At 35.6% G+C, this 144,179-nt stretch overlaps 1 protein-coding gene across 7 annotated transcripts; it reads right to left on the reverse strand.

Annotated features, from left to right (window-relative positions):
* Positions 1-9,040: 9,040 nt before the first annotated feature.
* NDEL1 (nudE neurodevelopment protein 1 like 1) lies at positions 9,041-106,152 on the reverse strand. Of its 7 annotated transcripts, XM_051995714.1 has the most exons (12): positions 104,854-106,152; positions 96,341-96,393; positions 65,850-65,947; positions 58,197-58,350; positions 56,532-56,680; positions 48,682-48,818; positions 46,529-46,702; positions 43,559-43,650; positions 41,974-42,125; positions 41,688-41,748; positions 29,368-29,402; positions 9,041-18,160 (listed from the first exon to the last, which is right to left on the reverse strand). In XM_051995714.1, exons 2-12 carry the CDS (start codon positions 96,341-96,343, stop codon positions 18,070-18,072), a joined length of 1,146 nt encoding a protein of 381 aa, XP_051851674.1. In that variant the 5' UTR covers positions 96,344-96,393; positions 104,854-106,152; the 3' UTR covers positions 9,041-18,069. The 7 variants fall into 7 exon arrangements, 6 of the variants coding, with proteins under 6 accessions (XP_051851674.1, XP_051851669.1, XP_051851668.1 ...); XM_051995709.1 differs by lacking the exons at positions 29,368-29,402; positions 41,688-41,748 and adding an exon at positions 95,577-95,897 and having other exon boundaries at positions 104,854-106,149; XM_051995712.1 differs by lacking the exon at positions 41,688-41,748 and having other exon boundaries at positions 18,068-18,160.
* Positions 106,153-144,179: the final 38,027 nt, after the last annotated feature.

Below are 144,179 nucleotides of genomic sequence, written 5' to 3' on the forward strand. Positions count from 1 at the left end.
TCATTCTAGTATTCCCAAGGAAATCAACAAAAAGATGTTATAGTTACCAAAGTTCATGGTGGTACAAAATGGAATAGAAAAAGTTGATAATAAATTATGGGTCCAATAATTGTGTAATAAATAAGAAATTGTGTCATATAAACATAATGAAATGGTAGTCTAAATAAAAATGAGTATAAATAATTCAAGAAATGGGAAAAGACTTCAGTGAACTGATGCAAAGAATGAAGAAAAAAGAAAAATGTCCACATTTTTATAGGTAAGTGAAAACAACAAAATTCAGTTGAAATATAAGGTCCAATGTTGTTGGCTCCAGGTGAGCTCCTTTCATCTTTTCTGTTAGAGAAGTCATACATACTGCTAGTCACAATTGTTTTTAAATTAGGTTTTGCTTAAATTTTTAAATGAAAAGCTCCCAGGATTGTTTATTTGAAGCAACTTATATGTCCAACAAAAAAAAAAAAAAAAGAGGAGGAAAAAGTTAGCGTTTAGACCTCACCTTTCTAATTTAATGGCTGAAGATCAAAATTTAGTGTTTTATTGAACTGGATGTCTGAGATATTCATCATTGTGAATACTGAATCCCAAAGTATGAATGCAGGAGTTGGGATACAGAGAAGACAGCAAACTAGGAACTTTTGAATGTGGAGAGGAAGTAACCCAGAGTTTAGCAATTGCTGATAACAACAGAGTTTGGACCAAGTGGTATAGACTAGTTTAAAAAGGGGGGGGGGGGGGGAGTATTTTAATTTGCTGAGTAATGACAACAGAGAGAGGGTTTAGAAATGGTGAGAAGGAAAAAAATATCAGATCCTTCCAATCTAGTGTTGTAAGAGGCATGAAAACAGCAGCAACCATGGGTAAAAAAATAGATCTAGATGAGTTGGTTGAAGAGGCAAGGTTCAAAAGGAAACAATTGAAGAAGGCATGAGTATATAGGAACTGAAGATTCTCCCTAATCCCGACTCATATTTTGGGATTTGATATTCATATTAATGAATAAAAGTCTTAGCCTCCATCACTGGCCCATTCAATTCCAGAAAGCACTGCCCTGCAATCATAACAACAGTGAAATGGGATCTCTTTCTTTTGCAACAGCTTCACACACTGGGGTCATGTGGATATGATGGAGGGCCAAAGAGGTGCTGTTTCACAAATGGAAGAATGGTTAATAGTGACTTGGTTTCTCTAATTCCTTCTTCCTTAATCATTCCTAATTTCTCCACAGACCCATCTACCATTTCCACGGAACATCAACTGTGAGGATGGGACAATTCCCTCCTGTTTTCCAGTGCCTTCTCCAAATAAATCTAAATCAATAAATATTAAGCACCTACTATATGCCAACCAATGTGCTAAGCACTGAAAGGCAAAAGGGAGTTAATGATATAATGGAGAAGACTATAGGAAAACAAATGTGTAGAGAGCAAACAGGATAAATAGCAAATAACTAAGAGGAAAGACTAAAATTAAGAGGAATTGAGGAAGATTTCCCATAAAATAAGGGATTTAAGAAGAAGCAAGAGAAGTCAGGCTGGGTTGAGGAGGGAGAGCATTCCAGGTATGGGAGAAAGCCAGAAAAAATGTCCAACAAAAGGGGAAGTATCATGAAGAAGGCCACCATGACGAGATCAAAGAGTGTGTATCGAAATAAGGTATTAAAACACTGAAAAGGGTAAGAGGCAAAGTTTTGAATGCTGGAGTCTTTTGTATTTAATCCTGGAGGTAGCAAGAACCCACTGAAGCTTAATGAATGAGAGGTAGGATAGGATAACCTGGATATTCTAAAAATCTAGGAAATTATTAACGAATAAAAAGTATCAAAGGTTGCAGTGTCACAGAGAATGAGAACTGAAGCCATCAAATCTGATAACTAAGAGATTTAGTAACTTTGGAAAGAGTCATTTCAGTAGAATGATGATGGAAGCCAAAATGTAAAGGGTTAAGGAAAGAGTGAGAAGAGATAAAATGGAGGTACCTATTGTAGAAAATGCTAGCAGGGATAGAAGGATCAGCTGAGGGCTTTGTCAGGCTGGGCAGGTTCATAAGCGGTAGAGAAGGAGCCAGCAGATAGGAAGAAGGTGAAACTAAGTGAAAGAAAAAAGATGAAGCATTATATTGGAAGAGATGGGATAGAATGGGATCACTTGTACACACAGAGGGATCAGCCTGGGAAGGACACCTTATGTTGAGATGCAGAAGAGGGAATTCATGAAGAATGGCATCAGTTTTTTCTGTAAAATATGAGGCAGAGTTCTCAGCCAAGAGGATTGGGGGACAGATAGGTATAGGAGGTGTGAGGAGAGATGAGAAGGTTTGGAAGAGCTGCTGTGGAATTGCATAATGAATGACAGTGGAGGGATAGAAGGATGGCTTGCAGCACTGTCCTAGTGAGGCCCCAGGTGACTTATGTAACAAATTTGTAGTAGATCCAATCAGAATAGTTGCAGGGTTTTCTCTACCTTTGTCCAGCAGCATGTTAGGAACAAAGGCAGTGAATGGTGGGAGTGATCAAAAGAAGCTGAGGCTTGTTGGGATATAATCAGTAATGTAATCAAGAGAGGAGGAAAGTATAAAGTTGAATTTGTTCACCCTGGAATCAAAACGGAAAAACTAAGAGACAGTGGCTAGTGTAGGACAGATGACCAGGTAGAGAATCGAAGGATCAAATCTGTACATGGAAATAAGTGTGAAATAAAAAATATATCCCTGATGGGCCACAATACATGAAGCTTACAGGTACCTGCAACTTGACATTTTTGGAGAGGAGGATGTTTTACAACACTTTTCCTTAATTACCCCCAAAGCAGAATGCACTATTCCAACTATCTTAAAAAAACCAAATAAATTATAAGATCTCTGGCCTGGCACTGGTCCAGTTCTAACCACGGACAGTCAGTTTGAAGACTCCATGTTTAGATTGTATATCTCTGGTTATTGTGAAAGCTTTTTATATAGTGAAGGATTGAAGAAACAGGTTTCCATTTTAGATTGTTTGGTCTGCTGGCTGTCTTATTTTTTTCTGGCCAGCAAGTAAATATCTACAATTAAGACAAGTTAAATCAAAGTAATGAAATATTCTAATGACATATTAAAACTAAAGGAAGAGTCTTTCTTTGATTACTTTGATAAAAATCTGTGATTTCATCCACACAGATACTCTCGCCATTAGTACAAATTAAAGCTCCTTATCTTGTCCTGGTGATGAGATTCTTGACCATATTTTTCCATAAATCTCCCAGGGAAACTCTACCTAATGTTCTGGGACTTCCTCTTACTCATCTAGTATCTTAAGATTCCTGCTTTAACAGGAACCGTCTTTCTATTGTCCCATCCATTTTATTTTTGAAACATGATGGACATACCTTTTCTGACTTGATTTTCACAGCAATATTTTTTACTCACAGTAAAAATCTGTGTCATGAAAGTCAATAATCATAAAATCAAAAGATAAAATAGCTAGCTAAAAGACAGATTTAAGCATTATCCTAAATTTTGTTTGTTGACTATCCCATTCCACTCCCAGTACCCAGCACCTAATAAAATACTTAATAAATGTTGAATGAATGTCAGTATAAAAAAATTCTTGGGGACAGAAATATTAAAAATTGGTTTTAAAATAATTGGGCATTTTTTAAAAGGGCAGATATAGGCTCAAGGTCTTAGGTGAACAATATGAGGGGCATTTTCATGGACATTAAAACGTTTAAAACCTATGATATTGTTCTCATTTGATAAAAGTATCAGCGTGTAGCATCTTGTTACTTAAATTAAGTGAAGCAATTTAATTAAATTGATTCCCAATAGCTACTGCTTCCACATTTGAATTTGTTAAAAGTCTGCAGACTGGAAGTCTAGTAAATCAGTCACGAAGACCCCAGCATTTCTAATGGGGTAGGTGCACCTTCCACTGCTCAGCCTAATGCTCTATGTCAGAGATAAGATCTCTACTACCCACTGGCAACAGGAAGAAGTCCAATTCTGAGAGTGACAACTAATTGGTATCCTTTGGCCCTATCCATTCTATAACAACAATTTTCAGCAACTATGACCAAAACTCATTAGACTAGAAATAAGACTTGAAGTGGCTTCTACCATGAGTCTAAATTGCCTCTCTATAACTTTCAATCATCGATCTTAGTTCTGCTCCCTGATGTCAAGTACAAGATGTCTTGTATATGGATGTGACAGTCTTTGAATTCCCCATTATCTTTCATAATTGACAGGAACATACAACAAACATGAAATAATTCCCTATCTGTGAGGAATGTACATCCTAATGAGAGGCAATAAATACCTACTATTTCATTGATAGAGGAAGCTTACAGATGAGGAAACTGTCCCTACCAGTGCAGGCTGGCATTTTTGTGACTTCTTTTAGAATTGCCTAAATTACATGACATGGTCAGGGTCACAGATTCACTTTTAGTAAAGGGGATAAATACAAGAAAGGGAGACAACTACATCTTCTCTTTAGTCACTCTATACTTGTAGAGTAGAGGTTTGTATCCCATCTGCAGCATCTGCAGAATGGGGCAGAAAAATGATCAATAGATTTGTCCATTTAATGCTTTAAAATGAAGCAGCTGGACTAAATTTTTTAAATCTCTTCCAGCTCTAGAATATATGATAGCGTCACAGATCTAGAGATGAAATGGATACTCTTCATTTTATAGATGAGACAACTGCCCTTAGGGACTGCTCTGTAGGAAATAGGAGAGGCAAGATTTGAACCCAGGTTATGACATGATCCCATGACTCCAATTCATCAACATTGCCTCAGATAGGCAGCTGGTAAATGGGAGTTTCATCATGGCTTAGGGGAATCAAATACCATAGGGGTGCTACAGATGAAAAATATTTTCTCCTTCACAATTTTCATATTTATGAGGCAAAGATTTCCATAATTTCAGAAACTATTGCTGACCCATGCCTTTTTGTTTTTTTCCTGCTAAGGCAATTGGGGTTAAGTAACTTGCGCAGGGTCATACAGCTAGGTAGTGTTAAGTGTCTTGAGGCCAGATTTGAACTCAGGTATTCCTGCCTTCAGGACTGGTGGACCCACAATCCTTTTGTGTATTTTTAAACTTAAAAAAAAATTCTGAACACAAAATTAGTATTTGCATATACAAAATAGAATGGGGAAAAATTGTACACGAACCTCTTACCTCTTATAGCTTGCTTTTCTACAGCTTCCTTTTAAAATATAGTAAATGTAGTGTTTCTTTCTGGCCTTCCTGTTATCCTCTGTTCATGTGTTTAAAAAAAATTCTTCAAAAAAAAATTCTTTGTCTTTCAGTTCTTTGGCAACCTTAATATTAGCCTTCTTTCCCTCCCTCCTAAATTAAAAGAAGAAAAAATAAAAACACCTTTGGGAGTAAGTATACCATAACTAGGAATAGGAATAGTAGATTGCTTTCTACTTTTCCCAGAAATTCCAGTAATTGGAATCTTTGGATTTATTAAAAATTCGTTACCATTCATTTGCTTCTGTATGTTGTATAAGTAGTATGTTTCACTGTAGCCTCCCTGAGGTTCACTTTCAGTCTCCATATTTTTTTAGACAGGACTAAATAGTTTTAGTTTAAGATCTTTTACTGTTGGGCCTTCTCACTCTTCCCCATTATTTTCTTTGAGAAAGTACCTCCAATTGAATTTCATTCTTTTTTTTTTTCCTATCTCTATGATGTAATCTTTTGGCACTAGCACTGAATAAGAAACTTAGGTTAGTATTGTAATTTTTATTGCATTGAATTTCCTTCTAGCCTATGAACAATCTCTATTTAAATGTCTTTATTTCCATAAAAAATTTTCTAGTTGTATTCATTATTCCTTTATTAGTGGACTTATTTTATAATTCATAGCTGCTTTAAATGGAATTTCTCTTCCTGCTAGTTTTTTCTTAACAAAATACATAAATGGTTATGATTAATGTGGATTTGTTTTGAGTCATATAACTATTGAAGTTACTTTTTCAATTAATTTTAGTTTTTTTTTTTATTTCCTAGATATTGTTAGTTATGGTATACTTACTCCCTAAATTTCCTTTTCTTGTTGTTACTATAGTTAGTATTTTTAGAACCATATTAGGCAATAATGGTGTTGGACACCTTTTTTTTAACCTCTTGTCCAATTAGAAAGTCCTTTAGACCTTCAAATCACATAATGCTGTTTGCATAGATCTACTTATTAATAGGAGAAAGTCCATTTATTTATATACTTTCTAATGTTTCTAACAGAAATGTTATGTTTTGTCAGTTTTTTTCAGCACAGTAGCTTCATTTTTCATAATTATTTTTATTATTGTTGAGTTTTCCTTAAATGAATCAGACATTACTAATGTAAAAATCAATCTGTTCATAGCATAATTTTAAAAAATATATTGCTATAGCTTTATTTAGATTTTAATATTTTTATATTGATGTTGATTAGAAATATTAGTCTCCTGTTTTCTTTCTTTGTCTCTCCCTAGTTTAAGGGTCAGAATCATACTATAGAAACAATCTGAAAGGTCCCTTACGTTTTTGTAAACAATTTTTTGTTTTGTCATATTAAGCAAAGTGGTTTCTTAATGTGTTCCTTTTCATCTTTTATTATTTTTTCATCTTTAATTATGAAATCTTTTAAATTTTTCATAAATTTAGTGGCTAAGAAAGAATTCTTTTTATGATATCTCTGACAAATGGGAAAACATTTAAGCCTCTGTTTAAAAGTTTTCTGTAATGAAGAGCTCACTAATCCCATCATATATTCTATTCCACTTTTGGAATTAAAAAGTTTTCCTTTATATCGAGTTAAAAAATCTGACTTTCTATAATTTTCCCTTATTCTGACCTAAACAAAATTTTGTAATCATCCATTTGATGTTATTTAATTTATTCAATTTTGACAGTTGCTGAAATACTTGAATAACTGAATAAATCTGGCATACCACTTAAAAAAAAATCAAGAAACTAAGAGTTGGAAGACATTGTAAAAGAGTAGGAATACTTCTGCAATATCACAGAGAGCTGTGAGAGAAGGTCACAGGGAACCCTTTGGAACTCCCTCCTTAAGGTAAGTCTCTCTGTAAGTTCCACCTTTTATTTTCAGTCCCACAAGATCTACTAAAATAAGAAATGTGATATAATGGAGGGACCACTGGATTTGAAATTGGAGGACTTGGATTTAAATTTTACTTACCTATGTGTTTTTAGATAAGTCAAAATTAAATTTTCTGGACCATATCTCCATCTGAAAAATCTAAATGACTTTTAAGGTTCTTTTGCATTTCTAAATTCTGTGGTACTCAACCTAATCTCTATTTCTCTGTTTTTTATAGTTGTATTCTTATAATTCCTTTGTAGATGGACACTCAAATATTTTTACATTTCTCTGTATTTCAAAATCCTTTGACATCTCCACCAGTTCTTTAATCTCTGAGATGGCCCTTCTCACTAATGCCATTTCTTTTCTACTTTTACTTACTTGATTCCATCCCTAGCTCTTTAATTTTTGACCTCCCCCTTCCCCTGGTTCTCCTTTCCTTATGTCTACAGACATGCCCAAGTCTCCCCTTTGACCAAGCAATTTAATCATGATTACTTCTACTCTCATTCACTTAACCGTTCATTGCAGTCTGACTTTTCCTCAACTGAAATGTTTCTCTCCATTTACCAATGATCTCCCTGCAAAATCTTACAAGTCTCATCTTAGTCTTCATTTCTTTTTCACCTCTGTGTAGCATCTGACACCATTATCATCTTATCTTCCTGGATGGTCTCTTTTTAGGTTTTTGTGACATCGTTCTTCTTTCTTGGTTCTCCTATCTGAGAGACAATTCCTTCTTAATCTCTTTGGCCGGATCATTATGTTCTCAACTGCACATATTCTCTCCAAAGAGTTTGCTCTCTTTCTCATTGCCTTCTAGACATTTTGAACTGGTTGTCCCATAGGCATCTCAAACTCTCAATGTCCAAAACATCACTTTTCTACCAAAATCTACTCTGTAAGCAACTTCATTATCTTTCTACCACCTGAGTTTGCTACCTCAGAGACATCCTCAACACCCACTGATCCTCATCCAACACATCCAGTCTTATCAATTCTTCCTCCAGAACATCATTCTACTCAATCACTGCCTTACCTGATGTAGACTATTTATTCTTCCAAGTCTTGCTCCACATTTCTAATATTTTTATATATTATTCCCTTTGATTCATTATAGAATGACTCTTAAAACCTCGAATTTGGTATAAAGCTCGACTCAAGTTCTAATTTTTATGGAGCTTTTCCTGAACCCCTCAGTTACTAATTCTGTGCCCTATGAAATATTTTGGACTTACTAATTTATTTTTTGTGATATATATATATCCCATGTAAAATCTCAGACTTCATGCTCAGCTCTCACAGATGATTCTCAGAACATACATGCACATCTAGAGATAAAATACTCTATGTATGTACGTACATACATACCCAATATCTTTCAATAGAATTGAAGCTTCTTGAGGACAGGGGGTTTAACTTTTGTCTTTGTACCCCCAGCACCTTGCCTAAAGCCTATAGTACAGTAAGAATTTTAATAAATGCAGATAAATTTCACTTGGTGATTCTTACACATTTCTGAAGATATTTAACAGTCCTCAAGAGGTCTTCTCTTGTTCAAGCTAAATGGTCCCAGATTTTCATCCAGTTCTTTAAAAGTATGACTTTTAGTCTCCTCATTATCCTGGTCATCACATTTTTCTCTACCTCCTACCAAATATTTTGTCAAAAGTCTTTCTTAAAACATTGTTTCAAGAACTGAACATGATGATTCCAGATGTGAGGTAATGAACCAAATACTACAGGATTACTACCTCTCTAGTCCTGGGGACAAGGCCTGAATACAGGCATATATAACACATTAATTTTGTTTTTTTTATTCTTAGCTACCATATCAAACTCTTAGACTTCTATTAAACTTAGAAGACCCTAAAACCCCTAGATTTTGTAGTTCATTTTGGAATTATATCCAGCCACCTTGGAAGAAATTGGTGGCCAATAAAAGCACACAATCTCTCTTCTGTAGTTTTTAATAGTTTTTCAATAGCATTTGGTTACAGAAATAAATGTCTCAAGACACGTTTACCATCTTGCAATTATTATTCATTCCCTTTGCTCTGGAGGAAAGATTCCCTACATGTGTGAGCAGTTGGGCCTTCATCTGTTTCTGGGCAAAGTCCCTAGAGTTCAAGGAACCACTACAAAAGCATCACTCATTATTAAGATTTCAGCTCTCTTACAGGGTGGCTAACTTTCCCCCAAAACACAAAACTACATGTGATAAAAGCTGAAGTTACAGACCGTGAGGTGGATGTTAATTCTATCCCCCAATACCAATTATATTTTATATTTCTATGGTGCTTCCATATCTAAGATTTTTTAAAGAGAAATTCCACAGGAGTTTGACACAATATTAGATATTTTTTCTCCTTTAAATGTGCACTGAAAGAGGGGGAGGATTGCAATATTCTCAAAAGCAATTCTTACATCAAAGCAGAGCTACAGAGTTTCCCACGAGTACATATCTGAAATGACATTTGTTAATAATTAATTTATAAAAACTTTATTCCCCAATGTTTTCAGGAATGGATTTGATCCATTAGCTAACAGAGATACAGCTGCATTTAAGATGGCCATCTTGAGATCTTTGGTTTAATTGGTGTGCTTTATTTTCTTTATAACATGGGTGGGAGATGAAAGGAAAATACTCAAGAGCATGTGGGAAGGTGTCTCTGCAAATAGAGTTTGAGGGCAACATGTAGCCTCATTAGTGAAAAACATTCTAACCTTCAAGAGTTCTTAGCTTCAGCTTTAGCTTAGTGACAAATGGAGTGCCTGACAGCTAGCTGTTCCCTGAGGGTATAAAGTGGCAGGGAGGCAGAAAACAGAAGAATGGTTCTTTTTTTAGGATATTTTCTTAGGTTTTCCTAAAGGGGTCCAAATGCAAATCAGAGCTGAAGAAGCCTTTTGTGAGGCAACTACAGTTACCTACTTGATGCTCTAAAAGCTTGGTAAAGATTCTTTTCAGTACTCTGGTTCTCTGCCCCATTCTAGCATAAACCCAGAAACACTGGCATTGTTATCTGCAGTTATTGGTCTCTGGTTCCCTTAGCATCTAACTTTTCAGTTTCTCCCCAGAGTTCCCCTCCTCCCCATAGCCTTACAGCTTACAGTTATAGACTAAGTCACCCCAGCAGAACAGCAGCCCAACCCTTTAGCAGATCATCTGCCCAACAAGCAGCTAGGAATTTTAAAAGGATTCTATGACAGGATAAAAGGACTTCCAGAATTAGTAATCAGGATATACCTTTTAGTCACACATAATTCTTGTCTCACTACGCACAAAACTCTTATGTTTTGAATCCATTCTCTCAAGGATGAGGATGTAAGGGGAAGCATATATCTCAAACTTGAGATGTTTGTTTTATATTGTTTTCTGTGAATCCTTCCAACTCCTGTTTCCTCATTGTTATTTAGGAGCACACTAGTAGAGGCTCATGAGCCCCAGCTGCTAGTACCCCTTAAATCCTAAAGTTCTGGTCAGACAATCCTCTGAAGACTCCAGCCTTTGAGTGGTGCTATTATAAGAACATACCTGATGCCCTCATAAAGGCTCCAAACCGATCTCATGGGAGGAACAAGTTACCATCACTTGTAGGTAGGGTACTACATGGAAGTCAGGAGACTGGTTTGAGTGACTTCCCTGCTAAATACGGGCTTATATAAGGGTGGGCTTTACATAAACAGAATACCCAATTCACAAGGATTGAAAAATATGAATTCTCAAAAGAATGTTAAAAATCACTTGTAAAAATGTTTAACTTCATTGCTCAAATAGATTGAGGTACTACTCATCCATCAAATTAGTAAAATTTATTAAAACAAACTAGATTGCTGGGTAACTTCTAGCAGCAAACATGGCAATTTAACCCAATTATGTCATTATTGGCAATATGCCAAGGGAATTCATTTTTTTTTAATATTAACAAATGTTCAAAGATTTTCAGAGGGACATTATAATTTTTTTAAAAGCTGGAAGTATCTAGCAAATAGGAAACATGGCATAATGACCAAATACTGAATACATGCAACTTAAATCAACAAGAATGAGGAATCATGGAAATATGGAATATCTTTAAAAGGGAAAGGCAGTTTAAAAAGGATACAATGGGGGCCTTGGAGGCAAAGGACCTAGGTTTTAGCTCTACCACTTACTATGACTTTCAGCAAGTGAAAATTCTTTAGTTCTAAGTTTTTTTCATCAGTAAATTGAGGTTGGATAAGAATATAGAATCAGATTCAGGAGGGAAGAGAGCCTAGTTATCTAGTATAAGTCCCTCACATTACAACCAAAACAACCAGACCTTGAAATATCAAGTGAGTTAGGTCCACTTGACTCCAGATCAATTTTTTCCTTCCACTGCTCCATGAATTTTAAAGGTTTTTTTCTAACTCTACATCTATGATCCTAGACTCCTAGGACCTCAAATAATTCAAAGTGGTAGAGAGGGGGGAAAAACCACATTTACCATAGGAGAAAAATGAATGCGAACTGACAAAGAATTTCATGCTGAAATTCATTAAACAAATAATTGCAAGGCAAGCTAAGCTTATGTTAATTTGAATATCAAGTTTATAATACACCATTGGGGTAGGAGTGGAGTGTTTCACAGACACTGGAATGGTTTCCCTTCATGGAGGAGAGGAGGCCACACTTAGGTCAACCTAAGCTTGTGATAATTATGAGAATGTGATGCTAAACTCAAATACAAGGAATTCCTAAAGACTACATTTTGACTTAGAAAATGGAAAATTAACATTGTTTTATTGCATCTTTATTCATTTCGTTATACATTTCCCAATTACATTTTTATCTTGTCAGGCTATACTAGAATTTTGTCAGCTAGATGCAGCATACCTCTGGTCTGAAAGATTAGGGTCTGAATCATTAACATTGTTGATTTATTTATTTATTTATTATTGTTTAAAACATTAAGGAATCCAACCAAAAGGGAGTTATTGGAATTTCCACTAATATATCAAATTGTTTTGACAGCTTGTTTAAATTTCTAATATAGCCCTCCAAGTTCCTTGCTGGTAACGCCTGTCTATCTCCTGACTCGGCAGGCTTAAAAGGGTACACCCCACCCCTTCTTAAGCTTGAGATTCTCTTATCAATGAAGCTGATTCCCAGTTTCTCATACTTACTCTTCCTATTCTTTCTCCTTAAGAGTCCCTGTCCCAGTAGGATTTAATACATTCTTAAGCAAAAATCTTTGGGTCAGAGATCAAACATGGAGTCTGTATATAGTTCCTGCCTTCATCAGCTTTGCCCTATGTTGTTACTAAGTCCATAAACTACCCCTCTGCCTTATTCAATCCTAACATCAAATGTTTTGGGTCAGGCTTAGAACTGGAAGGTAATGAAATACTCATGAAATAATTTATGAGAGTTTTGTAAAGATATAATTAACAAAAACATAGATTTCTTCCCCCCAAAATTCAGCAGTCACCATGGCAGCAGAGCTGTTAGAAGAATAGTTAGAACGGTATGGGCATTTTGCAAAATCATTAGCACATCTGCTCCTCAGAGGCCTGCCTTTTTATGTTTCAAGCAACACAGAAGCAATGGTTTAAGACCTGATCTTCCAGGCCAACCAAATCCTGAGAGTAGTCTCTTTGCATGACCTACTGCCTGCGGCCTCTGATGTGTTATCCCACAAATTAACAAAACAATAATTAAAGTGAGACAAATTGTTAAGAAACAAACTGTTGGTGAAAGAAAGCATTAATAAATTTCAGCTATTATTATTTTCTGTAAAGTAGAGCAAATAATTCCTGCCAGGATTGTGAATAAACAGGAAAGGCTTTTACTGGTACCAAAAAAAGAATTGGAAAAAAAGTAGTTCTCTCTCAAAAGAGAATAGTTAAATAAAAGGTGGCATATGAGTACAATGGAATAATATATTATACTGTATAATGAATATATAGAATTCAGAGAATCATGGGAAAACATATGAAAAACTAAGTTATTCCAAAGGCAAATTTAACTAGTGGATACTTCCAACTGAATATCTGATAAACACCTCAATTTGATATATCTGAAACAGAACTCAAATCCAAAACAGAACAGGTCTCTCAAAAGATCCATCCTATCCCTATTACTACCTTCTCTGATAAAGGCACCATTAAATTTTAAGTCACCTTTGTCCCATAGCCTTGGAATCTTCAACTCTGTCACCTTCATCCCACCCACTGATAGTCAATCATCTGCAAAGTCAAACTAGGTCATTCCCCTGCTTAAAAAATTCCAGTAGCAATCTGTGGAATAAAATGCAAATTCTTTGTTCATTTTAATCCCTTTATAAAGAGCAGCGAGATGGCATAGTAGTTAGCATGCTGGCCCTGAAGTAAGGAGGATCTGAATTCAAATCTGGACTCAAACACTTAATACTTCCTCGCTGTGTGACCCTGGGACAAGTCACTTAACCCCAAATTGCCTCAGCAAAAAAAAAAAAAAAAAAAAATTCTTAAATCCCTTTACAAGCTGCCTTGTCTATTTTTCCAGATTCAATAAATACACTATGTTTCCCTTTAGACAGTGGTGCAGCCAAAATGACTTGCCATTCTTCATCACAATAGTCTATCATTTATATGCTTTGTACAATCTATCAATCATGTTTAGAACAAAGTATTCCCTTCTCTCTTCCACTTTGCAGAATTTCTAAATTCCTTCAAATTCAGTCCAATTACCATTTCCCTTTCCAAAAACATTTTCAATTATAAATTTTCTCTTTCCCCTCCTCAACTTACTGAAACAAGAAATTAAAAACCCATTATACAAATGAAGTCATGCAAAACATCAGCCACATAGTGCCATCTCTTTCTTAGAAGGCAGGACCCTTCTGGTTTGCCCAGTTCTTAGTGACTCCTCCACAAAATTACTTTATGTCTTAACTTATATATTACTATTCTTGATTAAAAAAAAAAAAAGCTAATTGTAAGCACTGATTTGTTTTTGTCTCATGTCCCTAACATACTTTAGGTGTTAATAACCTATTAGGTGCTCCATTTGGTGGAGATAAAGTGGAGATTTTACCTGACTTAAACTGCAGCTTCCTAAACACTCAATCATTATCTTGAGTCATTTTTCACTCTTTGTCTCACACATCCATTCAGTTTCCAAATACTGTCAATGATACAACTTTACAAACATTTCCCTCCTTAATCTGGAGCAGTCACTCAAGCCCTCAGTACTTCTCAAATGTCTTATGAGCCTAACTAGTCTCTCGATATCCAATTCTGCCTTTCCCACTCACAATACTGCTAGAATAACTTTTAATTTGGTCATGTTAAAAATCTTTATCCCAAATTGCCCACTAAATGAAGTATGATTTTCTAACTCTGGAATTCATGGCCCTAAAAAATATGACTCCAACCTCATCCTCATAGTTCATTAGAATCAAACCTACCTATACTCCCCATGCCTGAATACATTCTATTTCTTCTGGTGTTCCAGCCCTTCTACACTGCCCTCTCTGAAATACTTCACCAAGTACTTATCTCTAGAAGATCATCTTTCAAGCTCTAACTCAGAAAACCAGCCACTTTTTACAATCCTCCATTCCCCGAACAGAAGTGATCTGTCTCATAACATTGATTTCATAGGAACTCATCCTACTTTAATCTATATTACATTTAACTGTATACAAGTTCATCTCTCACACTAGATAAGAACAAGAACTATACATTCACCTTTCAGAAGCACAGATCTTACATTAATAACAAATTAACACTCACTTAATAGAATTTAATGAAAATATATCTGTCCCTCTGTTAATCTTTCTTTTCTTCACTTTCAACTTATAGTGTCATCTTGAAGAGATTGTTAACTGAAACCTCAGCTGATCTCTGCCCTTAATACAAATTTCATTACTTGGTCACCAGCACCTCATTTAGTCATGGAAGATATGTAAAATTGGCAACTGACAGCATGGAAAGCATCCTTCACAGTGTCAATAAGCAGCTGTTTTTATATAGAAGTAAATTTTTGCTAGGGAGATGCTGCAATACAATTCCAGGCTGCCAAGGCAAAATATGGTAAATGTACACTCATTTTTAAATAAATAATTCCAACTAAAGACGACTTCTTTTGGTTTACCCCTTTGCAAAGCAGTGACCACAAGTAACATTTCACACATGTAGATTTAAAGATAGAAAGGCTTTTAAAGATCATCTAACCCATCCACTTATTGTACAAATAAGGAAAAAAGCCCTCTACCCAGGATTGTAAAGGTAGTAAGTGGCTGACTTAGAATTCAAACCCAGAACCTTTGACTCCCAACCCACTGCTCATGACAGCAGTTTGCTTTTGCATTACACAGGTGATGGAATTGAATGCTGCATTAAAAAAATAATAATACATGCAGCAGAGAATGAACAGAAGTTTGTGGAGGTGATAGCTAATATTGTGTTGGTGGCAGGATGAGAGGGGATGGAACTGAGTTTTTAGATATTTAATAAATATTTTAAGTTATCAGAACGACCTTTTAGAAAGAAAAGAGATTTAAAGAGGTACTTTTAGAGATTACATTGAACAAAAGGGCAGAATCTAACGATAGGTTGATATTTATCAGTTCTGTTCAAGGAAAATGAAGGGGTCTTAGACACATAAAAAGTTGAAGAACACAGTCAGCCTTATAAAATACTACTGGGAATCACTGAATTATCAATGGTGGAAGTAACCTCAGAGCTTTAGACCTGGAAAGACCCTTAGAAATTACCCACTCTGACCCTCTCTATTTTACAGATGAAAAAACTGGGCCCAGAAAAGTGATTTGCCTGAAGTCAAATAATTAATTTAGAACCCAAGTCTTCTAAATCCAAATAGTTACCTCCACTGTACCATGATTACCAAGCTTAACAATAATTCACATATATGGATGTTGCACTTTCTTCACAATAACTCTAATAAGCTAGTTGTTCATGGTAGCACCTAGTAAGTATCTAAAATAGAATCCAACCCCTAAAAATGTTAAGTTGGGAGACAGTATTTCTCCACTGGCAAGATTGCAATTTTAAATAAATAGGAGTAGACCTCATGCTTCATGGATGCCTTAATAGCATACCACCTCTCTCCTTATTCATGCAGAGGAAGATACCTATCCATGTGATGTCAGGACTCTGTCTTGTAGAGAACTTCTTTAAAACCCAGATTCCAAAAGAATGCGTTATGTCTAAAAGCAGAGACTATTTGCATATTTTATTGTTTTTATATATGTAAAATATCACTTGGTATTGCTTATTTAATAGCATTTTAGTTCCTGCTTGCTCTTTCATGTTGAGTTCATTTGTTGTACCAAAAGTAGTATTCAAAGCCTGTTGTATGAAAGCTATGAGCATCCAGTTTCTGAGGCTGTTCTTGTCACTGCTATCAAACACCTGGAACCTTCTCTCACCTGGTGTCAATCAGCAAGCCTGGGAGATGAGGTGAAAATTCTGAGTTGGAATCTAAGAAACCTAATTTGAAATGACTTCAAACTACAGAATGACAAAAATGCATAATACCTCACTTGATGAAAAAAATGGTGGGATCCACCCTTTATATCCCATAAACTAACCCCTAACAAGCACATGATAAAAATCTGCTCACAAGGCTTCATGGTCATCCTCTACCTGCTTCTGATCTTGAGAGTAAGGATTACTCATTTCATCAGCATAAGAAAACAAAATCTGGGGCTTTTCCTTCTGAACCTGCCCTAACACCCTGAGGGAAGCTCCATGCACAGGAAAAGTCAATTCCTCTTTCTAATTTATGAGCCAGATATTTGAACTTCTTGCGTCATTAATATATTCCAGCTTTTGTTTTCTCTCATACAGGCCATATATCAATTTCAATCTTCTTTTTCTGTAAAATTCATTGTTTCCACAAAAAAAAAATCTTTATTTTGATGAGAAGCATTTTGTTTTTTAAACCACATGATGATCTTATACAGTTGCTCACAGGACACCATCCTAAGTCATTAAACATGCCAAATGGATTCTGAATAAATAAAGCTACAAAGCCCAAGTTATGCACAAATATCTCAGGCGTGTAAGTATACAAACCTATATACAAAAAAATGTAAACAGTAAATGCAGCATGTGAATAATCAAAGGATGCACAGGAAAAACACATAAAGTCCTACCCTTCTGAGGGACAGTCTTCTCTTTGCCCCTTGGAGACGGGCCACTCAACTCCTCCCAATTCAACTGGTTAAGCCCACTGAGAACAAAACAAAAGTGCTCTGAAGACAATGTTTTTAACTGAAGGATCTGGAAAGCTGGTGAGGGGACAGTCAACCCTTCATCAAGTCTGAGGCACAGAAGAAGACACACCTCACAGCTGCAAAGTCCTCCAAAACACAGTCCCTAGGACTTCCAGGGGACCCTGTTCATTGCACTAGTTAAAACTAAATGCTGCAAATGCTAACTCAAAAGACTTCAGGGCACAGGAAACACATGCCCTGTGTCCATGACTATCATGAATATGGGAGAGAAGTGAGGCCCCCAAGTCTTTGTTATAAAAGACCCTTTTGGGGGGAGCAGGAGGAGAGATGTTGTGGGGTGGGGAGGGATAGAGAAGCTATCACACATCAATATGATCTTTTAGAGAATTTCAAGATTTGCACTGGTCCTACACTCAAATGACTCCTACTGGAACAGCAAGGAAGGACTACAGGGGCCAAGTGGGGTGAGGGAGAACTTCAGTATCCAGAGAAACCATGTAATACACATATCAGTTTGTGACCCACAAAAGTGCAATCATGTGAAACCAATGGGCACTATGGTGAGAAGAGAAAATAACCAGGGTTAACATCGAGCAGAGTTCTGCAGGGCAGTGGGCATGGTGTTTGCCATGGCATGCCATCTGCTGGCTATGGGAAGGCAGGTAGATATAAGGGCATGAGCTGGGCCTTGCAGGTGTGGGCACAGACAGGTAAGCGTAGGTATGTCCTCGTTCATCAGTAGGAGGGCTGGGTCCTCCACCTGGACACTGGGTGCTCACACGCTCAAAGGCAGCATACCTGGAGCAGACGATGGTCTGGAGGAGCCCAGACCAGTTGGAGGAACTTGGTCAAGGCCATTTACTGTCCTGGAAAGTGATAGAAAAAAGAAAAACAAAGATAAAGCACCTTTTAAAAACCATTATGCAAACATCATGAAATTCCCTTTTTCATCCCCAAAACCTGCCATCTCTCTATTAATGGTTCCCTATAAGGAATTACTATGTACCCCATTCTAGCCACTGGAGATTAGAATAAACTCAAGATGACTTGGTTTCTGAGCCCTGGTGCACACCCAGTTCTCACTTAATAAGGCACAATAGTGACAGCTGCAGCACTAGTGGCAGTTCCTTCAGAGCCACACCTCTAGCAGTTAGGGCAGGGGCCAATTTACAGGCACCAGAAATGTACCAGACCATGGGCATTGCTTCAAATGTTTTAATACAATAAATGGCTCAATTATAGAAGGACCTTTTTCCCCTCTCAAGGAAAACCCCACATTAGCCATCTAGCAGTCTCAATTCAAATTGCAAGGAACTGTCTCTGTACCTCCCTTCATCCCTTAATGAACAAGGGGCCAAGGCACAAAATGAAAATGCAAACTCCAGGATTTGAAAAAAAAAAAAAAAAAAAAAAAGGAATTGCACACTCCTTTGCAAGCAGATATAGTACAGGTTCCAGAAATTTAACTAAAATCAATAAAAAAGAAAAAAAATCGATTAACTTATTCTGTTCAAAATAAACACTAAATATTTTTACAATATGGTAGTCTGGTAATTTATTTTAAAATTAGTGGGGCAAAGGAGATTCAACACACCTCTTTTCTAGCATGGAAGGGAGGAACCAAAAAAAAATTCTTAAAATGAATTTTTTTTCTAGATTTCCATCTCTCATCCCAACTCCAAAAAGAATACAATTACTCCTTTTCTGCTACCTCTGTTTAAATCTCCAAAGCAATCAAGCCTGTGGCAAGTTTCAGAAATTGCCAGCATCAAGGCAGGAAGCTAGGGTAAACCTAAGCTGAGTTGGTCTGATGCCTGAAAGAATTTGTTCTCACCACCAGGAGTCTAAGGACTTCCCCTGAGAAATAGAAAAGGTTTCTATATAAAAATATTAGAAGTGAATAACATCCCACAACATTCAGAAGGAGCATTTCAATTCAATATCATAAACCAGTGTTTTTACCCTAAATTCTCTAGGAAGCAAAATAAACTATTGGCAGTACATTTAAAAAAGAAAGCATAACTTCAAAGGTGAATTAAGGGGTCAGTGACTTCCGTGTAGAAACTTAATTAAACCAAGCCAGTCCTGAGATCTACTAGATTATAAAACTATATCCAGAGCGACTTTAGCAAAGAGAAAGGCTTCATGCAGAGAAATGCAGGTCATGCAAGTTTAGTATGAAAATAAGCATACCAAAGCAATTAACAAAACTCACTACCATGAAGAGGCAGGATCATGGATTGTTTTTGTTATAAGGAAGGGTTCGATGAGAAGGGATAGGGTGAACCTCAGGGCACCTAGAATTTACAACAAAACAAAAACTTCAAAGTACAAATTCAGCTTGAATACTAGTGGATGAGTTCATGTACCAAACATATAAGCAAAGCAAGAAAAGGCTATATTGCGTTATGATGAAGGCCCAAATACAGATATAGTTCAAAGTAATGACTACTCAACTAATGAATGCCAAGTACCAGGTGCAGATAGATACATCCTACTGGAGGGGAAAGAGAGACAAGGTTCCCTTTTAATAATCTGTGCATTGGCTTAAATAAAACAGACAAGTTGGAGATGGCTGTTGGAAATCCAGTATGTGTAAATTAGATGAGAAGTTACAAAGATTATAGATGGGATTTTAATCCAATAAATAAAAGTTAGATTACAGAAGGAATTTGACCATCAGGATAGAAGAAAACAGATTAGCTGATCAGATTACCAAAAGAGTAAATGCAATTTTAGGCTTAAACTTATCAAAGGTTACAGAGCAAAAGTGAGCCAGTAAAGCTACAATTCTAGGCACCACAATTCAGGAAGATTTTAGTAAGCAGAACAGTCCCAGAAGAAAGCTTCAGGATCAAGGATCAAGATGAAATTTAGAGAAAAGACCTTGTCATTCAACAAGCATTTAAATGCTTAATATGTGCTAGGTACCGTCTAAGTGCTAAGAATACAAAGAAAAGGTTAAAAACAATCCCAGTGATAGGAAAGCTATGTGTGTGTGTGTATATGTGTGTATGTGTCTATATATATATAAAATAACAAGGATATAAATATATCCTTGCTTAACTATAACCTGCTTGGGAGAGAGGGGAGGGATGAAAGGGATAAAAAAAGAATAAAAACTATGCACAGCAGAGAACAAAAGAACAATCTACAAAGAAGTAAAGAAAAGATGGACACTCACTCATGAATGTTGTGTAATTTCTACCATTATATATCTTTTCTTGAATTGGTAATTTATTGTTATATATTTTTAATCCTCCCTGATGTTCTGTTGGACATATGACAATGTTTTGTTTTGTTTTGTCTTCCTTTTCTGTTTTTTTTTTAAATAAAATAAAAATATATTCATCAATTAAAAAAAAACAATAGGGCAGACAACAGGCAAAACAACTGAACATACACAAGATATACAGTGGAAATATGCAACGTAAATTTCAGGGGGATGTCAAGAAAAGACTTCTGGCAGAAGATAGGATTTGAGTCATGGCTCAAAGTAAGCATGAGGAAGCAGAGTTAAGAAGGTAAAGCATTCCAAGCATGAGACACAGCCAGTACAGAGATGGAAACTGAAATGTTGTGCTCGAGAACAGTAAGAAGGATGGTATTACATGGATCGTAGAATATTACAATAAGCAGAATGGGAAAGCATGTAGGAAAGAATCAGGTTGTATAGGGGTATTATGTCTATCTTTGAAGAAATAGGGAGCCGCTGGAATTTAATAAGTATACTGGGGCGGGGGCATTGTGCTGAAAAGGCAGGGTCAGGCCTGCACCCTAGGAAGTTCCACTGTACTGGATTAGGAGAGAAAAGCATCCAAGTATAAGGTGATGAGAGTCCACATCAGGGCAATGGCTGTGTGTGGAAAGGAGACGTCGGTGAGATGCTGTGAAAGCAGAAATGATAAGAATGCACTATGAAGAGTGAGCATCAGGGTGAGTATCAGTGTGGAGTCAAGGTTGACACTCAGGTTATGGTACCTTTTATAGTAGTAATAGGAAAATTCAGAAAAGGGAAGACTTGGAAGTTAAATGATTTCTGTTTTAAACATAATGACTACAGTATAGGATATCCAGTTCAAACAGGACTGGTCAGAAGAGAGCTAGATATAAATTCACCTGCAAATCATCTCATCAGAGATCAGACTTGAATCCATGGAAGCTGAGAAGATCAACTTCAGAAAAGAGTTATTTAAAGACTTACATAAACTTATGCTAAGGGAAGTGAGCAGAAACCAAGAGTGGATTTGCTCAAGAGAAAAGTCCATGCAATAATGATTGGAACAATAGGGAAAGAGCTTGGAAGTCAGAAATCTTGTCCTTGTGTAACAAAGGAAAATTCAATTCCCTTTTCAGGGCTTTAGCCTTCCTCATCTGCAAAATGCAGGAGCTGGATCAGATGACCTCTAGGGTTCCTTCCAACTTTAAAATACTTTATTTGTGGAAATATGCACAGAAGAACTGCACATGTTTAACATATATTGAGTTACTTGCCATGGGGGGGGGGGGGGAGCGGGGGGGGGAGGGAGGAAGAGAAGGAGAAAAAAATTTGCAACACAAGGTTTTGCAAAAAAATATTGAAAACTACCTGCACATTATGTTTTGAAAACAAAAGGCTTTAAAAAAAAGAAAAGACATACCTGGGTTTCTTTTCCAATTGAAAGATAAATAGCAAGTATTTAAATAGCACTTAAGTTTTGCAGAGTACTTTACATAATATGTTATATCATTTGCTCTACCTAATAACTATTATTACTCCTGTTTAACTGAAACTGAGCTAGGTTAAATGACTTGTCTTAGGTTCAAGTGCTATTAAATGTCTGAGTTAGGATTGAAATCATGTGTTCTTTATTCCAAGTTTAGCACAGAAAACTGGCATGTGATGAGTGAATTAGGAAAGAGACAACAATCATTTGTTTTGATACCATAGCATTTTCCAAGTCACTGAAGTGAAAATGCATTTCTATAGGGATGGATATATAAAACATTTTTTAAGAATTATGATTTCTTTTAACTCTCCCAATAGTCTGCATACATTTTTATTGCTACAACTTAATAGAGTATCTTTTCCTACTATGGATGTGACTCAAGCTCTTGAAAACTAAATTTGTTGTTTGGTATTAAAATTGAAGAATTTAAACCAAAACATGCCTTTGTGTTTTAAGTATATTTCCTACCTCCATTCCTGCCCTCAATCTCTTTACTTTCTCATCCCCTTTGGTGGTGATCTGTGAGACAAGAGATAACCTTCTGGAGTCAAAGCTAATAGACCTACCAAAAAGTTTTCTTTGGAAGTGGAGTTGGATGGACAGGACTTGTGGTAAATGAGTCCATCGTACAACCTTTTTATTTTCATTGGAAAACACTTTATATTGTGAGGGCATGTCTCTTATTTCATAATTAAAGCTATTTTATTAAAAAAATTATCATGCTATGATATTATAAATAATATAGAAACTTCAGCTTAACATAAGGAAAACTAACAACTGGAGCTCTCCAAAAATGGAAAAAACTGCTTTGGGAGAATAGATTCCCTCACATTAGAGGTGGAGGGAATCCCCTCTTCAAACAAAGATTCGATAACTAATTGCCATTATGTTGTAGAGGGAAATCTTATTAGGGTATATATGGAACTTTTCTCCACTTTCCTGAGTGTGCACAAACGCTTAAGAAACAAGATTTCACAAATCCCATCCATACCCTCATGGCTCACTTTAAGTCTCAGTTGTTCCATGAAGCATTTACAAACTATCAAAGTCTGTATGCCAAATGTGAAAAACAATAAGGCATGAAAGGCTGTGATATGCAAATCCAAGAGTTGGGTTAAAATTTCAGATTTTGGCCTTGTCCCACACCCTTTGGCAGACTCAGTATTTCTGAAAACACATCTTCATGACCAGTTGTTTTAATCGTCAACAGTTTTTTTGTTGAAGATAATTTCAAAGAGAAAAACAATTTGTTTCAATGATATATACTAATGGATCCCTGTTCTTTCATCCTAATAGTACCAAATGCCCAAAAGTCAACTCAATTCTTTTTCTACACAGTAGAACAAGTAAATGAAAAGAGGATTCAGTTTGGAATAAAAAAGACCAGAGTATTGAGTCTCAGCTCTATTGTCTACTAGTCATGTCAATTGATCTCTCAGAGTCTCCGGCTTTCAAATCTGCAAAAGACTTTTTTATCTCAAAAACTGTTGTGAAGATCAGATGACATGCCCTATTTCTCTATATGGATCCCAAATGAAAAGATAGGTATCAAAGGTGGCAGGGTGGGGGATGAGGGAGGAGAGAACTAAAGGGAAATAGATGACAGACAGATAGACCACACACCTGCACATGCACACACACATATACTTTACCCCTGGGGAGAATTAATATCCAAGATCTCAGAGAAGAGTAGCTAAATTCAAGTTTCATAGAAAGCCCAGTCACCGAGATATGAAAAATAAATGCCCATTCTGAGTAACAAGGGCAACAATTTTTAAAGCTGATTGCTGATTCCTGGCAAAAGGTGGCTCTTTTGAGAAGAAAAAAAATACTATACAGGCTCTAAGATAAACTTTAAGCTGCAGGCTTCTAGGAAGCCTCTAAACAGCACGCATTACTAAGGTAGTCACAGAAGCATAAGAAATAAAAGGTACAAGATTATCTAGCTCAAATTAATTTTACAGGAAAACAAAAAAACAAAAAACTGAGGCAGTAAGAAGCAAACTGATTAACCTCAAATCAAACAGGTATTAAGTAGAGGAGCTAGGATTATAACCAAGGCCACTTTCCCAAAGCTTGAATAAACTTCTATTATTCAACATCAACAACTCCTGGCAGGGATCAGAAATTCAAAAAATCTAGTTTTGGGTATGAGCATAAGGAGAAATCAAATGATAAAAGAAGAGAAAGTCAGGTATGAGTAGAACCTCAGAGGTGTCAGTCAGGTTCTGCCAACTAAAAAAAAAATAGCTGATAATAATAGCTAATACTTGTATAAGACTGGAAAAGGACATTATACACATCATTTGAGTCTCATGAGTTCTCACAATGAACCACTATGGTAGGTATTTCAGTTATAACTGCCATTTGACAAATAAAGAAACTGAAGGTCTGAGAGGTGAGTCCCCACTATTACAAAGCTGATAATGGTCAGAGACTAGTCTGCTTTTAAAGAGTCCAAGACTTAAATCCAGCATTCTTTCCAATAAAAAAAGGAGTTCTCACAATTTTTTGGTCTCCAGGTCCTTTATACACTTAAAAAATTATTGAGCAAAAGCATTTATGTGGGTTTTATCTACTGGAAATTAAAATTGATAAAATATTTATTCAGTCATGAAAAATAACAATAAACTCATTTCTTATTAACATAAATAACTTATGAAATGTAAATACTTTCCAAAACAAATCTGATCTCACAGAGAAGGGTAAGATACCTGAGAGTAAGGTTATTGTTATCCCTATTTTACAGCTGAGGCAAATAGTTTAAGCAACTTGCCCAGGTTATTGCCCAGGGTAACATATAACATAACTACAACATATCTGAAGCCAATTTGAATTCAAATTTTCCAGACATCAGGCTCTGCCTCTAAACTATCTCCAAAAAATGATAAGTATTTTAATAGGCAAATAAATTTTTGTACTACTATGAAAACTGTTTTGACCTCAAGGATTTCTGAAATGGAATCCAATTCTCCCTGTGCAACAAAAAAACTATTCGGTTCTGCACACATATATTGTATCTAGGATATACTGTAACCTATTCAACATGTAAAGGACTGCTTGCCATCTGGGGGAGGAGGTGGAGGGAGGGGGGGAAAAATCAAAACAGAAGTGAGTGCAAGGGATAATGCTGTAAAAAATTATCCTGGCATGGGTTCTGTCAATAAAAAGTTATTTAAAAAAAAAAAAGGATTTCTGAAATGGTACTGAACCTCCCCAGAGCTCTTGGACCATACTCTAAGAATATAAGTTCATTAGAACTATATCATGAGGTCTCATAATAGTCATACTTATACAGTTATTTGACCACAATACTACAGCAGTAGACTAGAGTAGAAAATAGGGACCTCAGCAGTCTTTCTATTGTGCAATGTTACATGAGCTGAATGAAGTGAAATAAAAGAAAAAGCAGAAGAGAAATCTATAATCATGAAAAAGCTGCCTCAGGTTTCAGCAAGAAGGCAATGGAGGACCCACACTTAACACCACATACCAAGATAAAATCAAAATGGGTCCATGACCTAGGCATAAAGAACGAGATTATAAACAAATTAGAGGAACATAGGATAGTTTATCTCTCAGACTTGTGGAGGAGAAAGAAATTTGTGACCAAAGATGAACTAGAGACCATTACTGATCACAAAATAGAAAATTTTGATTACATCAAATTAAAAAGCCTTTGTACAAACAAAACTAATGCAAACAAGATTAGAAGGGAAGCAACAAACTGGGAAAACATCTTCACAGTTAAAGGTTCTGATAAAGGCCTTATTTCTAAAATATATAGAGAACTGACTCAAATTTATAAGAAATCAAGCCATTCTCCAATTGATAAATGGTCAAAGGATATGAACAATTTTCAGAGGATGAAATTGAAACTATTACCACTCATATGAAAGAGTGTTCCAAATCATTATTGATCAGAGAAATGCAAATTAAGACAACTCTGAGATACCACTACACACCTGTCAGATTGGCTAAGATGACAGGAAAAAATAATGATGAATGTTGGAGGGGATGCGGGAAAACTGGGACACTAATGCATTGTTGGTGGAGTTGTGAAAGAATCCAACCATTCTGGAGAGCAATCTGGAATTATGCCCAAAAAATTATCAAATTGTGCATAACCTTTGATCCAGCAGTGTTTCTATTGGGCTTATATCCCAAAGAAATACTAAAGAAGGGAAAGGGACCTGTATGTGCCAAAATGTTTGTAGCAGCCCTATTTGTAGTGGCTAGAAACTGGAAAATGAATGGATGCCCATCAATTGGAGAATGGCTGGGTAAATTGTGGTATATGAATGTTATGGAATATTATTGTTCTGTAAGAAATGACCAGCAGGATGAATACAGAGAGGACTGGCGAGACTTACATGAACTGATGCTAAGTGAAATGAGCAGAACCAGGAGATCATTATACACTTCGACAACGATATTGTATGAGACATATTTTGATGGAAGTGGATTTCTTTGACAAAGAGACCTAACTAAGTTTCAATTGATAAATGACGGACATAAGCAGCTACACCCAAAGAATGAACACTGGGAAACAAATGTGAACTATCTGCATTTTAGTTTTTCTTCCCGGGTTATTTATACCTTCTGAATCCAATTCTCCCTATGCAACAAGAGAACTGTTCGGTTCTGCAAACATATATTGTATCTAGGATATACTGCAACATATCCAACATATAAAGGACTGCTTGCCATCTAGGAGAGGGGGTGGAGGGAGGGAGGGGGAAAAAAAATCGGAAAAGAAACAAGTGCAAGGAATAATGTTGTCATTATAAAGTAATCATTAAATTAAAAAAAAAAAAAAAAAAACAAAGATACTAAAAAAGGGAAAGGGACCTGTATGTGCCAAAATGTTTGTAGTGGCTAGAAACTGGAAAATGAATGGATGCCCATCAATTGGAGAATGGCTGGGTAAATTGTGGTATATGAATGTTATGGAATATTATTGCTCTGTAAGGAATGACCAGCAGGATGAATACAGAGAGGCTTAGAGAGACCTACATAGACTGATGATAAGTGAGATGAGCAGAACCAGGAGATCATTATACACTTCGACAACGATATTGTATGAGGATGTATTCTGATGGAAGTGGATTTCTATGACAAAGAGACCTAACTGAGTTTCAATGGATAAATGATGGACAGAAACAGCTACACCCAAAGAAGGAACACTGGGAAATGAATGTGAACTATTTGCATTTTTGATTTTCTTCCCAAGTTATTTTTACCTTCTGAATCCAATTCTCCCTGTGCAGCGGGAGAACTATTCGGTTCTGCAAATATGTATTGTATCTAGGATATACTGCAACATATTTAACATATATAGGACTGCTTGCCATCTTGGGGGGGGGGGGGGGGAGGGAGGGGAAAAAACGAAACATAAGCGAGTGCAAGGGATAATGTTGTAAAAAAATTATCCTGGCATGGATTCTGTCAATACAAAGTTATTATTAAATAAAATAAAATTTAAATTTAAAAAAAAAAAAAAGAAGGCAATGGAAACTGAAATAGAAGTGATCTGGAAGTAATAAAAGTACTGTGCTACTTCAATCTTTACAAGATGCTAGTCATCATGAAAGCTGATTATCATTGCTCTGAGTAGAGTCTAATAGGGGAAGAGAAGCTGAATCAGCTCAGGAACAGTTTCAGTCTTCATCTTGTCATCATCCCTGGTGTTTTAAAAATGGGAAATCACTAGAGAAATTACATATATATATTTCCCTATATGTCACTGTTACTTACTCTGGTGTTCAATGTCTGCCTCCTAAAGTAGGCATGAAGAATATGGGGAATACATATAAAGCATGATTTTTGGATTTCAAAAAATATTAGGTGACAATATGAAATACACAAAATCACATTAGATTAGGATGAAATAACTTCTGCTTCCACTTTTCCTAGAGCCCTGACCACATTAGTAACTAAGGCTTTCAAAATTTATCACTACCTAACTCAAGAGGGTTTTGTGAAATAACTAATAATTCAAAGGAAATAACTAATGCTCTATTTGAAAGACTAATGGAAAAGCAGCTGTTAGGGAAGAGGAAAGGTAGAAGAAGCTAAGAAAAGAAGGGAGAACTGAAACTATAACCATGAACTTTACTCCTAGGGCAAATTTCTACATAGATCTTGCTTAAGGTTTTCATTGGAGAAATAAGATAAATCTAATTAACAAACTACTAAAAATCAAATCCCCATTCGCCTATCGGGTAACATAAACAGAAAGTTTAAAAATAGTTACTAATTCCTCAAAAGAAAGAAATCCTAATCAATCAGCCATTTGACCAACAATAAATATCAAGGATTTACCGTATGCCAGGTACTGTGCTAAACACTAGAGATACAAAGAAAGACAAAAAAATACAACACCTGCCCTCAAAGACTGTATATTCTAATGGGGAAGACAACACATATACAATTAGGTACAAACATACATACAGAGTAGATGAGGGTTATATGAAAGAAGGCATTAGCAACTGGGGACACTGGGAAAATCTCAAGCAGAAGTCCATTTTGAGTTAAGTTTAGAAATCAAGGAAACAAAGACAGGAGTGGGGAAGAACAAAGCATTCCAGGCATGGGAGGACATCAAAGGGAGAGAGATGGGGTATTGTGTTAAAAAAAACTTCCAAGTAGGCCCATGTTGCTGAATTGTGCAGTGTGTGAAGGGAAGTAAAGTATAAGACTGGGAAAGACAGAAGGGGATAGGGAAGTTATTCAGATTATGAAGAGTTTTAAAGGTCAAAGAGAAGACTTTTTATTTGATTATGGCAGTGGTCACTCTGCGGGTGATACGGTCAGACTACACTTTAGAAATATGATCTTGGCAACTGATGGCCTGGTGTGGGGTCAGATTTGAGGCCCAGCAATAGTTAAGAAAGTTTTTGCACTAGTCCAGATATAATAAAGGCCTTCACCAGAGTGGCACCCATGTGAGTAGAAAACAGGCTGTATGTAAGAAATTGGTTGTAGAAATGACAAGATTTAGTAACAGATTTGTGGGAAGAATGGGGTAAAGTAACAGGAGCTGTTCGGTGGCACTAAAACCAGAATTGACGCTCCTTCAGCTTTTTATAAAAGTAGAACACAACCAGCAATATGTAGCCATCTCAAAACAGATTACTAACACGCTATAAGCTAGTTAAAACTGAGAAATGAATAGAAGCTCCTTAAAGGCAGTTTTTGTCTTTGTATCTCCAGCACAATGCTGGCACAGAGTAAGTCTTATTTGTTGAATTGAACTGAATCAGGCCCATGCAGTTAGTATGCTGAATTTTGGTTAATTTCTCTTCTGCTAGACACCACGATTCAAACAATGTACCCAACTACAGCAGAATAATTGAATTTACCCATGAACAAGGTGGGGAATATGACTTTTTCTTGCCTAAGAAAAGAAAAAAGGAAACAATTTATGTAAATAGCAACACATAAATTATTTTCATATTATTCATAAAAATTAACACCTGCAAATGTGAATAAGCTCCAAAAGAAATTAGATTGTTTAAAGACCATTGTCTGACATAACACATTGCGTTTCCTTCCTAGCATCACACTTAAGCAGTTATCAAATGGCAATCTGATTTTGCTTTATTTTGATTTTAATTAAATTGTTTTTTGTACTATTATGAACTTGACAATCATTTTGGGGGTCAAAGAAAATAGGAAATGATGATTCTAAATGAAACTATAAATCTCTATTACACACAGGTTGGGACATTAAAAGTACACAATCAACACAGTATATAAAAGCTATAATATAGCAGCAGTTCCAAAACTGCTTTGTTAATGTAGTTCTTTCTAAACTTCCTTCAGCTTCTTTTGTTCTTTTATAATAACTCTCCCTTGTAACAAATACAATCAAACAAAGCAAATCTACACAATAAGTGTGGCCATTTATTTTTTTCTGTGTCACAGCCAACTGTTTTAATTGCTTAGATCATCAATAAGTTGTATAATCCAAGCAAAGGGCAGAGGAAAACCCCAGGGATGTTTTAAGGCTAGTATACCTATGTAAGTGAAAGCCTAGAATACCTGGCAAGTTTTTGAGGAAGAATTCAGTGGCAGAACATAAACTCTTTTAGTTAAATGAGACATTAGGGAAGAACTAAGTCATTGGCAGGAAGGAGAACTGTGGGGGAGGGGGAGGAGAGATAGTGATTAATGTGGATATGACAATATACACATTATGGATTTATGAATTAATAATAGTGAAGCCCTCATTTAGCCAAAATCTTCAAATAACTAGAATTATTCTACAATCTGGTAAATTAATGCATACTTTAAAAAGTTTACTTCCAGGATGTGCTCTAGGATCAATATAAATATAGCATACAAATACTAAACTTTTTATATCTAACCATACCATACAAAACAACAACCTTCATGAAGATGTCTCAGTATATAATACTGAATCATCAAATTAAAGGTTATTATCGGGCCATATTTGTTTTTACAAATGAATTTTTTTTTTTTTTTTAGTTTTATCTTATAATAACTTTTTATTGACAGAACCCATGCCAGGGTAATTTTTACAACATTATCCCTTGCACTCACTTCTGTTCCGATTTTCCCCTCCCTCCCTCCCTCCCTTCCTCCACCCCTTCCCCTAGATAGCAAGCAGTCCTATATATGTTAAATATGTTGCAGTATATCCTAGATACAATATATATATGCAGAACCGAACAGTTCTCTTGCTGCACAGGGAGAATTGGATTCAGAAGGTAAAAATAACCCGGGAAGAAAAAACAAAAATACAAATAGTTTACATTCATTTCCCAGTGTTTTTTCTTTGGGTGTAGCTGCTTCTGTCCATCATTGATCAATTGAAATTGAGTTAGATCTCTTTGTCAAAGAAATCTACTTCCATCAGAATACATCCTCATACAGTATCGTTGTTGATGTATATAATGATCTCTTGGTTCTGCTCATTTCACTTAGCATCAGTTCATTTAAGTCTCTCCAAGCCTCTTTGTATTCAACCTGCTGGTCATTTCTTACAGAACAATAATATTCCATAATATTCATATACCACACCCAACCATTCTCCAATTGATGGGCATCCATTCAAATTTCCAGTTTCTAGCCACTACAAACAGGGCTGCCACAAACATTTTGGTACATACAGGTCCCTTTCCCTTCTTTAGTATTTCTTTAGGATATAAGCCCAGAAGTAACACTGATGGATCAAAGGATATGCACAGTTTGATAACTTTTTGGGTATAATTCCAGATTAATCTCCAGAATGGTTGGATTCGTTCACAACTCCACCAACAATGCATCAGTGTCCCCGTTTTCCCGCATCCCTTCCAACATTCATCATTATTTTTTCCTGTCATCTTAGCCAATCTGACAGGTATGTGGTAGTATCTCAGAGCTGTCTTAATTTGCATTTCTGTGATCAATAGTGATTTGGAACACTCTTTCATGTGAGTGGTAATAGTTTCAATTTCATCATCTGAAAATTGTCTGTTGATATCTTTTGACCGTTTATCAATTGGAGAATGCCTTGATTTCTTATAAATTAGAGTCAGTTCTCTATATATTTTGGAAATGAGGCCTTTATCAGAACCTTTAACTATGAAGATGTTTTCCCAGTTTGTTGCTTCCCTTCTAATCTTGTCTGCATTAGTTTTGTTTGTACAAAGGCTTTTTAATTTGATATAATCAAAATTTTCTATTTTGTGATCAGTAATGGTCTCAAGTTCATCTTTGGTCACAAATTTCTTTCTCTTCCACAAGTCTGAGAGATAAACTATCCTATGTTCCTCTAATTTATTTATAATCTCATTCTTTATGCCAAAATCATGGACCCATTTTGATCTTATCTTGGTATACGGTGTTAAGTGTGGGTCCATGCCTAATTTCTGCCATACTAATTTCCAGTTATCCCAGCAATTCTTATCAAATAATGAATTCTTATCCCAAAAGTTAGAATCTTTGGGTTTGTCAAACACTAGATTGTTATAGTTGACTATTTTGTCTTGTGAACCTAACCTATCCCATGGATCAACTAATCTATTTCTTAGACAGGCTGAAATTAAAAGAGGTTCTAAGCCTTAATTAACCAAAACATTCAATTAGACAAATACCTTACTTATCAGGATATTAACTACAATATCCTAATTCTAATTTGTTCTTAAAGAGATAGAACAACAGACTTCATACACACTTCTTTTGGCAGAGTAAGTAATAAGTAAATGTCTGAAAACTAATTTTAAAAAATTTCCAACTGACATAATTTCGAAAATGTAATCTGAACTGCCTTCAGAAAAACTCTGGCACTCAGATGTCACCAAAAAAATTCATTTGAGAATAAGAAAACTTTTCAAATTACATATTTGACAATAAAAAAAAGATCATGTTCTAATTTTTTTTAAAACATTCTTTAAATAAAATATTTAATGCTTTACCAAAATGCTGTTGACTCCCAGTGGGAAATAAAAGGTCTTTTAAGACTTTTCGGTCTCCTAAAATTAGGGATAGGGCAGCTAGGTGGTGTAATGAGTCTAGATCTGGAATCACTCATCTTCCCAAGTTCAACTGTGACCTCACGCACTTATTAGATGTGTGACCCTGGATAAATCACTTTAACCCTGTTCGCCTCAGTCTTCTCATCTGTAAAATGAGCTAAAGAAAGATAGCTCCTGTACCTTTGCTGAGAAAACCCCAATAAAGAAAGAAACTGAAAAAAGACTGAACAACAAAATTAGGGATAGGAACAGACCTGTGTTTATTCATGTAGGGAACTACCAGGCAAGGAAAACCTATCTACTAAAGCTAATCTGTACCCTCTTGGTGCAGTCTCAGAGTTACTTAGAGGATTGAGAAGCTAAGCCACTTCTCCAAGGTTACACTTACATGTCAAAGGAAGAACTTGAATCCAAGGTCTTCTGGACTTAAAAGCTCACTTCACCGTTTTATTTTTTTAAATAGCTTTTTATTTATAAAACATATGCATGGGTAATTTTTTTCAACAATGACCTTTGCAAAACCTTCTGTTCCAACTTTTCCCCTCTTTCTCCCTACTTCTTTCCCTTCCCCTAGATCGCAGGTAGTCTAATACATGTTAAATACGATAAAGTATATGTTAAATCCAATATATGTATATATATATATATATTTATACAGTTATCTTGCCGCACAAGAAAAATCAGATCTAGAAAGAAAGAAAAAAACCTGAGAAGGAAAACATAAATGCAAGCAAACAATAACAGAAAGAGTGAAAATGCTATGTTGTGGTCCATACTCAGCTTTGGGTATAGACAGTTCTCGTCATCAATGAACAAGTGGAACTGGTTTGAATCATCTCATTGTTGAAGAGAGCCACATTCATCAGAGCTGATCATTGTATAATCTTCTTGTTGTCGTGCATAATGATCTCCTGTTTTACAATTCTGTCCCTCAAAAAATCAGTGAGAGACCCCCTATTCCCTTATAAATAGGGGATCAAGTTTCTTCCCTCATTCCCTTCCTCCCTCTCTTCCTTCTTTCCTTCCTGTTCCCTAGAAGCAAAGCTCAACTTACAAATGTGCAAAAAAGCAAAAAGAACCCTGATCACAGAAGACTACTATGGCAACAAGGATGAGAACACAAACCCAGAAGTACACAGCTAGGACAAAATGCCAACATGTGAAGCCTCAAAAAGGAATATATGTTGGTCTCAAACTCAAAAGATTCTCTTGGAATAGCTCAAAAAGGATTTTAAAAATCAGGGGGAAAAAACGAGAGTGATGCAGAAGAATTATGAAAAAAGTCAATAGCTTAGAAAAGGAACACAATAATTGGCTTAAGGAAACAACTCCTTTGAAAAACAGGATGGCCAAAAGGGAGAAAAAGGGAACAAAACGATTTTTGAAAAAATGAAATTGGAGGGATACCTAGAGGGCATCAACCCTATAGTCAGGAGGACCTGACAAAAAAATAAATAAAATTGGACAAATGGAAAAGAAGGTAAAAAATATAATTTAAGAAAATAATTCATTAAAAATTAGAATTGGACAAGTGGAAGAGAATGACAATGAGACATCAATAATCAATCAAACAAAATCAAAATAATAGAAGAAAATGTAAAATATCTTATTAGAGAAACAACTAACCTGAAAAAAAAGATCCAGGAGAGAGAATTTATGAATTATTGGGTTACCTGAAAGCCAGAATCCAAAAAAGAAGAAAGGAGAAAGAAGAAGAAAGAAGCAACAACAGCAGCAGCAGAAGAACAACAACAAGCAGAAGCAGAAGAAGCAGCAGCAGCAGAATGAACAAGGGAGGGAGGGAGAAAGGAAGGGAGGAAGGGAGGGAGGAAGGGAGGAAGAGAGGAAGAAAAGGAGGGAGGAAGGAAGGAAGGAAGGAAGGAAGGAAGGAAGGAAGGAAGGAAGGAAGGGAATGAGGAAGGAAGGGAGGGAGGAAGTGTGATGACCGCATTTAAAATCAGCCAGTCAGGAATTCAGGTTAAGGGAAAAATCTTCAATCTTTATTGAAGAAGAGGAGAAGAAGGATTGGATAACAATATGGGCAGACAGGAAGCCAGCTAGCAGAGGAGGTTTGGAGGTGAAGGGTGGTTGCAATAGCAACGCGAGCAGCTGTGATAAGATGCCAGCCAGCAGTCTCTCCTTCCGATTCATGTTCCACTCCCCTGCCTCCACCCACCAAAATCGTCATTTCCTATACAACACATCAGGACTTGCACAAAGAGTGGGCGGGGCCATTCTTTCTCCAAGCTTATATATTAATAGAGTGTGGTCCAATTACTATTTAGCCTCACGTGCTTGGGACCTTCAGTACATCAACTCAAGCTTCAGCCCATTACAAGGAAGGGAGGGAGGGAGGGAGAAAAGGAAGAAAGAAAGGAAGAAAGGAAGAAAGGGATGGAGGGAGGGAAGGAAGGAAGGAGGAAGGAAAGAAGGAAGTAAGGAAGGGAGGGAGGGAAGAAACTTGGTCAACATCTTTTAAGTAATCATCAAAGAAAACTGCCTCAATATCCTAAAACCGGAGGATAAAATAGTCACCAGAAAAAGCCACTGATTCCTCCTAAAATGAAAACTCCAAGGAATATTGTAGCTAAATCCCAGAATTATCAGGTCAAGGAGAAAATACAGCAATCAAGCATAAAGAAACAATTCATATATTGAGGAGCCACAGTCAGGATTATCCAGGACCTAGCAGCTTCCATATTAAAGAATCAGAGGGCCTGGAATATAATATTCCAGAAGGTAAAGGAGCTTGGATTACAACCAAGAATCAACTACCTAGGAAAAGTTGAGCACTATCAGAGGAACAGATAGACATTTCAATGAAACAGGAGATTTTCAATCATTTCTGATAAAAAAAAAAAAATAAAGACCAAAGCTGAACAGAAAATGTGATCTTCAAATATAAGATTCAAGAAAAGCATAAAAAGATAAACAGGAAAGAAAAAAAAAAAATGCTATTTTAAAGGTCAAGCTTCCCTACATGGGAAAATGATACTTGTAACTCTTAAGAACTCTTTTCTTTATTAGATTTGAACCTTAATCTCATAAGAATTTAGTCAAAGAAGGAGTAACACATACTCAACTGGGTACAGAAATTTAGAGAACGGGGGGGGGGGGGAAGAAGGGGGAATAATAGGGGGGGGAGGTAAGAAAAGGAAGACAAATAGAAGGGAGGGCAGATTGAAGGAAGTGGGAATCAAAAGCAAAACACTGGTAAGGAGGAAAAGGGTAAAAAGGAGAGGAAAAAAGTATAAATGGAGAAAAATATGATGGTGGGAAATATAGAGCTAGTAATCATAACAGTTCACAGGTCAATGGGATGAACTTTCCCATAAAACAGAAGCGAGTAGTATAGAAGATTAAAAGCTGTAACCCTACAATATGTTATTTACAAGAAATACATTTAAAGCAGAAAGATACACACAAACTAAAGATAAAAGACTAATGCAAAATATTATACTTCAGCTGAAGTTAAAAAAAAAAAGCAGGGGTAGCAACTGATTTCAGACAAAGCAAAACTAAAAATAGATCTAATTAAAAGATAAGAAAGGAAATTACATTTTGTTCGAGGGAGCCATAAATAATAAAAGTCATATCAATACTAAACATATATGCACCAAGTGGTATAGCATTCAAATTCTTTGAGAAGTGAGTTACAGAAAGAAATTATATCAAAACTATATCTATACCACTAGTGATGGATTTCAATCTCCCTCTCTCAGAAATAGATAAATCTAACCACAAAACAAAGAAGAAAAAAGTTAGGAGGTAAAGAGAATCTTTAAAAAGTTAGATATGATAGAACTCTGGAGAAAACTGAATGAAGATAGAAAAGAATGTATGATTTTCTCAGCAGTATATGGCATTTATCAAAAAACTGATCATATGTCAGGGCATTAAAAACCTCACAATCAAATGTAGAAAGGCAGAAATATTAAATGCATCTTTTTCAGATCATGACAAAATTAAAATTACATATAATAAAGGGCTATAGAAAAACAAAAATTAATTGGAAACTAATCCTAAACAATGGGTGGGTCAAACAATAAATTACAGAAATTATCAGTAAGTTTATCCAAGAGAATGACAATAATGAGACAACCCACCAAAAGAGTCAAAGCAGCTCTTAAGGGAAATTTTATATCTCTAGATGCTTATATGATTTCTAGAGAAAGAGGAGATCAAGGAATTGAGTGTACAATTAAGAAAGCTAAGGGGGAAAAAAAAACAAATTAAAAATCCCCAATTAAATACCAAATTAAAAATTCTGAAAATAAAAAGACCAATTAATAAAATAGAAAGAAAACTACTGAACTAGTAAATAAAACTAAAAGCTGGTTTTATGGAAAAACAACAACAAAATAGATAAACTTGATTAATTTGGTTAGAAAAAGTGTTAGAATCCTTACAAAGTGTTAAGTCATTAGAGCTGATAGAAACAGTGCTTATGTATTACACCTTTGGAGTTCACACCTTTGGGAGAATTCACACATTAGAGCTCACACCTTTAAGAGAGTTTACACATTAGAGCTCACACACTGGAGTTCACAAGTACCTGAGATTCACAAAGTTAACTTTGTAACTTTGTGAATTCACACCTCCCATAATCCCACTCTCCGAGGAGGAGTCAACCTTTAAGTTTACACCTCTAAAAGAACATAAAAAGAGCTGAGTTAGTGAAGTCAATTGAAAACGACTGAAAGCCAGAAGTCAGACAATTCGGGAGATTGACAAATTAAAGACTACAGTCGGGCAGAATGAAGGATTCGGAGGAATAGGACCAAGATTCAGAGGGAGCTGGAGGTGACAAAGGACAAGCTGCAAGAGCTCTTGGAACCAAGCAGAGAGACAGGCCTCTAAGAAAACTAACCAAGCTATTTTGGAAGAGACAATAAAAGACTGTACTTAAACCCCTAGCTGTGTTTGAGGTGATTATTACTTTGAACTGAGACTAAGGCTGCCTCCAGAAAACCTCCCCAAGAAACCTGCTCTCCCAGAGAACCGTCATACATTCTAGAAAAAGAAGAGAATGCCACAAAAGAAAAAAAACCAAATTACTAGTTTCATTTCAAAAGGAAGAGAGAGAACTCATCACCAAATGAAGAAGAAATTAAAGTAATAATTAGGAGCTATTTTGCCCAACTAATAAATCTGACAATAAAATTGAAATGGATGAATATTTACAAAAATATAAATTGGTCAGATTTACAAAGGTAAGAAATAAAATGCTTAAATAATCCCATTTAAAAAAAGAAATTGAACAAGTCATCAATGAACTCCCTAAGAAAAAAATTTCAAGGGCTAGATGGATTTACAAATGAATATTACAAAACATTTAAAGAATTAATTTCAATATACTATATTAACTATTTGGAAAAGTAGGAAAAAAAAAAAGGAGTCCTACAAAATTCCTTTTATAATAGATATGTGCTGATACCTAAAGTGCTGATAGCCAAAGCAGAGAAAAAAAATTACAAACCAATTTCCCTAATTGATGCAAATTTTTTTTAACAAAATATGAACAAAGAGATTACAGCAATTTATCGCCAGGATAAAACATTATGACCAAGTATGAGTGATACCAGGAATGAAGGATCAGGAAAACTATCAGCATAATTAACTTGCTCAATAAACAAACTAACAAAAAACAAATGATGCAGAAAAAAGCATTTAACAAACCAAAACACTTATTCCTAATAAAAACACAAAAGAACATAGAATAAAGAAAGTTTTCCTTAAAATGATAAGCAGTATCTATCTAAAACCATCAGCAAGCATCAGAGTGAAACAAGAATGTGCATTATCATCCCTAAAATGTTAGCTTTTTCAATAAGAGAAGAAAAAGAAATTGAAGGAATTAAGAATAGACAATGAGGAAACAAAACTACTACTTCTTTAACGGATGATATGTCATATTTGGAAAATCCTAAAGAATCAAATAAAAACTATTTGAAACAATTACAATTTTAGAAAAGTCGCAGGATACAAACCCACATAAATCATCAGCATTTAGAAATGCTGTTGGTAGACCAACAAAATTGGTAGAAATTTCTACTGACAAAGTTCAGCAGCAAGAGATAGAGAAATATCATTTAAGAAAATTGTAGACAATATAAAATATTTGGGAATCTATCCGTCAAGACAAATCCAGAAACTATATGAATAGCATTACAAAACACTTTTCACACAAATAAATTCAGGTTTATACAACTGGGAAAATATCAATTATTCACAGGTAAGTTTAGAATCCTTACAAAGTGATAATCAGTTGCCTAATTTAGCATGGTACTTAGCAAATCCTCTAGCTCACTAATGTATTTAAGTACTCATTGGAGTTCACACTTTTGGGAGCTTCACAAGTCAGAAACCCACAATCCCACTCTCTCAGAGAAATCAACCTTTGGCTTCACACCTCCCATAATCCCACTCTCAGAGGAGGAGTCAACTTTTGAGAGAGCATAAAAACAGCTGAGCTCAGTCAGGAAAGTCAGTTGAAAAGATTCAGAGTATCTCAGTTGGAGATTGAGAAGCCAAGAGTCGGAGTTGAGGCAGAGGCTAGAAGCAAAGTACTAGCAACAAGAGCTCCCAGGCCCAAGGAAAGAGATAAGACTTGGAAGGAGAAAATAAACGTTTGGATTTTATCAACTGGCTGCATTTGAGGTGATTATTACTTTGAACAGAAACTAAGGCTGCCTCCAGAAAACCTCCCCAAGAAACCTGCTCCCACAGAACCATCATATTATACAAAAGAAGAAAACACCACAGGTAAGCTGAGCTAATATAATAAAAATGACAATTCTATCTAAATTAATCTACTTATTCAATGCCATACTAATCAAACTGCCAAAAAATTATTTCAAAGAGCTAGAAAAAAATAGTAACAAAATTCATCTGAGAAAAACAAAAGATCAAGAATATCAAGGGAATTAATGAAAATATAAAAAGTAAAGTGGCCTAGTCATACGACACCTAAAACTATAAAAGCAACAGTCATCCAATCTACTTGGTATGGGGTAACAAATAGAGTGGTAGATCAGTAGAATAGGTTAGGTTCACAAGACACAATAGTCACTGATCATAGTAACATAGTGTTTGATAAATCCAAAGACAGTTTCTGGAATAAGAACTCATTATCCAGCAAAAACTGCTGGGAAAATTGGAAAATAATATGGCAGAAACTAGACACAGAACAACTTATCATAATCTATATCAAAATAAGGTCAGAATGTCTGAACAAGGAAAAAGGAAGCAAATTTAACAGCTGCTAGAGAAGTGTTTTGAATTACTTTGTGGGGAGAGGGAAATGGAAAGGTCTGGACAACAGAACATGGAAGCTGACATGTTAGAAAGGTTATAGAATGGCAGGTCTTCGAAATCATTCAGTCTAATCAAAGTACCACCTATAAAAATAGGCATCAAGGATCATCTTTAGAAAAATGTCCTCTAGACTGCTTGCCATCTGGGGGAGGGGGTGGAGGGAGGGGAAAAATCGGAACAGAAGTGAGTGCAAGGGATAATGCTGTAAAAAATTACCCTGGCATGGATTCTATCAATAAAAAGTTATTTTTAAAAAAATGTCCTCTAGATAAGCTGGTATAGATTATTTTGACAACTCATTAGCTTTTCCCACTGAGATTCAAATGTACAATTAAGTCTTTAAATCTCTTGGTTTATTTTTTAAATCACAAACAATTCAAATAAAATAAAACCCTAAATTTTTAATACTTTTCCAAAGCTAGCATATGACATATATTAAATGGAATAAGCGAACCTCAGGTTCACTAAAGCTAGAGAGGGTATCCTCTTGATCAAAAGAAGCATCAGACAACCATCTGGCCTTTACATGAGTTCTCCTGGCCCATTTAGAAACACAATGACCATCTAACATAGATTTATCTTTCTTCATGTTTCTAACTAGCCTTATTTTCTTAGCCATAAATTCAATGACCTGAAAAAGGGACAGAGAATAAACAAATAAAGCTTCCAACTTATAGAAGGATCAGAGCTCCAAAGATTTATTTATAGGTCAGGTGTTCAGAGCAAGGAACACATTTTCCCACAGGAAATATTTTAACTGGTAGTTAAGATTCCTAAGCCAATCCACAAAAATATTTTCAGTCCATAACATGATTACAATAACATCATACTGTGCTAATACACACAATTAGTATACTGATCCCCCCAAACCAACACTTAAGATATTACTTCTATGTGAAAATAAATTAGTTCCACACAAGATCTTCTTTCATATTTCCAACATCCACCTCCTCCTCTCCCTCCCATTAAATTGTTAGTATATTTCCTACAACTAAAGAGAACTATAAATGAGAACAGAGGATTCTAGCCTGCATCTAATTTAATTTCTCTTCATCCTGAGAGGAATACAAATTAGTAAGTCATTAAGATAACAATGCATTTGATGAGTGAAGGTATGGTTTAAATTGGTTTCCCTGGAAGAGTATTAAATTAACAGGTTTGACAGAATTCATGACTCAATATGGAGAAAAAATAACTGATTTATACAAGTTAATTTGACATTACTAGGTAAAAATCCAATGTATCTTTTAGATAATTTCCAACATGTATAAAGGATGCTCCTTTATTTTCTCCAAGCCTTTATGCAAAGATTAGAGTTAAAATATGGCCACATTCTTTAAGTCTGTCTGAAAAATTACCCACATATTGTCAAGGAGAATGTTTCCACCAAGAAACTCCAGGAAAGATATAAAAATTATTTAATATTTTAGCAATAAGATTATTAAATCTAATGATGTGTGCTTTGAAAAGAAAATGGCCCTTAATCAAATAGTATCAATTAGTAGCAATAGTTGGCTGGCTCCAGAGTCAAATTTTCTAAGGCAAAGATAATGAAGATACTCAATTATATATTTTTGTATAAATAAAAAAGCTATTTTTACAATGGGCTTAAATACATTTGGGGTTAACATAGTTTATACATTTATTATAGATAATAAGCAAAACAAGAATTGCAAGTCCCCTTAAAAGTCTATGAAATCTTCTAGTAACTAATATTTTGCTTTCATAGGGAAAATGGGAGAAAAGAACTTCCTAAGTTAGTTATATTAGTGATAGAGATGAAATGGCTCAAAAGCTACAAAATCAGAGGTGCCCTTAAAAGTACTGACTTCTTTCAGTTTGCCCAAAGTTTTTTCTTTGTGAGTCAACAAGAATACAGTTACCTTGAAAATGGGTTCCAAGATTTGGTGAGAGGCCCAAAAGGGATTAAGAATTAATTCTATTCTAATCCAGCTGATAATATGTAATAATATAATACACATAATACACAACCTCAGGAGAAGTAGATTAATAAGTTTCTAACTGGTTTATGCTTTCTGGATTTGTACAATGCAGTGTATGTAGTTTATGTTCAAGTACATCAAGTTTTACTAAATGCACTTGGTCATTTATTAACTTTTCCTAATAGCTTACTCAAAAAAATTAATTCCCATGTTCTTTGGGACTTACCCTTTATCAAAGAAAGATGTATGCCCTGAACGAGAGAACTTTGTGCTGTTACTATTCACCAGGCCACAAGTAACATTCCCTGAAATATAAGATTTCCGTGATGCTTGATCCTTTGCAAAATTCCTGCAAGCAGCTAATTTGGATTCTAAAGCCTAAATAAAAAAGAAAGAATAATTCACTTGTCAAAATAGTATCTGCAAATAAGAATCTTAGATAATTGACACCATTCTCCCATTTTATAATAAAGGCTATCTAAATAACTTAGAAAACTAGGGTTATAACCAAACAATCAGCTAATAAAATATACTCGTTTGTAAGGAGCTCAAAACACTTTATAAACTTAAAATTCTATGAAGGAGGATGTCACCCTACCAAACAATTAATAAAAATTCTAACACAAAAGTGGTAAAGCCAGGAATGGATCTCAGTTTTCCCAGTTCTCTATTTAGCCTTCAACTCAACAGAATATGTATTTTTTAATATGGGAATGATAATAAAAATTTTAACAATATCCAAACATTTCCCCTGGCTCTTAAAAATTTAACTAGCTCTTCAGATTATACATGTAGAGAATAAAAGAACTGGAATCTAAATCAATCTTCTGACTTGGTGATCTTTAAAGTACAACTTCTAAAATAAAAAGAATATCTATTTTGCACAAAACTAACAAAGTTTTGGTAATATTGCTAGGCTTTATTGTATAATTTCTATCTCATATTTCATGACTATAATTAAAATGTTCAGATAAAAAGTAACTACTGGTTTAGTTCTCATATAGCCCCTAAAAATCCCATGTCTTTCTGCCAAACTGGAGAAGCCAATGGTAAAGTTAGCATGTTAACAACATGATCTATCTTATTACTCCCATTTCGTGTATGGGCAAATAAGGCACAGAGGAAAAGAGAAAGAATAATTCTTGCAATAAATAATATGACTCTAGAGGCCTATATACACAAGCATAGTATAATATTTCACAAATACATAACACTTTAAGGTTTACAAGGCACTCACAACTATTAAAGGTATTTTATTCATAAAAATAATTAAACTATTGATTTGAGAAATTTGCATTTCATGTTTAAATATTTTATTTATTCCCCAATTACATATAAGGATCATTTTTAATATTCATTAAAAAAATATTTTAAGTTCCAAACCTCTCTCACCTTTCCCTTCCATGAGACAATAAGCAATTCGATATAGGTTATTCATGTGCATTCATGTAAAGCATATTTCCATATTGTGAATTCCATAATGTGTCTGAGTGCAGACTGAAGTATAATATTTTTTATTTTATTTTTTCATTTTTTTTTTCCTTTTGGGTCTATGTCTTCTTTCACATCATGGAATTCATAATCACATGAACAATTAAGTCAGATTGATTGTATCTTGCTAAAAAAAACAAAACAGAAATGTGGAATTGGTTTTCTATTAAAAAGTCTAGGTGCCACATTCTATGGTTTTTCAGTTTTGTCTAAACTTTCTTAATAGTAAGAAGGGTTCCTTTCTATTCTTTGTTTCCAATATAATACAGATTAACTACATAGTAAATGAAATTTAAAGGGATAAATAGTTGAGTGCTCACCCCTACTTTCCGCAAAAGATCCCCCACAATGTTTAATGCCGATATCCTTGCAGAAGGAGTTAGTGGGCTGGTGCCAAAACCATTTGGTATACCTAGAAGAAATAAAGATGTGTTCAAAACAGTACTTCTTCTTCTTCTTTTTTTTGTTGTTGAAGCAATTGGGGTTAAGTGACTTGCCCAGGGTCACACAGCTAGCAAGTGTTAAGCGTACTCAAGATCAGATTTGCACTCGGATCCTCCTGACTTCAGGGCTGGTGCTCTATCCATTGCACCATCTAGGTGCCCCCAAAATAGTTCTTTAAATTTTTTTGCACATGTTACATATGTTTATAAGCATAAATCTAACTTTCTTCATACCTGCCAAAGGGATGACATTTCCCAAGACTTGGCAAAAATAATAGAATTTACCTGGAGGAAATTCTTAAGGAATTTAGTGCTGCTTTTTTTGCTAATTGAAAACTACATTGGCTTTTTTCACTTGGTTATTGTAAATAAATGCTTATCTTCACACAATGACATGCTATGGTATGGCAGTTGGAACTTTTTAGTTCCAATTTTAATGATCTAATAATCTAAGGCCTAAGCTATGCTATGCTATTACAATCCCAATTCACCACCAACAGAGGAGGGGCAAAATCCAAATAGAATCCTAATCCATAAACAAATGATAGGAAAGAAAAAAAGATAATATGTTGCTGAAAGGAAAGAAAGCTGTTTTGACTAATGGAGGCCAATGCCTCTCAAAAAGCTACAGTCTATGATGCTAAGTGAGATGAGCAGAACCAGGAGATCATTATACACTTCGACAACGATATTGTATGAGGATGTATTCTGATGGAAGTGGATTTCTATGACAAAGAGACCTGAGTTTCAATGGATAAATGATGGACAGAAACAGCTACACCCAAAGAAGGAACACTGGGAAACGAATGTGAACTATTTGCATTTTTGATTTTCTTCCCGAGTTATTTTTACCTTCTGAATCTAATTCTCCCTGTGCAACAGGAGAACTGTTCGGTTCTGCAAATATGTATTGTATCTAGGATATACTGCAACATATTTAACATATATAGGACTGCTTGCCATCTGGGAGGTGGGGAGGGAGAGGGTGGAGGGAGGGAGGGGAAAAATCGAAACATAAGCAAGTGCAAGGGATAATGTTGTAAAAAATTACCCTGGCATGGATTCTGTCGATACAAAGTTATTATTAAATAAAATAAAATTTAAATTAAAAAAAAAAGCTATAGTCTAATCATACTGAGTCTTTGGGAGCCAGAAGGAAATAGTTGAAAGGGCAGGTTGGAATAAAGACCTTTGGCAGGGTAGTCAGAATTTAGGGCAAGGGAAGCTATTTGTTTCTCCTCTCCTTTCTCTCTTAATTCTTCCAATTTACTCTTAAAAACTTTTCTATTCTGCTTCTTCCTTATCCTAAATGTCTCTTTTTTTCCCCTTTCAGCCACTCTTTTTGTTTTGAATGTGTCCTCTCTTCTTTTCCCTGAATGTTTTTCTACCTATTTTTATCATTTAATTTGATGTATTTAATAAATTTTTGTGTTCTCTGTGCTTAATTTAAAAACAAGTTAGTTAGAGTGAAATGAGCAGGACCAGGAGATCATTATATACTTCAACAACAATATTATATGATGATCAATTCTGATGGACGTGGCTCTCTTCAACAATGAGATGAACCAAATCAGTTCCATTTGTCCAATAATGAAGAGAACCAGCTACACCCAGTGAAAGAACATTGGGAAATGAGTGTGAACCACAACATAGCATTTCCAATTCCTCCGTTTTTGTCCACTTCCATTTTTGATTTCCTTCACAGGATAACTGTACGTTATTTCAAAGTCCAATTCTTCTTGTACAGCAAAATAACAAAATATATGTATACATATAATGTATTTAACGTATACTTTAATATATTTAACATATATTGGTCTACCTGCCATCTGGGGGAGGGGGTGGAGGGAAGGAGAGGAGAAATTGGAACAAAAGTTTTTACAAGTGTCAATGCTGAAAAATTACCCATGCATATATCTTGTAAATAAATAGCTATTAAAAAAAAAAGTCAGTTAAATGTCATATTTTTTCTCAAGATGTTTTTTTAAATTATACATTTTCCCAGTATTTTCTTTTGGCAAGTCATCCATCCAAAAAATGATTTGCATAACTGCTTTATGCTGCCTCTTTTTGGTTTTTAGAATTTTTCATAAATTGGCCTTCCCTACCTGTCCAGATTTATTCCTTACTCCTTTTCCACATACTTTGTGATCCAGTGGCCTCCTTGCTGTTTCTTGCAGATGACACTTCTTCAGCCTGAGCATTTTCACTATCCTCACCACTTGGAAGACTCTCCTTCAACTTGTTTGAAGTTTCAGCTAAATTCCAAAGCTTTTTTCTCAGTCTTTCTTAATCTTAATCTTTCCTCTGAGACTATTCTCAAATTTTCCAGTCCATTTTGTTTGTATATAGTTGTTTGTATGTTATCTCTCCCATTAGACTATGAGCTCTTCAAGAGCAGGGACTGTTTGGAAGGAATTTTTTGCCTTTTTTTGGTATTCCTAGCACTTGGCACACACAGTGCCTGGCCCTTACTACACATTTAATTATGCTGGTTCTCTGATTGGCTAGAAATGTTCTACCCTTTTCCCAAATGCTCATTAAACATGACATACTTGATAGAGAGCTGGCTTCCAAGTCAGGAAGGTCTGTTTTCAAGCCCTTCTTCTGACTGTGTGATTCTGGAAAGCCAATTAACTTCTAAGTATCCCAATCTCTTAGATTACAAAATTGCTGAGCAGGTATGAATCTGCATTGATAAAAGTAGTTTTCCAAGAGTTCCCATACTGGCATCACTATACCAAAAGTATCATAAGGCCTGATTCACCAGTATATCCAAATAAGTTGCGTAATTATCAGATTATTCTAAGTTGACATTATACTGTTGGAAAGAAAGAAATTACAAACCTTTTGGTGAAGAAAAGCTATTCTCTGTTCCTTTCCCCACAGGAGTGGCTGGTAAGGAAAGGGATGCCTGTACAGCAGAATCCATTTTTTCACAATCTAGAGTTGGAGAACTAGGAGCTGACTTTCTGGTTACTTCTTGTTGCCTTTCACGTACTGCTAGTTCTTGTCTTAAATCTACAATTTAAAAAACAGTTTAGGTAGTAAGACTTATTAGAAGTAATAGTAAAAAAGCTTAGTAGATTATCATTTAGTAAACCCAGACATGAAAGGGTTACTATGAATATACACATTCTTTCAATAATGTCTCAATTATAAATTTTCCAAACCATTCATTTTCTCTTATTTATATATCAGAAGTTATCTACTGGATTCATATAATGATTCAGGTGTTTAAAATGTTCTGCTTCCAGACTGGCCCTACAACCATCATCCAGAAGAGCAAAGCCTGTGGAGTATGCCATATCCATTCCTATCAATATCCATTGGTGACCAATTGTTCCTATCAAGGAGAGAATCCTAAGAGCCCTAGAAACTGCAATATTATCTCATATCACTACTTCTAATCTCTCCCAATGAGAATAACTGCAACCGCTGCAGAAAATTGACCCCATGGAGGTACTGAAGCTGCCATCTTCTTAGCAGTCACAGTTATTGAAGACCCAGAAAAAAACAAGTTAATGCCTGATTTGACATCAGAAACTGATAATGTTTTATTTATGGGAACCATACTAATGATTAAGTGTTTCCATATGTCTTAGTTCATATTAAGGATCACTATGCCCTTTCAATCTAACTTATAACTGAAACCTTCTATATATGTTGTATCCCCCAATAGGATACAAACTCCTTTGGAGCAGAAGTTGTTTAAGCATCTCTATTGCTGAAAACAGTACTATATACACAGTAAGTACTTAAGTACTTTTTCATTGACTATTCAAAAAAACTGTTAAGTACCTACTATATTTGAAGTATTGAGAATAATTACTTGTGCCATTGCATACTCAGGTTCAAAAAAAAAAAAAAATCAGAATGAGCCAAAAGTATATCAAATGACTGGATGAAAAGTATAAAGTATAAAGTATACTTTAACTTAATTGCTTTTCCGAAAGAGTAATGGAATTTATGTTCTATTACTAGCAAGTAAGAAGAAAACAAAAGACACCCAATGAAGAAAAGAGCAAGCAAGAAGTAATGATGTAAGTATTTCAAAATGGCTTCCTGAAGAAAAAACAAAGGACCTGAACCCTTCACTGGATTAAAATGTGAAGATTTCCAATTCCCTTCTCCAAGGAGTTGTGTCAACAATGATCTCTCTTTAGGTAATGCTAGATATTTTCAAAATCTTTCTCCTTGAGGACCTTTGTAGGACAAATGACAATAATTCTCCTCCTAAGATGTTAATTCCTTCACTTGCATCATTGGCTTATTCTTTATCCTTTATTACCTTTGTTCATTTTTCAAGGCTTGAACTTCAGCTCTTTTCCCTCTAAGAATTAATTCATATTCTCATGAATTCAAACAGATACCTTTTGGCTAATGACACCCAAAACTGTATTAAGTGGTTTATAGACTAATGAAGACTTTGGGGTCAGGGACTCCTAAATAAAAAAGGAAGTTAAAGAAAAGGAGTTGTAAGTTTTAGGCACTGATTGAGGAGCAGAATGGGAAAAGAAGGCTATTTCTAAGACAGTAATAGTAGAGTATTCAAATGGAAATGAACTGCAAACATTTGAAAACAGTCCTAGAATTCAAGTATACAGATGTAGAACTTAGATTCACAAGTGATTCTAAAGTCCCAGGTAATTGAATGAGTTCTCTAAGCAGAGAACCAACAAATACCCAGAGGAAAAGTGTCAGGATCAGTAAATAGAATAATATAAATAATTACAACAGCTAACATTTGTATACTGTTTTTTAAAATTTGCAAAATGCTTAAAAGACATGATTGTCCTACAATAACTGTGAGGCAGACTCTATCATTATCCCTACTTTACAGACAAAAACCTGATTTGTTCAATAACAGACAGCAAGTAAATCTCTGAGTTAGAATTCAAATTCAGGTCCTCCTGCTCTATTCATCACACCACACAGATACCAGATAGAATGAAACTAAATGTTTTGGACCAATCACTGCAGAAAAGAACAAACTGTACCTCTTGCTTCATCCTTTAGCCTCTGTACAGAAACCAGCAAAGATTCCTTTTCATCAAGTTCACTTTCCAAAAATGCATTTCGTTCAATGGCTTGATTCAGCCTTTGTTCAAAGTCTTCCAGGGAAACTATTGTAGCCCTAAAACAAAGACCAAAATATTAGATTTTCATAAAATAAAGTGTTTACATGCAAGATATACAAATAATTAAGAAAAAAATTATTCTATTTTTTATTTTTATTATTTCACCCAAAATAATTTCTTTTCCTCTGAATTGAGACAGTCTATCTATAGTCAGACATGACTGTCATAAAGTAGCATGGTATAGATAAAACAATGGGAGCGATCATAAAACCTGACTTGAAGTATTGCCTCAATAGTTCATTAACTATATGATCAAAGTCACTGAGCTTCTCAAAGCCTTTGTTTCTCATCTGGAAGAAGGGGATAATAAGCATGCTAAAATGGTAATAAAGGCACCAGAAGTGAAAATATGAAATAGAAATATGAAACAGACTTGGGAGAGCACAGTAGTTAGAGAAATATCAAGACATCCATCACAGATAACAGAGATTTGCCACGTATTTGTGTGACATCGCTCACAGACTCAAACAAATGCTACTAGGCAGGGCAGAGTCCCAACTTGCTTTTGAGGGGATTTGACTTTAATAGCTCAGAAAGAAGAGGGGAAAATAAAGATGGGATTCTAGGGAGTGACAAGAACGTGTACTGACATGTTGAGACTATCTTAAAGATAATCTGGGAAAATTGAGTTCTCATCAAAGTTGTCTCAAATATGCTAACAAGGAGTCTCAAATATGCTAACAAGGAGGCTGAAGAAGGATGGATGGATTAACAATGGACTCCAACTTCACATCATTCCACACAAACAAGACAGTCTGGGAGTACTGACCTAATTGTGATTGATAATAAGAACAAGATGGGCTTGTTTTAGCAATTCTTGAAGATAAGCTGTTTTAGGGTTCACATCAATACTACTAATTTCACAATGGTGAAAAAAGTATTCAGCAAGTCATCATGCATTGTGTAAAGGCCAGTGATATTACTACCATCCTTAATATGTTGTTTACTTAACTGACTTGAATTGTGAATTTTTTTCTATCTAATTTGATTGTAAGCTCCTGAAGAGGAATAAGTGCTGAAATTTCATTATATTCTTCACTAGGTTAATGTGTGTGCATACAGGTGGTGTGAGTATTCATATAATTAGAGACTTTTAAATGAACATAGCTTAGAATATATGCTCGATAAATATCTGATTGACTCATAAGTGAAGTGTCAGATGGCCACTTCTAAGGCTCACTCTTTCATCTGTCAAGAACTCTCCTGTAAGAATTTTTGTCCACATAAGAGATTAAAAGTTCTGACAAGAAAGAGTCTGGATTGTCCCTGACCCTCAAGATTGAATATAGCAGGACATTACAAGAATTCTAGTCCTACTTCATTCTCAAATTTAGCTAAAGAATGTGATCTGATTTCTACCAAATCTATAAAAGACTCGCAAGATAAATGCAGAGGACTTTTTGTAATGCCAGAGAAACTGAGCAAGACAGAGATTAGAGACCAATTCAATAGTTTATTAAATGGAGAATGATACTGGGACCAAATGGATCTTTGTCACAGTGCTGGACAAGACTACCGTCTCAAAGAGTCCAGCAATTAAGTATCAGAGGGCAAGCTTTTTATAGGATAACAAGAACAATGACATAATGGGGGAGGTACCTGGATGGGGATAACCTAATGGAGGGGGGAGGCCCCTAGGATGACACAATGGAGGGAGGTTACTGATATTCTAATGACATCTAAAATGGGTAAACCTTTATCCGGTCAAACATTAAGAAGGAATGTCTATAACCTAAAGATATAAAACCTTTATCTCATCAACCATTTAAGAGGGAATGATTATAGCCTGGGGTTTTGGGGCAGAGCAACTGAAGTAGACCTTTATCTCATCAAACATTAAGAGGGAAAGGTTATAACCTGAGGCAGAATGACTAAATAGAATAATTGGAGAAACTGGGTCACGATATTAAAAGGGAACTTTGACACAACATGTTCTCCTTTAAAAAGTCAGTTTATTCTAGGATATAAGTGCTAACTAAATAGTCCCAAAATGCCTAAAGACTTTTAAGCCTCAAAAGGTCTGAGAGTTCTTCATTAGAGTAACAATCCACAAGGGACTATCTCCAGTTGTTTCTCATCTGAGATCCTCTGTCTTTTATCTGGTCTCTTGCTGGAATCTTTAGTCATTAACTTTGTTCAAATCATGTCACTACCCAAATCATCTCAATATCCTGCCCTAGTTACATCTTCTCTTGTTTTGAAAAATAGGATATTTTCCCAATGGATAAGTGATCAAAGTACAAAGACAAATAGTTCTGCAAAGCATAATGGAAGTTATTAAAAACCATATGAAAGACTGTTCTAAATCTCTAACAAGAAAAATGCAATTTCTAAATGACACATTACACTATTGTAAGCTGTAAGAAGATCAAACAACTCTGGAAAAAAATCTGGGGTTATGCAAAGAAAGTGACTAAAATGCACATATCCTTGATTTAGAATCCCATTGCCAAACATGCAGTCCAAAGCCAAAAATGGAATAGAAAATCTTAGAGGATACTTTTTATTGGAGCTAAAAATAGAAACAATTTAGATTCCTATTGATAGGAGAATGACTCAATAACTTGTGGCACATGAATATAGTGAAATATTACTAGACTGAATAAAATAAAGAATATGAAGGACACAAAGACAAATGAGAAGATTTATAAACTTTTATAAGGTAAAGTAGCTAGAATGAAGAAAACAATGTCAAGTCTCCAAAATTTATTAAGCATTCACAATAAGTGCTGAAGCTATAAAGAAAGAAAAAATAGTCTCTGCCTCAAGTTGCTTAAATTTTAGTGAGTACTACACCCAAAGAAAGAACACTGGGAAACCAATGTGAACTATCTGCATTTTTGTTTTTCTTCCCGGGTTATTTATAACTTCTGAATCCAATTCTCCCTATGCAACAAGAGAACTGTTCGGTTCTGCAAACATATATTGTATCTAGGATATACTGCAACATATCCAACATATAAAGGACTGCTTGCCATCTAGGGGAGGGGGTGGAGGGAGGGAGGGGAAAAAAATCGGAAAAGAAACGAGTGCAAGGGATAATGTTGTCAATATAAAGTAATCATTAAATAAAAATTAAAGTGAGTAAGAAGATGAAAGATGAAAATAATTAAGTTATATATGAGATAGGTACTCAGGAGAAGGTACTAACTGTTAGAGGGACTAGGACAAGTCTGTGATAAATGGGGGAGAAGGGTCCCTCAAGTTGAATCTTAAAGAAAACTAAGTTAAGTTGAAGTAGAACTGAGGAGAGAGAGCATTCCAGGTATAAAGGACAGTAATGTAAAGCCATGGGGATGAGGGATAGAGTGCTGTGTGCAAAAAACTGCAAAGAAACCAGTAGGTTTAGACTACAGATTGTATAGAGAAGAGAGGAAAGGATCAGGTTGTGAAAATTTTGATTATTGGACTTTATATTTGAACTGGAGGATTGAGCTCGAGGAAAATTACCGTAGGTCAGATTTAAGTCTGAGATTAAGTTCTTTCCTTTACCACCAGACAAAATTGTAGGTAAAACTGATGAGTCCTCAGTAACTGGTTAGCAAAGAGGGAGTGGAGCACTGATGGAATTGCTCCCTGGGGCAGGGAGGAAAGAGCACTGATTGAGAGTAGTTTAGTCTCATAGTCCCACCTCTGTGAAGGTTGTCGATAGCCCTACCTTGCTTTTTCCAGCCAGAAGTCAGAGTTATGTCAAATCCCTGAGATTAAATTTCCCCTATAAATATGTCCACGGCTCATGCTGAATCCCTAGATACTACCCCTGCCTCATCACTCCCCTCTGCCAAGTGGTGTCTCTCCTTCTGATGTCCTTCTTCTACATATAGCTAACTAACTCTCTTAAGGTGCTAAATCTCTTTTGCTATTTATCCTGCCAGCTAAGGGCACACTCCAACCTCATGGGGTGTTCCCTTTCTCCTGATGAATTGTGAGTTCCACTAGAAAATTTGTTTTTTCCATGCTTAATTATTAAAACACCTTTTCTTGCTATGTGCTCTCTCACGCTTTCATATTTACCATTTCTGGTGCCTACTGTATTCTTCCATTTTGTCTGTAAACCATTCCCCTAAATAAATCTACCTTTTGCCAAAGAGGATGGCCATTGTGAATTCTTTACATGATCAAACCCCAACATTTGGTGCCCACAACCATCAATACCAGTTAAGAAATTAAATTAAATGAATAGGGACAGCTAGGTGGCACAGTAGATGGAGCACTAGCCCTGATGTCAGGAGGACCTGAGTTCAAATTTGGCCTCAGACACTTAAAACTTCCTAGGTGTGTGACCCTGAGCAAGTCACTTAACCCCAACTGCCCCAGCAAAAATAAATAAATGGATAAATATTAGTACTATCTATTGAAAGGAGGAACTACTTAAGTTCTCTCATTACCACAGATGCCTAGATGTCTGTGTGTCAATTTTATATTCTTTGTTCACTTCTATTTGCTGTCCTTGGAATTCAGTTTAACCTATTTCATGTTAAATCGTGATCTGCAAAAGGGGAAAGGAATAAGTATTTATATAGCACTTATTTCATGCCATTTTGTGCTAAGGGCCTAAGTTAAGTGATCTGCCCAGGGTTAAACACTTGAAGTGACATTTGAATTTAGATCTTCCTGACTCCAGGGCCAATAATCTATCCCCTGTGCCTCAATGTCCTTATATTTCTTTAGAGATAGCTCTGTCTTTGAGATAGGGCATTTTTCTGCTCAGATAATATCTACTCCCATTCTGGATGGGACTGACAAGCTCTCAGAATAGAGGAACCCATTCCAAAAAGAACCATAGATCATATGTAGTCGGCCCTCAAAAAGGGACCAGAAACTAAGTATAGATGGATTCAGATTTCCAACAATTCACTAGAAAGTAGAGAAATCACTGTTAATGTGAGTAGTTTTATGAAGTGGATCACAGAATCTACCTGAAATGGAACTCAGAGTTTATCCAATCAAATTATCTCATTTACAGATGAAGAACTGAACCCAGAGAGATTAAGTGCTATCAATCCAGGGTTCTTTTCATTAAATCACACTGTCTCATTTATGTCTAATTAGTCATAGGCTGGTTTACCTGAACAACACAATTGAATCTAAATGGAAGGCCTATTTGGTTTGTGCTCCCAATGAAGTTTATTTCATCACATGAGGGAACCAATCACACACAAAAAAATCCAAGTCTGAGTTTAGGTTGGAGAAATTATTTTGTGGATTTGGTGCCTTCTTATTGTATGCCATGGCTGTTTTTGTCTTAACAAGTAGAAATAATCACAGTTACCAAGCACTAGAAAAAAACCCAGGGGATAAACCTTCACACTAACCTTTTCCCTCAGATTTGCAAACAGAAAATCTAATAATTAGTAAGCATATAAGTGCAGTGGAAAAAGTAGTAGAAGAATTCTTGACAAAATAACATCTAATGAGAATGTAATCATTTTAGGAACTTAACCTGCAATACTTATTAAGTTCATTTAAAAATAAATGATAAAAAAAATTATATTTTTATATCACTTTTCCTCAGAACAGTTTTGATTGACATTTTTCTTGCTATCAGTGATTTGAAGTATTCTTTCCCCTGGTTCAGAATTTGCCACCCCTACCCAGCCACAAACTTTTTCTGGTGCTGACCAATTTCTTGACTCTTAACAAGAGTAAACGCCATTGAGTCCCAAATTGAAACAAGGTAACTTCTATCAATTTTGATCTCCCCCATGGATCCTTACAGAGGGTACTAAGAGACTCTCAATGACCCACAGGTTCACTACAAAGTCTTGGCTGAACCAGATGTGTCATATGTGGCAGTAAACTATCATGTTTGGGGAGAAGTGGAAGAACTGCCAATTAAAGTGTCATAAGAAACACAAAGAAAGCTCCTGTTTGTAGAATATTGTTCCTACCATTAGCTAAACTACAGAGGACAAAACTTGTGTTTTTAGACAATAATCCAGTGGAGAGATCAATAGAACCCCATTGCATGACCTTCCCCAAAGCCCTGACAAAGAAGGAACATCCCCGAGTCATGAATCACCTCACTGCTCTCTATCATCTCCTCATGCCCACCCCTCGGTACAAAACCACTACCAAACATCTTCCCATAGTCCAGCAGGTTTAATTTCCCAAATGTTTCCACTCTGAAGAGATACAAGTCAATGCCAACTGATAGCCACCGAGGTTGAGAACTATGAAGCAAAGGCAAAAGAACTGGATGCAAGCAAATCAGAACTAGAAGATGACAAAGATGAGATGGACATTCCAACTCCTAGAAGCTGTGGCAAGGGAAAATCTCTCACAAAATCAGCAAGACTGGGGCTGGGGTGGCACAATCTGCTGCTGGGCAGGGATAGTGGAGGTAAGTCTATTAGGGCAGAGCATAAAGGGGTGATAATCTGTCTTCTGGACACCGATGACAAGAACCACGACCATCTCAGCTGTTTTAAAAGGAGATGATAAATTAACCAGCAGACTGGCACAAAAACACCAAACTCTTCATGGGAATATGCATGAATTCCTAAACATCCTCACCATCCTCACCAGTTTCTATAAAGGACAGATGCTTCATTCATTTGTGAGGGATCCCCAAGATAAGCCTGGATAAACAAAATCACACAGAGGGGTCAGAAAATTATAAAAAGCATGAATCATCTATACACCAAGGGCACTGTACACAAAGATCTGAAGTTCAAGAATACCATCTCTGACAATAGCAAAATGATCATAATAAACTTCAGGCTATTTAGGATCTTTGGTAAGGGACAGGAGGGCAGCTAGGAAGATGCCACATAAATAATGATGCTATCTGGACCCAGAAATTATGTGGGTGCAGACCTCTGGGAACTTTTTCTAGCAGAGTTGATGTTTGTGCCTTTGGGATGGTTTACTTTGCACTACAAGCAAGAGACTGGTCTTTTAGGACCCAAGCTGCAGAGACCTTCATCTGCAGAATGGAATCAGGGAATGTATTAAGTAATCCTGGCATAAAACAGCTTGAAGAAAGAAATCAGTGACATCTCATCAGTTTATTGGGCCTTCAATATTGAGATGAGACCTAGTTTTTCCCTGCTAATAGAAATGCTAGAAAAATTGTCCAAACTGAACGAGAGCCTCTCTTACCCAATCCACTTCTGAAAATTGGCTGAGTTACAACTCTTAGGGTTGGTATATTTCCTTGGCTTTTTCCCTTCACCTAATTGACTTCTCAACTCAAAAGTTGTCTCTCCTGAATAAAATGCAAAAGTGGATTTTTTTGCATGAATAATGGGGAATTTAATATCCATTTTTCTTCCTTTTCTCTAAAAATGTTTAATCCTTCCTTTAAAAAAAAATCAGAAATGAATTTACTAACCAGACCAGGTTGTGATAAACCAAAATATGTTATTTAGGAAAAAATTCCCTAATCAAGTAGAAATTAGGTTGAAATCAATACTTTATACCATATACCACAAGAAACTGAAAATGACTATGTGATCTGAATATAAAAGGTTATGCTATTTAAAAAAAAATAATAACTAAATCAAGTACTTTTCACAGCTATGTCTATGGTAGGGTTTCTTTCTTTTTTTTTTTTTACTATCCACAGATTGTTGGATTTTATTAAGTTAAATGAGAAAATACTGCAGCTTCTTTTTAGATGACATAGAAAAAAAAAGATGACAGGTTAAGATTTTACCTACAATATCCATATTTGGGTGAAAAAAATTACACTGCATATTACCTACCTTTTTGCTCGCTCCAAGTCATCATTGGCCTGCTCCAGCTCTCTTACGTATTTATGTAATTGTTCTTTAATGGCTCGTGTCTGACTCAAATCATCTTCCAAAACAGAGACCTGTTTATAACTCTGTGCATACTGATGTTCTAGTTTCTCCTAAAAGTAAGAGTAAAGAAGAAATCATATATACATTTTAGATGCACTGATTCATAAAAAATTAAATATAAATTCTAACTTGACATATGTAATATCAAGAAAATTAGATTTACTGACGTTGCCATCATTGTCCTGATACCCACCCAAAAAAGAAGCCTGAGAATGAGCTCTCTGAAGTGTCAAAGTCAAATAATGTGATTCCATTGCCTTAAAAACTTAGGATACTGACAAATTCTTAAATGACAGTAACTATAGATGACTGATTAAAAATTTTATACAGATTCAATCTATAGGCTGACTCTGAATATGAGTCTCAAGAATAATTCTATAATCAAGACTTATAGGTATAATTAGGAAATTGAAACTTACCTCCAAAACAAAAATAAACCTCAAAAAAAAAAATTTCTAATCTATGAAATATTTCAGATTGTTTTGGTTTTAGTTCAGACCTTAGATTTCATTAGTATATAGAACTCATGATGTGATACACTCAACCAATGTTATCTATAATTTATATTTTCAGAAAGCTACCTAGGAGCACTGCCCCTACTCGCACAGCTATTACGTCTCAGCAACAAGAATGGGCTCAGTTCTTCTTAATTCTAAGGGCATTCATTTATTCAATAAATCATGCTGCTTCTTAAAAATTTAATACATAAATCTTCAATAACCCCATGGGGAGGAAAACCATTTTAAAAATCAATTTTCAGTTTCTTTCTCCATGCTCTATTAGAGAGGCAATGTATATAAGTCTTATATGGCTCACAGGTAAGAAGACCTACATTCAATTCCTGCCTATGTCATTTAATAGCTGTGTAACCCTGGACAAGTTTCTGTATCTGTCAAATGAGAAGGTTAAATAGGAGGCCCTTCCAGCTTGTTCATATATGATTCTACAGATAAACAACTCTAATTTCAACCACAATGTCAGACTTAGCTTGCACTTTCTTAGTGAATGGAGCTCTCTACATTGATCCAATTGTAGTTTTTCTTTTGCTCTTAGTCTTTTTCTCCTTTCTTCTTATCTTTTGCTGTAATTATTCTTTATTTTTTACCTTAATAAAATAGAATGAAAGTAGAATTCAAAAGCACAATGCTTTAAGGCATTATAATAAATGCACTAAATAAATTGTTGTTCAGTTGTTTCTGTCACTTTTCATGATCTCATTTGGGATTTTCTTGGCAAAAATACTGATATGATGTGCCTCATTTCCTTCTCCAGCTCATTTTCAGATTATAAAACTGAAGCAAAGAGGATGAAGTGCCTTGCCCAGGATCACAGAGCTGTAAGTGTCTGAGGCTGTATTTGAACTCAGGAGTTCCTAACTCTACGCTTGGAGCTCTATGTACTGCACCATCTATCTGAACCTTACTAAATAAATGCAATAAAATTTTATTTTTATTTACTGATTAGAAATCTGTTTTAAAAGCCCATAATCACAGTATTTTATATTTCTCACTAAAAATAAAAAAATTAAATAACTATATAAACTTGACTTATGAGACTTTCAAATACCTTTAATGCTTCTACTTCATATTTCAGTCTTTGGTTATCAGCTTGTAAGTCTCTATTTCTTTGTTCAGCTTGGACTAGCTGAGCCTCCAATTCTGCTTCTAATTCTCTGCTTCCTTCTTGGAATTCAACCAGCTCTTCCTGTGCCTCCCGAAAACTATTGGAAAATAGAGAAGGAAGATTTAAATTCTGTTGCTTTACAAAGATTTAAGCCCTTGAGGACAACTTTATCCAAGTAAAAAACAAAACACACTCAACAAACATATAAAGTAACTAGTATGTGCAATGTATTTTAGCAAGCACCAGGAGAGTGAAGGAAGAAATGAAATTGGTGAAGATAAGAAGTTAATGGAAAACTACTTGGAAATATCTGTAAAATAAAATAAAACACATTCACTGAAAAATATACCTGCTGAACTGAAATCAAGGAAGGAAATTACAGTACAAACTTCAAAACAAAAAAAAAGGTGACAAATCTGTAGGAGAAAGCTCTGATTGTTAAACACAGAGTTTTTATAAGGCTTTCTAAGAAATGTGATTATTGGGAAGAACTTTAGAAAAAGAAAGGGATTTGTTCAAATTGTCCTCCAAACAACTTGAAAAAAGGCCTCAAAATGAATCCTGGAGCAATAGAACACACAAAAGAAAAGGTTAAAACAACTTTCTAGCCCAAGACAACTTAGGTCAACAAGAAAGATCTATTGCACCAAGGTAAGAGTGGAACATAGAACCTGACAGAATATGACAATATTCCACACTCATGAAGTGCCACTAGTTCCTCTATTTTTTTGTTTTTTGGCTGAGGCAATTGAGTTAAAGGATTTGCCCAGGATCACACAGATAGGAAGTGTTAAGTGTCTGAGGTCAAATTTGAGCTCAGGTCAGGTCCTCCTGATTTCAGGGCTGGTGCTCTAGCCACTACACCAACTAGCTGCCCCACCAGTTCCCCTATTTAAAAAAAAAAAAAAAAATGTTGTAAAATGGCAAAGAATGAAATTTCCCTTAAAGAAGATATATGAGAAAGTTCCTTTCTTTCACCACTTTACAATTGCCTGTTGATGTTCTCTGACCATTTATTTATCTATTGTGGAAATGGCTCTTGTTCTTATACATTTGTATCAATCCCTTGTAGATTAATAATGTGTCTAAGACTAGGAAATATAAGAGAATTCAAAAATAACATTAAAAATGAAAACATAGTAAAGACATTCAAAATCTCAATGAAACTGTATAATTTGAGGATCAGAATAGCTCAGATAAGTAGGAAAAATAAAGTAATAAAACAAAACAAAAAAGGGAAAATGGCAGATTTAGAAGAGTATTCCAGAATTCTACAAACTGAACCAATTGTGATGAAAAAGCTTTACAAAACAATCTAATAATTAGTTTCCCAGAATATATGTGGGAATAAAGAATGTGAATGCTACTTATTCCTGCAAGCAACACAAGAAAACTTTGATCCCAGATCTTCTAACTCAAGATCAATTTTATTCTTTCTAGTGTACTATGCTGCTTCTTTAGGCTTGGTGGCTGTGACTTACAGAGCATTATTTAAAATCAACCTCATGTCCAGCAGAAGAGCACAAATGCCTAGAAGATTGTTTCTACCCAACAGTAAATCATGTCCCTTAGAAAGAACAAGGGCATTAAGGTCAGTAAACCAGCGTTCTAAGTTGCCTTAGACACAATCATGTGTTTTTAAGTTTGGAAAGTGTGGAAGAAAAGATATTAGACTGCCTACCACACTGTCGCATGCCTCTGAAACCTGGACAGTATACCAGTGCCATACTAGGAAATTGAATCACTTCATTTGAATTGTCTTAGGAAGATTCTGAAGATCACCTGGCAAGATAAGATATCAGACAATGAGGCCCTTTTTTTTTTTTTTTAAACTAAACTGACAAACATTCAGACTCTACTGCAGAGCGCACAAGTGCCAAACATATATTTGCTTAAAAAGACTGTTTTATGGAGAACTTACACATGGTAAGCTTTTTTTTTGTTTGTCCTTCATTCCGGAACAGGATCATAACATCAGGGACATTCAAGTGAATTAAATATAAAGGAAGGAGGGCTGTGCAAGATCACCTGCCTCACTTTCTCTCTAGAACTTTCTGGGTCCAGTGATCAAATACAAATCAGTATGCCTGGATGCAATGGGACACCTTGGCCTTTTTAAGCTAAGATCTTTGACAGGTATCAATTTGTCTAAGGCCTCACCCATTTAAGGCTAGGTAGAAACTGAGACAAAGAATGGCCTCTTTTACATGGTAACTGCTCACATGGTAGATAGAAGTAGTAATACAAGGTCACTCTCAAGGTTTCTCTGAAGAACTCTGGAATTGACTGTGTTTCATGTTTTTACAAAGATCCATTCCATTTCCTTAAGCTTTTAATTTTGCTCCATGGGATTTTCATTATTTCTTCTCCTAACCTAAAAGCAATTAGGTGGTACAATGGATGGAACAGAATGACCTCTGCTTAAATTTGGCCTCAACACCTACTCCACTCAAATACTGACTCCAGCCAAATCACTTAACTACTAACACAATTTCCTCAACTGTAAAATGAGGATAATATTAGCACTTGCCTCCTGTAAGGACTGTTGGAAGAGAGAGAGTGACTGGCAGGCACAGAGAGAGTGCTTATTCCTTCTTTCTCCTATTTGTTGTGAATTCATCCTTTTCATTTTTGTTTTTAGTTTTTTTGTCGATTTGGTTTCCCTCTTTTAAAAAAAAATAATAAATCAGTTAAGAGTTTAATCAATTTTCTTAGTCTTTAAAAGCAAAATCAGCTATTTTAATAACAAAATTTTCTACAAATTTTCGCTTCTATTTATTTTGCCCTTCTTTTTCAAAAATCTCATTCATATTTGTTTGGAGATTAAGAATTTGTTGCTTTTCTAGTTTTATTAATTACAAACTTAAAGTATTTGTCTTCTCTATTTTATTCACTTAAATCCTCAAGGATATAATCAGGAGTTAGGGGTTTTTTGGTTGTGTTTTAAACAATATTGAAAGGGGAAAGTGGTACACTCTTGTTTATTATCTATATAAAGTGAACTATTATAAAAAATAACAGAGATAAAGTAGCAATGTTCAGTTCCTATTTTGCCTCTGTTTTCTAGTCCAAGGAGAATGATCTATGGGGTGGAAGTAGCAAAATTAAACAAAACAAAACAAAAAAAAAAAAGTTGTTTTTTTTTTTTAATTAAACAAAGCAACTCTGTTCCTTCCTCCTCCAGTTTCACTTGTGACATCTTCCTAAAACCAAATTCCAAGTGCAGAACTAATCCCAATCAAGTTTCAGTGATATCTAAAGAGGTCAAATTTGCCTCTTTGCATTAAAGTACTTAATTTATCATTTTCTGTACACTTTAGTATTAGCATCTGAGGTCATGAATTACTGATTCCCTTGGTGAATTTTTTTCCTATGGATTTCTAGGTGTCCCTACTGTTATACTCTTCTTAAATTAGCTAGAATATTTTAAGATACCAAGTTTAACAATTATATAATAGGAAGCTTTCTTCCCCTTTCCCCTCCTTTTCAGCTTAAAGTATTTCTTATTAGATAATTATAGATTAGTATTATATTTCTATCTTTAAACTAAGGTTTAGAAATCCAAATTCTATTCACTTTTGGTAATTCATATGGGAGCAAATGATACTGCCAGATCCTTTTTATGTAGCACTGAAAGTATTACTAGAAATTTCAAAGCCTTGAGAAAGAAACCAAACATTTCAAAGGTGGTGTTTTCATTACTGCCATCAATAAAAGGGAAAAGATTCAGAAGAGAAAGGCAGATATGAAAAGACATTAATTGACTAAAATGATGATACATGTGAAAAGAGAACTCCGGAACTAAACTATACTCCTTCATGACACTAGGTAATCTGAATTATACATTCAGTTCTGTGTCAGGCCTAGTCTCTGAAGCTCCAGTCCTTCTGGCATTCAGCCTAGTGACCAATATCCTGGGGAAATAGCAGGGATCCACATGAGATGAGTCTTTTCCAATGTTAGGCATGATGTATGACATCACCAAAACAGATTAAAAAAGAAAACATCACCAGAGTGTGAAAGAGATAGTAAAGAATCAAAGGTGAAGATGAATCAGATAGTAGAATCAAAGACCAATAGAGAATAATTTCACAAAGGCTAAAAGGAGATAAGAACACCAAGAAAAAGTAGAGATCAATAAATGCCAAAAACCACAGAGAGGCTAAACAGAATGATGACCATGAAAAAGCCACTGAATTTCAACAATTAAGATGCTGTTGATACCTTTGTAAAGAGATTTAAAAGTCCATTTGTATAAGTTTGAGAAGATAGGTTTCCAGTTATGATGACAATATGAAAAGTTGTGGCCAGTCTTAGATTGCTTAATAAACATCAGAGGAAAAAAATGTAAAAATTTGCCAAAAAAACAACTATCAAGAAAATCAGAGAGAGATTACAGTAAGTTCTTCCATTCAGTACAGGCACATACAAGAAGATAAACCGAAGTCTACAGGTACTCTGAGCAAGGACAAACCATGGGGGAGCGAAGAAAAGCTAGCCTGACTTACAGGAAACAGAACCTGAAGCCAGCAGGAACCCCCTGCTCTTTTCTGGTCAGTCACAGTAGACAGGAGCCAGTCTCCATTGTTCAAGGAGAGTTCAAGATTCCAGGGGCTATTCCAGATGTCTGGAATTAATATTCTTTTTGAAGCCATTGAAAAAGAAAGCTCCTTAACTCTCACTTCCTTCATCAGTCTGAGAGCTATAAAGTATGGTCTAAGACTCTAGTCTTTTTGCAGAAAGGGAAGAAAGACAAGAGATTTTAAATATGGATGGAGCTTAGTTCCATCTACTTCATCCAAAACTGCAATACTCCTCTGTAGTCTAGATACTACAAAGGAGAAAGAGGCAAACAGGACATGTCCATCCCATTCAAGGAATGAGTCAGCAGAAGAAAACTCCAAATACTATTAAAAAAAAAAAACATATGGGTTAAAAGAAACCTAAAAGGTAAATCCAGAAAGATGAAGTGGTATAAGGATGCAATGGAACATTGTGGTACTAAAAGGAGGGGTAGATATGAGAGAAACATGAGCAGACTTATATAAGATAAAGCAGAGCTAAAAGAAATAATAAATGCAAAGATTATAACAACATAAAGACAACAAAATTCACAGCAATTAAAATGGATATTGCTGGAACCAAACTTTCAAAGGTAAAGTATACATTATTCCTGTCTGTTAACAAATCTATAAGCTAAAAAAGTAGAAAGTTGTAGTCACTTCATTAGGAGATTTTACTCAACTTCAAGAAAGAGTAGCTTGTATGAAAGTCTGTTTGGATAATTAAGATATGTCTGCTGTGTCAAAACAAAATATATCAATATATTAAAATATATCAAAAATAAAAGAAAAAATATATAAATATATAGCCATGTCCATTATTCAGTATTCATTCAACAAATGAGAACAGGCAAGAAGGCTCAAAAATTGTAGAACTACAAATAGTGCTTTTTCAACCAAGTTTAATATAATCTTTATTACTATCATTCACAAAATAAAAAAGATTTATCCCAAGAAACTATTTTACTGACCTAGAGAAAATAACAACAAAATTCATCTGGAAGAACAAAAGTTCAAGAATTTCAAGGGAATTAATGAAAAAAAAAAAAAAAATCAAATAAAGGTGGCCTAGCTGTACCAGATCTAAAACTATATTATAAAGCCAGTGGTCATCAAAACTTTGTATTTGGTATTGGCTAAGAAATAGATTAGTTGATCAGTGGAATAGGTTAGATTAACAGGACAAAATAGTCAATAACTATAGCAATCTAGTGTTTGACAAACCCAAAGACCCCAGTTTTGCGATAAGAATTCACTATTTGATAAAAACTGCTGGGAAAATTGGAAACTAAAATGACAGAAACTAGGCATTGACCTACACTTAACTTACAACAAGATAAGTCAAAATGGGTTCATAATCTAGACATATAAAATAAGATTATAAATAAATTAGAAGAACATAGGATAGTTTTACTTCTCAATATCTATGGAGGAGGAAGGAATTTGTGACCAAAGAACTAGAGATCATTATTGATCACAAAATAGAAAATTTTGATTATATTAAGTTAAAAAATTTTTGTACAAACAAAACTAATGCAGACAAAATTAGAACTGGGAAAACAGTTTTACAGTCAAAGGTTCTAATAAAGGCCTCATTTCCAAAATATATAGACAACTGATTCAAATTTATAATAGTTCAATCCATTCTCCAACTGGATAAATGGTCAAAGGATATGAACAGATAATTTTCAGATGAAGAAATTGAAACTATTTCTAGTCATTCGAAAAGGTGCTCCAAATCATTATTGATCAAAGAAATGCCAATTAAGATAACTCTTTAAGAGTCTTAAGAGATACCACTACACACCTCTCAGATTGGCTAAGATGACAGGAAAAGATAATGATGAATAATGGAGGGGATAATTAATGATAATGATGAATAATGGAGGGGATTTGGAAAAACTGGGACACTGATACATTGTTGATGGAATTATGAACAAATCTAATCATTCTGCAGAACAACTATGCTCAAAAAGTTATCAAACTGTGCATACCCTTTGATCCAGAAGTGTTACTACTGGGCTTATATTCCAAAGAGATCTTAAAGAAGGGAAAGGGATCATTTTGTGCAAAAATGTGTGGGAGGCATTTTTGTAGTGGCTAGAAACTGGAAATTGAATGGATGCCCATCAATTAGAGAATGGCTGAATAAATTGTGGTATATGAATGTTATGGAATATTACTGTTCTGTAAGAAATGACCAGCAGGATGATTTCAGAGAGGAATGGAGAGTTTTATATAAATGATGCTAAATGAAATAAGCAGAACCAGCAGATCATTATATACTTCAACAACAGTACTATATGATGATCAATTCTAATGGATGTGGCTCTCTTCAACAATGAGATGATTCAAACCAGTTCCAATTGTTCAATAATGAAGAGAATCAGCTAAACCCAGAGAGAGAACTCTGGGAAATGAATGTGGACCACAATATAGCATTTTCCACTCTTTTTGTTATTGTTTGCTTGCATTTTTGTTTTCTTTGTCAGGTTTCTTTACCTTCTTTCTAGATTCAATTTCTCTTGTGCAGCAAGATAACTGTATAAATATGTATACATATATTGTATTTAACATATACTTTAACATATTTAATATATATTGGATTACCTGCCATCTAGGGGAGGGGGTGAGGGGAAGGAGGGGAAAAGTGGGAACAGAAAGTTTTGTAAGGGTCAATTTTGAAAAATCACTCATGCGTATGTTTTGTAAACAAAAAGCTATAATATTAATAATAATAATAATACATCACAGATTTATTTTACATATAAGGAAACTGAGCCCAGATTAACAGACTTGTCCAAGGTCATATAAATAATAGTGAAATCAAAATAATACAAGCATCCCACAAATAATACAATCATCCAACTTAAAAAATTATGTTTCTATATAACATAGACCATGACACTCTTCCCCTTCTTAACTCTGGAAATTTAACTTTAGAACATGCTGTTTGAAAATAACAGTAAAAAACAGAACTTAGGCGAATATCCTAATTGTTGTACTTCTCCCCATGACTCTTTTCAACATTTACCTTTGTTTATATTTCAAGGAAAGTTCCTTCCAATAAGCAGTTTCCTCTTTTAAACTTGAAAAGTCTGGTATTTCCTCACCATCCATGATCAAAATAGTCTGTAAAGACAATGAATTAAAAACAATTTTTAAGAATTGGACATGAGAAATAGGAATCATGTAAACAAATACATTTTAAAAATAAATTTTAGAATGGAACAACTCATGCTCAGGGAAAATTGAATATCAAAGATTCTAGGCAAGTGAAATTGTTATTTCTTTAGGTTGAGTCATCTATTTTTAACTTTGATTTCATCTACCTAGTGCTATTCAGATACCAACAAGATCAATAATAGTCATAAAACAAGGCACATGAAGTCCTTTTAATTGTAGTTAACAGATTGTAAAAAAAATATATAGACTCCACAGCATCATACTGAGATGGGAACAAGGACCCCAGAAACTATTGCTTCTTGGATCAGAGGTAGCATGATAACTCCTACTAGAATAGCAAGGAACTCCTTGAAGAGTACTTGGTTCTGAAACTATATGCCACTCAACGATAGTTTACTGCCTCTTCGGATTTTACTTCTAGAACTCCAGAAATTATTTGCAGTAAAATATATGTCTACACTTCACAATGCACTCCTCCACATAGCCTTCTCTTTACTTTAAAAAAGCTGGTTTTGAACAAGCGCTCTTTCTCTCTTTTTTTTTCTCGGTAACTTACAATTGCATTGTGTTGGGAACTCAACATTAGTTCTCTTACCACCAATGTGGATCAGCAACATTTCTGTAACATAGAATTATAAAGGGTGACTGGGTCATTGAAGTTAAGTAACTTGAGCCCATGGTCACACTAGCAATATGTATCAGAGGCAGGACTTGAACCAAGGTATTCTTTACCTCAGGGGAGTATCTGATAGGTAAGACAGAAAGAAAAAATGTAGTCATTGACTTGGCTGAGCCTAATCTGGGCCTCAAAAATTTATACTTCTGGAATATTATATATTCTTAAAATATGTACTTCTAGAAAATTATATTTTCCCAATCAAGTCAATCAATGCTGGAAGCACAGTCTTAGTGTTAAGACACAAATTAACCTACAATAGGCAAATCATTAATGAAAACTAATTCAGAAAATGAAGACAAATTTAATGGCAGTTTAGGTAACAAAGGCACACTGAAGAAATCTAAAGAGGACTTACCAATTCAAAAATTAAATTGAACTTTCTAAAATACACTCAATTTAACTTTGTCTTGTTATCCTTTCTAACAACTGAACAATTAATTTCCTAGGAAACAATAAGAGTTGAAGTAGATAATCTTTTAAAGGCTACAGTGTCTTATTCTTTTGATCTCTTATGAGGCCTGCCTAATAGATATTATAAGTATTAACAAATGGTTACATATTTAATAAGTGACATAAGGGGAATTTAAGCTCAGATGTTCCTGATACTTCCACATCTCTTTTCAATTATACCTTTCAAATCAATTACTTGGTTCTTTAATATTCTGTTTGAAATAAACAATCTCCTCTTTTACCTACATGAAAATTATTTTCATGGCAAACTTTCATTATTATGAAATAAATAATCAATAAATAAAGGCAGTTTCTCACCAATGTTTTATACTGTTGCAATAATAAAAACATTAAATATTAAAGGCCTGAATCAGAGAAACACAATGTTAAAGGTATGTCCAAGAGATATTTCAGAGGAAGATCTGAAAGGATCTGGTTAGCTGCCTGAACATAAGGGATAAAGGAGAAAGAAGTAAAGGATTATTCAAAATTTCAAACTTGGAGAACAAGAGAACAGCAGCATAGGGAACTTAGGAGAGTAAATTATTTGGAAGGGAAGATAAGTTCTGGCGAGTCTTGGAGGGAATACCAAAACATACAAAGGCAACAATTCTAAAGGGCAGTTGGAGATATGGGCCCGGGCTTAGGTAAGAGATAAGAACTGGAGAAACAGATTTAGAAATAATTTTTTTTTTATTTTTATTTAATAATTACTTTATATTGACACTCGTTTTTGTTCCAATTTTTTTTTTCCCTTCCTCCCCCTCCCCTCCCCTAGATGGCAAGCAGTCCTTTATATGTTGGATATGTTGCAGTATATCCTAGATACAATATATGTTTGCAGAACCGAACAGTTCTCTTGTTGCATAGGGAGAATTGGATTCAGAAGGTATAAATAACCCGGGTAGAAAAACAAAAATGCAGATAGTTCACATTCGTTTCCCAGTGTTCTTTCTTTGGGTGTAGCTGCTTATGTCCGTCATTTATCAATTGAAACTTAGTTAGGTCTCTTTGTCAAAGAAATCCCCTTCCATTCAAAATATGTCTCATACAATATCGTTGTCGAAGTGTATAATGATCTCCTGGTTCTGCTCATTTCACTTAGCATCAGTTCATGTAAGTCTCGCCAGTCCTCTCTGTATTCATCCTGCTGGTCATTTCTTACAGAACAATAATATTCCATAACATTCATATACCACAATTTACCCAGCCATTCTCCAATTGATGGGCATCCATTCATTTTCCAGTTTCTAGCCACTACAAATAGGGCTGCTACAAACATTTTGGCACATACAGGTCCCTTTCCCTTCTTTAGTATTTCTTTGGGATATAAGCCCAATAGAAACACTGCTGGATCAAAGGTTATGCACAATTTGATAATTTTTTGGGCATAATTCCAGATTGCTCTCCAGAATGGTTGGATTCTTTCACAACTCCACCAACAATGCATTAGTGTCCCAGTTTTCCCGCATCCCCTCCAACATTCATCATTATTTTTTCCTGTCATCTTAGCCAATCTGACAGGTGTGTAGTGGTATCTCAGAGTTGTCTTAATTTGCATTTCTCTGATCAATAATGATTTGGAACACTCTTTCATATGAGTGGTAATAGTTTCAATTTCATCCTCTGAAAATTGTCTGTTCATATCCTTTGATAGAAATAATTTTCATAAAAATGAAGTCCCTATAAAACCATGACAATGAATAAGTTAGTTATTAATATCTACTATACGGCAGGCGCTATGACAGACATAAAGACAAAAAAGAAACACACTTTACCCTCCTTGTATTCTATTAGGGAGAAAATGTGTTCTTTAGATATATGTATCTAGATAATGAGAGGAAAGGGGCAAATATTAATAGACAGAGGAGTATGAGGAAAGCTTCATGTAGAAGGTGTCAGTTAAGTTTAATTTTGAAGGAAACCAAGTATATTTTAAGAGGCTACTATGAGAAAGAAGTGCCATCCAACATGGGAGATAGCCAATACAAAAGCAGAGATAGAAAATGGAGTGCTGCAAAAGAGGAAGAGTTTACTTGTTTTTAAAAAGGTTAGAACGACCTGACTTCAAAACCCACTGTTTGAGTGCATCACATGGATGATGAACCAGTCAAAGAGAAGTTAAAAGAGTAGCACAAAGACCAAAAAGAAAGAGTAGCCAACAGTGTCAAATGTATGGACGTGTAGGGAAGGCTGAGGACTGAGAAGAGAGCTCTTTGGTAATTAAAACATCTGATAACTCTAAAAAGAAAGTTTTCAATTCAGAGATGAGTTGGAAGCCAAAGGACTGAAGAGTGAAAAGGAAGAGTGAGAGAGGAAAATGAGAGGGGAGAGGAAAGAATCTCAGGTACAGCTTTTTCTACCAATCTAACTGAAAAAAACTTTTCAGGTTTCTTTTCAGCTCTAATTCTATGATTTTATGGACCCATACAAGAGAGAACCCATGATTCAATTCTCCTTAACACATTAAACTTGTACCCATTAATGAAAAAATGCTGCAAGCTAAATATAACAAGGAAAGAAGGTAAGTTATAATTGAAGAAATTAGAATATAACACATACAAAATTATGAAGCACAGGCCATTTACTTAGATTTAGTTACTCAGAAAAACTAGGTATGCTGGAAGAAAGAGTCCATTCTTAAGAACCATTTAGACTCTAAAAAATTTAGATGTCCTATGTACTTTTGAGAAAGTCTGAACAATAGTCTTGCCTCAAAATCTAAAGAATATTTTAAAATAATTCATGATAGTCTTAAAATATTCTAGAAATTTAGCATTATGCTAAAAAAGTGACTAAAATATCAATACCATTTTGTTAAGTATATACCCCAAGAAAATCAAAAGCAAAAATTTTCACAACATATTTTGTAGTAAAAAAGAACTGGAAACAAAACAGATGTTTTGCTGAATAGGGACTAAACACCTGGGACATGAATGCATAAAGTTTTATTGCTCCATAAAGAATGAATATGAAAAGTTCAGAGAAACAGAGGAAAACATAAGAATTAGTGCAAATTGAAAAGAAAAATAACATATATATATAATGACTACAAAAATGAAAATGAAAGACCATCACCATCACTACTATCTAAAGGCAGCTGATAGAGCATCAACCCTGGAGTCAGAAAGACCTGATTTCAAATCTAACCTCAGACACTTATTAACTGTATGACCCTGGAGCAAGCCACTTAACCCCAACAACCCCAACTTAACTTTCCAAAAAACCACCACAATAAAAGACTAATTATAATGACCTGATCATAAATGTATTATGCGTTTTATTCTTCTTTCTTTTCAATAAGTAGAGGGAAAGAAGGAGAGAATTTGGAACTGAAAATAAAATTCTTAAAAAGTGTTATCATTACTGTTGTTAATAATATGTCCAAATGTATAACAGCCTAAAACAAATATATGAAAAAATTATTTCTTTCCCTAACTTTGAGGGGATGGTATAGGTGTACAACACTATGTATACTATTAGTTTAGGTCGATAACCAGGTTTAGGTTATTTTTGTTGAACTGCTTTGCTGAAGTGCTGGGATTTTTTTTTTTTTGTCATAAGAGATGAATTTAGATAAGTGATATTTTAAATGAAAATGATTAAAAAAAAAGTTCTCCAATTGATAAAATGATCAGAGGATATGAACAGAGAATTTTCAGTTGATGAAATTAAAGTATCCTAAATGACTATTGATTAGAGCAAACTGAAACAGTTCTGAGATACCACCTCTCAGGCTAAGATGACACGAAATAATGATAAAAGTTAGAGGGGATGTGGAAAAACTGGAACACTAATGCATTGTTGATGGAATTGTGAAATGATCCAACCATTCTGGAGAGCAATCTGGAACTATGTAAAGGGCTATAAAACTGTGCATACCACTGTGCAATGCCAGTCCAGTGTCTGTATCTCAAGAAAATCATAAAGAAGGGAAAAGGACCCAATGTACAAAAAATGCTTATAGCAACTCTTTTTGTGGTAACAAAGAATTGGAAAAGGAGCGGATACTCATCAATTGAGGACTAGCTGAACAAGTTGTGGTACATGAAGGTAATGGAATATTACTGTTACATAAAAAATGACGAACAAGCTGATTATAGACAGGCCTGGAAAGATTTACATGAACTAATGCCGAGTAAAATGAGCAGAACCGCTGTGATCAACTGTGAAAGGCTTGGTTCCTCTAAGTGGTTCAGTAATCCAAAGCAATTCCAAAAGATTTTAGACAAAAAATGCCATCTGCATCCAGAAAAAGATCTAAGGAGACTGAATATAAATCAACACATGGTATGTTCACTTCTTTTTTGGTTTTTAATCTCTACCATGATTTTTCCCTTTTGCTTTGATTTTTCTCTCCCAGCATGATTCATAAAGTAATATGTATTAAAAAATAAACTTCCAAATAAAAATAATAAAAAAAAATTTAAATCTTGATTGGATTCAATATTCACATTTCTAAAATCAAGATAAAAACTAACAAAATGTGAGAACACTCATAAAATTGTTACCTAAATTACTAAATATTCAAGTAAGGGGGGAAAAAAGTGTGGAATAAAATAATCTCAAAGGGAGGATTATTTTTTAATAAAGGAGAGAGCCAATTTAAAACTGTATTACTATTAATATTAGCCACCACAAAGATCTGGCCCTCTACAGATACTGCACTATCCTAATCTATTTAGTTCTGAGATCCAACTTAGGACAAAGACCACCAAAGGGTTAAGTAGAACCTTTGATTTCAATACTCTGTATCTACCCTATTCAGACTGAACTTCATTCTATCCAACCATCCCTAGCTAATCCAGGCATTCTGCGATCTTCCTTGCTATGACAACCTAACTCCCATCTCTTTCCATGTATTTACTCAGAGAATAATTGTTAAATCAATATAAGCACAGCTACTGAAAAGAACCCAACAATGTGCAACCTTAAGTGTCTCCTTAGAATTCTTGTGATTATGAATAGACCACCTGGAGCAAAAACTCCTTTCCCTAGCTTCAAAGCTAGGCATGGCCATCCAGGTAGGCCCTATCTTTTCCTCAGTCCTTAACCAGTTTTAACCTACCCTTCCATCATGCCCTGTAGAACCCTCATTCTATCTTTTAACAAATTACCTTTCATATTAGATCTGTTCCCTCTAATTTTCCCCAAAAAAATACCATATCCCTGGCAATCCTCTGTTGTGCTGGGGCCTTTTCTCATGCCTCTAGACACACTGGGCAAGACATAACCTCATTTGGAACCCTCATTCTATCTTTTAACAAATTACCTTTCATATTAGATCTGTTCCCTCTAATTTTCCCCCAAAAAATACCATATCCCTGGCAATCCTCTGTTGTGCTGGGGCCTTTTCTCATGCCTCTAGACACACTGGGCAAGAAATAACCTCATTCCTCATTGCCTCTTTTAGGTCCCTTTCCCTAACACCTTCAGGGAGCCTTTTTTTTTTTTTTCCTTTATGGTTCATCTACTGAGATATAACACCTTAACTAGATCATGGTGGCTGACCATGATCACATGACCACACAACCCAAGTCATTCTTTTTTCCTTGGTTTGGTATGGCTCAATCTTCTTCTGTACTCACAAATTCTGCCTTTTTTATTTGGATAATTCAATTTACATGATGATGAATTTTCAAACACTCTTGCTTGCCAGCTTATCTGTCTCCCTAACTCCTATGATTTTTCAATATCTCAGCTACACACAGGTTGTTTTACACCTTAGACCTTAGTCACAAATGTTCCCCCCCTTTCACCATAACTTTGAAATTCTTGAATCTGACCATAACCTTCAGTCACTCCATTCATCCTTGGTCTATCAAACTATTACCCTTGTTCTGGCCTCAAATCTTCATCTTTTAGTTAATTCAATTTTACATGGTACTTGACCCTTGAATCCCTTCCCAATGCTATTTCCAGGGGGGAAAGGATATCCCAAACTTCTGCTATGGCTAACCCATCAATTTGTGCCCTTGATTCTATCTCCACCAATACCCTGCCCTTATGATCTATTTTCCCCCCCAATTTTTAATCTCTTATCCACTAGCTCCTTCATGGCTACTTTCAAATGTTAAGAGGTCCCCTGAGCTTGTCTTTTGAGTTGCTATATTTTCCAGAAATGTTGGATCCAGAGCACAGAAAAGGTCCTGAATGTATCAAGGACAAAGCTCTCACCACTACCAGCTGACATAATTCGTTGTTTGGATTCCCTGTATGTTTTTGGAGAAGTTAAGACAGGTACTAGAAAGTCTATGGCAATCTGGAAGAAAGCTTGTGCAGCTGGGGTTCTTTGCTGATAAGCACTTTCTCCTATCTTCACAGTCTGGTGATTCCTAAAGGAATCTTCCCCTTTGAGAGCAGCTTGGTTCCTTTTCACATCTTTCCCATTCCATGCCATGCTCCTTACTGTTTTCTTCTTGCCTTTCATTATACTGTCATAAGTATGCAAACTTCTGTAATTGAACTTTTTGAGTATCACATGCAAGTTCATTTCTCTTGTAATATACCTAATAAAGTCTCATATCATTGAGTTTGTTTATTGACACAAACATGCTCATGTATATCCAACTTTAAAAAATCTTTACTAGATTCAAAGGTTCATATATTATCCTCTTTTTTTGTTGAGTATTGTGTTTATTGACTATTATTAAATTACATAATAAGAGAAAATTGGGCACTTAGGTGGTACAATAGATAAGAGCACTGAACCTGGACCTGAGTTTAAATATGACCTCAGACACTTACTAGTTATATGATCCTGGACAAGTCAAAACTTCTGTTTGTCTCAGTTTCCTCATATGTAAAATGGATTAACATTAGCATCAACTCCTCCACCAAAGTTATTGTGAGGATAAAATAAGGTAATTGTAAAGAAGTCTGCATACTTTAAAGCTATCTAAATGTCTATATATTGCCAATTATTAAATATTCACTTGACTCTAGCGCCACTTAAATCTATCATCCTATACCCGTTCTTCATTTCATAACCTAGAAAAAGCTATCTTCACTGTCTCAGCTTTGTCACCTTCCATTTCTTCTCCACAGAAATTGTTTTCAAAGCCACCAATGTTGTTTCTTAATTCAATGGCACTCTCAGTCCTCAGACTTAACTTCTATTTATAATCTGAAAGAACTGACCACACCTTTTTCCTATATACTTTCTCCTCCCTAGCTTTTCCGTCACTATTTTGTCATACTCATGAAGTTTTTTTCATTCCCACCAAACAGTCAACTAATCCTTCTGTTTCCTTGGTACAATATCCACGTGCCTATCTTTGGGTATATGCCACACTCATATCCAATGTACTTTCACTGGGTGTAGCTGGTTCTGTTCATTATTGATCAATTGAAACTGATTTGGATCTTCTCATTGCTGAAGATAGCCACTTCCACCAGAATTGATCCTCATATAATATTGTTGAAGTATATAATGATCTCCTGGTTCTGCTCATTTCTCTTAGCATCAATTCATCTAAGTCTCTCCAACCTCTCTATATTCATCCTGCTGGTCATTTCTTACAGAACAATAATATTCCAAAACATTCGTGTATCACAATTTACACAGCCATTCTCAAATTGATGGGAATCCATTCAATTTCCAGTTTCTAGCCACTACAGAAAGGCCTGCCACAAATATTTCTGCACAAAATGGTCCCTTTCCCTTCCTTAAGATCTCTTTGGGATATAAGCCCAGTAGTAACACCGCTGGATCAAAGGGAATGCAGTTTGACAACTTTTTGTGTAAAGTTCCAAATTGCTCTCCAGAATGGTTGGATCGTTCACAACTGCAACAATGATCCATCAGTGTTCCAGTTTCCCCACATCCCCTCCAACATTCATTGTTACCTTGTCCTGTCATCTTAGCTAATCTGAGAGTTATGTAGTATCTCAAAGTTCTCTTAATTGGCATTTCTCTGATCAATAATGATTTGGAACACCTTTTCATATGAGTAGAAATAGTTTCAATTTCACCATCTGAAAATTGTCTGTTTATATCCTTTGACCATTTATCAATTGGAGAATGGCTTGATTTCTTTAAATAGAGTCAATTCTTTCTATATAATTTGGAAATAAGGTCTTTATCAGAACCTTTAACTGTAAAGATCTTTTCCCAATTTATTGCTTTCCTTCTAATCTTTTCTGAATTAGTTTTGGTTGTACAAAAACTTTTTAACTTGATATAATCAAAATTTTCTATTTTGTGATCAATAATGATCTCTAGTTCTTCTCTGGTCACAAATTCCTTCCTCCTCCACAGGTCTGAGAAGTAAACTATCCTATGTTCTTCTTATTTATAATCTCACTCTTTATACCCAGATCATGGACTCCTTTTGATTTTATCTTAGTGTACAGTGTTAAGTATGAGTCCATGCCTAGTTTCTGCCATATTAATTTCCAATTTTCCCAGCAATTTTTGTCAAATAGTGAATTCTTATCTCAAAAGTTGGGATTTTGGGGTTTGTCAAACACTAGATTGCTATAGTTATTGACTATTTTGTCCTGTGAACCGGTTTAAAATATTCCACTGAACAATTAGTCTATTTCTTAGCCAATACCAAATAGTTTTGGTAAGCACTGCTTTATAATATAGTTTTAGATCAGGTACAGCTAGGCCACCTTCATTTGATTTTTTTTTTCATTAGTTCCCTTGAAATTCTTGACCTTTTGTATTTCCAGATGAATTCTGTTATTTTTTTTCTAGATCATTAAAATAGTTTCTTAGGAGTCTGATTAATATAGCACTAAATAAATAGATTAGTTTAGTAGTATTGTCATCTTTATTTTATTCACTCCACCTATACAAGAGCACTTAATATGTTTCCAATTGTTTTTTGTGTGGAATTTTTGTGTGAAATTTGTGTGCAAAGTGTTTGTAATTTTGCTCATAAAGTTCCTGACTTTCCCTTGGCAGATAGATTCCCAAATATTTCATACTATCAACAGTTATTTTAAATGGAATTTCTCTTTGTATCTCTTGCTGTTGGATTTTGTTAGTGATGTATAAAAATGCTGAGGATTTGTGTGGATTTATTTTGTATCCTGCAACTTTGCTAAAGTTGGGGATTACTTCTAATAGCATTTTATAGAACCTCTGGGGTTCTCAAAGTATACCATCATATCATCTGCAAAGAGTGATAATTTGGTTTCCTCATTACCTACTTTAATCGTTTTTTCATCTCTTATTTGTGGAAGCTAGCATTTCTAATACAATATTGAATAGTAATGGTGATAGTGGGCAACCTTGTTTCACTCTTGACTTTATTGGGAATAGCTCCAGTTTGTGCCCATGACATATGATGCTTACTGATGATTTTTAATGGATGCTACCATTTTAAAGAAAAGTTCATTTCCTCCTATAATCTGTAGTGTTTTTAATAGGAATGGATGTTGGATTTTATCAAATGTTTTTTCTGCATCTATTGAGATGATCATATGTTTTGTTAGTTATTGATATAGTCAAAAATGTTAATAGTTTTCATAATATTGAACCAGTCCTGCATTGCTGGTATAAATCCTACTTGGTCATGATGCATTATCTTGGAGATGATTGTAATCTTTTTGCTAATATTTTATTCAAGATTTTGCATCAATGTTCATTAGGGAGATTGGTCTATAATTTTCTTTCTCTGTTTTTGTCCTATCTGGTTTAAGTATCAGTGCCATGTCTGTGTCATAAAAGGAATTTGGTAGGACTCCCTCAATCCATATTTTTTCAAATAGTTTATATAGCATTGGAGTTCATTGTTCTTTAAATGTTTGGTAGAATTCAAATGTAAATCCATCTGGTCCTGGAGATTTTTTCTTAGGGAGTTGATTAATAGCTTGTTCTATTTCTTTTTCTAAAATGGGACTATTTAACCAATTTATTTCTTCCTCTGTTAATCTGAGCAACCTATATTTTTAAAGGTATTCCTCCATTTCATTCAAGTTATCAAAATTTATTGGTATAAATTTGGGCAAAGAACTCCTTTTATTGCTCTAATTTCCTCTTCATTAGTGGAAAGTTCTCTTTTTTCATTTTTAAGACTAACAATTTGATTTTCCTCTTACCTTTTTCTAATCATATTTACCAAGGGTTTATCTATTTTGCTGGTTTTTTCATAGAACCACTCTTAGTTTTATTAGGTTGTTTTTTTTTTAACTTTCAATTTTATTAATCTCTCCTTTTATTTTTAGAATTTAAAAGTTTAGTGCTTGATTGGGGGTTTTAATTTACTCTTTTTTTTAGCTTTTTTAGTTTCAAGCCTAATTCATTGACCTTTTTCACCATTTCATGCAAGTAGGCCTCTAGAGATATAAAATTTCTCCTTATTACCACTTTTGCTGCATCCCACACATTTTGGTATGTCATCTCATTATTGTCCTTCTCTTAGGTAAAATTATTGTGTCTATGATTTGCTATTTCACCCATTCTTTAGGATGAGATCATTTAGTTTCCAATTAATTTTTGGTCTATTTTCCCCTGGCTTTTTATTGAATGTAATTTTCCTTGCATTGTGATCTGGAAGGGGTGCATTTACTAGTTCTGCCTTTTAGCATTTGAATTTGAGATCTTTATGTCCTAATATATGGACAATTTTTTTTATAAGTTCCATGACCTGCCAAAAAGAAAGTATACTCCTTTCTGACTCCAATTAGTTTTCTCCAAAGATCTATCATATCTAACTTTTCTAGTATTTTATTTACCTCTTTAACTTCTTTCTTATTTTGTGGTTTGATTTATCTAGTTCTGAGAGTGCAAGGTTGAGATCCCCCAAAAATATAGTTTTGCTGTCTATTTCTTCTTGCAGCTCTCATAACTTCTCCTTTAGGAATTTAGATGCTTATACTGCTTGGGGCATATATGTTTAATACTGATATTGCTTCATTATCTATGCTATCGTTTAGGATATAGTAGTCTTGCTTATCTCTTTTAATTAGATCAATTTTTACTTTTGCTTGATCTGAGATCAGAATGGCTACCCTTGCTTTTTTGACTTCATCTGAAGCATAGTAGATTCTGCTCCAGTCTTTTACCTTTACTCTGTATCACTCTGCTTTAAGTATGTTTGCTATAAACAACATATTGTAGGATTCTGGCTTTTAATCCAATCTGCTACCCACCTCCGCTTTATGGGAGAAGTTTACCCCATTAATATTTATGGTTAAAATTAATAATTCTGTATTTTTTGCCATCTTGTTAACCCCAGATTATGCTTTTCTCTTTCCTTTTCCCCTTACTACCCTCCCCAGTATTAAATTTATGAGCACCACTTGCCTCACGCAGCCCTCCCTCTTTAGGATCCCCCTCTCCCCCTTAAGAGTCCCTCCCCTTTTCTTAGACCTTTCCCTTTCAATTTCCATATTCCCTTCTATTTATCCTACTCCCTTCCCTTTTCGCTTTTCCCCTCCCTCTTTTCTATGAGGTAGGAGAAATTTTTCAAATATGTCTACTATTTTCTTTTTGAGCCAATTCTGATAACAGTAAGATTCAGACTATGATCATCCCCCTCTCTCTTTCCCTCAAATATAATAGGTCTCCTTTGCCTCTTCGTAAGGTCTAGTACCTCCACTTTTCCCTTTTTCTGGTACAATTTCCTTTCCACCTCTAGATCCTTTTTTTATTTTATAACAGTAAAACCAAATTACACATGTACTCTTTATGTATACCCATAACAGAAATACAGTTCTCAAGAGTTCTTTTTATCTTGTTATGCTTCTCTTGAGTCCTTTATTTGGAGGTCACATTTTTTGTTTAGCTTTGTTTAGCTCTAGTTTTTTTGTCAGAAATGGAATTCACCTATTTCATTTAATGTCCATCTTCTTCCCTAGAAGAAAATGCTCAGTTTGGCTGGGTAAGTTATTCTTGGCTGCATACCAAGTTCCTTTGCCTTTCAGACTATCAGATTCCAGGTCCTTCGATCCTTTAATGTGGATACTGCTAGTTCCTGAGTCAGCCTTGTTTTGGCTCCTCAGTATTTGGATTGTTTTTTTCCCCGACTGCTCGTAGTATTTTTTCCTTAGTCTGATAGTTCCGGAATTAAGCCACAATATTTCTTGGAGTTTTTAATTTTGGGACCTCTTTCAGTAAGTGATCAATGAATTCTTTCAATGGCTATTTTGCCTTCTGATTTTATGACATTTGGGCAGTTCTCTTTGATGATTTCCTGAAAAATAGTATCTAGGCTTTTTTTCATCATAATTTTCAGGGAATCTAATAATCCTTAGATTATCTCTCCTAGATCTATTTTCCAGGTCTGTTGTTTTCCCAAGTAGGTATTTAACATTTTTTTCTATTTTTTCTTTTTTTTTGGTTTCGCTTGACTGATTCTTAGTGTTTCAAGTCATTCATTTCCATTTGTTCAATTCTAATTTTTTATGAATTATTTTCTTCATGTACTTTTTTATTTCTTTTTATAATTATCCCAGTTTTTAAATGAGTTGTTTTGTTCTATGGAATTTTTAAAGAATTATTTTCTTTTTCCAATTCACAAATTCTGTTGTTCAGAGCATTTTTTTCTTTTTCCACTCTATCTTTTAGTGAGCTATATGCCTTATCCGACCCTCTTACAAAGCTTCCCTTTTCTTTCCCCATTTTTCTTCTAGCTCTCTTTTAAGAGTCTTTTTAATTTCTTCTATGAAAACCTCACGTGGTGGAGACTAGATCATATCCACCTTTGGGTTCTCATCTAGACACAAACTGTTTTTATTCTCCTCAGCGTTTGAAATCTGCTCTCTGTCTTTTTACTCATTTTAAAAACAAAAACAAAAAAACAACAACAACAAAAAAAGCACTTCGATCTGCTTATGGGACAGTGAGGCCTTTCCAAGCTGCCTCTACAGACAACAGGAAGTAGCAGTTAAGCGACAGTGGGACAGCAATAGTGCGCTGGGATTAGTGGTTGAGGGCTGAGATCATGTTGAGTCCCTCCTGGTGCTAGGTAGGTGTGGCCAGGCCCCAAGAGACTCTAGCATTTTGGGGTTATAGTCTTTACCCTTTGTCTTTATAGCTTCTCTGCTGATCTACTGGCTTGCCACCAGGGCAGAATAGCCGACAGTGGTAGAGTTCTCCCCGCAGATTTTCCACCAACAGAAACCACACCCACTCTGGTCTGCTCAGCGGGAGCTGTTCTTCATGCTCTCACTGCCTATCTGCTTGAGTCTCTCTGCCTGGCCTAGTTCCATTCCTTCTGCTCTGGTGAATTTCATTTATCTCTGATGAAAAGACCAGAGCAGAACAAAAAATCTGATCGCCAAATACAGAACTCAAGAGAAACATAAACAGGTAAAAAGGAAAGAACTCTTGAGAACTATATTTATATATACTTAGAAAGTATGGATATAATTAGATTTTATTGTGATAATATGAAAAAGAAACTAGAGATGGAAAGGGGAGTATACTGGAAAAAGAGAAAAATGGAGGTAAAATGAGGACTCTAAAAGGGGAGGACTATTTGAGGGAGATGGTGGTCAGAAGCAAAATACTGAGGAGGATGAAAGGGTGAAAGGAAAGAGCAAAGCATAACTTAGGGTACATAAGATGGCAGGAAATACAGAATTAGTTATTTTAACTGTGAATGTGAATGGGATGAACTCTCCTCTCCCATAAAGCAGAAGCGGATAGTAGACTAGATTAAAGCCAGAATCCTACAATATGTTGTTTACAAGAAATACATTTAAAGCAGAGTATACATACAGAATAAAGGTAAAAAGTTGGAGCAGAATTTATTATGCTTCAGGTGAAGTAAAAAAAAAAGCAGGGGTAGCGATCTCAGATCAAGCAAAAGCAAAATCAGATCTAATTAGAAGAGATAAGGAAAGAAATGTACCTCAGCTAAGGGGGAGGGGTGGCAAAGCTAATACTATACCTAATGAAGCAATATCAATACTAAACATATATGCACCAAGTGGTATAGAATCTAAATTCCTAGGGAATTAATTAAGAGAGCTGCCAAAAGAAAGACAGCAAAACTATATTATTGGGGTATCTCAACCTTATTCTCTCAGAACTTGATAAATTGAACCACAAAATAAATAAGAAAGAAGTTAAGGAGGTAAACAGAATGTTAGAAAATTATGATAGATCTTTGGAGAAAATTGAATGGAGACAGAAAGAAGCATACTTTTTTCTCGGAAGTTCATGGAACCTATGCAAAAATTGACCATGTCTTAGGGCATAAAACCCTCAAAATCAAATGCAGAAAGGCAGAAATAAGAAATAGTAAATGCATTTAAATCTAGATGCTTTCTTGCATAAAATAGAGGATCAATGAATTGGACTTACAACTAAAAAAGCTAGAAAAAGAACAAATTAAAAACTCGATTAAATATCAAATTTGAAATTCTGAAAATAAAAGGGAAGATTAACAAAACTGAAAGTAAGAAAACTACTGAATTAATAAATAAAACTAAGAATTGGTGTTATGAAAAAAACAACAAAATAGATAAACTTTTAGTATTAGCTCAGCACAACTAGACATGGGCCACAGATGCCAATAGTCTTAAAGGTTTGGTATACTGAGATAGCAAAAGCAGAGAGCTTCTAAAACAAAGTTTCTTTAAGGACTTAAAGAGTCATAGCAACCAGTAGAAGTATAGTAGCCCTCAATTTGGGACACCTAAGGACTAGGATTTTGAGTTCCATAAACTCTGTCCTAAAATGCCACAGAAGGCTATGAAAGGCTAACGTTCTAAATAGCAAAAGATCTAGAAGATCTAAAACTTATTAGCATTTTATCATATACACTTCTGAGGGGTGGAGATCAGCAAAGAGGTCTAAATTGAGCAAATTGATTCATCTACCAAAAATACACCAGTCAATAGATATGCTTTTGGCACAATGTCCTACTTCAGGAACCAAAGCTGCAGATATACATTTAAAAAGGAAGATACCAACCAGTAGAATTAGAATTATTACATATATTTACAATTATTATAAATCCAAAGATAACCAAAAAATACAACCTAGAAGAATCTGAATCCTTGTCCAGGAGAAATTCAAAGGAAAACATGGGTTTTACACAAGGATTATATGAATACCTGAGAATAGTACTGTTCAAATCTGAAGAAAAAAACTAGAAGACAAAAAATAAAATAAAATAGTTTAAAGTGTCAAAATGTACCCAAGTTGTGTGCTCCCTGAAAATTAGGTAAACCAATCAATGATTACATGAGACAAGAAATATCAGAAAGCAAAAGACTAACAAAAACAGACAAAAGTAATGACAAAATGATGAAATGTGACAGTATATGCAACATTCTATATTTATAATCCCTCACCTCTTTGATAAAGAATCTGTTACCATCACTAATTCTATAGGAATAAAACTAGTCATTACAATTTATCTAAGTTTAAATGAACAAATAGGTTTGTGTGAATGTTTTAGAGCAGGCAATTGAATGAAAGTTATGAAAAACACAAGATTCCATTATGTCTATTTTTGTAAACTATGGTGAAACATTAGATTTCTATAGTACAAAACATTACTTTAAAGGCTGTTCAAACTGGAAAATGAATGGATGCCCATCAATTGGAGAATGGTTAGGTAAATTATGGTATATGAATGTTATGGAATATTATTGTTCTATAAGAAATGACCAGCAGGATGAATACAGAGAGGCTTGGAAAGACTTACATGAACTGATGCTGAGTGAAATGAGCAGAACCAGGAGATCATTATATACTTCAACAACAATACTATATGAGGATGTATTCTGATGCAAGTGGTTTATCTTCAACAAAGAGAAGATTCTAACTGATCAATGATGGACAGAATCAGCTACATCCAGAGACAGAACACTGGGAGTGTAAATTGTTGGCATTTTTTGTTTTTCTTCCCAGGTTATTTTTACTTTCTGAATCCAATTCTTCTTTTGCAACAAGAGAACTGTACAGTTCTGCACACATATATTGTATCTAGGATATACTATAACATATTTAACATGTATAAAACTGCCTGCCATCTAGGGGAGGGGGTCAAGGGAAGGAAGGGAAAAGTCAGAACAGAAGTGAGTGCAAGGGATAATGTGGTAAAAAATTACTCATGCATATGTTCTGTCAATAAAAAGTTATAATAATAATAAAGCTGTTCAAGAAGGCATTTCCAACTCATATATCCAAAATCATAAAGATTCTTTGAAAAGATAATGTTTGATGGTGTAATTATTAATTGCAAGTAAGGTATAAAACAGGAAGACATGTGCTAACTATATGCTAACATCAAGGAGGATGGCCAAGGTAGAATCCAAATGGAAGAAGGGATTCCCTATAAATAGTGAAGATTTCCAGATGATCCTAGTTGCAGTTGACAATGTGTTTTTAGCCTCAAGCCTCACTATCTAAACAAGAAAAAAACAAATGGATGAAGTATATCTAATTTCCAGACCATTGGAATAGAGTACCCAGAGAGCTGCCTCACAAGTTACTCTAATCACATATCCATCACTTGATTGCTAGACCAGAATTCAGAACAATTAAGTTAATGTTTATGGATTGTTGGAATCTTTACAAACTGTTAAGTCATTAGAGTTGATAGAGACAATAATTATCTAATTTAGCATGGTTCAGTATCACTGATCTGATCTTACAAGGAGACGTTTTTGGGCCAGAACCTGAAACAAGGTACTAAGTAGAACTAATTGATACAATGTTTGTGTTCACACCTTTACTCACTGGAGTTTTCACATTTGGGAGATTTCAGGGTTTAGTATGAGATATCCAAATTCACACCTCCCTTGAAGTTCTTAGGGCCAGAGAGCACGCTGGGAGATATCCCACAATCCCACTCTCTCATATATAAGAAACAGACAGAGGCTCTCAGAGAGAGTTCAGCTGAATTAGATTGAGAGGGGAGCATCAAGTGAATTCAGCCAGAAGCCCTCTCTCAGAAGAGAGTTACTTCGGAACATTGACTGGGGTCAGAGAGCAGCACTCTGGGAGGAAGTCCACAAGCCCTCTCTCAGAGGCAAGACAGATTCACCTTTGTGCTGGCTGGAGGCTGAAGGACAAATCTTTGGATTTGGAGATATTCCGAGGGAGCTCTTGAAACCAAGCAGAGAGATAGGTCTCTAAGCTACCCAGGCTATATTGGAGACAATAAAAGATCTGAACTTTTATCACCTGGCTGCATTTGGGGTAATTATTGATCTGAACTGATACTAAGGCTGCCTCCAGAAAACCTCCCCGAGAAACCTGCTCTCACCCAGAGAGAACTATTATTTTAAAAGAAGAACAAGAACTTCACATTTTAGCACCCTGAATGAGGGACTGACAGACCCCTCTGATCCTGATTCCAGTGGAAAAGTCTCCTCAACCCAGAAATTAGGGTGAGTACAACAAATAAATTTTGTTAAAAGAGTTAAAGTAGAATTTTCAGCTAAGATGGGACAGATATTTAGAAAATAGCCTGTTTCTGTTCAAGGAAAATGTTTAGAGAGCATTTTCAAAGTTATGGAAAACCAAGATTTGATTATAATTTTGGAGCAGATTACTGAATTTTTAGAAACTGTTAAGTACATATGTCCTTGGTTCTCTATGGAAAAAGAATTGGATTTAGAAGAGTGGAAATTAATAGGAGAAAAACTGGGTGAATACTACAGATCTAATTCAAACTCAATGCAGTGGAAATTAGAAAGAGAGGATCTTTTTTATAATAAAAATGGATCTGACTCAATTTCCAAAGACATAATTAATACATACAATTTAATACAACTGGCTATAAGAAGTTATTTAAGTATTAGAATGAAGAAAAAGAAAGTGCAGCAGGGAGAAATGTCAACTATACTAGGTGAAAAGGAGCAAGAATCAGATAACAATGGAGTTAAGTCAATTCTGAGTGTGATACTTCACAGCAGGAGGAATTAGATCATTCCACATGGGTGGAGGAAGAAGGGGGAGGGAGAAAGGCAGAAACACAGTCAATTTCTCCTGTGAAGCAGAATATGACAAGATTAGAAAAAGCATTAATTAAGGCAAAAAATGAAGGCGAAAAGATATCTGATTTTACAAATGCATATCCTGTGATTAAAAAGCTTGACTCTTCAGGTCAAAAAGAGAGAAAATATACTCCTTTTAATTTGGAAAAAATTAACGATTTGAAAAAGGATTGCACTTTTTATGGGGCTATATCCTCTTATGTTAAGATGTTACTAGATAATTTGTCGTATGAAATCTTAACCCCAAATGATTGGAAATCCATAGCAAAGACATATTTAGAACCTGGACAAAATTTGTTGTGGCTTTCAGAGTTTCATGAATTATGTAGGATTCAAGCCCAAAGCAATAGGCAAACATGAGCTATTGGACAAGTCACTTTTGACCAACTAACGGGTGAAAGTCAGTATGGAGAGAAAATCAGAACAGATTTATTATCCCATAACAGTGTATGAAGCAAATTTCTTTTTTTTTTAATATTTTATTTTATTTAATAACTTTATATTGACAGAATCCATGCCAGGGTAATTTTTTTACAACACTATCCCTTGCACTCGTTTCTGTTCCGATTTTTCCCCTCCCTCCCTCCACCCCCTCCCCTAGATGGCAAGCAGTTCTATACATGTTAGATATGTTGCAGTATATCCTAGATACAGTATATGTTTGCAGAACCAAACCGTTCTCTTGTTGCATAGGGAGAATTGGATTCAGAAGGTAAAAATAACCCGGGAAGAAAAACAAAAATGTAAATAGTTCACATTCGTTTCCCAGTGTTCTTTCTTTGGGTGTAACTGCTTCTGTCCATCATTTATCAATTGAAACTCAGGTCTCTTTGTCAAAGAAATCCACTTCCATCAGAATACATTCGTATGAGCAAATTTCTAAGGCTGCAATAAAAGCTTGGAATTCTCTCCCTGGACAGAAAGATGGAAGTAATAAAGCTTTTACAAAAATAGAGCAAGGTCCCAATGAACCTTTTGCTGATTTTGTGGCACGTTTGAAACAGTTGTAATAAGAACCATTGGAGACAATGCAGCAACAGAAATAATGACCGTCTACATTTGGCTAAGGAAAATGCCAATGAGGTCTGCAAAAGAATTATATGCGGACTAGACAAAGATGCTCCTTTAGAGGAGATCAGAAGATGCTGTGCCACAGTGGGGCACAAATGCTTATTATGCCCAAACTATGATGAACATGGAAAGACAGGGTCCCTCTTGGCAAGGGACTTCTAGAGAAACTCGTAGATGCTTTCAGTGTGGAAAAGTTGGACATTTGAGAGCTCATTGTAGATATGGAGATAGAATGAGAAGACAGGATGAGAGAATAAAACCCAAAACCCCATGTCCAAAATGTAACCGAGGCTTTCACTGGGCCTCTGAATATAGATTGACCCAGAGAAATGAGAGGCAGGGCCCAGCTCCAAGGTATCAATCAAAAGACAGATGGGGCATGATAGCAGCTGAGATTACACCCAGAGAGTCTTTAGAAATTCAGGACTCTCATGTCATCAACCAACAAAAAAGGATTACAGTTGGGGAGAAAACAGGCCTTTTAAGACAACAAAGCAATATCCAGTGCAAATATCTCCAATGTAATTGCCAGATGATGAGGAGAAGTTCCAAAAGTGGCAAATAGAAGGGAATTAGATAAGTTAACTGCTTGGGGAAGAGGCTTTGCTTGTATCTCCACAAGTGGAGAAGGAATCAGATGGGTGCTAATGAGCCATATTCGCCTTGCCAATCAGGGAGAAACAAAAAAAGAGAAAAACCTCAAAACAAAGGAGAAGATTTAAGAAACATCTGACACTGAAAGAGCATGGCTGACAATGAGACTGTTAAAAGAACTTTTTAAACCTTCACGAATCACTGGATTTCCTAACACAAGATGAGACTCGTTTTAGTTCTTGAAAAACCAGCAAGAATCATTGGATTCCTTGAGATGAAAAATTGTTGATGAGACTATTGCAGTACTTCAGAGCTTATAGGAACTATTGGATTCCTTGCACATGAACTAATGGACAATGGGTTCTTTTTGGACTATTTCTAGGACTTATGGACATGTATAAATTCTCATGTTGATTCATGGTATTTGTTACATTACTACTAGCCTGTGTTATATTGCTATGTGCTTATGTAAATTATGTGTAATGCCTCCCATATTGATGGATTTACATATACCATATATATCTGTTTCAAGTTCTGGACCATATTGATGGATTTATATGTACCTGTTTCAAGTGAGCCCCTTCAGAAACCCGCTAATCTGATTTGACTTCCCATTTCCTTTGGTGTTTTCATCTCCCTTCCTGAGATGTCAGGGAGGGCTTGACCACCTTCTTTTTATGGTGTTTTCACTCCTTTTTTGAGCAGTTAGGGAAGGCATGATCACTTTTTGGGGGTTTTCACCTCCTTGATAAGTCAGGGAGGTCATGACCACATTATGTTCTAAAACAAAAGAAAGCGGGAAATGTTGGAATCTTTACAAACTGTTAAAGTCATTAGAGTTGATAGAGACAATAATTATCTAATTTAGCATGGTTCAGTATCACTGATCTGATCTTACAAGGAGACATTTTGGGCCAGAACCTGAAACAAGGTACTAAGTAGAACTAACTGATACAATGCTTGTGTTCACACTTTTACTCATTGGAGTTTTCACGTTTGGGAGATTTCAGGGTTTAGTATGAGATATCCAAATTCACACCTCCCTTGAAGTTCTTAGGGCCAGAGAGCATGCTGGGAGATATCCCACAATCCCATTCTCTCATATATAAGAAACAGACAGAGGCTCTCAGAGAGAGTTCAGCTGAATTAGATTGAAAGGGGAGCGTCAAGTGAGTTCAGCCAGAAGCCCTCTCTCAGAAGAGAGTTACTTTGGAACATTGACTGGGGTCAGAGAGGAGCACTCTGGAAGTCCACAAGCTCTCTCTCAGAGGCAAGACAGATTCACCTTTGTGCTGGCTGGAGGCTGAAGGACAAATCTTTGGATTTGGAGATATTCCGAGGGAGCTCTTGGAACCAAGCAGAGAGATAGGCCTCTAAGCTAACCAGGCTATATTGGAGACAATAAATGCATTTAGGGTAATTATTGATCTGAACTGATACTAAGGCTGCCTCCAGAAAACCTCCCCGAGAAACCTGCTTTCTCCCAGAGAGAACTAATATTTTAAATTAGAACAAGAACTCCACAATGGATGATTGAAAAACTATGATATTTATAATCTTCTGTCCCATTCAGAAAATATTCTACCATCACGTCCTGCTAAGCAAAGAGATGGCAGTCAAGAGCAACATTACTTCAGAAGATAAATGCACACATAAGATGTGACATATTGTTTCCCCTAGCAGAATGTAATAAAGGAAGGACAGGGACTAGCACGTGAGAATTGCTTTGCAATTTTCTTTCTTGTAGCCAAAGAATTCATTACCAAATGGTCAGCCTACAGATATTAAGAATCTTCATACTTAACTAGTTGGTACTCAGAAAACACAATATATTGTTGGGACATAACTAAGCCTTTATAATGAATAAAATGTGCCATAACTTAACACTGGCAGAGACCCCAAGAAATCAGTGTCACCTCCATATTACAATGAGATACATTAAGAACAATTTAAAGCAGGAAAATAGAAAATTTGGCTTAATTGACATGCTAGATGAATATAAAATACTTTAACTTCATTAAACTTCCCTATGCAGAGATAATGTGTCATAGATCTGTGTTCAAAAACTTTCAGTGGATCCCCAAGTACAATTTAAATCCCTTTCTTTAACATTCTTCTGCATGAGCTATACTCCAGCCAAAAAGGGCTTCTCTTATTTCACCTCCCCATACTCCCTCAAAAAAAGAAAAAAAAAATCTGTCTTTCATTTTCTTGCTTGCCTTAGCTGCTTACATTTCTAATTCATGAAAAATGTTTTCCTTCTCCATCCATTTGTTAAAACACAACTCAAAATACTTCCTTTATAACAATTCCGCAACTCCCTTGTCAGTTAAACCTTTGTTATGAGATTTCACGTAGGCCTTTTATTCTGTGCTTCTCTAATGTACTTCTACAATATCCTATATTGTAGTTAGATGTCTATGTCTAATCTTCCTAATACTCTCTTAGTTCCTTAAAGATAGCAGCTATATTAGCTCAATTTTGTATCACCCCAGAACCTGGAATATGATTCTTAACATAGTGGACAGAAGGAAATATTGTTACCATATTTTTGTAGTATAGTTTCTGGAAATAAGTTAAAGAATATTATTAAATTAACTTGGTTTGACTTATGAGACTCTGATTTTTATTTATAATAACAATAATATTGTTAACAATATTATTGTTATTATAAATAAAAATCAGAGTCTCATAAGTCAAACCAAGGAAGATGGACCACCTTCAATAAAATTGTCAGCTTCAGAGAGGCCTACTATCCCTACTACCCTATGGATGCTTGTACTACCTTCTATTGAGAGCATCATAGAATCACAGATTTACATCTGGAAGGAACAGAGGTCATAGAACATAACCTTTTCTTTTTACATTTTGAGGAAAATGACGGGTAGAAAGGTTAAAAAACTTGACCAAAATCACAGAGCTAGAGCCTCTGAGTTAGAATTTGAATCTAGGAATTCCTGACTTACTATTCTAAAAGATCCAGCTCCAAATAAAATAAAAGAATGAAAAGTAGAAGCATAACAGAAGTTTTTCTGCAGGTTTTCTAACTGACAACAAGATATATGTCTTCTGCACTTATGATTCTATTGCTGGGTTCCCATAATACCACCTTCATACTAGTCAAAAGAAAAGAAATAAATAAAAATCTCTCAACACAAACTGTAATAGATAGAAAACATCTATTACTAATGTCTTTTTTTTTTTTTTTTTTTTTTTTTTTTTTTGCTGAGGCAATTGGGGTTAAGTGATTTGCCCAGGGTCACACAGCTAAGGAAGTGTTAAGTGTCTGAGGCACACAGCTGGGAAGTGTTAAGTGTCTGAGGCCAGACTTGAACTCAGGTACTTCTGACTTCAGGGCTAGTTCTCTATCCACTGCTCCACCTAGCTGCCCCTTACTACTAATGTCTTGATAAATAATAAAGTTTAAAGTATGTTTTATAGTAAAGTTATTTAATAGATAAAAATATGAATACATTTCAATAATATTTCAAGGAATAAACAAGGAATTATATTATTATGAATGAATTGATTTCTTTACATCTTAATAGTGAACAAAAAAGGCAAAGGAAATGATGTTTTAAAAGTGTTAAAAGAACATCAGAAGAAAAATATCAGATCTTTGATTTTCATTCTTTACCATTTTTCATTTGGAAAACCAACATGTCTCATTCTTTCCGCTATCACTTTCATGCTAAAGACTCTTAAGGTTGAAAGGTTTCTTGTAAAAAGTACAAGTAAAATTAATAATACAGTGATTCCATCTGAATGAACATGTAACATTCCACATCTGTAATACCCCACCTGACATCTATTTTAAAAAATTTAGGAGGCCTAAGCTTTCTCATCTACAAAAGAAGGAACTTGACAAAACAGGTCCTAATTCTAAATTTTATGATCTTCTGAAATATTTCTTTTAAACTCCAACCACACCAATAAACTTTCATAAAGCATCTCTAGCTGTCTTTGGATGTCAGAAACTAAATCACTCATACAATTTGGAATTGGAAAGGATCTTATTTTATAGAAAACCAAGATCAATATAGGTATTATCTTCATTAATCTTTTCTCATCAAATCAGCTTTTATCTACCTCAAATCATCAATAGTACCCTCAGAGACTAAGGCTCAAAACCTCAGAATGATTTTTGTGTAAGAGAAGCAATGAGAAGGGAGAAAATATCATTCATGACATTCTTTCAATTTTTCCTTTAAGATGTTTCTCATCCATTCTCCTTTCCATTCTCCTATTATAAGCACTTAATCAAGACTACTATTCTATATACTGTAATAGGACCAACTTTCCTGACTTTAGTCTGCCCTCATAATGCAGCCATAAGATCAATTTAACAATTTCAAAATATAACTTCCCTGCTTAAGAAAATCAGTGGCAACAAAATAAACAAATAAATAAATACCATTTAAAAAAAGAAAGAAAGAAAGAAAATTTACCAGGACTTATCTAAAAAAAAAGAAAAAGAAAAAAAAAAAATCAGTGGCTCCCCATTACCTATACATCAACTTTTCAGATGTTATCTAGGAAGGAACTTAGTTGAAAAGAATGTCAAGAAAAGATAAACAGACAGAAATAAAGACCAACACTTTCTATCATATTCCACTACATATTTCACAATAAATTCAAAATGGATATATGACCTAAATATCCATACCATATCTGATAAAAAATCAGATCAACCTATGAAAAAAAAAGAGAAAAGAAGATCATAAAGCTTTCACAATTACGAGTAAGGGGTAAACACTCAAAAGATAGGAACAATTACAAAAGATAAAATAATTTTGATTACATTAAATAAAAAGGTTTTATAAAAAAAATTAATGCACTTAGTATAAAAAGGGAGGTGGCCAAATGTTACCACTATTTCTAATTAGAATTTAATATCTAAGACATATATAGAAAACCAAGAGAAATATGTAAAACCAATAGACAATTTGTCCAAGGCTATAAACAAATGGTTCTCAAAAGACTGTCAACTTTTAACAGAATGTTCCAAAATACTAATAAAAGAAATACATAGCAAAATAATTATGATGCTGGCAAACTACTGGAAAAAATAATAATGGCAATAGTCTTCGTTGAAGAAGCTATAGCAAAACAGGTACATTAATGTATGGCTAGTGAAGCTATAAATTGGTATAAGTAATTTGGGATTATGCAAAAATATTCACATATCCATACCTTCTCTCCCAGAGATTCCACTATTAGGCACATACCCCAAGGAGTACAATGATAAAAAAGAAAAGCTCCTTTTGCACCAAAATATTTACATCAGCACTTTTTGTGCAAAGAACTGGAAATAAAGTAGATGTCCACTGACTAGGTCATGCTAAATAAATTGTAGAATGATTACTCTGTCATAACAAAGGGTAAATATGACAAAACAAGAGAAGCAAAGAAACCCTTAAAAATGAAATGATGCAAAGCGAAGATATCCAAGAAAACATATACAACTTAAAAAATATTTCTTCAACAGCTATAAATTATTTTTCTTTTTAAAAATCAGTTTGTAAATTTGTCTTTTGCTCTCACCCTCCTCAAATTAAATAGATCCTCTGTCTTCTCTATCCATTCTGTGAGAATTTTTTTGTCTCTTCTTTGAATTTCTATTTTGGTTTTTACCTGGGAAGTGATTTATTGTAAAGTATTTTATCTATTCTTTTCATCTTTTACTGATGAATATTTAGAGAGATAAATTTCCCACATGGATTGCTTTGGTTCTATTTCAAAAGTGTTAATATGCTGTCTCATTGTTGCCATTTTGACAAAATTATTTTTTGTTTCTATAATTTGTTCTTTGACCCACACATTCTTTAGGATATTAGGCTACATTTAATTTTAGATCCTTTCTTTAAATACTCTTAATTGTAATTTTTGTTGTGTAGTAGGCAGCAAAAGATATATTTAGTATCTCTTCTGTAAAGTATGAGATACAAAGTTGGGATATGTATATACTTCTTTTGATTCCTATTTAGTAATCATTAGAGGTCTATCAAGTTAATATCTCAAATTCTACCTGGGGCCTTAAGTTTTTCTTATTTATATTTTTATTGACTTTATATAGATCTAAAAAGAACACACTGAATTCCTCAAGTTTTATGGTTGTGTTTCCTTTCTCTCTATAATTCAATTAGCTTTGTCTTGAAATATTTTGATTCTATACCACTAAGGACATAAATATTTAGTGCTTTCAATAAAATAGCATATATTATCTTCTATCTACATGACATTGTGATAATTACTGGGAATATAAAGATTTAATAGTCCCTATTCTCAAAGAACTAGCAATATAAAGGGGAAGGAACATACAAACTATGTAAAGAATGGAGAGAGAGAGAGAACGCGCTAGTTCACAATTAATATAATTTCAAATAACACAAAATTCAATTTAGTGGCAACTGTAATATAATACAGGTCATATTTAATGTGAATCAAAATCCAACACAACAAATGCAAGCTAATCAAATGTTTTAACACTGCACCAAGTTGTCAGTCTGTACTTGCTTAAGCTGAGTATGGATAAGACAAGCCACTGAATACTTTAACAAGAATTGTATTTTTTTTTTCTAACAATGTAAAAAACAAAAGACATCAATAAAAAATGCCAGTTTCAGAATAGTCAAGTAAATGCCTACTATGTACAAAGTGTCATGCAACCCTTTGGAATATAAGGAAAGGCAAAAGACAATTCTTGCTCTCTAGGGCAATCTGATAGAGGAAGATAATATATAAAAGAAGCTAGGGGGAATGGAGGAGAAGGAGGAAAAGGAAAGTGGAGGGTGTGGAAACATAACCAGGTATGGGAAAGGACATTATCAAGTCTGGAGGAGTGTGGCCTTTTCCAATCAAAGTTTCCTGGGAAGGGTCCCAGGGAAAAGAAACACAGAGGAAAGTGTGAGTTTCAGGATTGATCTTATATTACAATATAGTGAAATTTCAGAAAACATGATGAAATCCAGAAGAATACAACCAGGTTGGAAATGAAAAAAGTGAAAGTAATGGGGGGGGGGGGGGGGAGGGCACTCTTTAATAAAATGAGCAAAAACGAAGAACACTTCTGATGTAAATATTGCCATCACTAAAAAAAGAAGCTTAGAACAAAAATTTAATATAACTGAATGGCAGCAATATGGTCCTTCAGTAACACTAAAATAGGATGAAATGTTGGAATATCAATCTATAAAATATTATAAAATATGCAGGTGAAACAAAAGGGCAAAGTTACACCAGTTTTTGTGGCCTACAAACAATTACAATGAACAGGAATGTTACACTGATAGAAATGAAACATCTTTTAGCTGTATGGTTTCAAAATTATAATAAAAAACACATTCCTTTTAACAACTATTCAGATAAAATCATCAAGTATATGATAATGAAAGATAATAAAAATGAAGAGGATAATGAGGAAATAAGACATAATGTAAAACTACTCTGCAGTGAGCAGAGTACATATGGGATATGAGAGTTAGATATCTTGATATTTTGAAGCAAATAATTAAAAAAAGAGTAGGTTAAAAAGTAAATTTTTAATTTAGTGAATGAAACAGACTTATTCTGGAAAAGGATGCATTTTAGAACTTACATTTCTAAGAAGGAAAAACTCAACTTTAATTTAAAGCATCTAATTTTTATTAGGAGGTAATTTAGGGGATTTTATTTTTTATACTATCCTTATAATTAATATTTTATATTTATATTTTACTTAGAGGACTTTAAATTAAAAACAACGCTTGTTTATTTCCTGAAATACTTGTACTCTAGGAAGTTACAACCATCTACTACTATTCTTTGATGGTCAAATAAGAAAGCATAAGTGACTAAAGCTATTTTCTAAAGCTGCTGAAAAATACTTCAAGGACAACAATATTATATTTAAAGCATTATTAATTTCTGATAACATCTTTGGTAACTTGATTTATTGTATGAAAAAAGAGCATGCAAATTTGCCAAGATATAAATAAAGCTCTCAGCATCTACCAGCACATATATGAAAATTTAAAGAAGTTTTAAACTACATTGCCAAAATATTTTAAGTAAAAGGTTTTTTCTATATCATCAATGTAGGCTTTAGCAACTACATTCCAGGATTGTTGTGAAGATCAAATAAAATAATATCTGTAAAGCTCTTAGCATAGTGTTGGATAACAGGGTAGCTGCTGAACAAATCCTTGTTTTCTCCCTTTGGTAAAATTAGTCAGGAATTTTTTTAAATTTTGTTTTCTATAACTATTTTATTACCTTGTTTCTAATAAACCTGAAATTGAAATCCGTTTTTCTTATCCTTTGCTATAATGTTAAAAGATTTTTAAAATTTATTCTTTAAAATATTAATTGCATATTTTCATTGGGCTAAAACCAGTTAACATGTTTTACATATATTTATAACTTTGAAAAATGAAAATTCACAAATATGTAACCCCTCTGCAGGAGTCATTACTTGCATGAATCAGGACCGGGGCAGGACAACTTGGAGGTAATTTCTGAGGGAGAACACTAAAACCCTGCTTTTTTTGATTCATCTGAAACAATAATAAATATGGCTCCAACCCCTAATCAAGTTCTGAATATTTTTCAAGCTTGTTTCCTGTAAACAACTTATTTTTGATTCTGCTATCCTCCTGTTCAAGTCACATTCACAATTATGTTACTCTTCCCTCCATCTTATCATATTTTTTCCTCTTTTTCCTTCTTACCCATTCATAAAGATAAGGGAAAAAAAGGAACAGATTCAACACCAATTATATATAACTGAAATAGGGTATAAAGTGTGTTCAGGGAAGACTAGTAACTCTGGTATAAGGGTTGCCAAGCCCTTTTCAGGTCTGCTTTCTACCTCTGGTGAAATCTCACCTGTGGCTCCAAGAAGCTGTAGCATGCGCAGTGGCCACACCCCGGTAAACCATTTTGACACTCAGGCTAAACCAGGTTGAGGGTAACAGAGGGGTCTCTTTGGTGAATTAGAGGGATGTCTACCCCAAGCATGTGAAGATTTCCCTTGGCGGAATGGGCAGATGAGAACAATTTGTTCCAATGGGCCATGAAGGCTGCAGAAGCGGGCGCCGGGGAATGCTTAGAGCTTGTTTAGATATCGAAGACACCAAGGTCATCCATCGCATCCTGAGCCATCGTCAGTCTTCTTGACTTTTGCCTTGCCACTGGACTGTGGTGATTCTGGAAGAGAGAGTGAGGCCTACAAAGTCAAGCAACCCTACCTCACTTAAATCCAATTTATGTGCAAAGCAAAAGACATTACCTAACCATTTTACCATTTTTACCTATCTCAAAGTCCTGTAGTGACAGGCAAATGATGAAGCAGTAGGTATGGATGCAATGGGAATTGTAGTCACAACCCTGCACACAGGCAGCCAGGCCACAGGGTCATCTTCTCACTGAAATGAAGCAGCAGTGGAATTTGGCAGCCCCTGGGTGTCTCAGCAGTCTTTTTAAAGGCCTGCATGGCTCTCCTACTATTAGAAAGGGGTTACAAAAGGGGCCCTAAAAATTTTCTGCTTCACCCAACCCTGGCATCCTTATCACAGTAGGGGAAGGGGGGAAATCCCACCCTGCAGTCGAAAAAAATGTACAAAAACTTTTGCAAAGATGATTTCACTCACCATTGATACGTGAAATGTGCGCACGCTTATGGACAACACGAAATCCAGTAGACCTGAAAGACGAACAGCTTTTGTTGCAAAAGAACTCAGCAGATATCACATCCAAATAGCAGCCATGAGTGAAACAAGGCTGACAAATGAAGGCCAATTTACCAAAATCAGAGCTGAAGACTTGTTTTTCTGTAGTGGCCACACTAAACAGGAGCACCATGAAGCTGGCCCAAGTTTTGCAATCAAAACTAATCTAGTCAACAAGCTTGTATGCCTACCAAAAGGTCACCCTGCCTACCAAAAGGGGTGACCAACAGACTCATGAAAATATGAATGCCTCTTTCAGGAAAATGCCATGCCACCATCAGCAGTGCATCTGTTCCTGCTATGAATGACCCTAATGAGGTCAATAAAAAAATTTAGGAAGACCTGAAGATCCTCATTATCACTGTGCTGAAAGAGTACAAGTTTATAATTCTGGGTGATTTTAATGCAAGAATAGGCACAGACTACCAGACATAGTCACCGCACATGGCAGAGAATCCTTGAGAGGAATGCAATCAGCATTAGCAACATCAATTGTCACTTATTACTGAAGGCTTGTGCATCTCATAACCTTCTCATCACCAGTACTATCTTCTGCTTACCTAAATACTTTGTGGATGCACTCTCATCTCAAACATTTTATAGACTATGTCACTGTAAGGAGAAGAAATTTGAGCGCAATTAAGGTAATGTGTGGTGCAAAATGTTGAAGAGATTATAGATATACTCTCCAAGCTAAATGGTCATTCAGCAAAAGAAGGGACCTCACGACAAGATGACTATCAGAAGACTTAATGAAAAACAGATTAGAGCATTTCTCCAAAAAAAAAAAAAAAAAAAAAAACAGTTTGGTGCTAACTTGAAGGAAAAGCTGAGCAAACTCACAACTGGCAATAATGAATCAGAAAAGGAGTAGGAAGCTTTCAAAAATTTGGTACACAACATTGCATTTACTCATCTGGACCAACATTCTCACGAACATCAAGACTGGTTTGATGAAAATCATGGGAAAATTCAACAGCTGCTAAATGAAAAATAAGAACTCTACAGGATTTACCAGCAGGATAGTTCATCCCTCTCTAAAAAGGAGGCATTTAATTTCATCAAAAGTAAAGTACAAACTAAGCTTAGAGAGATGCAGGATTCTAGATTCAGTAAGAAGGCAGAAGAAATTCAGTTTTACACTGATATGATGTTCTGAAGGGTATTTATGGGCCAAAGACCTGTGGTACACGTCAACTACTCAGTATTAATAGTCATATTAATTTGTGTTAAGGACATGAGAGAGAAATGTATTGAATACTTTTATAATTTTCTCAATGTCATCAAGCAGTGCTAAAACCATTAACTGTCTACCTCAAGTTGGAATCAATCAACCTAGCAGAAGTTCCAATTGAAGAAGTTCTAAATGCCCTCCTCTCATGTGTCAAAGTATCTGATAATGATTCTATTCTAGCTGAGATTTACAAGGGGAGATCTACTGCTCATACAAAAGCTGACTGAAATATAGGTTATAAAACTATATATATGTGTGTGTGTATGTGTATTTTAAAAGTTATAAGGCAAGAGAAGGTTTTCCCCCCAGGAGTTCAAGATTACTTCCATAAAGGTATAATGGTCACATGTAACAGGGGAGGGAAAAATAAAATATTTATTTTTAAAATAGGCTGATCCTTCACCTGAAAGACAATCATCTACCTGAGAGCCAGGGTGGTTTCAAAAAAGGCTGAGGAATGGTTGATACAGTGCTTACTGCCTGACAACTCCAGAAGTGCCAGGAGTAGATCCAATTCATCAGTCTATCCAAGGGTTTGTGTAAAATTATGGCAAAATTTGAGTGCAAGAGAAGTTTATCAGTGTTGTGTATCAGTTTCATAACAGCATGTCTACGTGCTGGATGATGTTCTTGCACTTTTCCAGTCATCAATGGGGTAAAGCAAGGGTATATGTCTGCTACCATGCTAAATTTTAGCATTATGTTTTCAACAATATCAGATTCCTTCAATGGGATGAAAATAGCATCAAGGTCAGCTACCAGACCAGGGTTAAAAAACCTTGAAAAGGCTTTAAGCCACAACTAAAAGTGAAGGGAAGAGTTGGTATGTGACTTTTTTTGCACAATCAAAAAACACAATGCAGCCTCTGAAACCAAGATGAAACAAAGTATGGATTCTCTGCTGCTTGTCCTAATTTTAGCAACAACAAAAACAGAGGTTCTTCACCAGCCAGCATACCACCATCCATTTGTGCACCCATGTGTTACATCAAATGGAAAAATACTGAATGCTGTAGATAAATTCACTTATCTCAGCAATATACTTTCCAAGGATGTACACACAGTACCTATTGCCAGAGCTAGTACAGTATTTGGGAGGTCCTAAAGGAAAATTTGGGAGAGAAGAAGTATTAGACTGCCTACCAAACTGAAGTTCTACAGTCATTGTGCTGGTCTCATTGGGGCTATGATACCTGGACATTATTCTAACACTATGCCAGGAAACTAAATCATTTCCATTTGAATTGTCTTAAAAAGATTATAAAGATCACCTAGCAAGATAAGATGCCAAATCACCAACCTGCCAAGTATTCAAACTCTACTGCCAAAGAACACAACTTAGATGAGCTGGCCAAGTTGTTTAAATGCCAAACATACATTTGCCTAAAAATCTATCTTATGGAGAACTCACATAAGACAAGCATTCACATGGAGTTCAGAAGAAACAATACAAGGATATTCTCAAGGATCTCTAAAGAGCTTTGAAATTGATTATGTGACATAGGAGATGCTGCCAAAAGAATATTCAGCATGATATACCTACATCAAGAAGTGCTCTACGAAAGAAGCAGATTTGCAGGAGCCCAAAAGGACCATGAGATGTGCAAATTTAGAGACATCTTCACTCCACATGTTCATGTAGACTATTTTTGCCCAACCTGTGATATAGCTTTTCGAACTGCCTTATTTCTTGCCTTCCTTAATATAAAATAAAAATTAAAATCACCATTCTCTCAAGCTTTCATCTTTGCTATCTCCTATACCTCAATCTAATCAATTGCCAAGTTGTTATTGACTTCCTTCTGATACTGAAATTAGCATGCAAAATTCTTTGAGGTCCAAAAGAATTTTATGCAGATCTATATTAATAATGAAAGTCATAAATAAAACAAGAATTGGCCTATAATAAAATAAGAATACTGCCCAAGCAGTGTCTAGGATTCACAAATATGAACAAAGGAAGAGTATAGGACAATTACTCGGAAGAAAGACAAGTACTAAGGTTACCACTTCTAGTAGGTCAAACAAAGCAGGAAGATGCTTGAAATGATCAACACTGAATATTCAATGCTCATATTTCAAGGTCAAATGATTTATCTATTTTCAGCATAGAGGCTGCAATCCTTCCCATATAAAAAGTTAAAGAGACTAGAAGAAAACCTCTCTATTCTAAGATATTAAAAAAAAAAAAAAAGCCTCAAAATCAAAACAACAAACAATAACAAAATCCAGGAAAGCTTCAGTGTAAAAACAAAGAATAAAAACATAGAAAAGAATCTTGACCTATAATAGGAGATTAAAGTTTGAAGAAATGTAAACAAAAGAAAAAGGAAAAGATCATTGGAACTGGACATCTGGAGCTAAAAAAACAAAGTTATGTGAGAAGACAGAATTGTACATTCTGAAAAAGAAGCAGCAGCTATTTGTCCTCCAAAGAATTGTATTATGAATCCATGAGCTGTCAGATGAGAATTGATTAAGAGTCAAAAGGAGAAGAGAAAAGTAGTGGTGCCTGGTGACTCCCTGCTGCAATATACTGAAATAAGATTCCCAAAGTAGAAGCAGAGGCAGAGGTACAGTAGCAGTGGGACAGTGATGTAGTAGACAGTACTTTGGGCTCCATCAGCAATGACAACTGAGAGAAAAGCTGAGCCCAGAGGCAATAGGTTAAAGAGAAACATTGGGCAACAGTAAGATAGGTAAAAATACTGGCTTCTGCAATATAGACATTGGCATGGGCAATGGAAAATGAAGTCCAGAGTAGTCCTTGAAGGACTAATGGATGTCACCTTTGGGAGGCGATTACTTTCCGACAACAGGAAGGTAAAAGTGTCTACTCAGCAAACACAGAATAAAGATGGGGTTAGTCCTTCAGAGGCTTCTTATGAAGCAAAGACTTGGTCTTCCCTACCTTAGACTCCATGGAGTTGTCAAAGAGCAGAAAGTTCTGAATGCTGGATCACAAAACCCTAAGTGAATAGTATAGTACAGGACAATTCTTCCTGACTTGTGATAATGATCCTGATTAAACAGAAAAAATGCTATTTTTTCATTTGTAGTCCTGATAGCTCTTTGTATTATTCTTGCTCTTGGTCATTTCTTTACATCAAGAAATCAGTTAAGAATTAGAATTTAAGAATCCTAGATTTACATGAATTGATGCAAAGTGAAATGAGCAGAACAATGTACCCAGTAATAGCAATATTATAGGATAATCAACTGTGAATCACTTAGCTCTTCTTAACATTACAATGATCTAAGACAATCTGAAGGACTTATAATGAAAAATACAGCCTATCTCTAGCGAAAGAACTGATGGAGTCTGAATGCAGATTGAAGCTGCTTTATTTCCTTTTCATAAAATGATAAATATAGAAATAGGTTTTGTAAAAAAGCATATAACCAATACTGAATTGCTTGCCTTCACAAGAGGGAGGGAAGGAAGGAAAAGAATAGTTTGAGACACTAATTTTTTTTTTTTTTTAATGTTAAGGGTCTTTACATATAAGTAGGGGAAAAATGAAATTGATTAAAAACAAACAAAAAAAAAGGAATTAGTTTCCTACACCAACCACATTATATACAGGATTCAAGTCTGGCCTTGGCTCTCTCATATTCAGAAACTCCTTTAAGGGCCTATTAAACATTATTTTATTTTGTTTTTGCTATATTCAGATAAGAGTCTGACATCCAAGGTATCTAGCCAATAAGAACAATTATCAAAAGAATTGCAAAATTGTAATTTTTTTTGAAAAAATGCTCCAAAACACTAACAAGAGAAATTAATATCAAAATAATTCTCAGGATTAACATGACACCCAGCAAGCTGACAAAAAGTACCCATGTGGAGCTACTTGCACCCCCAGGTCAGAGCTGGCCTGTAACAATAATAAAGTTAAGTAGAAGAGGAACAAAAAAGTCAAACTCAAAGAGAAAAGAATCTCTGTGGGCATAATGAGTTAAAAAAAAAAAATCAACATTATCTGTGTTGTATTTTAAAAACCATTTTCCTGAATAACTGTTTACATTTTTGTTTTTCTTCCCAGGTTATTTTTTACCTTCTGAATCCAATTCTTCCTGTGCAACAAGAGAACTCTTCGGTTTTGCACACATATATTGTATCTAGGCTATATGGTGACATATTCAACATGTATAGGACTACTTGCCATCTGGGGAAGAGGGTGAAGGGAGGGAGGGGAAAAGTTGGAACAGAAGTGAGTGCAAGGGATAATGGTGTAAAAAAAATTACCCAGGCATGGGTTCTGTCAATAAAAAGTTATAATAAAAAAATAAATAAATAAAAATAAATAAAACAAAGACTAAAAAAACAAACAAAAAAACTCATTTTCCAATTACATTTTAATTTGAATCAGGCCACACAGTCTGATTTAGGGTGGCCATGCTGGCCAGGCATTACCAGTGAGCGACACCTCTGCTCTAAAATTCCTTAAGGACCTTACCACCAAGGAGTGTGATGTGCTGTCTCAATCCCCTGCTTACCTCCCCTTCCCAAAATAGGCTAGTTTTTCCTTTAAAAATGGCTTTCAGAGTTGGCTGGCTCAACTCACTGACATAGCTTTCTGATCACTTAGGTACCCCCCCCCCAAAAAAAAAAAAAAAAAAGGCCAGGACATCTAGCTCCTCTCTAAGTCTTCAGACATCAGACCTGAAGCTAGAGCTAGAATGGAAGGCTGTTTTCAGCTGAAAATCCTAAACATCCCCCCTTCCCTGATCTCAACAGCCTTCACTTAATATAGCCAAGTAAAATTCTTTTTTTTAAATCTGTAAATGGATTGAGTCTCAATTTGTTCCAATTTCTGATCATATAGCAACATATGTATCTATATATCTATATGCTACAAATGTGATTACCTTACTTACCTGCCCAAATTCCACTAATTTGGATATCTGCAATATCCTTTACTTTTTTTTGTCAATTAGTACGATGGGAAAAAAAACAAAACACTATTTCTGGAGTCATAATGATGAGGGAGTGAAATTGTGTACTCTGTAAAATCATTCTAAAATTGTGTTCCCTTTGATCTGTAAAAAGAGGAAGATTCAGAATCTCAGGCCCTCCTGGGAAAGCAGGTTTCCCCAGACAAGTCAAGCATCATTATTCAACTGGAAATCTTGGTCAAAAGTACTTCCACTGATCTTTTAGGGGTGCCTACTTCTTCAGGAAATTTCAGATTCTGGAAAAGATCTTGGTCTGATAATCAGCTCAAACTGCCCCCAACCCCCTGCTGGTTTTCTGTTTACTAATAAAATAGGTTTCTGTTCATTCCTTCCTTGCAGAATGTCCAAAGTAGTATGCTTTGCCTCTCTGGCATAGCTACCAGGACGCCTGCCCTCTGTGAAGACATTCTGTTCACCGTGCCAGCCTCCATTTCCCTAATAGAACTTTACTACTTGGAAGTCAGTCATCCTAGCAAAACTGACTTCTCATCCAATAATGGATCTGCCTTTTTGCCACTTAATATTTTGGGTTCCTGAATTCTTTCATGTGGATCAAAAAAGTTTTCCCACACCTCAACACTCCTCACTGCCACTAACCCCATCAGCAATAGCCTGCCAAATTAACTTCAATTCTGATGTTTACTACCTGTATGACATTAGGTAAGAGGCAAGTCACAACCTTGGGCCTCTTCCTTTGAGGTCCCTTCCAGTTCTAGTTATAAGCTTTTGATTCTCCATAGTCACTGCCCTAGTTCAACCTCTGGAGGTTGTATCAGAATAGGCTCATAGTCTTTCAACTTCCAGTTTGTCTAATCCCACACACTACAATTAGCATAATCATTCAGAACACTATACAATACTCTGTTAATACATTAATCCCCAGCATTGTTGTTAAGTAGTTTTCCTTGTGTCCAGCTCTTCACAATCCCACTGGGGCTTTTTGGCAAAGATAATGCCATTCCCTTCTCTAACTCATTTTACAAATGAGGAAACTGAGGCAAACAAAATTAAGTGATAAGGTCACAAAAATAGTGAATGTCTGAGGTTGGATGTGAATTGAGGTCTTCCTGACTCCAGACCTGGCACTCTATCCACTGTGTCACTGAACTGCCCACTACTTAATGGAAAAAAACTAAATTCCTGGATTTATGTATGATAAAGCTGGAAAAGTCATTTGGAGCCTTTTTGTAAAGAGTTTAAAATGTTATATTTTATTCTAGAGATAATAGCCATTTCAAATTTACTGAGTTGACAAGTGACAGTGTCAGATCTATGCTGTAAATTTACTATCACTTTAAGCTCTATGAAGGATATAACAGATAAGTAGAAATTGAAACAAGAGATAGAGGTAATGCCCTTCATGAATTTTACAATCCAGCCAAAAGGACCAGCCTTAGTAAAATATTCTCTCCCTTAAATCAAAAACAGCACTCATGCTTCTTAGAATCTCTTACTTTCTTCAAAGTTCATTTAATTACATACTTAGGTTCAAAAATAAACAAGTAACCTGCAGCTTAGTATAGTGGGAAGACCATTAACTATGTAGTCAAAAAGACCTGGGTCAAATACCATCTCTGATATTACCTATGTGTCCTTGAGCATATCACTTAATCTCCTTGGAATCTGGACTACATAGACTAGACAGCCTGAGGTCCCTTCCAGCTCTAAAACAAAACAAGAGCAGTATGTCAATGTTTTATCTATCACACCAGCAAAGCAACCTGAAAACAACTGGCTGACATTTAACGGACCCCAAAACCTTAGGGAAGGGAGAGCGTGGAAGAGTGGTAGCGTTGCCACATCCGCATCCCCACCCTCTATGCCCTGCTCGGTCCTTCCTTGCACCAGTACAACCTAAATATTTGCCATGCCACGTCCCAATCTGTCTCCCAAGCGCGGTTCTCTCACACGGCCTCCGCTGCCTTCTTCCCCGGCCCTACACACCAGCCTCCATCTCCCGAGAGGGGTACAGAGGATAGGGTGGGCGCGGCCACTCCTGCTGAGGTTGCGCAGGACTGACTGCCTGACAGCACCAGGCCTGCGGTGGGCTAGCTAGACCGAGAATCCTAGGAGAGCAGAGCCTCGTCAGCCCAGCCCGCCCGGCTCGGACCGGCCCGGCTCGACCCGGCCCGGCCCCACCCGAAGTCTCGAGGCCGCCTACCGGCTGAAGCGGATTCAGCCGAGGCCCAAACAACCCTGCCTACCCTGGGCCTTTTCGGTCCTTTCGGCGCGTCAGTCTCACCTGAACAGTGTCAAACCGACATTTTCGCAAACCAGACTGGACCGGACCAGACCCACTTCTCAGCTTCCCGATTTTGCCTCCGCTTAAAGCTTTCCCCAGCAAGCTCCGTCCTCGCTCGCGCTCGCTCTCCTCCCCCGTGCCGCGTCACGCGCAGCACAGACCTCCGCGCGCGATACTTCAGGCGGGCGGGGCAGTCACAAAACCTCTCTGTGACGCAAGTCGGGGAGGGTGTGGGTTCGGAGCGTCCAGGCAGACAGTATTATGAGAAGGCGAAGGATAGCCTCACGAGGAAGGGAGGAGATGGGAGGGGAGGAAAGGGAGGGAAAGAGGGAAGGTGAGGGCGCATATTCAGGGCAGCTACGGGTTAGCCGGGGCATTTTTTTCTTTAGCCACGCAAGAGTGGAAAAGCGTGGTGGAGTTCTTGCGCAAGCGCGGAGGATTGCCGCAAAGATCTAAATGCAAGGGCCCGCCCGGAAGATCTAAATGCAAGGGCCCGCCCGGAAGATCTAAATGCAAGGGCCCCGCCCGGTTCCTTCCCCCTTCGCCGCCACAGCTCATCCTGGATGTCTTGCTAAGGAAGCGCTATCCCTGGGGAAGAATTGTTGAGGAAGCGCTGTCCCTGGGGAAGAATTGTTCTCCGCTGCGTGCGCAAGGTGAAAGAGCTCGGATCAGGTTGAAATCCCATCCTTCTTCCTGGCTTACCTGCTGTGTAACATTGACAAAGTCCTGTTCATTTCTCGTACCTCGGTTCCCTCATCTGTAAAATGACTAGATTAGACTAAATCATTGGTTCTTCAATCTTTTTTTTTTTTATCTTAAAACCTCTTTACACTTTAAAATTGCCGAGGACATCCCTCTCCCCCACCTTCTAGAGCTTTTGTTTGAGTTGTAGCTATGAAATTTACTATATTATTCTATTATGAAATTAGTTTTGACCTAGCAGACCTCAGGGACCCACAGGAGTCCTCCTGAATCGCATATAACAAGTCCCTTCCAACTAGCCTATGGGTTTCCTTACGCCTGAAAATGCTCCCTTCCTCTTATCCAAAAAACACTCCTGCATTCTTTTATAGTTTTTCATTTTAAATGCTGTCCTTGAAATCATTTTAACTTGATTTAGAAAAGCTAGAGAGGAAGAACGGAAAAAATTGTGATTTATCCTTGCCGTGGGATTATTAAAATGGGAGAAATGGATGCAAGGGATATTTCAAAGGAAGACAAGGACAAAATGTGGCAACTATTTAGATAGAAGGAATAATAGTAATTCAAAAGAAGAGGGGTGTGGAAAAAAAGAAGGAATTTGGAGTCAAAGATGACTTGGACCTTAAAGATATTTCCTTTCATTGAACTCAAAGTAAAATACTTTCATGAGACTACTATGTAAATTAAGCTATTTAAGCTGAAAAATATCAGAGAACAGTTTCCTTTAAAAGTGCTAATAGTTATAATATTCATAGAATTTTTCAGGAGATTGCCTTGCTTTTAGGCTTGACAATAATTTAAAATATCCATAATCAGTCTCAACTCAAAAATATCTAGCTTCTCCTACCTTCCCAAGATAGGTTGTAATCTCTATTAAGTACTATAGTAAGTATGTTAATCAAATAAATTTGTGAATTAGCTGTCACCTTTAAATAGGACAGGGAAATAAAAGAATGAATGAATGAATGAATGAATAAATAAGCTGTTTTTGTTAATTGCCTACTTTATTTCTGACTCTTAGATACAGGAGTTCTTGACCCAAAAGAATTTACACACCAGGCAAGAGTGATAGTTAAACATATGAAACAATAAGGAAATAATAGAAAGAAGCATATAATCAAGTACTCAAGTACAATAGGAGTTCAAAAAAAAAGGGTGGTTGGGGAGGAGGGGAGGTGGGACATCAATGTGTAGACTATGGTGACTAGGTGGGGAAGATCAGAGGTGGTGAAATACATCTTTTGCCACCAGTGATCAACAAGCTGAGCAGTCAGCTATCCCCTGAGCCAGAATACCAAGGGCTTCCATGCTTCTCCAGTCTCTCCTATATAAAACTTTCCTAGAAGTTCTCGACACTCAGAGTCTGTCTTTGTCTTTAAAGTTAAGGCAAAGGAGCAAAAGGGGGAAAAATTACTTCTCTTCAGTGTCCCTCTTTGGACGTCAGTTTCAATTTCCTCCTCATGTGGCTAAAAGAGACTCTTAGCCAAATTTCACATTTTACAGATCAGGAAACTTGAGCTTTGTTCTGATTCCAACTCTTTGTTCTGGATCACTCAGGGGATAATAATAGTAGCAGAGGAAGCAATAGGTAAGAATGAGTTTGACGTGTCAGAACAATGAAACTGAATTGACTGAATAGAATTCAAAATGAGATATGAGAGAAAAAGTGAGAGAGGAAGAGTACAGCACGATTATGGAAACTTGTGAATAATAGGAAAGGGAAGAAGTCTAGTGATGACTTCAGGGTTTTAAATCTGGGTGACACAGTGGTGATTAATTGACAAAAAAATCAGGAAGCTAAGTGAGATAACTTGTCTGGGTAGAAGATGATGAGCTTAATTTGGGACACAGAATTTATAGCTGGAATGAACCTTAAGGTCTAAGAATCCAGCCCCTTAATACTATAGAAGAAACAGACTTTGAGAAACAGAATCACACAACTAGGAAGCAGCAAAGCTAATAATCGGAGAAAATTGAATTTGAAGTTAGAGAACAGAACATCTACTAGACAATTATTGGTTATAAGACTGTTAGTGAAAGATAATAATTGGAAAAAGGAATTAAGGAGTCATCTACTTGGAAGTGGCCTGCAAAAAAGTTCTACATGAATTTCTGAAGATGAGCACACATCATTAACAAGGTCAGAAAAATTTGGCTACCTCCAGATTGTGATGCATGAAATCTGAAATGACAGAGGAAATAAAAGTTCAAGCTTTCAAACATTGATTTATTAAGCAATACATGCCTAACAATTAGAAAAAGGCCTCCTCAGCTTGCCCCACTGAATCCTGAATACAGCGGGAAATATCATTGTGCGTTAAAAAAAAAAAATTAACAAAAAAGAAACTAGCATATGAGGTTAGATAATCTGATTTCTATTGAAGAAAAAATTAAGGGCAGAGATTCCAAACATGGCTACCATGTGAGGACCCTCTGTCCACTGGACCCTCTGTCCAGTGCCCTCTTTATCTCTACCTTCTCCTATACTTTAACTTTGCTTATCTAATAATAAACCTCTTTTATCAATCTAGCAAAAAAGAAAAAAAAGAAAAAATTAAGGACTTTACAAATTAAGCATAGAATGAACAGATGCATTTTCCTGAAAACAGAAAAAAGATGCCCTATTCCTTCCCCCCCTCCCTCCACCAAGTGTCTGTATTCAATCAAAAGAACAATGAAAAGCCAATTTTTAGTTAAGACATGGGCTTCTTGAAATGTAGAATTGTGAGAAAATTCCATACCCAGTCCTTGGATCTGACTGGGTTTCTGGTCAACCCAACCCAAGTCCTTAGTTGAAGATCTCTAACAGGTCGAAGTGGTCCAGCTTCTTAATCATGCAGGGTTAGTTTCAAACAATACAGTAAAGTTTTCTCACAAAACAAATTGTTCTAGATCTTATGGATCTAGATTGTATAGATTGTTTAGAAAGTTAATTGAAATTGATCCAAATTGAGTCACAAGGTGAGAGTCAGTGGTATGATTTGCTAAATTCCCCTCCTTTGATTCTTGGGGAGAATCATTTGGAAGTAGTTAGATGACAGTAGATAGAGCACCAGTCCTAGAGTTAGGAGCACCTGAGTATAAACAAGGCCTTAAACACTTAACACTTCCAAGGGGTTATAATCCTGGACATAACCCCCATTGCCTCAAAAAAAAAAAATTACTTATCTATAAGCCAAATCTATAAAATTGTCCATATATTCATAATCAGAATTACATAAGTCAGGCTACAGATCAAACTATATAGAAGGCTCACAGTGGACTAATTTTGAGACTGGACATTTGTATGTCATCAACAACTTTAGTAGACCTAAACATCATGAAACAAAAAGCCAATGTAATTCAATGATGATCATCAGAACTAAATTAACATCAAGTTTTCTTGTATCCTAGTAATCCACTTCCAATGTCCATTTAAGAGTCATATATTGTCTTAAGTCCCAGTTGTCCCATGTAGTCATGATCCCTAGAAATATCTTCTTTTGGACATTCCAGAATAGGACTCACTTTTAGGACAGCTCTGAATAGAGCTCTGTTTCTCTTGCTCTAAATCACTTGTAGAGATTCCTAGATAATTTTACTAAAATCTGCCAGTATCAAAATTGGAGAAGGCTCAGAGCACCAGGCCTGGAGTCAGGAAGCCCTAAGTTCAAATCCTGCCTCAGACCCTTATTAGCAAGTCACTACTTTTCTGTTTGCCTTACTCTATTGGAAAAGCTTATGGTTCACAGGATCACAAAAAGACAAACACATTTGAATGACCAAACAAGATTACAGTATACAACATACATGATAACAGTGGTACAATTTAATACACTCCTAAATTTGACTTTCTAATAACTAGTTCATGTATTGCTATTAGAGAAATGCATATTATGATAATCCTGAGGTACCACTTCACAGATTGTCTAAGATGACAAGAAAAGCTAATGATTAATGTTGGAGGTGATATGGAAAAACTGGGACACTTGATGCATTATTGATGAGTTGTAAAACAATCCAACCATTCCAGAGAGCAATTTGGAACTATGCCCAAAGGGATAGAAAACACTGCATACCCCTTGTCACTATTGGGTCTGTATCCCAAAGAAATCATAAAAGAGGGAAAAAGACGTGCAAAAAATGTTTTATAGCAGCTTTTTTGTAGTGGCAAGGAACTGAAAATTGGAATGTGTTGGAATCCTTACAGTGTTAACTCATTAGAGTTGATAGAGACAATAATTATCTAATTTAGCATGGTTCAGTATGATTGATCTGATCTTACAAGGAGATGTTATAGGCCAGAACTTGAAACAAGGTACTGAGTGGAACTGATAGAAACAATGCTTGTGTTCACACCTTTAGAGAGCGCATATAAGCAAGAAGCTCCCAGGGCCAAAGGGCACTCTGGAACAGACACAGAGTACTCTGGGGGATTGAGAGCCAGAAGCCCTCCCTCAGAGGCAAGACAGATTCATTCCAACTTTCATCTTGGTGCTGGCTGGAAACATTCAGAGTTGAGCTAGAGGCAGAAGACTAGCAACGAGAGCTCTCGGAACCAAGAAAAGCTGCGGCCTCTAAGAAAGCTACCCAGGCCGAAGGAAGGAGAAAATAAACATTTGGATTTTATCAGCTGGCTGTTTTTGGAGTGATTACTCCTCTGAACTGAAACTAAGGCTGCCTCCAGAAAACCTCCCCAAGAAACCTGCTGCCAGAGAGAACCATTATATTTTAAAGAAGAGAACACCACAGGAATGGATGCCCATCAATTGGAGAATGGCTGAATAAGTTATGGTATATGAAGGTAGTGAAATATTATTCTATAAGAAATGATGAACAGGCTGATTTCAGAAAAGCCTGAAAAGACTTACATGAAGTGATGCTTGTAATGGGCTGAGGCTTGAGTTGATGCACTGAGGTCCTAAGCACATGAGGCTAAATAGTAATTGGACCATACTCTATTAATATATAAGCTTGGAGAAAGAATGGCCCCCGCCCACTCTTTGTGCAAGTCCTGATGTGTTGTATAGGAAATGACGATTTTGGTGGGTGGAGGCAGGGGAGTGGAAAAGGAAGGGTAAGGAGAGACTTTTGGGCTTGCCTTGCCTCGGTTTGCTCAGCTCACATCTCTGTTAGCTGGCTTCCTGTCGCAACTGTCCATATTGCTATCGCAACCTTTCTGGCCTATATTTGCTATCGCAATCTTTATTCACCTCTTCACTTCAATAAATATTGAAGATTTTTCCCTTAACCTGAATTCCTGACTCCGGCTGATTTTAAATATGCGGTCATTACAGATGCTGAGTAAAGTAAGCAGAACCTGGAGAACATTGTGTGATGTGATGATTATGTGATGATCAACTATTATCATCTTATCTCTTCTCAGCAATTCAGTGATCCAAGACTTTTCCAATAGACTTGGCATGTAAAATGACATCTACATCCAGGGGGAGAACTAAAGAGCCTGAATCAAAGCATACTATTTTCACCTCTTTTTTTGTTGTTTATTTACTTTTCCCTTCTCGTGTTTTTTTCTCTTTTGATCTGATTTTTCTTATACAACATGACCAACATGGATATATATATATATATATATATATAGCCTATACTAGATTGCTTACTGTATTGGAAAGGAGGGAGGTATGGGACTGAGAGAAAAAGAATTTTGGAACACAAAATCTTAGAAAAATGAAGGTTAAAAACTAAAAAAAGAAAAACCCAACAACCTAGTTCATGTGGTAAAAACCAGCTCAAGCCTTATGTTTCTGATCTGATTAACTATAGAACTATAAGAACAACATCAAATTTGAAACCTATAATTCACCTGACACTTTAAAGAATTTCAGTTTTTTATATAACCATTTACTGTTTTCTTTACCTAAGCCCTATATTTGGTATAAGAATCTTTAAAAAATAAAAAATAAAAATCACGAGTACCTAACTTGTAAAATGAACACTTACATCTTTTAAAATTGTCAGGAAAAAAAAAAGGGAAAGTAATTTCATCATCTTCACATTTGTCAATGCAATTTTATATGTAAAATCCTTACTCCAATTTTGAAAACTTATTACTAAAATGTAATAAAAGCCTGAATTTTCATACAAGATATATTTAGAAGCCAATTATATACATATGTATACATATGCTTAGAGAAAAGTCTAATCCTGTTACTTTTTCAAATTTTACTGTACCACTTAATTAGAAAACTTTTACATTACCTCTGTTTTATTACTTTGTTTAATTTCCCCCTCCTTCTCTTAAGAAGACATCATGCCTATAATATAATTTGACCAGAAATACTGATTAAAATTGCAAAATGTTTTAAACTTGCATTCTATTATGATAACTCAGAGATGTTTTAGTATTAATATATTAATTAATAGAATTAGTATTCTACTTACAAAACTAATAATGCTTACCCAACCTGCTTATAGAAATTTGCTCTGAAAGGAAAAGTAGTAATATAGTTATATAACAGTGTCAAGACTCATTGCTTCAAGGGCACAGACTGATCTAACATATACAATAAGAGGGAGAAAACTCTCTTAGCACTATTTGATTCTGAACACCAGTCATATCTGATAGCCAGTTATGTAGTAAAGCTCCACATTATTCACAAAGTTTCAGATTCTAGACTCAGGATTAACCAGGTAGGGAAATTTCTTGTTCAGAAAGGCAATAGCATAATGGGGAAACTGAGTCAAGAGGTTCCTTCCTCTTCCACATCAACGTTGTCCCTCAATTTTTCCCAAATACAAATATCCAGTTATAGCAGTTTCAGACTGCAGCATGTGCCATTTTCTACTTTTGGCTTTATGACTGATATTAAGATCTTTTGCCTATATTTTTTATATAAGATAAATTAGAAATATATTAGGCTGAATTGATATCATCTGGGTGGTAATGAGTTTTATTTCATTCTTTAAAAATATGATTTTTTTTCTAAATTCTTTTACATTGTAAAAATTATAAAATTATATCATAAGTGCTGTTAGAAAAACATTTTTAAAAATCTGGATATCAGATTATGAATTAAGCTGTTAGAAGAATGTGGCATATTTGAAAACTGTTAAAATATTTTGTGGGATATAATTTTTTTAAACAATAATTTACTGTTTGGGGAAGAAATTGCACAGACCCTTTAATATATCTTTATATGAGGGCCCCTGAGACCTTGCATACAAGTGGATACAGGCACAAGATCTTCTCTGATCCTATGTTACAAAATTTAAAATCCTGAAATTTGAGAACCTAGATTTGAGAAAATAGAGTTCCCTCATCCATTCCCATTTAATATATCTTTACCTGTGAGGGCCCTTGAGACCTTGCATATAGGCAGTTATAGTCACAAGATCTTCTCAGCCCTACTGATCTTATGCTACAAAATTAAATATTGAAATTAGATGTAAAGTCTCAGCCATATGGAGTCAGGGCACCTCCAATTTGATAGATGTCTGAAGAACACTCAAGTTATCATACCCTGCTTTTTGATGATCAAATACATTTTCATGGGGTGACATAGGGGACTTTGTCATTACAAAGCTAAGTGCCACTGTATCCCTCTTGTATACTTTTTTTGTTTTAGGGCAAAGTGAACCTCTTTTTGTTTAGTAATTCGTTGACTTAATAGTTGTTTCAGTTCATTCCAAACTTAATCCTGAAATTAAAGAGTACTGAAGTTAGGTAAGCCTGTCCCCTAACATTGACTGATAGTCCTTTAGTAAGCTGGTAGGTGTTGATTATGTAACCCTTGTCTTCCCGCATGCAAGTATCACATGAAACAAAAGTCCCTTCCAAACCCATAGTTCACTTTGGGATGCTGCTTAGCCTTCTGGCTCCTTGTTCCCACCCAGTCTGAGAACTTTACTACTTGAAAACTTTCCAGGGTGTAACCCTTGCATGATCATTCATGGGAGGCTCAGAGAATGAACAGGTTTGTCTACCAGAAAGACAAAACTTATGTAGTGATTATAGAAAAAGACAACACCTACCTCCTCAGCAATCTCACCACTAATATCCTTTCATAAGGGCTCTAGCAAGTACTTTGTCTAGTGTAACCCTTCAGTACATTCCTCAGATATTTTCTTAGTGTACCTCCTACTAAGACTTATATGAGTGAGTTATAGGAGTATAATTCATATGGCTACTGGCCATCAAATTGCCTAAAGTTATCTGTAGTCCCCACAAGATAAGGATGTCACCATCACCTTTTCTCCATCCATCCTCAATTATTCTATTTCCACAGCATAATGCAACATCTCCCTCCAACCATAGTTCTCCAGCAGATGGTATTATTCTACCTGGTTTCATGCCCTCATCTCTACATCTAGAATTCTTAGATAAAACAGTAAGCACTTATTACGTGTCAGATACTGTACTAAGCACTGAGTAGACAAATACAAGCAAATAAAAGTGTGAGCATACAAAAGAGATCCATGGAGTACCCAATCAGCAGCATAGTTTGGAACTGTTGCCCTGGAAGTGAGGAAGAGGTCTGGTTCCTGGTGACATAAGGCAAAAGACTACTTCTGAGAGCCCAGATTCTTACGAAATGAAACACTTTGTAGTGCTTGCTAAGTTGTTAAAAGATTTAGCTATAACAGGAAAATGATACCTAGGTGTGACGACTGCACTAGCACCCAGGACACCCCAGAATCAGCCGGAGTTAGGATAAACAAAAGTCCTTAGTCTTTATTTTTGGTCATTAGATGCAGGATTGAATAGGATGGAAGCAGAATCTCCACACCACCTTCTCCTTTGTCTATGGCCAAAGTGACTCTGGCTACTCTTACTCCATCCCCTAATCCCTCCTACAATCCTCCGTATACACCAATCATTGAGCCAGCACAGGATAGTGGGAAGGACCATTTTCCAAACATATGCCCATAGAGTATTGTCCAATCAGTAATTAATCCTAAGTGCTTGAACCGACCTCAGTGCAACGACTCAAGCGTTTCAGTCCTCTACACCTAAGGATGATATAGCATTGATTTATCTCAGCCTGTTTGTGTCTGCTGTTCAGAAATCTCAGGAAGCAATTCTTTCCTTTTTTCAGAGACCAGGAAGCTGAGCCTTAGTCACCTTAGCCAATCAATTCTCTGGGACAGTTTCAATGCCTTTTACGTTTCTATTTTAAGCTTTTGTGGGACACAATCTAAGGAAAAGCCCTGCTTGGCAGACACTGTACCCAAAAGTCCTTGGCTTCAATTGATCAGTATGCCAAATGCCACCACCCTCCTCCTTTTCCCCTCCCCTGCTTTTTATATTGCAGCCCCCAGCCCAACCACCCATGACCATGGTTAATCACTTCATGTGTTTTGATACCTGTGTCACATAATAAGCTCATAGATCAAATTTCTTTCGAGCCATTTGAAGACACCTATGTTCCAAGAACACTGGAGAAAAAATAAGATCTGAATGCAAGGAATCCAACTTTCATATTCCTGGGTTCATGTGATAAGGTTGTAACTTCCCATATTATAATGGCACTGGTCACAAAACTATTGTTACAGAGAAATTTGCTGAGTAAAATTTCATCCTGAAGTACACTGGTTCCGGCATTTGACAGATGAGACCAAAATAAATAACTCCCAATTTTTCATTTGAACTGTTAAAACTAGTTAGATGAAAAATACTTGGTCTTTGGCCAAGTGAAAAAACTTCACTTGGAACTTCATGAAAACCATGGAGCATTTCTGTCACTGGGGAAAGCATTCCCAAATCTTGCTGCCTCTTATATCCTGTAAACTTTGTGTTCTCACTATAGTTCTCTTTGGATTTCATTTATCTTTTTCCTCCATTAGTCTGACGAGTTCAGAGTTAATATTGTGATCATGAAATAAAAACTGAACTCAAAAAAAAAGAAAAGTGAACCTTGCTGATTTCTGCAGATATCTTCCTATTACTCCTATCCCTTGATAAGTTTTTCTTTTTTTTTCCTTTTTTTTTTTTTTAAATTAAAGCTTTTTATTTACAAAACATATGCATGGGTAATTTTTCAACACTGAAGCTTGTAAAACCTTGTGTTTCAAGTTTTCCCCTTCTTCCCCCCATTCTCTCCCCTAAATGGCAGTATTCCAATACATGTTAAATATGTTAAAATACATGTTAAATCCAATATATGTATACATATTTATATAGTTATCTTGCTGTACAAGAAAAACCAGATCAAGAGAGAAAAAAAGCTAAGAAAACAAAATGCAAGCAAACAAAAAGAAGAAAGCGAAAATGCTTTGTTGCCCACACTCAGTTCCCATAGACTTCTCTCTGGGTGTAGATGACCCTCTTCATCACAAGATTATTGGAACTGATATGAATCATCTCATTGTTGGAAAGAGGCACATGATAGTAAGTTTCTTAAAAGATGTCTAGAGCAGTGGTATCAAAACTAAAATGGAAATCACACAGAAGGAACCCTCATTTCAGTCATGTTCAATTATTCCTGGCCCCATTTAGGATTTTCTTGGCAAAGATAGTGGAGTGAGTTACAATTTCTTTCTCCAGCTCATTTTACAGATGAGGAAGCTGAGGCAAATAGGATTAAGTGATTCGTTCAAGGTCACACAGCTAGTAATTAACTGAGGCCAGATTTGAACTCAAGTTTTTCTGACTTAAGGCCTAAAACTATTCATTCTGCCACCTAGCTGCCCTATATATTGACTTAGAAAACCATGTATTAACATTGTTTCATTCATTTTGTTAAATATTCCCCAATTCCCCAACATTTTAATCTGTTTCAACTGTTGTGGGACCTTCTGCTGCTAACTGGCCACATATGGGACATTTCTACTTACATGGCCTTAGGTCTGTTACTGGACAATCCTAATCTAAAGAATGCAAGAAATCTGGTAGAGGCAACCCTGGAAAAGAAAAACAAAAAAAACAAAACTAGAAAGATAGCGGAAACAAAGACAAGAAATGAAATATCACCCTGATTGTGGTCAACTGTGAAAGAATCTTAAAAAATCAGAAGTATCAATCCTTGCATTCCTTACTTCCTCATACCCCTAAACAACATACTTTGAAGGGACAGAGTTTTAGATCAAAACATTCTGGTTACTATGTGTGGTAGTTGATGCCAGTCTTTTGCAGTTTTCCTTCTTTATGCTCCCTGTACCAGAGGTTCTATAATTAGGAACCACCCTGTAATACTACCCAGTATTCTCTGGCCCAGCAACCAGGCCTGCTCCTTCCCTGAGAGTGGGTGTCAGGGATAGGAAGGGAGAAAGTTTGCCTCCTTAAAGGATGAATAGAAAAATATTCTTCTGTGGGAGCTGGGTAAACAGTTTCAGATCTCCTCCATCACCAAGAAAACCAGTCACTTCCCAATGATGAATCTATAAAAGCTGTGTATATTCACTGATTCTTTGGCTCGCATGCTGTGAGTACTTTCACTTCCCTTTATCTCTCATGACTGGACTGCCCACCTCTCAAGAGATGCTACAATAAACAATATTCTGCTTTCTACTTTGAGTGCTCTCTGAGTTATTTTTCAGTAAGGATCTTTACATCCCACACAGTTGGGGGCTCATCCAGAATGGAGATCTTTGGGGGAGATAGCTGTGCATCCCGAACGGGGACAGGCACGCCCATGGAGTAGTTCTCTTCATGGTCTCTGGCTCTGAGTGTGCAGCCTTCCTCCCCTCTTAGACAATGACCAGAGGCAGAGGTACTCAGTAGAGAGTAGAATTGAAGACTGAAGGAAATAAGAGTCCAGATGGCCAATGTGCAGTCTGAAAGAATTTACACGTGTAATTGGAGGTTAAGCTCTCAGGATTCTGGGGGTCTTTTGGCGGGTTGAGGGAGACCCGAGGGATTAGCCCTCCTAAATTTGTTTTTGGTAGGGACTGCTGTCAACCCTAGTGATAAAGGACTTTCCTGAAGAAGCTCTTGGGTGACTGCTGGTGTGAGGACCTCCACTGATACCTGGTTTGGAGCCAGTTTGAAAAATGGGACAGAAGCAGTCCAAGAATCGATGTCAGGATCTTAGGGAATTCTAGTTGACAGCCCTCTTGGGAGTCAACTTAAAGACTGGGAAGAACTTCCCAGATATAAAAGGGAAGAAAACTGTTAAAACAGCCATTTGCCTGCTCTGTCAAGCAAACTCAGCTGCTGGCTCTTCACATTTGTCAGCAGTCTGGTGAACCAAGTCTTTCTGTCTCAGACTGTTCTAACCTTTATTTGTTAGATTTGGGTTTTGTTGTTGTTGTTCTTGATGTTGGTCAAATTACAGATTGTTGAACCTCTTCTGGGACATGGATTGGCCCATCTGAAGCTTTGGTAGCTATCAGCATATCACACACACCCCCTGCATGGACTGAGAGCCTCCGCCCATTTTCATCCTGAAGCAGTTTAGATTGAGACCATCGCCCCTGCTCCTGATGTAATTTGGACTGATATGGGGGGAGTGGGAAAATGGTTGGTGAATTAATGTTAAAATTTTAGCTGTATTACTGTGTGTTTAAGATTTGGGATGGAAATTGTTAAATTGTGCAATTATTGCTGTTATGGATGTATAAGAACTTTATATGTGGGATGGTTACTTGATGCTTTAGCTTTGAAATCCTTTATTCTGTTGGAATTGCTCTGGTAGACTATTCTCTGATTGCCTGTTTTTAAGAAATCTCCAAGATATAGATACCTGTCTTGGTACTGGCAATCTCCAGCCCTGTAACCCCATTTTCTTAATTGACATCTCAGCATTCTCAAAGGACATTGCAATTTTTAGATCAGGCCTCTAAAGTTCGGGGTTTGCCTGCCTTTATGGTCTAACTGTGCATATTCTGCTCAGAAATCTGGATCATATCTGGATCCTAGTAGCAGCTCCTGTTCTTTTGAGTAGGAACAGGTGGAGCTACTCCAGGCCCTACTCTTGCCCTCTTTTGGAGTCCCTGGCCAACTTGGAGTACCCCTCCTAGCATGGGCAGCATGATTGTCTTGAGCACTGCTACTCCCTATATAAGCAGAAGCTGAGTTAAATGCACAAATGACGACAGACCTCACAATGAACTGTCCATCTCAGATTGGATTCTCTGGCTGAGATGCAGAGGACCTGACATGCTAGCAACAGGGAGCCTATGTATTGCTGATTAACTCTGGGGTTATCAGGGACAGACTTATCCTTGCCATAAGTCCTTGCTTTTTCTAGTTTTATTTTGGTTTATTTGCTTTACATAGGGTTGGTCAAACTCCCAGCTATCTAGGGGGAGGTAATTCAATAATTCAAATATTCAGAAGGAAAGTGTGTAATGTTATGCCTCAGTTTCCCTAGACTGTCATCTTTGTTTTTTTATCTTTGTATTTTTATGTCAGCCTTGTATAATTGCATTAGTAAACAGAATAATTCAATGGTCCCTGTCAAATATACTGCATACAGAGGATGCTATTAAAATGATGATTCTTCAGAAAGAAGGTTGAAATGTAGTAGTATTAGAGAGGATCCAGATGGTGAGCTTGACAAACAATATGAAATATGATAAATATCATTTACAAATTATAGGGGGGGTTGTGTGAGATGGAAAGATGAAGAACTTACAAGCTAAGTATTATATGAATCCCCCCCACCCTTTTTGTTATTTCCCTGTGTCCTGCATAAATAAAAAATATGCAGACATATTTATTTAACATCAGGCAGTGACATTTATCAGTATTTGACATTTATCGATATTTAGTCTATTAGCTTGACCACTGTCGGCTTGATTATCTAAAGCCTGAAGGCCTAAGCCAGAAACCTTCCATTCTAGTCTCTCCAGATAGCAACAACGGATTAGATGTGCCTCCCCCTCTGCCCCGCCAATGCTCTTACTTGTGATATAACCTCTTGTAACAAGCTGTGTAAATTTACTGATTCTTCTACTCTCATGCTCTGAGTACTTTCACTTCTCTTTATCTCTCATGGTTGTACTGCCCACTTCTCATGAGATGCTACAATAAACAATTTTCTGCTTTCTACTTTGAATGATCTCTGAGTAGTCATTTTTGAGTAAGGGTCTTTACATCCCACACAATCTGATCTAATAATTTGATAGGGTTATTTCCAAAAGTTTCAATTTTTTTTAAGAATGAAGAGAATATTAATGTTAAATCTGAAAGTTTCTTTTATGTGGAAACAGGATGGACAATATGCAATTTAGAATTCTTCTCTGTATTGGGTATTTTAAAAGCAAAATGATCTGTGTAATGTTGAACTTAGAATCATCCACTTAGATATGAAGGATAAGCTGGATAAGCTGTGAACTTTTTAGAATGAATCTCTTACTGTTATCCTTGAGAGCTAGATTCATTTGAAGCTTTGATTAGTGATAATTGCTGTAGGAGATAAAATCTTTTGGGACATCAGCTGATATTTATTTGGAGTTTTAAATTCAGGCATGACTGTCTGGATAGCTCATCAAGCCAGTGTTCCATCATCCGAAAGGAATATGCCACAAACTACTCAGTTTGGGAATGATCTTGGCTCAACTGAAGATAGGATCCTTCTGACTCAATTTCCCATTGGTGTTCTTTTGAATGAGAACCCACCTGATTATTCCTGAGTCTGGTTTAAAGTGGAATGGTTAAAAATTAGGACAGTTACCTGAAGTAAAACTGCCTTAAATAAATGACATCCCTGATTTTTCCTCTTCTAGAAAATGTCCATAATCAGAGCAAGTAGTCAGTGGAAGATATATAACACATTACAAGTATGTAGATATTTTAATTTGCAGAACAGTCCGGGAGGACTTTCTGGTTGCTACTATTATATCTTTTAACTTTTTTACTTCCTGGGGCTAGATTTTCTTTATCCAAAGGCTTACTTTGCCTAAGTACTTGGGGCCACTCCCACTTTGCCTTTTGTTCTTTGAGAGAAAGCAGGCAATCTCATCATGCCCTGATTAGACTAAGGTTTTTTAGGACCCTAAAAGTTAAACTATTTTGCCTATTGATCAATTATATGTTGATGGAAGGTGAGGCTAGGTCCTTGGGGTCTCTGGAACCCCAATCTTAGACCCCTGACTTATTTATCAAAGATCTATACTGTCTTCAAATATGTTTTTCATGTTTTGCATGATTGTGGTGGGCTACATGGAAAGAAAATTTTTGACATCCAAACAATTCCCCATTAAGTATGCAGAGAAAATGATTACTGCCAGCTACACAAGTTAGCAAGAGGATAGGGCTTTACCAGCTGTAGAGGAGTCTGTAATAATACTTTGGCCCAAGGAAAACTATCTTGTGCTAAGATTTTTATCTCTTTGGGTTTCCCCGAACATAAAAGGGGTTCCCTTCCTGTTAGCCAGATTGCTCTCTGGCAACACTCTAGAATAAACAGGGGCAGCATCTCCATTGCCTATGTGATAACTTTCCACGGCTTCTGGGGTAAAGCCATTCTATGGGTTTGGTACCTTGATGGAGTACTGCAAACATGGGTTTATCTGTCATAATGGTGAGCTCCAGATGCCCCTCTGTTATTCGGGCAACTGGGCATTGCAATTGGGATTGAATCTGAGTCATGGCCTCTTTTGCTGTGACCATCCATTGTCTGGGGGAGGTCAGTGCTGAGTCTCCTCTTAATATCTCATACAAGAGTTGCATAAGGGACGAAGGGATGGGGACTACACTTCTAGCCCACTGCATCAAATCTACCAATTTTTGGAAATTATTTAGGGTAGTTAAACCCTCTAGCTGTAACTTAGGAGATTGATGTGATATCTGCATGTGAGTCATTAGCAGTCCAAGGTATTGGAATGGTGACTGTGTTTGGGTCTTTTTGGGGGCAGGCAGAAGCCTGCTGCATGCAAAGCGGTGATCAGAACTATATGCAGTTGAGAAAGGCAGTCTGAGTTAAGCGTGGCCAAGGAGGAGGTCATCCATGTAATGGATTCTCCTGCATTCCAGAAATTCTGAGTGGCATAGTGAAATTATCTTATCAACATACCATTGACAAAGGGTGGGGCTATTCTGCATGCCCTGTGGAAGGACCTTCCACTGATACCGTTTTTTTTTTTTGCAGGGGGCTCACAACTAGTGAAAGGGACAGTGAAGGTGAAGCAATGACAATCATCAGGGTGAAGGGGAATAGAATGAAAACAGTCCTGGATATGACAAAAATAGTCATGGATATGACTACCACATGCATATTTTCTGGTATGACAGTTGAGTTAGGAAGCCCTTTCTGCAGAGCCCCCATGAGAACCATGGCTGAATTAATGGCCTGCAAATCAATTAGCATCTGAAATTTCCCACTCTTTTTCTTAATAACAAACACAGGGGAATTAAAGGCACTAAAGGATTCCTCTAAATGCTCTGCCTTCAACTGATCTTGGACTATTTCCTGTAGGGCAGCCAATTTCTCAGAGCTAAGGGGCCACTGGATCATGAATCCAATGAAGAGGTAGTATTGAGGCTGCCAATACAGTGGCTCCTACCCATTTGGGTAATTGGCTATGAGAGTAGCTCCCATTGCCTTTAAGAAGATCCCTACCCCATAACGTGGCCTGGAGACCTGGGACTATTAAGGGGGTTAAAAACTCCAGATCTCTTACCCACTTCCCATTTTAGGGGTCGAGCAGAAACAGAGGCATATTTAGTACCTCCTACCCCAGTCACTGTGACTCCCTCCTTGGTGGTCTCCCAATGGGGAGGCCTATCTAATTCTCAGATCACAAATGTATCCTCTCCTATATCTAGGATCCTAAAATGGGGCATCCCTCAACCCATATTGTGCACATGGGGTTTTCATAGGAGATTATTTGGCATAAATTTACTTCTGGTTCATCAATATTTAGTGGGAGCACTTTGGTTATTTGTTGGCCTAAGTCAAGTAAAATTGGGTGGGCATGGGGGTTGGTAACTATTATCTACCAGCCACCGGGGGGAAGAACTATAGCATGTACTATGCAGGGAGCATAGTGTTGTGGTCCATGGTTCTATGTGAATACCTGTGATTGTACTTATTGGCCACCATCCTGCATCCTGAGCCATTGGTATTCTCAGAAGACATCTGTTTGCAGAGCCTGGTGGACAGGGATGGCCTGTGATTTTGGTGGGAAAGAGATGGTTGTTGAGTGGCCCACAAAGGGACCCCCCTTCCCATTTCCCTGGTTCCTGTTTTGGCATTGCTTTGCAAAGTAGCCTAGTTTTCTACATTTAAAGCATCCCTTCCCCTTAGGGTTGGAACACTGCTTTTGAAAATGGCCCTATTTATTACAAGAGAAGCATCTTCCCTGTCTTTGTTATTGCTGCCCTATTCCTTTGGCTACTTTTTGTGCTATAGCTGTGGCCATAGCCTCCCTTTCCATGACCCCATAGTCTATATTTGAGCATCTCTTCAAAGTCTCTTGTAGGGACCCTTCTGGTCCCAGGGAGATTGTTATCACAGCACAAGGTTTGTCCAAGTCTTCTCTAACCAATCTAAGAAACAACATCACCTGTCCTTTTCCCTTTCCTAGGACTTGCTTACACACTTGGTGGACCCAAGCAATAAAATCTTGTACACTCTCAGCCTTTCCTTGTTTCAGCCCAGTAAGGCATCTGTTCACTGAGCTGGAAGCCTCTAGTTGCTCCCACACTTTTAAAGCATATTGGGCGATTATTACAAAGGCCCCTGGGTCACACGTTATTTGCATGTAGGTGCTTGAATATTCCCCTGACCCTGTTATCATTTTATATGCAAGTTGGTCATCTTGTTGGGAGTTACGTTTGACCCATGCTGTGGCCTCCTTTTTTTTTTTTTTTTTTAATTATAACTTTTTTTTTATATGCATGGGTAATTTTACAGCATTGACAATTGCCAAACCTTTTGTTCCAATTTTTCCCCTCCTTCCCCTCATCCTCTCCCCCAGATGGCAGGTTGACCAATACATGTTAAATATATTAAAGTATAAATTAAATACAATATAAGTAGACATATCCAAACAGTTGTTTTGCTATACAAAAAGAATCAGACTTTGAATTAGTGTACAATTAGCCTGTGAAGGAAATCAAAAATGCAGACAGACAAAAATAGAGGGATTGGGAATTCTATGTAGTGATTCATAATCATCTCCCAGAGTTCTTTCACCAGGTGTAGCTGGTTCAATTCATTACTGCTCTATTGGAACTGATTTGGTTCATCTCATTGCTGGAGATGGCCACGTCCATCAGAATTGATCATCATATAGTATTGTTGTTGAAGTATATAATGATCTCCTGGTCCTGCTCATTTCACTCAGCATCAGTTCATGTAAGTCTCTCCAGGCCTTTCTGAAATCATCCTGCTGGTCATTTCTTACAGAAAAATAATATTCCATAATATTCATATACCACAATTTGTTCAGCCATTCTCCAATTGATGGGCATCCACTCAGTTTCCAGTTTCTAGCCACTACAAACGGCTGCCACAAACATTCTTGCACATACAGGTCCCTTTCCCTTCTTTAAGATCTCTTTGGGATATAAGTCTAGTAGTAACACTGCTGGATGGGGTATGCACAGTTTGATAACTTTTTGAGCATAGTTCCAAATTGCTCTCCAGAATGGCTGGATGTGTTCACAATTCCACCAACAATGTATCAGTGTCCCTGTTTTCCCACATCCCCTCCAACATTGCGCATTGTCTTTCCCTGTCATTCTAGCCAATCTAACAGGTGTATAATGGTATCTCAATGTTGTCTTAATTTGCATTTCTCTGATTAATAATGACTTGGAGCATCTTTTCATATGGCTAGAAATAGTTTCAATTTCTTTGTCTGAGAATTGTCTGTTCATATCCTTTGACCTTTATCAACTGGAGAATGGCTTGATTTCTTATAGAGTCAATTCTCTATATATTTTAAAAATGAGTCCTTTATAGAACCTTAGACTGTAAAAATGTTTTCCCAGTTTATTGCTTCCCTTCTAATCTTGTCTGCATTAGTTTTGTTTGTACAAAAACTTTTCAATTTGATATAATCAAATTTTTCTATTTTGTGATCAATAATGATCTCTAGTTCTTCTTTGGTCATAAATTCCTTCTTCTTCCACAGGTCTGAGAATAAATTATCCTATGTTCTTCTGATTTATTTATAATCTCCAATTGATGGACATCCTTTCATTTTCCAGCTTCTAGCCACTACAAACAGGGTTGCCACAAACATTTTGGCATATACAGGTCCCTTTCCTTTCTTTAGTATCTCTTTGGGGTATAAGCCCAGTAGAAACACTGCTGAATCAAAGGGTATGTACAGTTTGATAACTTTTTAAGCATAGTTCCAAATTGCTTTCCAGAATGGCTGGATATGTTCACAATTCCACCAACAATGTATCAGTGTCCCTGTTTTCCCACATCCCCTCCAAAATTCTGCATTATCTTTCCCTGTCATTCTAGCCAATTTGACAGGTGTGTAGTAGTATCTCAGAGTTTTCTTAATTTGCATTTCTTTGATTAATAATGACTTGGAGCATATTTTCATATGGCTAGAAATAATTTCAATTTCTTCATCTGAGAATTGCCAGACCCTTATTTTAACTCTATATGTGTCTCTCTATTTCAAGTATGTTTCCTGTAAATTACATATTGTTGAATTCTGGTTTATAATCCATTTTGCTATCCATTTCTGTTTCATGGGTGGATTCATTTATTCACATTCAAACTTGTGATTACTAACTGTAAATTTCATTCCATGCTATTTTCTTATATTTATCTTTCCCCATTTTTATCCTTTCCTTGTTCTAAAATCCATTTTACTTCTGACCATTGTATTCCTTGTTGAGTAAGATAGATTTCTGTTAATTGAGTGTGTGTGTGTGTGTGTGTGTAAATATCCTTTCTTGGAACCAATTTAGAAGTGATTAAGATTTAAGCCCACCACCTCATTTTCCCCTCCACTCTAAAAACTCTTCTTCTTTCTTCCTCTCTCTTCTCCTCTTTCCCAGGGCATCCCTCTTTCTCAGCTATCCATTTTTAAATATGAGCTCAACATAATCAACTTCCTCTTGTACCCTCTTTGTATGTAGAATCTTTCTAATTGACCTAATACTAATAAAGTTATTTAAAGATACATGATCATTTCCCATCTAGAAAGGTAGTTTAATTTTACTGAGTCCCTTATTTCTTTTTTTCATCTTTACCTTTTTATGCTTTTCTTGAGTCTTGTATTTAAAAGTCAATTTTTTTTTATTAAAGCTTAAAGTCTTTTCATAAGGAAGGCTGAAAAGTCCTCTATTTCATTAAATTTCCTTCTCCTCCCCCATCTTGAAGGAGTATACTGTTTTACTAGACAAGTTATTCTAGCTCTTTTGATTTCCAGGACATCATATTCTAATTCCCTTGTTCCTTTAACAAAAAAGTCATTAAATTTTGTGTGATCCTGACTGGTTCCACAGTATTTGAATGGTTTCTTTACTGATTCTTGAAGTACTAATGGGTTTTGTAATTCCACTATTGAATTCCTGTGAATTTTCATTTTAGGATCTCTTTCAGAAGGTGCATTCTTTGTATTTCTATTTTTACTTTCTGATTCTCACATATTGGGCAATTTTCCCTGATAATTTCTTGAACCATAATAGCTAGGCTTTTTTTTTTTTTAAATCATAGCTTTCAGGTAATCAAATTACATCTTTTTGATCTACTTTCCAGGACAATTAGATATTTCATATTGTCTTCTATTTTTTTCATTCTTTAAATTTTTGTTTATTGTTTCTTGATATCTCATGAATTCACTACCTATTTGCCCAATTCTAATTTTTAAGGAATTATTTTTTTCAATGAGCTTTTGTACCTCTTTTCCATTTGTCCAATTTTGTTTTTTAAGTTGTTATTTTCTTCAGAATAGCTGAATGAGTTATGGTATATGAATGTTATAGAATATTATTTTTCTATAAGAAATTATCAGCAGGATGATTTCAGAGAGGCCTGATGCTCTGTGAAGTGATGCTAAGTGAAGTGAGTAGAACGAAGAGAATATTATACATAGCAACAACAAGATCATGTGATGATCAACTCTGATGACTTGACTCTTTTCAATAATGAAGTGATTCAGACCAATTCCAATAGACTTGTGTTAGAGGGAAAAGAGAAAGGTAGGAATTGAATGTGAATCATAACATAGTATTTTCACTTTTTTGTTGTTGTTGGTTTGCTTTTTTTTCTTAATTTTTTTTATCTGATTTTTCTTATGCATTATGATAAATATGGAAATGTGTTTAGAAGAATTGCACATGTTTAACATATATTGGATTACTCAATAATCTTAGGGCTCCTCTTCAGAAAAAAATGCTACTTCTCAGGATCACTGATCCCTTTGGGCCAGAAGTGACAGTGCCCTTCAGGGCTTCTATCCTTGGTCCTATGTCCAGTGCTAGCACAGGAGCACCCTGTAGTCTCTTTCTGACCAGTTGCTAAATCCCCTTTCCATCTTTTGTTGGAGAGCTCCCAAAGTGATGTTTCTGTCCTAAATCCTCTTGTATTGGAGATAAATGGAAGTCAGAAGGTAGAGAGGGGTATTCCCTGGCAACTACTCCATACTCTTGGAAGCAATAGCCAAAGCCTGGTCATTTTTACTGGCAAACATGTACTCAGAGTTGTTTGGATACTTAAGAACATTTTTGTAAACTGTTCTGATGAGGTTTAAGTATCAGTCTTCCAGTAGATTGTAATAATAAATACAAATTATTGAATTGTTTCAAGCCATTTGGTTGATGCATGCTGTTAGTCAGTCTTTTATGCCTAGCATTTCCTGTGTGGGTTGGAATAAATTGCCTGTTTCATGCCTGAATCATAGTATACATAATTCCCACACTCCCTCTGGGAGTGAACTATAATTATTAGCTATCACCAAAATTATAAGTAAATTTGTTCCTGGGGCACTGGGATAAAGATTTTAAATGACTTAGAGTATTAGAACAAGAAAGAAGCCTAGCCCCACTCCTTTCACAAGGTACTCACCTCCAAACCATAAAGCTAGACACAAAATATGCAGTACCTTACCCTTTATGGGCCCAATATGGCTTCTCAATGTTATACATGTATTAAGAATATACTATAGTGTGCTTTATATAAGGTAACTTTGGTATGTGTGGAAGGAAGCATATCAAGGAAACATTAGCTGTTGATGTATCCAGAAAAGCTCCATGCAAAATGTCATCTACAGGCTAAACTTTGAAGGAAACTAAATATGAAGGAAACTAGGGATTCCAAGAGTCAAAGATGGGCAGAGACTATATAACATTTATAGGGGACACAAGATCAAATGTTATATGTAAAGAACAATAAGATGGTCAGTATTTCATTTCATTTCATTCATTTCATATACTATGAAATATGTGAAAGGGAGGACTGTATAAAACAATTACAAAGTAATTTAGAGCCAGGTTGTGAAATTCCAAACAGAAGAATCTATATCTGATCTTAGAAGTAATAGGGACTATATCATGGGAATGATATAGATTTTTGTTTTCAGAAAATCACTTTGGCAGGTATGTATAGAATAAGTTAGAGTAGAGAACTAATTCAGGGAGATTAATTGTGAGATGAGAAATCAATGGGGATAGTGATTAAACAATTAGAAAGGAGGGCATATGAAAGACATAGAACTAGAATTGATAAGACTTGTCAACTATTTGGATATGTGCAAAGAGAAAGAGTGGGAATCATGAGAGAAAATAAGGATGACTTCAGTTTTATAAACCTGAGTGATGAGAAATATTGTGGTGGCCTTGACAGAAATATGGAAACTTGGGGAAAGGGCTGGCTAATAAGTTGCTAAAGCCAGTCTAGAGAATAGAGCTGGATATATTAAGCTCTAAATCATCTCAACCAGAGAAATTTGGAGGAAGTGAAAGAATTCAGCTTGAATATATTGAATTGTATTTTGAACATGTTGACTTTGAACTACTGATGAAACCTCCAAATAGTTAAAATGTTAGAAATTGTTAGAAATACTGGATTGGATTTCAAGAGATATATCACAACTAGGTATTTCCATTTGGAAATCATCTTATATAAAGCTAATTCTAGCTTGTATCGTGTGTATGTGTGTGTGTGTGTGTGTGTGTGTGTGTGTGTGTGTGTATGTGTGTATGGTGTGTTTGCATGTGTAAGGAGGTAGGATTGAAATCATTCTATACATCTTAGCCTTGATATCTCAACTAGATGAGAAAATGTCTCAATTAATAACCCATGGGCTTTGTCAAAGTATGAAAAGTCTTTGAAAACCAGTTGTGAAGTGAAATGAGCCAGACAAGGCATTTTATAGTTGCCTGGGGGATTTTTTTATAATGTCTGTATAAAAATATAAAGTATAAAACTTCTATTTGGGTAAAATAGAGAAATTTCAAAAATTAGAAATTGTATTCTATTGAGAAACCGAGTCGGAACTATCTGTGGGGAAGAGAGTGTTTGGATTCAACCTTGGCTGGGTATCGTCCTTCCATTTAACCAGGGAGGATCTTCCATCTTCATATGGATTCAGAGTATACTAACTTCCAGTCCATTGATTATTAGTTCCCATTTTCCATCAGTGTTGTTCCAGAAATCAGTGACTGGCAATGTCTGGTTTGGAAGCCAAGACTAAGCACAAATTCACTGTGATTACAAGTAACTTCTTGAACACCATGCATAAGGGAGAAAAGGACTTCTAGAAACCAGTAACTCTTTGTTACCCTCTTGCTTCTTGTCCTAAGTTTGAGACTAATTTCTCCTACATTCAATATGTACTTATAGAAGAACATATCATATACTTTTTTGTAGAGGGATTAGAATGAGGAACCATTTTTGTACCAACTCTGCTTACTCTATCATCTCAGTAAATATCCTTTTAAGAAAACTACTTGCGACTGACTAAATTATTCTCAACTAAAAATATTGAGGTAAAGCTCACAGTGGAACTTTGAACCAATGGCAATAGAGAAAGATACTCTCAAACTGCCATAGTTTGAGGACCATAGGACTCTGAAGAGGAGATGCATCTGGTCTTTCTCTGAAAAAGGAAGCTCAGAATACTTGATATATATATATATATATTATATATATATATATATATATATAATCCCTTTCTCCATTATATTTTAAACTTCTTAAGAGTAAGAATTTTGTTTCTTCATTCTTTCAGTATAAAGAATGCTGTTTGGGGGCAGCTAGGTGGTGCAGTGGATAGAGTGCCAGCCCTGAGGTCAGGAAAACCTGAGTTCAAATCTGAACTCAGAAACTTAATACTTCCTAGCTGTGTGACCCTGGGCAAGTCACTTAACCCCCAATTGCCTCAGCCAAAAAAAAAAAAAAAAAGAATGCTGCTTGGTCTATAGTAAATGCTTAATAAATGTGAATTGAATAAGAATGAAAGTATACTGACTTTCCCTGACTCGTGGTAAACTAGAAAAAATATCAAATAGCAAATTAGACATCTAAAAACTTAATTTTATTCATTTCACAAGTGCCAAGCTACCCAAGCTGCTGACTGATGCTTTGCCTAGAATTCATTCTTCTTGAGCTTTGCAAGTATATATGAAAGTCCATTCATTGGCTGATAACCAGGAGACCCAGATTCTAGGACAAGCTCTGACACTATCACTGTGACACTTCTCATTTGCAAAACAGGAAGATTAGACTAGAAGACTTCTAATATCTCACTTAGCTGGCATCCTGGAATTCTGTGGATTAGGATTATTCTCCCCTTTACAAATCCTATCATAAATGGCTTGGGTCTCAGTCCCTATTTCTTGTGGCTATTTGACCTGACGATGTTATGCAGGAGCTCAAAATAACTACAGGATACAAACAGGAAGAATGAAATTCACAAACTTTATAGCTAAAATAGCAAGGAGAGGAAATAGGTTTGAAGTCGGAAGTATTATACAAGAATGTTTAGAAACAAAGTCACTGAGAGATCAGAGAGTTAGCTTATTAATGCTGATTCTAATGAAGTAAGATTTCAGTGGTTGGGAAGAAAGGAGGAAAAAAAAGAATGTCAGAACCAAAAGAGAGCATAGGAATCATCTCATCATAGGATCATCAACTTTTAAAGAAAAGAGATGTCACAGGCCACTCAGTCCAACACTCTCATTTTACAGACGAAGAAACTGAGAACCAAAGAGAAGGGATTTGTTTGGCATTCTCTGCCTCTTATTTCACTCACTGCTTGTATCTTCTGTTCTAACTCAAGGGGATTTCCTCAGTATACTCTTATTTCATACACATTCCCATCTTCATACTTTTTTTCTCTCACAATTGCCTCACCATGCAGTAAGCTAGGAAAGGCCTTTCCAGTTCTTTTCCAATTCTCCAGTTTTTAAAGTTAGATGTTTAAAGGAGACAATTTTATTAATTATCTAATTCTAAGCTTATCTGCTTAGAGAGAAAAATCCAAAGACCTGGATCTGTACTACTTTAGAAAATCTCTCCATCCAAGCTATTTTGTAAATTTATAAAGTTTAAGACAAAATTCCATGGTCAAGATTAGAAAGGAATACAAAGTTTAAGGGATAGTTTTTTTTTTTTTTTAAATTTCATCAAACAAAACACTAGTAATTACTTTTAGTGAACTCTGGAGAATCATTTCTCTTAATCTATCAAATCCTTTTTTTTTTTTTTTTAAATCAAAACTACTTCTTTCAAGGATTCTCTGTTCAACCTGAAAAAGGTAAATTCACTCTTAATCTGATCATTAAACCAATCAACTTCAGAGCAGAATCCTTACTGGGCTCATTGGTTTTCTCCCTTTAGAAAGTGGGTGGGCATTCAATAAGAATGATTGTAAAAACATTTCAGTGTAAGACATTGCTTTGAATATTGCTTATTTAAAATGTTTCCATGTAGGACATTTCTTTAGATACTGTACATTTAAAGGAAGAATGCTAAATTATTCAGATTAGACCAACGACCTCAAGTTAAAGTACTATCCTAATATTATTTTGCAATAAATATGTATCCTACAGTAGGAATAAGGTATGTTCCCTATTTCTATAGGGAAATAAGTGGCCAGACATGGAGTCAGGTAGACCTGAGCTCAAATGCAGTATCAGATATTACTTGTGTGACCTTTTTTTTTTTTTTAGAGTAATAAAAAATATTTTACTAAAACATAAGATTTACAGAAGTTTCCAGACAAGCCATACAAAATGGTCACAAGCTTTTCTTGAAGGGAGATTTCTACACTTGACAGCAGAATCACGATATTAGTGAGGGCTGTGATGTTTAATGTTCCCATTTTTGTTCAAACAACCAAGCTTGTCCATCTACTGTGTCTAAAGGAGTGTGACCCTGGACAAGTCATTTAATTTCTACCTCAGTTTCCTCATCTGTAAAAACAGGAATTATAATACCAACTAATTTCCAGGGTTTGGAGGATAAAATGTGATATTTGTAAAGTTCCTAGTGAACTCTAAAACATTAATGCTTATTCTTATTTCTGTTACTATTATACCAAAGTTATTCCTGTAAATGCTGATTTATTCAGTATACCTTGTATCCCTGTAAAGCTATGAAACTGATCATAATTACTTGAAGCCATGAAAAGTAACCCCTCTTCCCAAAATCTTTGCCTACTTCCATCTAGCACAGAGCCCTGGGGATTATAAAATCCTACTCTAGGAGAGATCACAAAACTAAAAAACTGGAATTACAACCCCATGGCCTTTCCTCTCTTTTCCCTTCTCTTCTTCATAGAAAGTAGGCAAAAGTAAGTGGATTCATTCTTGTCAATTAAAGTACAATTATCTGCTTTTCTTTACTCAAATTCTAGATAGCAAGTCCTAAAGCTCCACCTCCTGGCCCAAAGAGAACTTTATCTCTTCCCACAAAGACTATATGTTACTCTCAATCCCAGATAGTCTACAGGCATAGGATCAAGTATGATTCTTCAAAGGAGGCTTCCCCTGGTTCTGCTAAATTGAACTAATTTCTACCCCTCCTTTTCAGAGTTCTGGGTCAGCATGCATAAATCTATTTGGTCTTGACTTCCTTGGTCAAAGCAGTTTCTGAGAGATTTGCCTCAATCTCTCTTTCAAACCTTTCATGACTTTCCCTATACTATACTGCCTGTAACATATTATCAGCCCCCTGATTGCTATGGCGCCTGCTTCCTTTTTTTTTTTTTTTTAAATTTCTTACTTCTATTTTTATTTTAACAAGCATTTAAATAAATTAATCTGTTCTTTCTAGTACTCCCCAGCTCAAGCAAATTTAAAAACTCTCAAAGTCCTCAATATATAGCATTCTAGTCCAGCAAATTTCCATGTTGATTATTCTTTGAAAATGTGTCTTTTTCTGCATTTTAAGTTCATTACTACTCATTATTGCTCTTATAGGAGGCAAGTGATGTGTTTTCATCTTCATTCTTTTGGATTCATGTTTATTATTATTGATATTTATTGATCAGAGTTCTATTGTCTTTCAAAATTTTTTTCTACAATGTTTTTATTTTATAACTTGTTCTTCTTGTTATGTTCAATTTGTTCTGCACCAATTCATAAAGATCTTTCCAGTTTATTTTGAAATTATTCATTTCTTATGCTACAAAGCATTCTATTATCATTATTTAGCCATTCTCAAAAGGATATCCCTTTAAGTTTCAAATTTTGGGCTATCATGATATAAATATTTTCATACATATAGGTCCTTTTAAATTTTCTTTGATTTATTTGAAGTATAGACCTAATTGTGATATGCATACCTAATAAATTTTTGGAGAAATTTTCCAAAATATCTGAACCAATCACAACTTCCAACACTGAGTTTTCCTACCTGTTTCTTATGAGTCCTTTTCTTTTTTGTCATCTTTACCAATCTGTTATGAGGTAGAAAGAACCTCAAAGTTTCTTTAATTTGCATTTCTCTAATTATTAGTGATCTTTTCCTAAATGATTATTGATAACTTGTATTTATTTTTAAGATTACTTATTCATTTCCTTCGACCATTTATTCTTATAAATTTGAATCCATTCCTAATATACCTAAGACATGAAACCTTTATCAGAGAAACTGGCAAAAAATTTTCCCCAAAAAATGTTTGATTTCTGATTTTTATTAAATTAGATGTTTGTGCAAAAACTTTCTAATTATATTTAATCACAATTATCTGTTTTCTCTGGTATAATCTCTTTGTCACTTGTCTAACTTGTTTTCAATGTTACCTTCAGGAATTGAAGTTTTTATCAAATATAATGTTACTGTGTTTGCTTGCTTTTATATATTCTATGTACCTAATACTTTCCATTGACCCCTCTCTCTTTTTAAAAAAGCAAAAACAAAACTACTGTTACCAAGTTATTTTAATTGATAACTGGTACTTATAGATACCTTTCATTCCCCCTTCTTTTCATTATTACCACCAGAGTCTTTTGTTCCTCAAAATGAATTTCATTACTATTGTTTTGTTTTATAAAATATTCTTTTGAATTTTTGCTGCAGTATTGAATAAGCAAATTAAATAGCATTGTAATTTTTATTGTACTGGTTCAACCTACCCATAAGCAAGTAATGTTTCTCCAGTAATTTTAGAATGTATTTCTTCAAAAAGTGTTTTATAATTAGTCGTGTAGTGGCTGGGTAAATATTGCTAGATACATTACATAACCTTTTTAAACTTCTGTAGTTCTTTGAAATGGAATTTCTCTTCTTAGCTCCTTTATGGGTTTTGTTGGTTATAAAAGGAAGACCAATGAGTTATATATGTATTCCTTTTAAATCTTGTAACTTTGATGAAGTTATTTATTTTGTAAGATTTTCTATGTATCTTATTCTATCATCTGTAAAAGAGATAATTTTGTTTCTTTTTGCTTAAGCTTATTCCTTCTATTTCTTTTTCTTTTCTTATTGCTATAACTAGCATTTCTAGCACTATGTTAAATAGTAGTAGAAGTGATAATGGGCAACCTTGTCTCATCTCTATTCTAAGCCTCCGATTTTTTTCTTTTATATATAATGTTTGCCCTTGAATTTAGACAGATATTATTTACTATATTTTAAAAAGGTGACTTCTAGAATTTTTAATAGAAATGTGTATTGGATTTTATCAAAAGCCTTTTTAGAATCTATTGGTAAAACCATATGGTTTTAATTATTAACATATTTTATTATGTCTATAATCTTTTGCACTAATCTATAATCTTTTAAATATATTATTTTAGTCTGCTAATTGGTATTTATTTAAAATTAATAGCATTTACATTAGAGATATAGATTTACATAACTAGAGATACCGATTTTGTTTTCTCCTTCTCTCTCTCTCTTTCTTTCTCTCTCTCTCTCTCTCTCTCTCTTTTTGCTGAGGCAATTGAGGTTAAGTGATTTGTCCAGGGTCACACAGCTAGGAAGTGTTAAGTGTCTGAGGGCAGATTTGAACTCAGGTCTCCCTGACTTTAGGGCTGATATTCTTATCCATTGTGTCACCTACTTGCCCTTTCTCCTCTCTTATGTGATGAATTGTGTCAAAATCCAGAAGTCTAAATAGACCATATTTATATATTCAGCTTCCTTTCCCCATGAGCTACCTTAACCCAAAGTCACATTAGAACAGATCCCTAAATATGGAAACTGGATCAGTACACTCCAGCCAGCAACATATTTACTCTCTCCAAGTCTTAGAGTCACCCTGCCCTATGGACATAGTCAAAGGCATGTTACATTAGTAAATGAACTTTCCATGTATCCATAAAGATAAACTATCATTTCTTGCCACTTTATGCCTGAAATGGTACATGTATCCTTACTTATTAAAATACTAGTGTTTTCAAGGTCTGTCTCAAATGCCACCACCTCCATGAAGTCTTCTTTGATTTTCCTCCAATTGGAAATTATATTTCTTTCTTTAGAGAAGGCTACAGTCAATTGTCTATGCTTCTAATATGAAGTGAAATCTCCTTTTCTATAATGTATTATACTTATGTAAGAATGAATACGTGAAGCATTTATTAAGTGCTTGTAAAGTGCTAAACACTGAAGATACAAAGAGAAAAGAGGATCACATTCTAATGAAGATTTCATATCATTCACAGTTCAGTTGATGTAGCCATGATCATGGTATCATATATTTAGAGGGCAAAGGGAAGCCAGCAGCCCTTAAATCATTGTATAGAGGAGAATCTTGAAGCATTGAAAAGTAAAGCGAGTTTTTTAAGGTTACACAGCTTGCAGGTGTATGAAACAGGATTGTATTAGAAATGCTAGCTTCCGCAATAAGAGATGAAAAAGAGATTAAAGGAATTAAAGTAGGTAATGAGGAAACCAAATTATCACTCTTTGCAGATGATATGATGGTATACTTTGAGAACCTAGAGATTCTATAAAAAGCTATTAGAAATAACCCACAAGTTTAGCAAAGTTGCAGGATACAAAATAAATCCACATAAATCCTCAGCATTTTTATATATCACTAATAAAATCCAACAGCAAGAGATACAAAGAAAAATTCCACTTAAAATAACTGTTGATATTATGAAATATTTGGGAATCTATCTGCCAAGGGAAAGTCAGGAACTATATGAGCAAAATTACAAAACACTTTCCACACAAATAATGTCAGATATAAACAATTGGAAAAATACTAAGTGCTCTTGTATAGGCTGAACAAATATAATAAAGATGACAATACTCCCTAAACTAATCTATTTATTTAGTGCTATACCAATCAGACTTCCAAGAAACTATTTTAATGACCTAGAAAAAAATAACAGAACTCATCTGGAAGAACAAAAGATCAAGAATTTCAAGGGAACTAATGAAAAAAAAAATTAAATGAAGGCAGCCTAGCTGTACCTAATCTAAAATTATATTATAAAGCAGTGCTCACCAAAACCATTTGGTATTGACTAAGAAATAGATTAATTGATCAGTGGAATAGGTTAAACCGGTTCACAGGACAAAATAGTCAATAACTATAGCAATCTAGTGTTTGACAAACCCAAACATCCCAACTTTTGAGATAAGAATTCACTATTTGACAAAAACTGCTAGGAAAACTGGAAATTAGTATGGCAGAAACTAGGCATGGACCCACACTTAACACCATACACCAAGATAAAATCAAAATGGGTCCATGATTTAGGCATTAAGAATGAGGTTATAAATAAATTAGAGGAACATAGGATAGTTTACCTCTCAGACTTGTGGAGGAGGAAGCAATTTGTGACCAAAGAAGAACTAGAGATTGATGATCTCTATTGATCACAAAATAGAAAATTTTGATTATATCAAATTAAAAAGCTTTTGTACAAACAAAACTAATGCAGACAAGATTAGAAGAGAAGCAATAACTGGGAAAATTTTTTACAGTTAAAGATTCTGATAAGAGCCTCATTTCCAAAATATATAATTGACTCTAATTATAAGAAATCAAGCCATTGTCTAATTGATAATGGTCAAAGGATATGAACAGACAATTTTTGGATGATGAAATTGAAACTATTTCTAGCCATATGAAAGGGTGTTCCAAATCACTACTGATCAAAGAAATGAAAATTAAGACAACTCTGAGATACCACTACACATCTGTCAGATTGGCTAAAATGACAGGAAAAGATAATGATAAATGTTGGAGAGGATGCAGGAAAACTGGGACACTGATACATTGTTGGTGGAGTTGTGAATGAATCCAACTATTCTGGAGAACAATTTGGAACTATACTCAAAAAGTTGTCAAACTGTGCATACCCTTTGATCCAGCAGTGTTACTACTGGACTTATATCCCAAAGAGATATTAAAGAAGGAAAAGGAACCTGTATGTGAAAAAATGTTTGTGGCAGCTGTTTTCATAGTGGCTAGAAACAGGAAATTGAATGGATGTCCATCAATTGGAAAATGGTTGGGTAAATTGTGGTATATGAATGTTATGGAATATTATTCTTCTATAAGAAATGACCAGCAGGATGAATACAAAGAGGCTTGGAAAGACTTACATGAACTGATGCTGAGTGAAATGAGCAGAACCAGGAGATCATTATACACTTCAACAACAATACTGTATGAGGATGTATTCTGATGGAAGTGGATATCTTCAACAAAAAGAAGATCTAATTCAGTTCCAATTGATCCATGATGGACAGAATCAGCTACACCCAGAGAAGGAACATTGGAAAATGAATGGGAAAAAATACCTGCATTTTTGTTTTTCTTCCCAGGTTATTTTTACCTTCTGAATCCAACTCTTCTTGTGCAACAAGAGAACTGTACAGATCTGCACACATATATTGTATCTAGGATATACTTTAACATGTTTAACATGCATAAGACTGCCTGCAATCTAGGGGAGGAGGTGGAGGAAGGAAAGGGAAAAGTTGAAACAGAAGTGAGTGCAAGGGACAATGTTGCAAAAAAATTACCCATGCATATGTTCTATCAATAAAAAAGCTATTATTTTTTTAAAAAGGCAACTCTGAGGTATCACTACACATTTCTCAGATTGGCTAAAATGACAGGAAAAGATAATAATGAATGTTGAAGGGAATGTGGGAAAACTGGGACACTGATACATTGTTGGTGGAGTTGTGAACTGATGTTGAAATCTTTACAAAGTATAAAGTCATTAGAGTTGATAGAGACAATAATTATCTAATTTAGCATGGTTCAGTATGCTTGATCTGATCCTACAAGGAGATGTTATGGGCCAGAAGAAACAAGGTACTAAGTGAAACTGAGAAATAATACTTGTGGTCACACCTTTACTCACTGGAGTTCACATGTTTGGGAGATTTCAGGGTTTAGTATGAGACACCCGAATTCACACCTCTCTTAATCCCTGCCTCCAGAAGAAAGAGTCAACCTTTGGGAGCTCATATATAAAGAGGCTCTTAGCTTCTGGTTAGAGAATTTTACTTCAGAACATTCCCAGGGGTTGGAGAGGAGCACTCTGGGACAGACACAGAGCACTGGGAGATTGAGAGCCAGAAACCCTCTATCAGAGGCAAGACAGATTCACCTTTGTGCTGGCTGGAAGCTGAAAAAAGCAGAGGCAGAAGCAAAGGACAAAGCTGCAAGAGCTCTTAGAACCAAGGAGACAGAGAGGCCTCTAAGAAAAACTAATTGAAAGTGCAGCAGGGAGAAGACCCAACTATAAGAGGTGAAAAGGAGCAAGAATCAGATAGCAATGGAGTTAAGTACAATTCTGAGTGTGATATTTCACAGCAGGAGGAATTAGATCATTCTACATCTCATGACCCTCCCCCCTCACTTAACCCTTCATGGGTGGAGGAAGAAGGGGGAGGGAGAGAGGCAGAAACACAGTCAATTTCTCCTGTGAAGCAGAATATGACAAGATTAGAAAAAGCATTAATTAAGGCAAAAAATGAAGGAGAAAACACCTGATTTTATAAATGCATATCCTGTGATTGAAAAGCTTGACTCTTCAGGTCAAAAAGAGAGAAAATATACTCCTTTTAATTTGGAAAAAATTAAAGATTTGAAAAAGGGTTGCACTCTTTATGGGGCTACATCCTCTTATGTTAAGATGTTACTAGATAATTTGTCTTATGAAATCTTAACCCCAAATGATTGGAAATCCATAGCAAATACATGTTTAGAACCTGGACAAAATTTGTTGTGGCTTTCAGAGTTTCATGAATTATGTAGGATTCAAGCCCAATGCAATAGGCAAACAGGAGCTGTTGGACAAGTCACTTTTGATCAACTAACTGGTGAAAGTCAGTATGGAGAGAATTCAGAACAGATTTATTATCCATAACAGTGTATAAGCAAATTTTTAAGGCTGCAATAAAAGCTTGGAATTCTCTCCCTGGACAGAAAGATGGAAGTAAAGCTTTTACAAAAATAGAGCAAGGTCCCAATGAACCTTTTGCAGATTTTGTGGGACGTTTGCAAACAGCTGTAATAAGAAGCATTGAAGACAATGCAGCAACAGAAATAATGACCAGACATTTGGCTAAGGAAAATGCCAATGAGGTCTGCAAAAGAATTATATGCGGACTAGACAAAGATGCTCCTTTAGAGGAGATCAGAAGATGCTGTGCCACAGTGGGCACAAATGCTTATTATGCCCAAACTATGATGAACATGGAAAGACAGGGTCCCTCTTGGCAAGGGACTTCTAGAGAAACTCGTAGATGTTTTCAGTGTGGAAAAGTTGGACATTTGAGAGCTCATTGTAGATATGGAGATAGAATGAGAAGACAGGGTGGGAGAATAAAACCCAAAACTCCATGTCCAAAATGTAACCGAGGTTTTCACTGGGCCTCTGAATGTTGATTGACCCAGAGAAATGAGAGGCAGGGCCCAGCTCCAAGTTATCAATCAAAAGACAGACAGATATCTGAGGTTATACCCAGAGAGTCTTTAGAAATTCAGGACTCTGATATCATCAACCAACAGAAAAGCAATCTTGAAAGTGTACCTGAAACAGTGTACCTGTTTCAAGTGAGCCCCTTCAGAAAGAAACCCGCTAATCTCATTTGACTTCCTATTTTCATCTCCCTTCCTGAGATGTCAGGGAGGGTGTGACCACCTTCTTTTTATAGTGTTTTCACTCCTTTTTTGAGTAGTCAAGGAAGGCGTGATCACCTTCTTTTTGGGGTTCTCACCTCCTTGAGAAGTCAGGGAGGTCATGACCACTTTATGTTGTAAAACAAAAGAAAGCGGGAGATGTTGGAATCTTTACAAAGTGTAAAGTCATTAGAGTTGATAGAGACAATAATTATCTAATTTAGCATGGTTTAGTATGATTGATCTGATCCTACAAAGAGATGTTATGGGCCAGAAGAAACAAGGTACTAAGTGGAATTGAGAAACAATGCTTGTGTTCACACCTTTTCTCACTGGAGTTCACACATTTGGGAGATTTCAGGGTTTAGTATGAGATATCCGAATTCACACCTTCCTTAATCCCTGCCTCCAGAAGGAGGAGTCAACCTTTGGGAGCTCATATATAAAGAGGCTCTTAGCTTCGGGTTAGAGAGTTTTACTTCAGAACATTCCCAGGGGTTGGAGAGGAGCACTCTGGGACAGACACAGAGCACTGGGAGATTGAGAGCCAGAAGCTCTCTTTCAGAGGCAAGACAGATTCACCTTTGTGCTGGCTGGAGGCTGAAGAAAGCAGAGGCAGAAGCAAAGGACAAAGCTGCAAGAGCTCTTAGAACCAAGGAGACAGAGAAGCCTCTAAGAAAAACTAATCGGGCTATTTTGAAGGAAACAATAAAAAATCAGAATTTCTATCACCTGGCTACATTTGGGTGATTATTTACTTTTAACTGCTACTAAGGTTGCCTCCAGAAAACCTCCCTGAGAAACCTGCTCCCAGAGAGAACCATTATTATATTATAAAAGAAGAAAAACACCACAAGCTGATCCAACCATTGTGGAGAGTAATTTGGAACTATGGCCAAAGGGCTATCAAACTGTGCATACCCTTTGATCCAGCAGTGTTTCTACTGGGCTTCATAAAGGAGGGAAAGGGACCTACATGTGCAAAAATCTTTGTAGCACCCTTTTTTGTAGTGGCAAAAAACTGGAAACTGAGTGGATGCCCATCAGATGGGGAATGGCTGAATAAATTATGATATATGAAAGTTTTATAAAATATTATTATTCCGAAAGAAATGCTCAGCAGGATGATTTCAGAGAGGCCCGGAGAGATTTACATGAATTGATGCTAGGTGAAATGAGGAGTATCAGGAGATCATTATACACACTAACAGTAAGATTATGTGATGACCAATTCTGATGAACAAGGCTCTCATCAATAATTAGGTGATTCAGAATAGTTCCAATGGTCTTGTGATGAATAAAGCCATCAGTCCCAGAGAGAGGACAGTGGGAACTGAATATCAACTACAACGTGGTATTTTCATTCTTTGTTGTTGTTTGCTTGCATTTTGTTTTCTTTCTCATTTTTTTCCCCCTTTTGGATCTGATTTTTCTTGTGCAGCATGATATTTGTGGAAATATGTATAGAAGAATTGCACATGTTTAATATATTGAATCACTTGCCAACTTCAGGAGGGGTAGGGAAAATTAGAATTAGGGTTTTGTAGGGATGAATGTCAAAAATTATCCATGTGTATGTATATATATACATATATATACATATATATGGAAAATAAAAATTTATAATTAAAAAAAGAAAGAAAAAAGCATGACTAGTAATCATTGATCTTAGACAAAATCAAATTTAAAGATTCAAACAAGAGAGAAATCTACATTATATGTCAGCTATACTAACATTGTTTTAGATACCTGTTTACATATGGGTAAATACCTGGTGAGATATACGTGTCTGAATATATGTAGATATGTATGCAAGTAGCTATATGTATCTGTGGGTAGGTGGGTATGAATATATATGTAAATATATATATGTGGGTGGGCATAGGGTGTCTGTGTATGTTTATGTGTATGTACATATCTATATGTGTATACATAAATATATCTGTGCTTAACTATAGTCTATTTCATGGCAGGGTAGGGGGATGAAAGGGGAAAAAAATAATGTCAAAAAAAATGTGCAGCAGAAAACAAAATTATAACCTACAAGGAAGAAAGATGAACATTAATGAATATCATTTCTTCTACTGCTCTATAGCCTTTCTTGAAGTGGAAATTACTATATATTTTGAATCCTCCCTGATGTTATGTTGGGCACACAACAATGTTCTGTTTTGTTTTGTTTTTCCTTTTTATTTTCTGTCTTTTTTTTCTATTCAGTTTTCAAAAAAGAAAAACAAGTTGCTGAGTGAAGTCTTATGCTTTTCTATCAATGAATGCATGTATTAAGCATTTCATTTCTGTAGAGGAAATAGATAGTAGTCCCATATGTGATCCATTGAAAAGTTTCCTATTCTTACTCCTTTAGGGGATTCCTTAGACACGAGGTAAATCTAAGTTTTAAGCAAATTTTCTCCAGAGCCCAGGAGTACAGTTATAATAAACCAAATAATTTGAAAAAAAGAGATTTGTCCAAGACTGAACCTGATCACTGAGCTGAGTGAATGTCCAAAGCTGAGAGGAATGCCTTAGAAGAAAGGGAAAGAGTACAGCACCTCATATCCTTGGGCTCAGCAGGTTCTAATTGTTACTCTCATTATTATTTGGTCTTAGTTGTGGTTTGGATGAACATAAAAGTATTGGGTATATTAATAAGAGAAATACAGTTTTGTTATGTGAGATGTCAATCTTGAGAACAGAAATAGGAATCAGGGATCTTGATTATCCTGTACCCCAAACACAATAGAAATGACCTTTCAACTAAGTCTCCCTTAATTGATGCAGGAACATATCCATCAAGATATTTTCAGAATATAACAACAATAGTCCGTTATAATTGTGGACCACTTGGTCATAAATATGTTATATACACATAAAAAGGAGAATTGTCACTTGATTTGGTATTGACATTTTGAAGTCAATGTTAGTTTCCAAAGAGTGAAACAGGATTATGAAGTTTTGAGAAAGAAAAAAAAAAGCTTTGTTCATGAAATATTTGGGAAAAAAATTGAAAATCTTGGAAATTTTTATCTATAAGATATCTGAATTGAAGAAATAACTTGAAAATGATATGTACAAAACTCCAAATGTTACCTAGAAATCATTTCAAGAAAAAGAATTGGAGGCACTAAAATTGAGATTCTCTGTGGAAGAATAAACCAAGTGATAGAAGAGGCTACTACTAAAACAGAGACCAAAACCTGTTGACTAGACTCTTGAAAAATCAATATGTTCCAGAATCAATAAAGAGAACTAATATGAAAAGATATTGTGGGAGTAAACCCAAAAACAGTTTCTAGAACTGAGAAAGACTCTAATTCAAATGACAATGATTTAATTGTACTTTGGTACCAAGCAGTAATTCAGGTATTTACATTAGCTATTTTTCAAACAAAAGAGAAGGGGATAAAGAGACAGAAAGAAAGAAGGGGGGAAAATCAAAGAGGAATAAAAGTTCAAGACATGATGAGGGAGCAATTGCATTTTATAATGATACATGTATATGTATATACACAATATAGGGATGTGTAAATAACCAGTTAGAGAGAACAGATTCATTAGTAGAGGATCATAATAAGTAACTTGTTATCTAAGACCATCATATAATATAGATATAAAACTACTAGAAATTTAGAAACTAAGAGAATAAGAGGAAGAAATATTGTCAGTTAAGATATGTGATACACCAAGAAAACTATATATATAATCATACATAATTTTGTAGCAAATTTTTGACATATGTTGCTTCACAATTACCTTCTGAGATATTTTATGCCATTTGTTAAGATTGTCATATTGATTGATCAAAAGACAGAGGAATAATCTTTATTTATTAGCAACTATAGAAATGTGACTATGAAGAAACACAGTTAAAAAGGCACCAAGGAGAATTTCCAAGAGCTGAGACATGCTAGGATAATCTCTTCATTTCCATATAGATATTAATATGATTTTAAAAGATAAAACTAAGAAAATGGGAAATCATATGAATATTTGGTGATGGAAATAGGATTTTGAAAGGACTATAAATTTGATGGAGGAATTTGAAGCTTTGTGACATTTTAAGTGAAAGGTGAGTCACTGAGAATCAGGAGGCTCTCATTTTTTTGTTTTTTGTTTTCCCCAGAAAGGGTAGCAGACATCATGCTGGGCAACAAAACAAGAAAAGGTAACCGAAGAGTTGAAGAACAGCAAGGGAATCTGGAAAACTTTGATGTGGCACTTAAAAATTATTCCTGATTGTTTGGAGCTCATTGGCAAAGTGTTGCAATAAATTCAGACAT

Source organism: Antechinus flavipes, chromosome 4, assembly GCF_016432865.1.
Source record: "Antechinus flavipes isolate AdamAnt ecotype Samford, QLD, Australia chromosome 4, AdamAnt_v2, whole genome shotgun sequence".
In the NCBI taxonomy this organism is placed as follows: Eukaryota; Metazoa; Chordata; class Mammalia; order Dasyuromorphia; family Dasyuridae; genus Antechinus; species Antechinus flavipes.

Coding starts and splice junctions, on each gene's coding strand:
- NDEL1 (XM_051995714.1), bottom strand. Junction 56,681..58,196: donor ATGAAGTAGAAGCATTAAAG/GTATTTGAAAGT, acceptor TCTTACTTTTAG/GAGAAACTAGAACATCAGTA. Junction 42,126..43,558: donor ATCTTTTGCGGAAAGTAGGG/GTGAGCACTCAA, acceptor TTTTTTATTTAG/GCTTTAGAATCCAAATTAGC.